This window comes from Pezoporus occidentalis, unplaced genomic scaffold, assembly GCF_034315485.1.
Source record: "Pezoporus occidentalis ecotype Australia unplaced genomic scaffold, CSIRO_AGI_Poc_V1 ctg118, whole genome shotgun sequence".
Classification (NCBI taxonomy): domain Eukaryota; kingdom Metazoa; phylum Chordata; class Aves; order Psittaciformes; family Psittacidae; genus Pezoporus; species Pezoporus occidentalis.
Window position 1 is genome coordinate 33,720 of NW_026912972.1, and position 135,949 is coordinate 169,668.

General features: G+C 46.7%; 1 protein-coding gene across 9 annotated transcripts; it reads right to left on the bottom strand.

Annotated features, from left to right (window-relative positions):
• Positions 1–62,108: 62,108 nt before the first annotated feature.
• Positions 62,109–120,330, bottom strand: COL6A3 (collagen type VI alpha 3 chain). Of its 9 annotated transcripts, none has more exons than XM_062642021.1 (45): positions 120,036–120,329; positions 112,924–113,072; positions 111,444–112,061; positions 107,081–107,683; positions 102,388–102,990; positions 99,613–100,212; positions 97,754–98,320; positions 94,526–95,143; positions 92,800–93,399; positions 91,597–92,199; positions 90,398–91,000; positions 88,987–89,333; positions 88,433–88,511; positions 87,946–88,091; positions 86,483–86,575; positions 86,029–86,082; positions 84,946–85,017; positions 83,981–84,007; positions 83,824–83,868; positions 83,664–83,717; positions 83,427–83,489; positions 82,966–83,031; positions 82,256–82,309; positions 81,714–81,749; positions 81,151–81,213; positions 80,787–80,849; positions 80,029–80,091; positions 79,310–79,372; positions 78,717–78,767; positions 78,118–78,153; positions 77,950–78,012; positions 77,777–77,839; positions 77,097–77,129; positions 76,937–76,985; positions 76,191–76,684; positions 75,249–75,348; positions 74,054–74,746; positions 72,821–72,929; positions 71,905–72,188; positions 70,672–70,932; positions 68,903–68,977; positions 66,626–66,805; positions 66,461–66,511; positions 62,936–63,106; positions 62,109–62,637 (listed from the first exon to the last, which is right to left on the bottom strand). In XM_062642021.1, the coding sequence occupies exons 2-45, from the start codon at positions 113,009–113,011 to the stop codon at positions 62,597–62,599; spliced, it is 9,645 nt and encodes a 3,214-aa protein (XP_062498005.1). In that variant the 5' UTR covers positions 113,012–113,072; positions 120,036–120,329; the 3' UTR covers positions 62,109–62,596. The 9 variants fall into 9 exon arrangements, with proteins under 9 accessions (XP_062498005.1, XP_062497998.1, XP_062498015.1 ...); XM_062642014.1 differs by having other exon boundaries at positions 94,526–95,146; positions 120,036–120,328; XM_062642031.1 differs by lacking the exon at positions 66,626–66,805 and having other exon boundaries at positions 94,526–95,146.
• Between the last annotated feature and the right edge of the window lie 15,619 nt (positions 120,331–135,949).

Consider the following 135,949-nt stretch of genomic DNA (forward strand, 5'->3'; position numbering starts at 1 on the left):
CCTGCTGCTGCTGCAGACCTCACTCATTTCATAGAGAGAGAATTTCACTCTCCAGATCTTTCAGCACCTCAAAGCTACAGTGAACAGTCTCATTTCCAAACCAACTGCAAGTTTAGAACAGAGGAAATAAACAGGGAATTCCTTGGCTACTTTCTAAACGGGTATTTCCATCTTCACCCCCTTCCCTACCAATGAAGGTACAGTGTGAATTAAGGACCTCCGGGTAACACACACACCCCCCACCCCCAGTTTCTTTACTCCCCTCAGTACCGAGCACGACGTGCTGTGGTATGTATGGAATACGCCTTTGGCTAGCTCAGGTCCGGTGTCCTGTCTCTGCTCCCTCCCTGCTTCTTGTGCCCTTCCTCACTGGCAGAGCACGACGGACCGAGCAACCACTGACACATCGGTGTGTTACCAGCGTTATTCTCAGAGGAAAGGCGAAACTCGGCGCTGCACCGGATCCTAGGAAGAGAATGAACTCTGCTGCAGCTGAAACCAGGGCAAAGGGGAAGAGACAAGCACAGTGGCAGGGCGCAGGATGCCGGGCCAGGAGCCTCCGAGGCGCTGAGATTCATCAAGGGAGATGAAGGCAGAATCAAGCGCACTGGGGGCTCCTGACCCGGCTCGTCCCCGGCAGACCGCAACCCTGCCGCACCGGGCGCTGTGAGGCTTCCCGCGCCGGGCGGCCAGCGGGCGGGAGACCCCGCTCTGCGGCAGCCCAAGGGACAGGCGGGCGGGCGGGCTCGCTCGCCTCTCCGACGACCCCGGACCGCCGGTGAGCTCGGATCTCACCTGCTGCCGCCGCTGCCGGGACCCGGACCCGGACCCTGCCCGCCGCCATGCTGCTCCCGGGCGCTGCGCATGCGACACCGACACAGCGCGCGGAGGGACCGGAGCCGGTGCGCGAACACCGGGCTGCGGCCACGAGCACCCCCCGCGCCCGCCCGCATACAAACGTGGAGCGGCGGCAGCGGCCACCATTGCTCACCGGGAGCCAGCAGCCGCAACGGGGCACCAGTCACTTCCGGGTCAGTAGCGGGGACAAAAGGAGCGCCGCGGCTCACGCTGCAGTACCGAACTCTGGCCACAGGATGGCAGCAGGCGCCGCACTCCGCCCGCCCCCCGCTGTACCAAGGTTTGCTGGGTAACCCTTCCCAGCATTCCCCTCCCGCCCAACCGTGCCCATCGGCGGGTTCCCGCCCGTGGGCTGGGTCTTGCCCCCCAGACGGGTGGGTACCCGCCCATCCACAGGTTCCCGCCCCTTCACGTGTTCTCGCTGTCCGATGCTTTTTTGCCTCTTAGCATTTCCTACAGGACTGACTTGTGGCATTTCTGATGCTGTGTGTTCGGCAGGAGGCAGTTTCCAACATGTAAAAGCAGACAAATTTACCCAGTTCCTGCTGATAAACTAGTAAATGCTGGGGAGAGCACAAGGGGACTGTTGTGTGCAATCAGGAGGTGAAGGGCAACGCATCGATTTCTGCCTGAGTCTAGAGATGTAGAAGTCCAGTAAAAGGCACAGAGCAGAAACAGTCACTACATACTATCAGTGTTCAGCAGCTCATGGGAGGCCTCTTGGTTACCACTGACACCAGGGAAGGAGTAACAACTGCTAACTGTTTGCACCTATGGATTTCAAGACAATTGTAATATGTTTGAAAGAGTAGTTAAAGGTATTGAAAAATGGAATTTGATTTCCAGTTGTTAGCAGCTTGTTTTGCATCTTCCCAAATACAGTGCATGGGCTGTTAGGTTTACAGTAACTGCACACAGTGATGCATTTCATGCCCTATGCATGAGAGTAAAACCATCACCCTCAAGTGATGTCGAGGGGCGGGCACCTGTTGGAGGGTGAGAACCCATCGGGGGGTGGGAACCCATCAAAGGTTGGGAACCCATGGGGGGGCTGGAACCCATCGATGGAGAGGAACCCGTAGCGGGGTGGTTACCCATTGATGAGTGGTAGCCATCGGGGAGCGGGTAGCCATCAATGGTCTAGAACGCATTGAGGTGGGATGGGTCTAGAACCCATGGGGCGGGGCGGGTAGTTGTCGAGGGTCTAAAAGCCATCGGGGGGCGGGTGTGTGGGGTGGGTGATCCTCGAGGGTCTAGAAGCCATAGTGGGGGGGGCGGTACCCATCAAGGGTCTAAAAGCCGTCAGGGATGTGCAGGTAGCCGTTGAAAGTCTAGAATGTGTTGGGGGGGTGGGTAGAAGTCTATGGTCTAGAAGCCAGGGGGGGTCGGGCAGTAGCCATTGAGGGTCTAGAACCCTCAGTTTGCAAGCAGACTGCTCCCAAGTTTTGCCCGATTTGGAGGTTACAATAATGCAAACCATTTAGCTTTTCCTGTCTTCGTGATTTGCCCATGTGCCAGAATTCAGCCAAGTCTTTCAAAACTCTGCAAACTTCAGGCTGAATTTTGAATCTGAAATGAATGATCTTCAGCATTTGATGGGGAAAGGCTGAAGAAGCTCACGTTCTTCTCATCTGACAAGTAAACCTAGTAGGGTTGCACTAAATGGTCCCCCTTCAGATTGCCCTATGTAGGGTCAGCACCTGTGACTGTAAAGCCTGCGGAAAGGAGCAATTCCAGTAGCTTGTGAGCCTGTTTGTTCTGCAAATAAATCCCCAGGCCCCAGAGGAGTTACAGGTGATGTTACCAACAGCTTCCTGAGCGTGCCCTCTTGAGGCTTTCACCCTTGCATGTTTTCTTAGATGAGAACGTGCCATTCCCTCCTCATGAAAGGGCTAGCTGTTGAGTGGTTAACCACATGCCATGATGGGTTACTCCCAGAAGGCCTTGGAGAATTTAGCTATGTGCATGGAGCAAACAGACATTGAGTTACATGCTTTAACTGCTCTCCCATGTCTTTCTGTGGTGTGCTACCCCTTGTACAGAGGATTTCCCCTTCCTTAATGTGTGGGTGGTTGCAGACATGTGCCAGCTAAGTGCTATAAATAATGTGAAGTACTCTGCTGCTCTTTCAAGGGAACTTCTGGCTTTCTCTTGGATGAACATCACCTTTAAGCAGCATTTCCCTGAATTTGCAGTGTATGTATGTAGACAGCTCAAGGTGGGAATGGGTTATTTTAAGGTGTCGTGAGGCAAGGTGCACACAGCTTGATGTGGCAGTGATGTGAGCCATGGCTTGCAAAGTTTATTACCACCTCCTTCCTTTTCACAGGAGTGAGAGCTGAAGGGTGCAGAAAGGAGGGATGGAAAAAGTTTAGGTTCTCTGCAGCTGATACTTACAATGGGACAGGGGTCCTGCCCCTGTGTGTTGCAAAGAAGCTGTTGTATGTTCTTCCTGTGAGGCAACAGAATAAAGGAAGAACAACTTGGGAAACAGCACTTTTTCTGTTGGAGAGCATCTGGTAAACTGAAGATGTGAGAGCTGCAGCCTTACTGAGTTTGGTGTGACTTACTAAGTTAATTGATTCATGAATAAGTGGCTTTTAAAACAAACCCAAAAACTCTGTTTTGAGTGCTTACCTGACGATGAGATCGGTGAATGCTTATTTGGCTTAGCCAAGGGAACAACCAGCTCTAATCACTAGGAGCAAGCTAGAAATCAAATGTGGTTTATGGGGCTTTTTCCCCTTAGGCAGTGGTCTATTGAGAACCTGTTTCAGTGGTGGAGAAGTAACTGTGTTTGGTCCTGTAGATGTGCTGTGACACAGCCAGCACTGCTAGACTTGCTGTGGAAAGTGGTGCACACCAGAAGGAGAGAGGCTCTTGGCTGTGTGACATCTCGAGCAGTTTGTACTTCCTCAGGGTACAATGCAGCTCTTTTCTTACCACTGGGAGCTGAGTGAGTATACGTGCTTGCATAAGCAAATAGCACAAATGACTGGCAAATGCCATGGTATCACCTCTGTAAATGAGTACTGCTCTAATAGTAAGAAAAGTACTAGGATGATAATGTGATCACACCACTGTACCACTAAAACTTGTTCAGAAGGTCATGCTGTGAATTTGGGTTCCTCAAGTACTGGCTTATATTGGATGTTTGAGTGTAGTCTTAGCAGATGTTTATTGGATGTTTGAGTGTAGTCTTAGCAGATGTTTATCAGATGTTTATGTGGAAGGGAGAGCATAAAACTCTTTTTCCCCTTCCTGGTAGCAATCAGAGTTGTTGTTTTGATTGTTTCAGTCAGTAGTTTAATAGTTAAGGCTCCATCTTTTCTACCATCAGGACTAGTGCTTATTCCTGCTTGATCTTAAGGTCCTTTCCAATTCAAACCATTCTACTATTCTATGTGCAAGCCGAACATAGGATGACTGTGATGGTCCTTTGTCACACAAGCAGTGATTTTTGTGTGGACTGGGAGGATTGCTGTCAGTAGCCAAAATATCTTTAGCTAGATACCCATGAAGACAAGCTTTCAAGGAGTATTGTTCTCCCTTCTTGAGCTCTTTTCTTTCCTGACAAAATGAGCTGGGTGATTGTAATGTGAGTATAAGCACCACAGCAGACCCTTTTCGAGCCTTGTTATTTCCTGGGTGTGGAGGGATGGATGGAAGGGATGTGCAGAAAAGACATGAGTGGGAGTTGCAAGCTGACAAGAGGTTTTCTGGAGCATCTCCGATGTGAAAGATCCAAGACAGCAACATTAGAATCAGAAGAAGAAATTTCATGGTGGTAGAGAGTTCATTGTTTCCATCTGGATGCTGCTAAAGGAGAAAAGTCACAGCACAGCTGGTGAACCCGAAAAGGAAGCCTCACAAGAGTCTGTGTATTCATGGACAGGGAAGCAGTGGTTTTAATCTGTTGTCTTGTTCAACATTTTGCCTGTTCCCTCCAAGAGACCCTTTCAGAGTGTTTCTGTTCAGCTTGGTGGACAACAGGTACCCAGATACTTATCCAGGCAAGAAGTCAGTTCTGAATCCTCAGTTGAATAGTGACAAGTTGATCACAAAGACCTGACTTGCTCTCCCTGTGAGGAAACTTAGGGTCTGCCAGGTCTTTGAGTCCTTCCCTATCCTGCAGCCTATGCATGCACCCTGCAAGAAGAGATGTTGGTGTGAAAGAATCGTGCCCAGCTTGAGGAAACAGAGGGAGATCCAGCTTGGAAGGAGAAGTGAAAACATGTTGTTGAATAGAAGGCAACTGAACAGCAAATCAGTGGATTCTAGCATGGTGCTGGGAATGCAGTTAACGTCTAGGAGCAAGACCTAGGTCGGCTACACTCAGAACAATGTAGTTCTCTGTGTAGATGTTATAGATGGCATAGCAAAATGCCATTTGCTTAGATTCTCCCTGTTCCTGTGGAGATAGGAAAGTAGGGTTCTGGGGGAGTTCGTTACATGCTTTGTGAGATTCACATCAGCAGAGTTAACACACAGTTTTTCTGGAGTTCTTTGGAGGGCAGCTTCACAAGCTTGCCTTGGTCAGTCAGGATGTCGAACAGTTGTTTTTATTGAGCAATGGGAGAGGCCTGTGTTCCCAGAGCTGCGTGTTCACATGGGTTTTACTTCCATGTTGAGAGATTCCTTAATATTTACTTGGAGATTTTGTTGTCACTGTGTTTGTGGAAACTCTTTGTTGTTGTTGCTTTGTTTTCATAAGCATTGAAGTATTTCAGTTGTCCTGAAGTGAATTCCCCACAATGTAACCCAAGTGCTGAGTGGATGTTTGAGGTATTTGAAACCTGTTCTGTGAATAAATGATTCACGTAGAACATGAGGGATTTCATTCCAAGATGTGCTGCAAAAACACAAGTCCTCATTTCTTCTATACTATTGGCTGAGGCTGGAAACACTCTGCAGTGATAGCAGAAAGTCAGGAGGATGTTTCAACTGAGCTAATGTCTGGGGAGGAATGGAAGACTTTTCCTTTGCTGTCTTAAATCCATGTTTGTTTTACATCTTTTGTCCCCTGCAGAAGGCTGAAGAAGAACAATGTGTTTCTGTAGTTTTCTGTGACTGTCTCGCCTTGGGGGCAAGAGGTCTCTCTTTAAAAGCCATTTCCTGTTCAGTTTATCTCTTTAAGGATTCCATGCAGTTCCCACTGCAGTCAGTTACAAGTCTTCTGACTTCAGTGCAAGTTGATTTGGATCAAGATATTCAGTTTTAACAGTGTGGAGAAGGTTAGAATTTCACACTTCAAAACAAGGGTTCCGTGGGCTCTGCTGAGGAAAGGAAAATGGAGTTTTTCTTTCAGCTGCTGCCAAGATGAGCTGTTTTTAAAGCAACTTCACTGTTTTGCTTGCATTAGGAGAAAACCATTTCACATTGAGTTGAAGATGCCCCAATGAGCTGACAAGCTGGGAAAGGTAGAATCATAGAATCATTTGCTTTGGGTGGGACCTTCTTCATTGCAGGACCTCATTCAGTCCAACCCTTGCAGTGAGCAGGAACATCTTCAACTAGATCAGGTGGTCCAGAGCCACATCCAGCTTGGCCCGGAATGTCTCCAGGATGGTGCATCCGCCACCTCTCTGGGCAGCCTGTGCCAGGGTTTAACCACCCTCATTGTAAAGAATTTCTTATTCGTGTCCAGTCTGAATCTCCCTCTTTTAGTTTAAACCCATCACCCCTCATCCTGTCACACAGGCCCTTCTCAAAAGTCTCTCCCTATCTTTCTTATAGGCTCCTTTTGAGTACTAAAAGGCTGCAACGATGTGTCCCTGGAATCTTCTCTTCCTCCAGGCTGAACACCCCCAACTCTCAGCCATGTCTTTTCTGTACTGAGGATTCCAGAGCTGGACACAGGACTGTCAGGGCGGGTCTCACCAGAGCAGAGCAGAGGGGCAAGATGTGGGGCTCTGGTCAAGGTGAGAGAAGCTTTTTCCCTTTTAGAAGATTCCTACTGCACACTGTACTTACCCAATGTTCAGGTCTTTGTTGGTATCTGAAGAGCTTCTGATGAAGCCGTATCCGATTCTTCACTAAAACGTGACCCTGCAGCATTTGCAGAAATACTCTCATAGTCTCAAGTAAAAGCCGTTTAGAGAGAAATTCCATTTTTTTTTTAAATTTCTGCACCTTCCAGACTGTTGGAAGGTTGCTGCTGGAGCTGATCTGCATGGAGAAGGTGGGAAAACCTCAAGAATTACTCTGTCTGGTGAGTTCCTTTGAGGTCAAGATGTTTCCCTGTTAGCAGTATCCCCAGAGAAGGTCTTGAAGACCAGCTAGTAACATATTTGAATCTGCATTTGTGCCCGCTGCTTTGTGTCCATCGGCATTGTAAAGTGTCCTTTCTCATTTCCAGCAGTCACCTATAAGCTTTAACTCCTATGCCCCTAAGTGGTAAAGAATGCAAAGCTACCAGACACTTGTATTGCAGGGTTGCTATGGATTCACTCTGGGGTAGCTGGAGTGTGCGTAGATCTCAAGCCAGTGTGCTCCGGGTAGATGGCTCCTGGCATCTGGCTCCTGTGTCCTGCTCCTCAGCTGTTCCACAGGTCCAGAAAGACACAGTTATAGTGGGGGTGCACTATGTGCTACATCAAGCAAGGTAATAGAGTTCAATAGAGTTCATGTGCTTGTAAGCCGTGACCCAATTGAGTCCTAGTGCCTTTCCTGGAAGGCACTGAGGTATCTTGGTTGCTACGTTTGTGTCAGATGGGTGGGCATTCCCCACTTGCCCAAGTGACCCGAGGCTGCTTTGGTTTCCTGGTAAAGCAAGGAATGCCAGTGGCACCATCCCAGCTGTGCAGCCTCCAACCGTAGCTATTCCTTGCCTGCAAGCAGAGAAGCTGAGGTCTTCAGAAAATGAGGCAGGGCAGATGTGGATCTGCAAAAGGGGGAAAGTACATTGAAGTGATTTGTTAGCCAGTTTCTTCCAGTATCTTCTCAAATCTCACCAATGAGTCATGCTGAAGCCTTGTCACTTTTCCTGTGTTTAAGAGTTCCCAGACTTTTGCAAGATATATCCCGTTAGAAGCATGGATCTGCTCCAGACTCTTACAGTGGTGTAGGCTATTCGAAACAAAGGTCAGGAAACCTTAGCTCAGAGCTTCTTGTTAAAGCCAAAATCAAACACATTAACCCAGTCAAGGTAAGTGTAAGGGCCTGTCCTGGTTTATGCATGGATATAAACCAAATCCTAGTTTTCCTTGTCAGGAGTTAAGGAATAATGTTTAGCTGTTTGGATACGCAGCATCAACACTTCAGGGAAATGATCCAATATTTACTTACGGTATGATGCTTGTAATAGGTGTGCTTTATTGTGCACCTCTTTGCAAAAAGAATAGGAATTGGGAATTGGCTTCACCATTTTATATTTTGAGATCCAACCAGATAGAAACAATCCATTTTTGAGAGCATGTAAGACAAAAGATGGAGTCCTGTTCCCACTGAAGCCCATAGGAAATCTCCCATTGACTTCAGAGAGAACAAGGCTCGCACCTCAAGTCTAGCACAACATCTAGAAAACACACCTGGACAGGTGGCAAGGGGAGAGCTGTGGTAAGGAACATTGCAGGCTTTGCTTGGGAGCCTCTGGGACTGGTAATGTATAGAAAAGAACAGAGAAGGGAAGGAAAAAAATGCAGATCTAAACATGTTTAACCTTTGATTCAAATGATTTCTGTAGTTTGCAGTGTCTTTCATAATAGGGAGAAAGTGGAGCTGCTTTCCCCTTTGCTCTAAATGTCTTGCTGTCTTTAGGCACCTAGTACAGAACTTGCATTCTACCAAATCAACCAATTTCCCAGATATAGGCATCAAAACTGTGAACTGGGGGAGGCTGAATTCCGGCAATTCCGGCACATCTAGAGTCTGATCAATTTAACAGCAACCATGGGACCACTTTCTTCCCTGTTGTATTCTATCCAACACAGTGGGAAATGATTTACCAATAATAGCATTCTTGGACAGCAGTCATGCAGGGGGAGGGCTGACTAAAAAAACACCCCAGCAAGCTTTGACTCCAAGAAAAGTCTTCTTAATCAGACTTATCGGAGGACTCTCCTTGTATATCAGATGCACTTGGCAAGGCCTGAACAGCTGTTTGCTTCTTGTTCCTGCAGCATTTGTAATAGACTTTGACATGCTGCTCTGACACCGTTCAACATGCGTGTTTGAAACCTAATGGGCTTTTAGCTGTTTGTATTCTATGTTTGGGTTTGGGGCCAGACATAGAATATCATAGGGTATCAGCCCTTGCTTCCCCTCCCCTCCTGCTATTTAATGTTCTTTGTCACATTTTCATGTGCCTAGTTGCTCTGGACCCTATTGAAGGCTCCATCTGAGGTGATAGGTGAGATGGATTCAGCCAAAAGATCCTGGGAAAGGATATTAGGAGTGAAAAGAAGGTAAGACAGTGCAGACCCAGGAATCTCTTGGCAAGTTTATAGTGCCAGCAAAGGCTTTCCTTGGGTTGAGATTAGGTTTACAGCTGGTTCTTTTCATTATTATTTAATTAGGTCATGAGCATCTCTGCAGTTTTATCACCCTTCCACATGCACATTATGGACAAACAGAAACCCTCCAGTTCAGCAGCTTGGGGAGACTTTGCCATGTTTGCAACATATGAAAGAAATATGAAAGGCAACCTTCTATTTAGAACTCTAGATCCTGCTTGTGCTCAGGTGGAAAGAGAAGGCTGGCTGTAACCTGCATGTTGGGTGAGTGATTACCTATGGCATCCTTGTGCCCATGCAGCCCAGCAGCATGCTGGGGAATGAATCAGTGGGGAGAAAAACTGTAATAGGTTATGGTAGACAATCTGTATCCAACACACAACAGAATAACTCTTTTGGCTGTTTTGGAGCTGTGCTGACTCAAGCCAGGAGGAGACCTTCTTCCCTGGTTTCCCCTGACTGCCTTGTGGGTTCATTTGTTTGTCTTACAGGGGTGGTTTATGTGCATGAACTGCAAGTACAGAGCAGTCCTCCCCTGACACATCTCTGCCTTGTTCCCCTCCTGCTCCTGCCACTAGCACAAATCCCTCCTTTGAAGAGGTTAATGAAATGGCTGTGTTGGATTCGTTGCAGGATGGGGCTGGTAGGAAATGGGGTGGTGTGCAGTGCCAAACCCATGATGTGTGTGCTCTTTCCATTGGGAACACTGAGTCATAAAGTGAAATAAAAAGCTGCTACATTTCTGCATGATGAAAAAAAGGGGCTCAGTCTGGCCTCATATGTACTCACAAAACCTCTGTCCAGTGAATGCTTCCCCTATTGTAGGTTATGAAACCTGGCTCCCCTTGCTAGAAATTCCGTCTATTTCAGCTGAAAAGAATTGGGTGTCACCTTGGACAGGCTTTCTCCTTCACCTCAAGTCAGGGCCAAGCACTAGTTTTGTGACTCTCTAAATACAGTCCATGTAACTGCTTTTGTTCTAAGTCACCTGAGGAGAACTTAGCAATGATTCCTTTTGGTTGTGCGGTCAGCTGGTTGCTGTTTGAAATGCAAAGTAAAACTGTAAGATATCAACAGGAGAAGTAGAGCAGATAACTGGGGGCAAGGAGGCTTAGGAGAGGATTTGGGTAAGAGGTTTTATTGCATGGTGAGTTACAAAGTGATTGCACTGTGGTGTTAGGTCTGTGCAGTCTTCTTGATAAGTAGATACAGAAAAAGACTTCTAGTTATTGCAGTTATGTGTGAGATACACAGGTATGTTATAGCTTATATTGCTGTGACCATTGATGAGTCATGATGTCAAGCTCTCAGATTTCTGCAAATGGCTCTTTATGTTGTTTGAAATATGAACAAATGCAGTGTAATTCAAACTGTGTGACAGAGCTCAAACTGCCTTTGGTAGAGGCAGCACAGTAAAAGTTAAACACAACTTGACAAGAACAAATCAAGAGCGTTTTGCTTTATGTTAGGGCCCAGCCACAGCTGAAGGAGTTGCTACTGCTCATGCTCTCTGTAACAGTTGATAACTGAGTTGTCCCATGCCATAGCTGAAACCCATTCCTTGTATTCTGTGCAGTCTAGGCACGGATGCTCAGCTACTGGGGTTTTGCTGGTGGGGAGCTAAGTTCTGCAGACAGTGTAACTTGATTATTTGGCCACTGCAGGAGGCCTGCCAAAGTCTTTCCTTGCCTGAATCCCAAGTACCAGTGGCAATTGCATGCATGCTTCATTTTGTGCTGTTGGTACTCCTCACCAGTGACAACTGTCTGTGAATTGTGAATAAATTATGAGCTAATGGGAATGAAGTCTAGGTGGTGTAACGATGGCATTGCTGATCCTTCCAAGCAATGTCCCCCATGATGTGTATGCTTAGGGGCAATTCTGCTATCCTGCCCTCCAGTGGCATGTTCAAGCAAGATTGCAGCTTCTTAGTGACTACTGATTTCTTTCCCACATCCTGCTTGGGCCACTAAGTTAACTTGTCGCTACCTTAAGTTGTGCTAGTGAAAAAGTGCTTGTTGCTTTGGTTGGCCTTGTCCCACTCTCAGCAGCTGGTTGTTTTCCTGTACTCTGGGAACATATCTTGCTTTTCAGTGCAGTGTTCTGGATTAAACACTGCAGTTACCAGTGCGTGTGAATTTCTGGAGGCAGGGTGGTTTCCAGCTTGCAATGGGAACAGAATTAAGAGCCAGGGACTCTGTTTAAATCCCTTTATTATTAGCAGAGTGTACTGTGGCATTTGACATTCCCGAATTCTGATTCTGTGTCTGCAAACTGAAGGTAATTACAGTACCTACAATTTGTGGGTATGTGGAGGATTGCTTGAGATGTGTACAGCCTCTTCAGAAACGCAGCAATACATCTGCTGAGTATTAATGGTTTGTTAAATTTATTGAGCGCTTTGGGACTGTTGAATGAAAGACCTTATACAAATGGCACTTAATTATTGTTATTACTAGAAAATGGCTAGCGCAAAAGCAGCAGCTATCTGGGAATCCATGCAACAAAGGTCTGGAGCATCCCGCCAACATCTGCTACCACTTAAAACTTCAGCCCACTTTCAACACAAGACACAAAGTTGGAGACACGCACAGAGGGGTAGTTTTGCAATCACTGAGTTGTGGCAACCCTTCAGTGAGGCTGCTCATATGCTGAATCTATTCTGTACACCTTACCCATGGGAAGTGCTGTATCCTGGGAGGATGGTCAGAGGGATCGTGTGACACTCCTCTCACAAGTCTGCTTTAAATATCTCTGTTCCCCTCCTCACTGAACTGAACAGGAATGTGCACTGATGTTTTTCATTCATGACCTCAAGTGTCCTCACAGACATGGGTGGGACTGTAATGTGGAGCACAGAGCCAAGTTTTCCAAGGCAGGTAATGAAGCTTTCTATTTCTAGGAGCCCTCACAGCTCCTTGAAACTCTTCACTGCTGCTGGAGCTGTGGGAAGCTCCTCCCTTCAGTTTGAATTGGAACTGATTATCTTGCAACACCAGCCTACTGTGAGGAATCTACCCAGTGGCTTCAGAGAGAGATGAAACCTTCTCTACCTATTGTTGATTGCCAGTGACTGTGGCAGTCTTATTAGGCCCATTTCCTATCAATTTCACTGATGCTATGATGAATTCGCTGACAAGCTTGTTCTAGCCTTTTCTATGTGATCAGAACAGCCGAGGAAACAGGGCAGGACAAAGGGATTTATTTGAATGGTCCTATTTATGCTCATTTTGGGGACCAATGAACTGTCAGCTGGCCTGTGACTGTAAGCAAAGCTGTGGTCACGAGGAGCAGATAGTGTAATTGGTGGTGAAGTGATGTATTGTGCCTGAGCTGAAATAAATTCCTCCCATCCCAGCTAAAACACTTCACCATTTTGAGAGTATATTCAGCTAAAAACAAAGCCTGTTTTTCATGAAAGATGGTGCCACTTTTTAACCTACTAGTAAATATAATCTGTGGGGTATGGGAGCTTCCCAATCCTGTTCTGATAGCTAGCTATGGGTTTTTAGATTGTATAGGACCAGAAGATGTAGAAAGAGGCCCAGTCCAGAATATTGGATCTGTGAGCAGCCATTCTAGGATGCAAGATCCAACTTGAAGGTTAGGTTTGTATCAGGTTGAGGAGGAGTTTGCATCTTGGAGGTCTCCCATGTCGCACATGCTTCCTCATCACAAGAGGAGGAGAAGGGTGGGCTTCACCTCCATCCCCTCTTTGGTGTCAGCCATCTTGGGACACTTTGTTCACATCAATCTGTGGTATTTTTTCCAGCAGTGGTCATAATGGCATTTTAGTTCTATTTTATGCATAAATACTTTAGTATCAGCAAAACCTGTTGTTAGTGATTGAGAGGAAAAGAAAGAGCAGATGTTACAATCTATGTGTTCATTTTCCATGAGATCTTTCTTCTGGCTTTAGCAGCTTAACTACAAATGGAGGCAAAAAAAAAAACCCAGAAGCAATGAGTAATCCAAGAGAATTTGTCTCCTGTTTGATCTTCCCTACTCCTAGGACATTTTTGTTGCTCTTTCCACCCTGCATTAGTGAAGACAAATGTTTCCTACAGTATCTACCCACCCGTGAATCAATACCAGCAAAGGCTCGTGGTTGCTCAGCACACTCATGTTAGTAATGCTGTGGCTAAAAGTAGTGCCAGTCACAGAAGTGCCCTGTGCTCAGGACACCTCTGTACTTGCTCTTGCACTTTGCTGGAATGCTGGGAAGAATATAGCCTCGATAGTTCATCACTTCCTGGCTCAGGAGGTACCATTTCCCTTTCATAGTCCTGCGCTGTGCAGCAGAAGCTGTGCTGACCCACTTCACTCTGTACAACAGAGCTCTTTGCAGGATTATGATGCCAAAGATTCTTTGGCTCCCAGATAGTTTTGTGGTGATGGGAGCTGTAATTCCTATGGGTTCTGGCATTGACTCAGTCCATAGTTTTCCTGATTGTATGCGGGACTGTAAAAGAACGCAGTATGGGAAATGTTCATGTGGGCATGGAAGGTGAGTCCTTTGCCAATGGCTCAGAAGAATGGAACTTGGTATTTGTGCATTTATGTGAACTTTCGTTTTGCAGAAATCTTGTTTCTTCATAGAGCAGTGGATACAGAATTCCAAAGACAAGCAAAAGGACATAGCACTTACCACTGTCTGTTTGGCCAGACTTTGAAAACTGACTACGTCACAAATTGTGTAAGCAGTGCATTTCATACGTGATTCCCAGTTCAAACTGCTTGGTTTCACTGCTTCATGTTCCACTCTACACAGTTGCTGATGATTGATGGGATAATTCCCTCAGTTAATAAAGAAGTAGGGATTTAATTCCTAGTCTTGAAGTTGCCTCTGAGGAACAATTAAAGCTGACTCCTGATACTTCCACTTTGACATTGCTTTAGATACCTTTCTAGTCAGTGTCTTCAGTATCATTACTCCCCAGTGGTTTAGAAACCGTAAGTCAGAACCTCAAAGGCTGAAAAATTACAACACAATTCCTTCTGTCATCAGTTTGTAAATCTTTTAGGGCTTGTCAGTTCCCATTCCCAACCTTCAGAAACTGTAGCTGCTAAACTGTGCTTTCTCACAAGATAAGACGACTGTCAGAGCAGCACCTTGAACTTGACAATAGTGATTGTGTAGGGGGGTGTTGTTTTTTTTTTTGTTCCCTGTGCCAATTCTAAACACTCAATGATGTCGAATATTTCTCAGAGTCTGATTGCAATATTGATGTGCTCATCATCAAGTTGTCCACACCAGAGGGAAGTCTCTGGGCTGCAGTTCAGGCACACAGGATGGCTCTGTGTTGAGTTTTCCAGTGTTTCAAATCTAGTCTCTACATGGAGCACATTGAGCATCTCACTTGCATATGCATTCCCTAGCAGGGTTGCTGAGGTTAGGACAAGCCCTAGTGCACTTAGGAAAGATAATTTCATCTTAGGCTGAGGGCGTGTATGGAATCATGAGATGGTTTGTGTTGAAGGGACCTTAAAGCTCATCCAGTTCCAACCCTCTGCCACAGGCAGGGACACCTTCCACTAGAGCATGTTGCCCTAAGCCCCATCCAACCTGGCTTGAACACAGGCTGTCTCCATAGCAGAGGTGCTCCAGCCCTTGTAACATCTGCATCTACAGTAGTCCATGATGTCAGGGAGAAATAAATCCTGTGCTGCTGTGGCGCATTTTGCACTTCTGTTTTTTAATGGTTGCAATCTCTTGGGCCCAGCTACTGCTCAATTTGTTCCTTGGGACCATTCAATGTATCTATATTGGGGATTTTACTTGGAACTGAAGACAAAGCATGATCCTTTTATGTTTTACGCCTTCTTGGATCAAGGGCTGGACGGATTTTCTATCTTCCTTTGCAGTGGTGTCAGGAAATGTTCTGATCCTGGTAATGCTCCATTAGAGCTGTGCTGGGATGCTCTGGCTGCCATGCAGCTCCAGCCTTAGCGCTTGCTCCAGAAGCACTTCTGCCAATGCCTCACCACTGCGTTACTGCTCCTGAATGCCAACTGTTTGCTCTTTGCAAGATGGGGAAGCATTTAATGAATCACAACTCCCACGCCTTTACATACCCACTAATTCCCAACCAATTACTCACACCAGATACCACTTATACTCCAGAATCTTTTCCATCCGTCCTGTAGGCTGTTGTGCATAAAGGAGATGAGAGACTCTGGGGCTTCTCTGGAAAGAGATGGCTGACCTGAAGCAGTAAATGTGTGCCTGCATCAGATACTAGAGTTACTTTAGTGACTTCTGTTCTCCCTTGTTCCTGCTGCTGTCAGCTGCCATCACTAACACTGGGGTGACAGCAGGAGGAGGACTGGGTTACCATGAATTTGGCTGTAGGAATATCTTGCATCTTGACAAGCAGCAGTATCACTTTTTGAAATGAGTGTTCTAAAAAGCTTTCTCAGCTCTGCTTTCAGTGGGGCTGTGCTAATCCTTCATTGGATGTATATTTGATTGTAATCCAGAAAGGATATTTCCTTTGGATGTTTAGCTAGTGGCCGGGATTTGTTGCAGTGTGGCCTATTTTAGGCACCTTAAAGCACGTGCTGACTAGTGGAAGACACTCTAAAATGACTTGATTTTAAGATTCATGTGTGTCGATGCCAGACAAGACCCATTCAATCATTTGGCTCCACTCTTTGGCACTAAAAAAGTTACACTCAGTGAAACAGATTGTATTGTGTTTGTACTGCTGTTGTGAGTGGTTAAAAATCTGGATTTCTTAAGGATAGGACATGTCTGAGAAGAAAGTGCTTCCTTGGTCTGCACAGAGCTGGCTGTCAGAAGTGAGACTTTGTAGCATGCATTAAGCAAGTCAGCTTCTTTTGTGGTCCCTGGGGAAGTGAAGGGGGTGAAGTGGATGCTCTTCATACCATTGAGATTTGAGGGATCACTACAAGATCCAGGGTGGAGCAATGTGTGGAGACCCAGTCTGGAAACAGCAAACCTGAAGCCACAAACATGGATCTGCTGGGCTGGAGATGAAGCATGGCGCAGGGTCTGTAAGAGAGCATGGCAGCAGTCTGAAGCATGGGCTGGAAGCTCAGCCTCAGAGAGCATCCTTCAAGTCAGATATTCTTTTCTCTCCAAAACTATCTGAGCTCACTGTGTAAAGTCAGACAATGGTGTAGTTATTGGCACTGAGCATCTGAAGCACCAGCGTGTGAGTGTCAGACAACACATGAAGCTCTTGTGATCTTATGACATTAGTAGGGCCTGGAAAGGAAAAGGTTGTGTTTTTCTTGCTGGTGTGAAGTGGTGGAAACAAACAACCCTGTTGTTGCAACGTTAACTGTGAACATCTAGGTATTGATAGCTCTTTCTACCATATGGTGGAGTGGTAACAAGTAGTCTTGCCACAGTCCTTTTCTTTCTTTTCCCATACCTATGAAATAAGGATGGGCTGCTTTCGTGCCAGTCTTCCTAGATGTCATGGAAGGACATTTGTCCTGTACTTTGAGTTGGTATTTGGATACCCAGTGAAATAGGTGGGCATCAACTGATCAAATCCCACTAGGTGTATCTTATCTCCAAAATGATTCCCAGTACTGCTAAAATAAGTATTGCTCTGATATGAATAGGGCCACTTCAGTTGATGGCTGATGTTGAAGGGTGGTAAGAGTGACCACAGTTGGCTCATGCTTTGGGGAGGCAATTCCAGGCAGGGGTTTGTCACTAAATAAGTGACTGATACTGATACCTCCACCCTGCTCCCCTCCCTCAGCTAAAGCTTTCCATGGAAACTTCAGCTGTGTTGGCTCTGGCATTTCTGCTTGGGTGCAGGTCTAACAAAACCTAGCAGTGAGCTAACACCCCTGTGAGCTCGAGTCTGACTACTGTGGCCTTCCAGTGAATGATGGATAAAAAGCTGGCGTTGGCCCTCCAGATGGTGGTTATTATTTCCTTTATGGTCATGCCTGTTGTCTTCAGACTGTTCAGGTTACAGAAAGGGAGTGACTCAGCTCTATCAACATCAACATATGAACTGCCTTACAAAGTTGTTTGTCTCTTCATTAACCATGTAAAGAACTTGAGCAAGCTGGGAGGGGAGCTCAATGCTGGGTTGAATTTCAGCCATCGTGAGAGGCAGTTTCTTCTCCCAAACTCTGTGATAAACTGCTCACAAGTTTGGCTGGCTCTAAGGATTAGGAACCTTTGCTTTGGAAAGAAATTTGACATTAGAAAACCAAGAGTCAAGATGCTTATTTCTTTCAGGACTGAGATACAGAGAATTTCAAGATGTGCTTCTGACTTTCTCAACCACAGGGCAGCATTTTATTTTACTTGCAGTTTTAGTTCATGTGGTGGAATACTCGTTCTTTAAAGAGTGGGTTCAGCTAGATGCAGGTCTTCAAGAATCTGCAGAAGTTCACAATGGGTATCTGTGTCAGAGCTAGAAATAAATCCCATGTCTCCAGAGGCTTGGTCATCGTCACTGAAAGGCAGCTCTAGAGGTGCTTTGTTTTCCTTGTGTTCTATGAAAAGAAGGCTATGCCAGAGTGCCTGCCTTGACAGAGATTTTCCTTGTCCAGGGAATGAGGGAGATTCACTCCTTCCAGTAGCAATGCAAATTGCCTCAGTATTCAAGTCCATAAACTGTGAGAGATGAAGCTGAACATTATGTACAGATTAGAAGTGTAACATTGATCAAGAACTAAAAATGCAGGAAAAAAACAGCGTCGTGGCCTTGGCAGCAGCCAGGAGCATAGAACCAGTACTTATGTTGGGTGTGGGATGTAATGCCATTACTTACTGCCATTGCAGGACAAGCTTTGAGCTTGTCTTGTAATGATTACTGGAGGCTTCCTGGGAGCAGAGACCCAAACAGGGACCTGGAGGAATGCTGTGGCATTTCCCCAAAGTAAATCAGCCACTTATTAGCCATTTTCTTGAATCTCTGAACCCACTTTGCTCCCCAGACTGAACATGTTCCACTGCTCCAGGAGATGCCATGAAGCTCGGGCACTTAAATTAGAAAGCAGAGACACTGTTGTTGGGTGACAGAGGTACAAACACACCGAAGACAAACTGGGTTTATTCTCTTTGCTGTGTTTGGGCAGGGAAGGGTATTTTTAATGAGGATGAAAAAAGGATGAGCAGAAATTCTTTTTCCATTTGAAATCCGAGGGGGTAGAAATCACACCTCTAATAAAACAGGAGCAAATTATGTTGAGGACATGAAAAATCTCTTAAATTTCAGTTCAGCTTCAGCAGCTGAGGTTGGAAAAAAGATGTGTAGAAGAAAGAAACATTGTTCTAAATGGAGCCATTTCAGGCTCTAAACTTGGAACATTTCCCTTTTAAAACACTGCAGTGAAACCTCTTGAGAAATGTGAAACTCCAGCCTGCTCTGGAATAGCTCCATCCTATGAATATTTTCAGGTTTTTAATGAGGTCTCTATTAACTGGTACGAACCTTAGAAAACAATAAGTCTTTTCTGTGCATTCAAACCAACTGCTACTGAAGGAAGGTTTTTGATGAAGGGAAAAGATAGGTCAAGGTGTATTTGCATTATGGAGCACTTGGAGTTCATATGGAGAACATATGGAGTTCAAAGTCCCATTCAGTCATTTTGAACAGCTGAGTGATACTCTATACTTGAGAATGAAGAGCCCAGCATGCTGGAGGCTCAGTGCTTTTCCTTCTGGTTTTGAAATGTCTGGCTATAAACACTCCAGAAGTTGCTGCCATGTTTTGAACACTCTTGGGTGTCGGAACTTGATCAACCTTCTCCAGCACTTATCCTCAGGTAGATAGTGTAGGGAAAGGTTCCTGTCTGGGGCTGTTTGGAGCTTCCAGAGTAGGTTCCTGCTGTGCCTTACCCTCTGCAGCAGTTTCTTTCTCTGTTCAGTGATTGGAGAGAGATCCTGGCTGGCTGCATTGGGTTCCTAGATGGATGTGATGTGACCATCTCCCTGCAAGATCCTGGCTTGCAGAAGTGAAGTTGACATCTGTGCACCCAGGGTTTCACCTACAGTGACGTAACATGACATCTTTATCCCATCCAATTGTCTGGGGAGGCTCTGTTCAAAACACAGCCAAAGGAAGTCATCTGGCACTGTGCCTCCTGGGTGACATCTTGGGCTGTGATTCTGAAAAGGCTGCTACGTGCACAGGAAAGAATTGGATCTTGTACAAAAAAGACAGTCAGGCACAGTTACGGTCAATGTACGTGTTCTGCTTCTCAGTGAGTATATGCTGTTCAGCTAAGATGCATCCCTCTTGGTTTCTCTTGCCAGCAATTGTCAGCTGACAACATGGTCACACAAAAGCATCACCAAGTAGGAAGTGTATTAACCAGTTCATTCTATTTCTCTGATTGTCCTATTTTATCCTCTTCTATTCCTCTCTGTCTAATGTTCTATATAAAACAATTTGAGTAGAAGCATACTCGGGGTTTGGTTTTACTTGCCATTAGTTGAAGTCAGTGTAGGACTGTAAACATGCAGGCAGAGAGAATGGAAATCTGAAAAGTGGTGCTGGGGGTGATGGGACTATGGTTCTTAAAAGCTTTTAGACCAGCCAGGCTGTCTAACTCAGCCTCTCTCCATCGGAGAGGTGCTCCAGACCTCTGAACATCTTAATTGTATTAATTCTCATCTTGATTTCAGAAAATATTGATGTTCTCTGTCAGCACAGGGAATTGCAGTGGTGTCAGCAGCCTCACCTGGATGTAGAATGACCCTGTGGGCAGGAGTGGTGAGCACCTCTTCTCCATGCAGGTTGGCTTGGTTGTGCTCCCTGTGAGGTACAGGAGGTTGCCTTCAGTTCCTACCCATGGTGCCAGTGCAGGTCTGGAGGGTCAGTGGAGGGAGTGCAGAGGAGATGCTTCAGCCTTATTCAGGAACATCAGGAAGAGAGAGGGCAGCACTCTCAGCTCTTAAAGCGGGAAGGAAACCCAGACTGTAGTGTATTTATCACTGTAGTTGAAAGACACTGCTCTCTGGAGAGGTGAAATGAACTCCTGACTTAGGAAATCTAGTTTACTGCTTCCACAAGCAGCCATGTGTGTGCTGTCCCTTCATGAAATTACCTTGGATGCCCTGGCTCTCCATGTCCGCAAGATGGAACATGGCAGGGCTTTGGCTTTCACTAGGGGAGCAACATCCGCAGCACTTTTACAGGCACTTTGCAGTTACAACCAAGTCCAATTTGCATTAGGCATCACAGGCTGACAAAGTTAAGCACATGGAGGGATAATGCCAAGCCATAAATCTGGCCATATTCCTGGACTGCACTAGAAGTCACTCTTGTTCTGCACCAAAGCTGTTCCAGTAACAAACTGGCAGTTAGTAAAGAAATATGTCACCACTGAAGATGACATTAAGCCTGTCCCATTTGTCTGCTGATGGAGACATTCCTTGTCTGGCTCCCTTGTGACTCACAGGGAAAGTGAGAACTTGCCAGCCTCCTACTCACATATTTTCCTGAGAATACTGTAGGATCCTGATGTTGTTCTCCAGAAGCCTCCTAGGGACCCAAGCCAAGAGAACAGGAGTAGTTCAGGAGTTGGCCCAAACTCCTACAGCTTCCAATCTCCTTTGCACCATGAGGTTTCCACAGTGGCTGTGGAAGACCAGAGAGAGCCTAAACACTAAACTACACTCACTAGTGTAGGAGATGCAGTTCATTAGTTTCAGTGCATCACACTGAGGTCAGTGGAATCCAGGTAAAGAAGGTGCAGTTTTTATCTCTGTCCAAACTGTGATACACTGCAAAGAGCTTCAGGTATGATTCCCAGAAGCACCGCATGCTGCTCTTTTCCAGTGTAATCACTTGAAATCACCTCTTTTACCATAAAGGAGGTACTGTGATATTTACTTCCCAGCATGAATTTACAGTTGTTTCAGTGCTTAGAATTCCTCAGTGGAATAGTGGATGAAGATGCAAATCTGACTGGATAGAAAGCTCTTAGGGTCAGAGTTTGAACACAGAACTCCAGAGGATAACATACATTTTCCAGGGTGGTTCCAGGAAGATTAGAGTTAGACCTTTGCAAAATGGCTGACTTAATCCTTTGGGATTTTTCTGTGTCATGATGAGCTACCATGCCAATAGGAATGCTGTTGCTTTAAAGATTGGTGCCTTCCTTTCCTTTTTGTGCACTGAACTAAATGCTAGAGCTGCAACCACAAGCCTTTCTTTTATTAAGTCTGCCTCAAACAGCAGACATGCACAAATGCTATAAAGAATCATGGGCTGTCACTGCCAAGGGTGCCATCAAATGGGTAGTGAAAGGGACATTTATAAATAAATACAAGCTGTTATTAAGGGGATAATTAATGAAAGACCTTAACCCAAAATAACCCACTCTTTTTTGGTAAGCTTTGTGGGGAGGTAAATCCAGTGCAGTTCCTCCCAGAGAGGTGACTGAGGAAACAGTGGGTATCAGTTCTTTGGGAATGGGAGGTTTTGCAACGTCTCGCGTCACATCTGTCCACCGCTGCCATTCCCATTCTCACAGATGTAGTGAACTTCACAGTCAGCTCTAATTAGCACCAGGCCTGGTGAGGAGCTGTGGAGTGGGAATTCAGGAGTTGGGGTGGTGGAGCAAAGCAGTTCATCCTGTTGTGATTTGGGTTTGGCTGGCTAGGGAGAGTATTTGCAGGGCTGGAAAACACAACTTGGCACTTAGGGTTTCATTTAGCAAATGGGGGTGAGTAGCGGGAAGATGAGTGGGCTGCTCTGTTTTCCTGGTTTTCAGATCATGTAGTCAAATGTTTGCCTGTTATGTCATCTTTGCTTGCCTTTAGAGATATTAAGGCCTTGCTGTACTGAGCACAAGGTGGGAACAGTGGTTGCTTGCTTTGCTTTGCTGCTTTTGGTCACTGCTTCTTGGAAGAGCAGCAGCATGTGTCCTTCCCTCAACAGCTCCAGTTCCTTATCCAAAGTAATGGTGCTATTTCCTAGTGAATGTAACATCATCGGGTTGGGAGCAGCTGGTCTGTGTGCCGGAGAGCTCCTCATAAGCTGTGATGAATGTATCAGTGTCTGAGGAGCAATTGTTCTCTCTTTGTGCCATCTTTGCTATGGAAAGAGCTGGGAGGACAGCTGTCTTAAACCACTGAAGATCTTGATTCCTGTAGGAACCAGGTCCTGGCTTGAAGATGGCTAAATAGATGAGAAATGTCAACAAAAGAAAAAGAACTCCTGAGAAAGGAGCTGATGTCTTTGTAAGCCTTTTCATCGACTAAGTGGCAATGTGGAGAAGAGAGTCCACATGTCCTGATGGTCTGCCTACCTTTACATTTGCTGAGCCAGTAGCTCTTTGCCTGAGCTATGAGGTGGCTCTGTGTCCCTTGTCCCTCTTACGGCACCCCTTTCCAGGTATGTATAATCTATTCTGAAACCAAGCAGGGCTGATCGACCAAGCTCAAAGAGGCCACTTTTGCCTGCGGTAGGACCCAGTTTATCTACAATAGCGTGTGCTGCTGCTGAGGCAAAGGGCAAGTCTTGCTGCACAGTTCTGTCTGGCCATGGGTGAAGTGATCCTCCTTCATGCTGCTGTGCTAGGGGCAGGGTGAGGGAAGCATGTTTCTGAGCTGGAGACTGACTGGGGCTTCTCAGCAAAGCCAGGCCTTTGCTGGGAATCTCAGAGCAATTTAGCAGATGCCTGAGGGCTGGAAGATGTACCCGAAAGAGAGAGGACATGGTCAGCGCGAAGAAGAGGGAGGGCTGCAGAGACCAGCAGCTCTGAGGTATTGCTTCTGATCTGAGCCTGGTCACAAGCTCAAACAGCTGGTGGAAGATGGATGGTGCAGAAGAAGCATCTTTGGAGTTGGAAGCAGTGAAGGGTTTGCTGCTTCCACAGTAAATGTCTGTGGGAATCTGGATGGAAAATACCTCAGCTGGATTAGGTGTGTGCAGCTGCCAGTTCCTCCTTCCTTGCTATCGCTGCTAAAGAAAGCAAGGGAATGCGTTTAAAGGGATTTCACATGATGCAATTGCATCTTTCTTGAGCTTTGGAAGGCAGGGGCTTTGCTGATGTCTATCCTGCTTGCATCCAATGCAGATTGCCCCATAGGACTACATGCTGTTTGCTCTCTCCCTATGCAATCCAGCTGCAGTTTGCTTCAGATAAAAACCTCAGGTCTAAGGAAACCAGGGAGCTGAGCTGCTGCTCTGATGAATAAACACTTGTGTGTGAGATTAGTGGGAACCTATGGAAGGGAATATATGGAATTTGCCCTCTGTTAGTGCTTACCGTTCTCTTCCTGCCATCTCTGTGACCTCGTAGTACCCCCATGAAGGGGCATCATCCTCTCAGCATGTCCTGTGTTGTTACCTTAAGCTTCCTCCTATTCACTTATTAAACGATGGAGACTGGCCTTTGCCTTTGTTGCTCAAACACTTCACTTTCTGGGAATGTGCCCAGAGCAGAGCACCTCTTGGTCTTCAGCCCAACATTTGCTGTGTCCAAGAGGTAGGAAGAGGTGCTCAGCCCCACACCTTAAAAACCTGCCTGGTGTGAAGGGAAGCCAGTCCCAGCTCCTGCTCTGGCAAAGGGACTTTATACAAAGCCCGTACATTTGAATGAGAAGCACTGAAAGGAGCCTTCATGTCCCCTTCGTAGCATGTTGCCTTATGCTTACTTGTGTGCTCCTACCAGGTGTATTTAAACCTCTCCAATGAGCAAGAGGATCTCGAGGAAAATATCAGAGCAAGCGGTATGCAAGCATCTTCACCTAGAAGGGCTTGTGACAGGTATGGGGAGCCCAGAGTAGATGTCTCTGGAGTGTGACACAGTGGAAGATGTGGAGAGAGATCTGTGAGTAGCTGACTTGTTTGGAAATGGTTTCCTGGTTGCTTGCTCTTGAAATGACTGTTGGCTTAACTAGAGGGGTTGCTGCCTCCTGTGCTGATGAGTAGGAGGAGAGGCTCATCAGCCTAGCCTGCATCCTCTGAGTGATGAGAAGGAGAAGTACTTCAACACACATCTTTCTCTCCTCTCTATTAAGATGTGCAAGATGATCAGGGCAGCTGTGCTTTATAGTTTCTGGTCTAAACCCATGCCGTATCTATTCTGAAAGCCTTCCTGTTTCAGATGTTTGTGGTCCTGCCTGTAAATTGTGCTTCCTGAGGTCCTTCCTTGCCATAGTCCTCTGCGCTTTCCTTTGTGGTTGATACTCTGCACTTTTGCTTCTAGGTTTGCTTTTCCTCTCTGCGCCCTGATTTCTGCATCCCCTCTTTGACAGCTTTCATTTACTTAAGCTTCTCCCAGCTGTTGGTATGACTGGTGTCTGAGCAGCATGCAGCTTCATGTGTGACTGTAACACACAGTCCACTGAGGGTCATATGCCTGCAGCACTGTGTGACTGAGGCTCCTTGTATTCTACTATTCAGTACTGCTTGTCAGGCTGGAAGAGAAAGCAAGCCTTAATGTAAGGCTATGGAGAAAACACTGCACTCAAACAGGTTTGAGTTAGTACACAGGAGATCTACGGATTCCTCTTATGTTTGGGCCTGGTTCTGCCACCTCAGAAGACACCATGGTGGGTGCAGAGCTAAGCACTATCCATGGAATTAGTCTGTGTAGGGAAGGATGGAGGCAGTACCTGTGCCATTAAAGCTTGAGTGATAAACATACACATAGGGATACACAGCTTTATACTGTAGTCAGATGTGTGAAGCAGGAAAAGTACTGGTGGAGAATATAGGTTTTTAACAAATCAAAACAAACAAACAAAGAAATAGACTATTTCAATTGCATCTCATCATGTGGCTGCTTTGAGAAAAATGAGTCTTAATGGGAAAATACCTATTTTGGTCAGAATGAGTTTTCCACTGGAGTAAAGACAGATGGAATGATTTGACCCATTTGTGCAGCGATGTCTTACTCCTGACTGCATGCAGTTAGTTGGGAAGAATAAGCTTATTTAAGGGTTCAGACTATTGAAAACATCTGCTTTCCCATGCATCCTTAGTAACATTGCACTATTTGAAAACTGAGAACATGTATCATGCTTCTTGTAGCCACCATAAAACATCAGCTCCACAGTTTAAACTGTGGGATTTTAATTATGGTGTGTATATATTATTCAGTCCTATGTAATGCACTTCTGGTTATGGTGCTGTGATCTCTTTTCCGTGGTTGGAGGAGGGCCAGTTGACCACATCTGCAGTGTGTGGCCAAACATCAAATGCATCTGAATAAGCAAAGTAATCATTTCCAGACTAAATACGTTTCAAATTTGTTTAAAATCTTGAACAAGGTCCATCAGTGGGAGATGTCTCTGCTGTGACATGAAGCTGTGTTGTTGGTGTGTCACTACTGATGCCAGTCTCTTTCTCTTGTGTTTAGGTCCAAAAGCACTGGGTGCCCTGAACTCACTGAAATCGTCCTTTGCCTGCAGTAACTCTTGGCTGAGGCCCAAGCTCTATTTTATATCTGAGCATTTCTAAGTATTAATAGCTACATCTTCAGTGGTCCCTGTGGAGCATAAAGTTTAACGGTTATCCTCCTCTTTCAGATGGGAAGGCTGGATTGTGAACAGACGATAATCCTCATCTGTTTAGCTTGGAATGACTTGAGGGAAGCTGGTGAACAATGCTAGAGGAAAGCAGAGGTTTGGCATTGGCTGAGTTCACTACAAGGCCCTGTTTTAGGAAAGCTGCCTGGTGGTCAGGAAGAAAGGGAAGCTTCAGATCTTAGCTGTGCTGAAAAAGGATGTAAAGGTGTATGTGTGTGACTTCTGTCCCTTCCTACCAATATAGTTTCATGGTTATGATTGTTTTAGGTTTTTTTCTGGTTTGACTTTGAGTCCTGATGTTATCCTGACAGCATCCTCTTCCCTTCTTGCTTTCTTTGACTTTTTATGTAACTCTCTAAAGCACTGAGGTAGGAGTCTCTACATTTATATTGTGGTTTGGAGACAGAGCAGTGAGCAGCAAGAACTTCAGCTGAACAGTAGGTGTTCTACATGCATTCAGGTCCTAATCCAATCATGTCTCATACTGGTATGTCTGGCGTCAAAGGCAGTGAGGATGTCCAGTGCTTGCAGGGTCTCTTGTAAGTGGTCCCACAGCAAGAGGGCAGCAGTGCCGCTATAGATGATGGCTGGGAGATGGGATACGCTCTGTTCACATTACAGAGCAGGGGTACACCAGTACAGCCCTCCCGCCTACACGTATGCTTTTGTGCTCATTTGGCTGTCTTCTTGCTGGCCACATTTCTGTGGTTGTGGAAAGAGTTTATAATGCATCTGTGGTCCTTAAAGATTCTCTGGCTCCCTGTTCCCCTGGAGTGAAGGGGGCTATTAAATATAGCCTCCCACCAAATTCCAGTGACTAATCACACACAGATCATAGTCCCACACTAGCCATGACTCAGACACTAACAGCTTTCTGAGTAACACTACAGAGAAAGAGCTAACACGCTTCTTCCTGGCCTTGCAGAGGCAATGGGAATCATAGAATGATAGAATCATAGAACGGTTTGGGTTGGAAAGGACCTTAAGATCATCCAGCTCCAACCCCTGTGTCATGGGCAGGGATGCCTCACCTAATGCTGAATAAGAGCAGACCAAATAACAGTTCCTGAGCCAAAATAAACGGTACCTGCTGTCACTAGGTATTGTGCAATGCTAGTGCTGAGCTTTCACATGGCCACAGCTAAAGCACAATGAAAAGGGTGAACATGGATGCTGTAAAGGTCTGGGGCAGAGTCAGCTGGCTGGCAGGGTGATGGGAGAAGTTCCCATCATGAAGCTTTCCTTTGAGTTTAACAAGACATTTAAGCACATACCTCAGGGCAGAGAGGAGGTCGTGAGCCCAGGACACTGTGTTTAAGGCTAACCTTAGCCTTAAGTTTAAGCATCCTACTGGAGCAATGCTTTGGATGAGAGCCAAAGGATGAGCTCCTGATTGAGCTCTTTCCCATCCAGAGATACTGTTTTCATCTTAAGACTTCTTCTTTACAACTGGACCCTTCCTTCCCCTTTTAAAATACTTTATCTTTAATAGCAGTGTAGTCTGGAATTTCAACCTGCTCCTGTACGGTCTGTGCTTGCTGTAGGTAGTTTTGTTTACTCAAAGGTGTAATTTTTTCTCTGATTGTATTTAACTAGTAAAGGACACAATGAAATGTATAGCATAAAGGTTCTTTCAAAATCAAGGGAATGCAAGAATGAGGATGGAGAGTTTGTGGCAAGTTGCTGTGTTTATGAACAAATGGGCTCAAAGGAATTAACAGCAGATGCAGCCATTAAAAAGTCCTTCTAAATGTTTCTGACTTTTCTGAACCAATTGTTACAAGTCTGGTTAGCTAGTAACATACTTGTTTTATCTACTGAGAACTGTCTCTTTCTTGAGAACCTAAAGTTTTGAAACTTAAAGCAAAAAACCACCTCTGTTTGTATTCCAGAAACAGTCAAGGTTTTCCTCGAGGTTTTTATTTGTTAATAACAGGGCATTCAGATGAGCTGGGTGCATGGTTTTGTTGTGTTCATGAAGTCATGAGAGCATCTGGATACAAGATGGGAGCCATCAACCAAAAACTATTTGAAGACTTTTTAGTATAATCCTCCAGGCTCACTTCACCAAACTGGGCATTTATGGGATTTGAATTGAAGGTAAGGTTAAGAATCACATTGATATTGTTGCATTTAAGCATATTGTTAAGATGGCATCACTTCAGTCATGTTAAATTTTGGATGTTGTATGCACTTGTCAGTACCTAACTGCTGCTTCTGCAATTGATTCATACCCGTCATGCTTACCAGACAAATCAGCTGAGAGCAATGTCTGTTCAATGTGCACTTCCTACAACACTGGAGCATGCCTTTTTGCTTTCTTAAGTATCTGGGAGCAAAGAAAACAGTAAACTGTGCTCATGGCCCCTCATGCATCACTCTTGCTTGACTTCAGTTCCTTCATTACGAATGGGCATCCCCATAGGAGTATGTTTGGAAAATGAAACATAAAGTGTTTATGTCTGTTGATTTTATTTTATTTTTTAATTTTATTCTGCATTTTCATCTTTGTAACTCCCTCCTTTATTTCATCTTAATCCTCAATTTAGAAAAAATGATAGCCCTGGGGAAGTTAATTTAAAGCAAAACTTCCCCTCTGCTCTCACAGACACCAGACTCTTTGGAAAGACGCTGGGCAGCACGTGTCCAGGCCTCACTGGCTGTCATTAACTTTTCAGTGGCTTAAATCACTACTTACCAGCAAAAGGAAAAGGCAAATAACAGTAACAAAATCTGAAGCACCACTTAGTATGAATTGGCCCATGATGAAGAGCTTCCCTCTGGTGCTATTGCTGTGTATCTCTATGGCTGCTAAACATCTGCGAGTGGAATAATTCAACATGTGGTGTATCAGTGACCTGTCCTTATTATCATTTACCAGTCTTTGTCTCCTATAAAATTTATTGATAATGTTTTTAACTGTTCTTCTTAAAGCCTGATGTATTACAATACTGTTACTTGCAGATGTGATGTTACTCACTCTGATAATAATACCTGTATTAGACAGGTCCAAGGGTCTGTCTTGTGCAGCATCATGTCTGCATCTGTGGCCATGAGTGGTGACTGGGAAAGATGAACTTCAAAGTCAATACATGTGGTGTTTCTGCCTTAGGGTCTCCGGCCCTTCAGTAATTTTCAACCCAGGAGTAAATGGAGTCTATTTACCTCCAGTTTCTTACATGTTTTTTACTGCTATGTCTCTGCCTTTTCACATCACATTGAGGAGAACGTATATGTCCAGGCTGAACAGAAGAGTTCAATTAAACTTCTGATAAATGTGACTTTTATTAGGTTTTCCCACATAGCAGCCTACTCTGTAACAGGAATCCACTTCTTTAAGTATCTCCAAAGAAGCTCTTGAAGTGATTCAAGAAGTCACTTGAAATAATACAATGAAAAAAGAATGTGGTAATTGTAATGGTTACATCTTCCTGTTTATAAGGCCAAAAGAAGCTGGAAAAGAAAGGAGGAATGCAAACAGAAATAGACAGGAGCATGACCATTGGTGATAGTGACTTTGTTCTTCATGCTGGGAAAGTTTCCAGCAGCACACTTCAGGATAGGTGGTGATATCTTGTGTTCCCTGAATACATCAGCTGCTCACTGCATTCGGTGCAATGAGTGAGACCCTCAGTAATCTGTAAAGAAGGACTGATAATGGTGAGATGCTGATAGAGTTGAAGAAGGCCGTGTTTTCTGTGTGTTATATAAGCAGCACACAGGTTTGAAGGGCCTGGGGTGTTTCGGTTTCTTTCAATCCAGATATATAACGGTGTAACTATCTTTAGTTGTGCTGTGCAGGGAAAAGAGGTGGTCAAAGAGTAGAAATGTATGCCTTACTCCAGGATGGGAAGTAACCTGGCATGCTTTCCAATAAGCTGTCCCTGAAATTGAAGCCAGAGAGCAACTGGAGGAGATTTCCCAGGGGATTGATGGTCTGTATGAGGTAAGGGAGACCAGAGCTAAGGTAACTGCTACCTGCAGTGTGGGAGCTGCCGTATGCTTGTATCCAAGCTAAAAACAGGTCAGGAACTGGCAGCTCAGCGCCCAGCGGCAGCTGAGTGGATGGCTTGGAGGCAGCAGCTGAAAGCAAGCACTGGGTTTGTATTGGTTCCAAGAACTGACCAGGTCACCTCCTTATCTGTGATTTATGCATCTCACAAATAGGCTGCTCAAGTGGATGAGAGGACTCACTGCCTTGGAATTAAAACTGGAAAGTGCTTGTGGAAAAACAAAGATGTGCTGGATGAGGATAATGCTGTCCCTCTGGCCTGGCAGGTTCGTATAGGTTTTTTTTTCCCATTAAGAGGAGAAATTGATTATATTATTTGGAGAACTATTCCTTAGAAAAATAATGACTTACTTACAGACCGTGTTTGTGATGTCTTGTTGCTATGATCTCAAAAGAAACAGTTTCCTTGTCAGAAATCTCCAACTCCCTTCAGCAGGTGCTGTGGCCCAAAAGCTCTGTCTTCCTCTTTATACAGGCATGTCTCCTGCCTCTTCCTCAAGGCTTTCTTCTTTGCTTAGGTAAAGACATGTTGCCTTGCCTTTATTTAGGTCTGTGGTTGACTGTGGATCTCAGAATCAGTAGTTACCAGCTTCCAAAGTAATATTCTGGATGGACAGGGATTTAGCTCTGGAGTGAAACAAAGGACACTTCTACTGACTTTGCTTTTGCCTTTGACTCTCTGCACTGTGTGTAGCTTTTTGACCTTTCACCAAATGGTAGATTCTTCACCCCTTATGGACTTCAGAATAAAATCAAAGGATAGGCATGATGAAGGATAATTGGACTAAAAACAGTGTCCAGTTGATGTAATGCGATGCTTCTTTCTGGCCTTAGTCTCTCAATGTATAACTGAAGGACGTGCAGTGCTTATTGTTAAGGCTGTAGTGGATAGTAACCAAGTGTGGAGGACATCAAGAATGTGGCACTGAATTGCAGGAGAGAGGCTGTCCTGTAGCAGGGTGGGACAATCTGGTCCACGTGGGAGCACATGTGCTACCTGCAGAGTCTCAGAGTGTCATTACTGCATGAACCATGTTACATCACATCATTGTATCACAGGACTGTACTCATTCATTTCACCTCTGTTCTCAGGGCTGACAGTGGTGTAATCCCTGTGTGCTGGACCTGCTGATCTCCAGCAATGTGGGGTTTCCGCTGCCCAGGGTGGCTGCTATTTGCTTTGAGATTTCCTAGCATATTCAGGCAGCAATGAGTCTGCTTCCTGTATAGAAGATCTACTCTGGATGCACAAACTGATTGTGTAGCACGTGCTAAACCCTGCAAGAGCTGGGTTTCACTGACCTGCCATTCACCACTCTCAACTTGTGATGCGGATTGGGAAGTTTCTAACCTAATTGCATGGTCTCGGTCTGTTCCTTATCATCATTCCCGGGTTCTGTGGGACATTTTTCCAAACACCTCACCTCTTACGTACGGCCTATAGTGTGGGTACAAGATTTCCATAAGCCCTAGCAGCTGTGAGACGTAACATGGTTTTTTTCAAAGCACTTCCCCTGTGAACTCCACTTCTGGAGTAAATGGTGAACAATCTCCATTTCCGTGGGTTGGGGTTAGAGCAGCAATGAAAGTTCTGTAAAATCCCACAGACAAAGCCAAGATTTCAGCAGTCACTACCCTGAATTCTCTTTAAAGACGGGAAGGAAAATCCCAACAAGAAGCCCTAAATGAACATACATTCATTTCAGCACACAGCGTGGGAGTAGAGTCCTCTTGTGAACTCGCCTGCATGTTCCTGCCTCTGTTTATGCTGTAAAACCCATGAAGGGAATAATCTGAACAAAAGCTGATGAACTTTTCAGATCTGTGACTGTGTGATCTGGAGTTAAATGAAACCTGGAATTGAAGTATCAGGATTTTGTGTGAATGGCCTGTCCTCTAAAGTAGAGATAGTGAGATTATTCTTTAGCTCTGCTAAAATTATCCCTGGTAACAATCCTGGCTCTGAACTCTCTGTCATTAGGTTCTAGAGCTAACACCTGACCAAAATGCACTAGGTAGGTTGTATTTCTCTCATTTCTTTGAGTGAACAGGTTGAGATTTTCAAGTTATGGTCTACATATAATGGCAGTATGTGAGGCTGAGACTTGCTGTAATAAGCCCTGAAGAGGCAGATAAACTCAGAGAGCATGTAGTGTAAATAGATTAGCAGAGAGTGGTGAGAGAGAGGGGCGTAAAATGACATGGATTGATTGAAAGAGGAGACTGCAAATTACTGCGTTAGAATTCCCACCAAAATTCACCACAGGCTCACTCACCATCCTGTGCTTGACTTCTCCATTGGCTTGAGGAATGGCAGCCAGCTGGGGACGGTGTTGCATTGTTTCCTTGCTGCTATGTAGCCCAGAGGGCCATTAGGCACGTTTGACTGGGTCTAGGTCTTGAGAAAGACTGAACTCTTGTTTCATTGCTCCCAGGATATATTCTTTTGAGTCCCAACAAGAAAGTTCTGTGTGCCCTCAAAAAGAGGTAGCACAGCTTCTTCCTGTAACTCATTAAGGTAATGCAGTATTCTCAGTACCACCTGGTTTGGCAAAACACTGAAGTCTGAGTGAAAACACCTCTAAAGCCAACTCTTTAAGTTCTCTATTTCCCAGGAGTGCCACTGTAAAGACTCCAGCTGTCCAAGCAGGCAGAACAGAGCTGCCGCTCCCTCTGTGTGCAGTGTGTTCCTGGCTCTGCATGTCACTGGTAAAAATACCCATGGTTAAAGGCTATTGGAAATAATAACGGCTTAATTATCACCTACTTTGGAGCCTTTTTTCATCTGAGACTAAGGAGATAGGAAGAACTTGGCTGCTGCTCTCTGCTCCTGCACCACCCAGCCATAATGAGAGCTAAAGCAAGCCGGTGGCTACTGTATTTTTAATGGTCCCTCTGGCAGGAAAAGATTAGGGAGAATGCAGCTACTCCAATACCCTCTTTTCCAGGCGTGTGTCTGTCCCCAGCAGACCCCTTGGCTCTGTGTATGAAAGAGGGAAAGTAAAATCTATTTATAGGCAGTCTGGGCAGCACATTATTCAAGGCTAGGCTATTGACTCATGCCCATCTGAAATCATTTAGAGAGCTAGATACTGCCAGCGAACAAAATAAGTGCTGTTACTCCTGTCTAGTCGATAGAACTAACTGTTCCTAAGCTGACGTTTGCTTTTATGGAAGCAGCAATGTGTCTCAAGGGTCCTGTTATAAGTGTATACATTGCTGAAAAAATGCTAATTTTGATTTTTGGGGGGGATTATGGTGATGGAAACAGACATAGGAGGGCAGCAAAATCAGCAGAGAGCCTTCAACCCTGTTGTCTGTTGCTTATGTTCATCTCTGTTAAAAGGACCTGCAGAAATCAAAGAGGAAGGAGACAAAAGGCAGCCCTGTTAACACTAAGGGTTCTTCCTTTTCCACAGTAAAGTCTTGGAAAGGCCCTTCCCTCCTCCTCCTCACCCCAGCCTGTCTCAGGAGTATTCTCTTTGTTAAATAGAAACTGTTCTCTTTCCTGTCGTCTTGAGCCATTGGCTTTTGGCACCAGTTTTCAAGCCCTGAATCACTCTCTGGGGATGTGTGCTGGAAAGCTGATGGGAACTTATTGTCTATCAGCTGCTGAGATGCAGTTCTTGGCTTCACTCTTCTTGGGAGTCAGTCACAGTGTGCAAACCTGGAGAGAATCATGTGCACAGAGTAAGAGACTGAGCACCTCTTGTGGGCTGAGTGCATGGAATCCTGTAGCAAACACTTTTTGCAATCTTCAGGACACGAGGGATGTGGGAGGGTGAAATATCAGCTCCTAAAGCTCTGCCTGCTGGCTCAGAGCAGGGAAAGAAATACAGAAAGAATGAATGTAATTCCTTGTCTTTTAGGTCACAGCTGAGATTAACCATGAGAGATTTAATGTTAAAGTGGAGGAGAAAGCTGAAAAACTTAAAAAGCTTGAAAAAGGTGAGCCAAATATGTCTCTTTGCAAAGAGAAAGATGCAGGATTTTCTTAGTCACAGTTATCAATAAGATTGTTGTCTCTCTTCCCTGCAACTTGGGTAAAGAAACTGCAGGAAGACTCCAGGCATCCTGCTTGAATAGTAACATGAAGGGGAGATGCATCAGGCAGGCAAGGAACACTGGCTATGAAACAGGCCTCCCAAATACACCTTACACTGTTTTCACTGTGGCTGCTCTGGACCAGGTTGGCTCTTTGAAATCAGAGCAGAGAAAATGAAGAGATGGAGCTGAACTCCTCATAGCTGCTTTAATTCCTTTGGCTGCTCCCGTTCAATCATGATGGCTGTCTTCTCTTATTGAAGGGATGCTAATAGCTGCTCTGCAGAGTGGGTGTGCCCTTTGGCTCAGAGCAGTGGCAACAGTACCTTGACTGCATTGTTATAATCAAGACTAATCAACACCAAATGGTGTTTTCCCTGCAGAAGGGTTCTTCTGTATCGTGATAATAATAGCCATCTTAGAAATATTCCTGGAAAGAGCTTGTTTTTCTCCCAAATGAGAATGGGAGCAGAGAATGAAACTCCTAAGACCCAACACCCTAGTCAATGCAACACTTTGTGGGGTCTGGAAGGCTTCTTTAAAGTGCTGCTTTGTCTAATTAAATACATAAAGCAAAATACAGTCTGCTGCTCCCAGGCCTGCACTGCATTTTCTTGGCTGTGTTCCTTCTGTCTAACTAGGAAACCTATTTTAGACCTGAAAAAAACCCCACCAAACTTCTCTCATAAATTTCTTTCTAATAAATAAAAATATATTTTCTGACAAAGAGCTTTTGTGTGAGGTGGGTGGGAGAAAACCGCATCAAAAAGCAGCAAGAAAGCACATCACAAGGATATAGGCAAAGTAGTAGTCATCTACAATTAGAAGAGTCTTTTTGGAGTGGGGCTTGAAATGGCAAAACCCTGCTGCTTTTGTGATCTGTTGATTAATGATGTGCTAATAGCTGAGACATGTCTGTAGTAACTAATTGACTTAAAAAAAAAAAACAGCTAAGCAAAGCCAGAATCAGCTTTGGGCTGAAGGGGCATTTACACTTTGCCAGCAGGGCAGACATCAAGATCATACCCAGGAGATCTGGGCAATCACAGCCATAGCTCAGCAAAGCCCTGGAAGGACATGCCTGACCCTACCCTTCCTCCAAAAACCTTGTGAAACGTATGGATGAGACAGAGCAAAAAAGTAGTGCTGACATTGGAGAAGGCGAAGTTGGCCAAGTCAGGCAGGAGGCACATGTCAGAGTTAGGAGCTGCAATCGCCTCTCCTGAGGATGGTCTTTAATGTCATTTCCAAAGGCAGGCTCCCCTCTAACCAAGAACTGACCTCCCCACGGCTCCTCACGCAGGATCCTGGCACTCCACAGGACCTGCCACTTGGATGCAGCTCCTCACTTTTATCTTATTTGCTCATCAGCCCTAGGTCAGCTTTCCAAGTGGCCCATGCTGGAATAAGCATCACCAGGGAAAGGCTGTGAGACAGCTATTGCTGTTGGAAACAAAGAACCAACAAACAAAAACCCACCAAAAAATACCAACACAAAACACCAGTCAAAAAAAAACCCAAACTACCACCAAAAAAACTGTTCCAAGGTTCTTTTGAACTCAGGGGAGTTTAATCCCATGGTGGAGGGCTAGCTTGTACAGTGTGATCCGAGAGCTGGGGAAGAGAGGTAGAGCAGGAATTATCCCTATAGCATGTGGTGAGCAAAGACCCCACTGCAGGGCAGCTTGGCCCTGGCTGCAGGCAGGAGTGATGGAGGCAACCAGAGCCAGAATTTCACCTCTTTGCTCATCTCCTCCCTGTCAGGAAATCCTTGTCGTGAAGAAAGGAGCTGGTTTTACAGGAACAGAGGTGGCCCTAGGAGGGGCTGCTGCGACACACCTCATGCTGCTCCAGAGACAGAGGCTGCTCCCTGGAGTAACAGAGGTGAGTGAGCAGATTGAGTCAATGGTGCTGTATTTAATGGTGGTATTTGATGAGTTCAGCAGCAGATGGTGTGGCCATGCCTGAGCAAGCTTCTTTCCCAACAGCTCAGCTGTGTTCAGGAGAGATGGGCTCAGGCCCCTAGCAATGAAACAGATGCAGGTCTACATCCTGAACAAGCAAGCAGGTTTTGGGATGTTGGTAACAGACTCCATGCACAGATCATTGGAAAGAGCAGAGGCAGAAAGGGTGGTGTGAGAGGAACTGATTTAAAAGGGCACATCTTCAGGGAGCTAGTCTAGGCCACCCTGCCCCAAGATGTTCGCTTCTCAGCAGTTAGTGGGGATGCAGTCCCTGCGTGGTTGCATTGGCTGAATCCCTGACCTTGTAGGTCAGTGGGAAGAGTCAGAGGCAATCAGCAGGCTTGGGAAAAAGCCCCTAATGACAGAGGAAAATAGCCTTTGGGATCGTTTAACTGTTATTGGTGTTTGACTCACGGCTGTGGGTATTTTCCTCTCTGTGCAGCTGTTGGGAGAACTGGGGGTGGCTACTGGGAGATGATTGAATACATGTGACATCCCTGAGGTAAGAGCTCTGTGGTGAGGCCTTAAAATATTAATAGTCAATCCTTACAAGCAGCATTGCTGTATTGCAGGGCTGTGTCTGGGGGAATAGGCACTGGCTTTGTTGTGAAATTCCTGGAGTTATTTGCTCAGTGATAGCACTCATCACCCCTGTTTTTACGTGAGCAAGGTCAAAGGGGTGGCCTGGTGCCCCCAGGAAACTTACTGCTTACAAAAGAAATGAGGAATAGAAATAAAGGCACTGTTGCAAATTTGAAATCCTGGTCAGATGTGGGTGCTGAAGGCTCTCCTAGCTGCTTTTACGTGCCTTCTCAAATGAGCTGGCTCTCTAAGAAGTTCTAATGAGGTGAAAAGTTGCATATCTGCTCTAGAAATTAGGACTGAGGATGCTGCATCCTCGTCATCCATGTCCTCTATCAGCTGTACAAAGAGAGGTTCTCAGCCCCTGCCTGCTGTCAGGCTGCAGCTAAGGAAGCTGTTTGGCCCTGCTGCTCCTCTTTCTCCCCATCTCTGCTTCTAAGAGGGGTCAGAGTCAGGACATCAGCCAAAGAGCCAGGGAAAGCTTTTGGTGGCAATTGCTGGAGTTTCTCCTCCATCTGCAAAGCTGAGAAGGGAGAAAGCCCAAACAAAAGTGCAGCACCACAATAGCGATGATAATCCCCAGTCCCCTCGGAGTCAGTCTAATCCCACCCCACCCTCTGTTTTCTTCTCCAGCAAGAAGATGTTTCCCCCGTGTTGCTGGCACCCTCAGCAGGACAGATCCAACGCGGAGTTTGCAGGCAGAGGCAGTGAGAAGGGCTGGGCTGGGATGCTGGGATTCTTTCAGGACAGTGGGTTCAGGTCATGGCTCTACCAGAGGATTTTTCACGTGACCTTAAGCCTGCCTTTTAAACCCCTATCTGCCTCAGTTCTCCAGCAGTTAAATGGGATAGGACTTTCTTCTTTAGCTGTTTGCATTTTAAGCTCTCCTAAGCAGAGGCTTTTCCTTCTTTTGTTTGTGTATCTCCCCTAGCATGTCTAGTCCTGGTTGTAGCTGCTTCTGTGATATTCCTTTTAATGAGACACTGAGCTCACTGTCTGTGCACAGGATCAGCCAGTTCTTCTCTTTTAGATTTCCTGTCGCAGCAAGGGTCAAGAAAAGAGGATTTGCCTCTGAATTGTTCAAGTGTGAAAGCACAGCACATTTGTGTACCAATCAAATTGCAAAGTAACCCTGAACTTCATGTAATTGCATTGTCTGTGATGCGCAGATAGACTCCACAACTCATAACAGTTGTAAAAGTAGGTATGCTTTTTATTCAGCACTGAGGCGCATGGGGGATAACTCCTCCAAAAGCATGCACACCTCAGCATCGTTTTCCCTTTATATTTATCCTCTAAAGTTATACATATGCATGAGGTCATACAACATGCTTATACATAGTCATGTCCTATCCCAGCTTCATATTATAATAAGCTAAGAAGTCCTTTGTGCCTGCACAGTGCCTCCTGGTGGTTGTGGGCGAGGGTCTCGAGATGAAGTAAACAAGTCTTCCTCGAGCCTGAACTTTTCAGCTCTAGTCATTACGCATGCTCCTTGGAGGCTTGGTCATTGTCCAAAGCGCAGAGCCAATTTCAGCCAGCCTAGGTATCCAAAGAACTGGAATCAAGTCACAGTCCCTACTTCTTAACAATAGCCATGTCTTTATATCTAGTTCTAGCATACACGGAGGCATCCAAAGGACGGGAATCAAGGCATGGTCCCTACTTCTTGACAATAGCTATGTCCTTATATCTTGTCCTAGCATAATCATGAATAAGCAATGATATTGTTAAGCAAGCGGCCTGATCTATCCCCTTGTACATTGCAAGTACCATGTACCATAAGCATGAGCAAGCAGTAATGTTGTTAAGCAAGTGGCTCAACCCCCTGTACGTTTATTAACCCTCTGCATCAGTCTGAGCTGGAGAGGAAGCCAGCAGCTTCTCCAGCATATGTCTGAGTATACTGATGTGCATAAACCATGAGGCCATTTCTATTCAGAGAGAGAGGACCCTGAAGGCTGTGTTCAGCACGCAGCTTGAGCTTTGGGTCCCTCTGGACTGCTGGGCTCTCGCTAGCATGAGAGCTGGCCATGGGACTCCAAACACATGTTGCAAACTCTGCTTGTTTTTAAATCTCTGCTTTTTCAGAAGCAGGGCAAGAGCATCTGTTGTGCTCTGAGGTCATTCATGGCTTCAGGGTTGCCAGGAAATGAACATACTTCTGCAGCATACAATGTGTAGGGCCAACAAACAATATACACACACATGCAGGAGAACAGAGCAGGGTGTAGTATTTTATGGAATCCCACAGTGGAGTGGCTTCCAGCGGTTCTGCCTTAGGAAGCTGCACAGCTGTTTCAAGCTGGTGAGCACTTGGGGAGATGATCTGTATTTGCATGACAAAGGATAAGACAACATAGTTGTCTCCAGTACCTCTTTCTTGGTGTGCCATGCAGGGTGTCTTCCAGCTCCTTGTTCAGATAGGAGATAGGACTGCCTCCATGGACAGCCAAGGATCTCTGAGGCCTTTTCGTGTCACTTGAACTCACCTCTTACCTGGAGAAGTTGGTGTTTTGGGCTGCAGCCACAAATGTAACTGAAAGCATGCTGAAGCCAGTGGGAACCTTTCCATCAAATGCTCAAGGGTTTGCCTTGGATTTCATCTGCTTTCTGCAGATCTGACCCAAAGCCAGTGGAATGACTCTGTTTTGGAATACTCACACTGTCCCTTTGAGGAGTGTTTCAGCGGTTAGGAAGAGCTTACCCCCAGACGGAAAGCAGGGCCCTACCTATGGACCTAATCACATCTGAAGCCTTAATGAAGTGCTTGCATGGGGCAAGGCCACTTAGCGTTGCTGTCTGGTGCTTGTGCACAAATCACCCACTGCTGGCCAGGCAGCTGTGTGTGCTCAGAGGTGGCCTGTGATGTGCTCTGCAACTGGCCATCAACATCTGTCTCAAAGAAGCCATTGACTTCTCTGGGACAGGCAGGACCAGGGTGTGCTCCTGAATCAGTTCTCGTGCATCTGACTCAAGTGGGAGGCTTGTGATAAAAATGCTTGAATGGTTCATTTGCAGCCAAGAAAGGGAGCTTCGTTTTCCTAGGCTGGCCTAGGTTTCCCCAGCTTTGACAGTGCAGGTTTTGTTGTGACACTGTCAAAACATTTAATTTTCATGAGCTACTTTGGCTTTTGATGGAGATCTTATTAGAATATGACTCCAGCATGCTATATACTATGTTCTTTTTATAGTGTGCTAATAGTCTGTTCTTTACTGTTACTGCAACAAAATATTGCTGCATCATGAAAAGGAGAGGTTTTATGTTATCAGAAAAAAAGAATCAGCATTACTAAAGCAAACTGCACTGATATTTCTGGTGTTTCTTTAAGCAATTCACTGATAAATTTCCATAATGTGATTTTTATTTCAATTGCTGTATTCTATCAAGGAGCTTTTAAAAATATTGGGGTTTTTCAAAGACACAAAATAACACCTGCCAGCCCCCCTGCGTGTGAGTCTGTTTTCAGAGATGAGGATGGGTTCATGTCAGTATTGCTAGAGCTCCTTTGTAAACTTGTTTCATGATCCATGTGGTCTGGTGATAATAAAAACCTGCCCTAATTTAACAGCACTTTTGTATCAGTTACTGAACATACCTGAATTACAATAGCACCCAGGGGCTTTAACTGACAGTGAGGCTGGATATCATACAGACAGATTCAGAGAGTCCCTTTCCCATTGCATGAAATAGCTAAGAGAGATGTTGTGAATCCTCTCATTTTACATCTCGGGAATTTGGGAATGGAAGAGGAATTGTTTTCCAAAGGTTGTGCGGGGAATCAGGGACAGATGGAACTGTGAACACTGGTCCAGGACTCCCACACAGCAGCAGGACCCCCAGCAGGTCTGAAACCTCTGTTTCCCTGTTCTGTCTTGCTGATGGTTTCTCCAGATCCCAACCTTCTTTAGTGAAAGACCTTGTAAAGCTACTTGTAAAGCAGTCTGCTCTGTCCTGCTGTTTAAAACTTTGCTGTGTCCTTGAGGAAACGGAAGTTTTCCCCCCTCTCTTGAAATCTGTGGTATCTTCAGCTGTAGCATCAAAGGAAATCCATCAGTGTGATACTTTATGGAACTGTTGTCTCAACAGCTTCATCCCAACCAAAACTCTTATTTTCTGAAGGTTATCCCAAGAGTGATAGTTACTACGTTCATCTTCTTGATTTGCTCAGTTAGTGGCTTACCAGGATTGTTCCAAACTTAGAAGCCAAACTTGGGAGCAATAAAGTGCTTCAACAGACTGTTATGGTCCTATTCAGGTAGATAAGTGCATCTTTGCACCATATGTATGGCCTCTGCTTCAGTTCATCCAAGGGACAGCCTGATCTCACTGCCAGCAAACAGTTTTGCTCCATCAGGGTGAAACTGGATAAAATGGTGAGGAGTGGCTGGTCAGACTGCAGCACAAGGGTATAGGGGTTGCAGTGGCTGTGGTATGCCGAAGAAGAAGCTTGAAGCAGAGACTGCGACTCCTTCCTGTCCTGCAGATGTGCCTACAGTCCCATGTAAGTACTTAGAGGGAGCGTTACTCAGTAGATGCACTGCTGGTACTTTAGGACAGATTTAGATACCAGAGGGTGACTGGAGACAGATTGCCCTGCAGCATGGTTTGTTTGGGTTTGCAGACTTCAAAGTGTTCCAGTTGCCTTTTGAACAGGTAAGCCTTTATTCAAGGAAACCTGCCTCAGGCTTCCCCAGTTTAAATTCCAGATTCCCATGGAAACGCAGGAGTCTTGGGACATTGCAGGCTGACATTTGCGCTTTGTGATGTCTTTGTTCAGAAGTGTTACAGCAAATGCTACCTAGGAAAGGCTTTGCCTTTCATTTTGTTTACAAGATGAGGAATACAGACCAGACTGCAGCCTTTCATCATGCTGCAGTTAGCTAGGCTTAGCATAAACAGCCTGCTATGATAGCATGATAGAGTGCAGCTTGCCAGGGGTCTGCTTTGTTCAAGTCTCACCTATCAAATGTTTGGGCCAGGCTAGCTCCATTCTTTATATTTTTTTTTGTTTTGGGTATTTTTTTGCATTGTGTGAGCTTTCTAGGAAACAAGAAAGGGTTCCAATTACAACCAAATACAGTTGTAACTGCTCCACTAACAACACTTTTGATGTACTGTTCAAAGCAAATCCATCGAAGCAGGATACTGTTAATAAAACTCGGGAGAAAGAGGAGGTCAAGTGACATGAGTAAAGAGCTCTTTTGGTCTCTTTGGAGCTCCTGTCCAAAGCCAAGAAGAATTCATCCTGACAAAAACACTAGTTTTACTTTGGAGATTGCTCTTTGAACTGGAAAGAACTACTTCATGCTCCTGGATTGTACAAAGACACTTACCTACATCTTTCCAGAGCTCACAAATGTATCCAAGGAAAACTCCTGGGGTTTTTATATGCTTTTCCATCAAAAGAAATAACCCCCAAACCAGTATGTTTGAACTTCTGGTGTCCTGTTGACTTGTGACAGCATTTTAGCATGTCAGCAGCAGAATCATTTGTAACATGAGATGAAGTGTCATTGTTCATATTCATCACGTAAGGAAAACTGACACTGGGCAGCTCTTGTGGTAACACAAGCTTTTTCATTTGGACAGGAAGAAAATACAGTGAACTGAAAAGAGCTTCAGCTGGCAACCTTTTGGAAGAGCCTACAGATATCTTACATGGCCCCAGAGATGGGTGTCTGTCAGTCAGCGAGTCCTAGACCTTTTCTGTTGTTTCTTAGGTTCCTACATCACTTCTGAATGGAGTCTAGGGAATTCAACCTGAGGAAGAGGCACTGGTGGTATGCAAGGTTTTACAGCATGGCACATGGCCAGAGCTGTCCTTACCTAAAGAACCTCTAGTTCTAAACTCCAGGTTTTGTTGTCAGTTTTGTTGTTGTGTTTGGCTTGTTTTTTTTTCCCAGGGAGAACCCCATGATACCACTTCCTTTTGTGTGTGGCCCAGTGCTTTTTGCTGACTTTTCACCCTGCCCTTCACAGAACTGAGATAATGCCAGCATGCAAAATACCACGTCCTGCAGGAAACTTATGCCCCAGACATTTTATATGTGAGTCATGCACATGGGGCTCTTCTCTGGAGGAGCTGCTGCCTGCCTGCATGATGTCTGCCCTGTATACTTGGTAGCCGGCAGTACTTGACCCACTGGGCTGGCTTCCCCTCTTGTGCAAATGTTTCACCAGCTGCATCTCTGTCCCAATTTCATATCAGTGCCACCAAGATGCACATCTGCCTTAGGTGACGACGAGAGCTGCACACAAGGAAACGTGTACCCAGCAATGACCTGTCCTGCTCCCTCTTAATGCAGCCCTTTGTGGGAAGCTGCTTACTGATGCTGTTACTGTTTTCTTCAGAATAGGAAAAAACAGAGGTAATGAAGATGTCTCTGGCTGAAAATTTCATTTCAGTGCCACCCCCTCCCCAGCCCTGTGGTTTGTCTCTCCACCTCTTGTCATTAAATACCCTTGGGTTTCTTGTCAGTGTGGGGACCACCAGTAGCGATGGAGAGATGTGATCACCTCCTGGCAAAGATGTTTATGTAGCCACAAACCCAGAGCACTCCTGTAATGCTCACTGCTCCCTGCTACTTCCTGCCTACTCCCAGTGTCCACAAGTGAGTGACCTTGCTGAGGCCACATGCAGGTTTTTCAGGCCCCCAGCAAGGCTATCCAGAGATGGGAGAATTTCAGCAGAATAAAGCAGGCCTGGCAAAGCTGGCTTTCTCCCAAGGTCTTGTATCTAATTGAAATACCCTGGCACGGGCGCTGTGTCAACGGCAAGGGCTGTCAGCCTGGCACAACACACATTGCGCGTAAGCTTCTGTGCACCCTGAAACCTCAGCTCACTATTTCCATGTAACCTGAACTTCTAATTTCTTCCAAGGAAGACTAAGTTGAGAGAACCCTGTGGTATTCTTCAGGGATAAAAAGGAGCACATTGGAAAACCTGAGCTGGCCCCAGCCTATTGAATGCCCAGTGAATACTTGCTGATGGGAAGTTAGTATGTGGAATATATTCTGTGGGGACTCCTTCATTTCTTTGGCTCTGTGCCTTTTGCTAGCAACTTCCACAGCTGCCATCCTGGTGATGTTCCTGTAGAATTCCCCCCTCCGCTGACGGGACATGGTCATCAGACTCACTGAGCAAGAATCTTGCCCTAGTTTGGCTGGGGACCTGACTGGTTACCATTCCCAGCCCTTCCCCAGTCACCTTATGGATTTCTGTGTCCACAAGTGCCTATGGCTTCCTTTTCCCCCAGATGACTCATGGCCTGTGTATATAGAGGCCTTTTCTTCCAGAAGGCTCCAAAAGACATTGTACATGTTGCACAAAAGGGCAAATGTCATTTGGAAATAACCATTTTGTTGGGATAAAATGTAAAAATTGCAAAGTGAGGTTTGCCTTCCCAAGGGAACTCGTTCAATGTACGTCCTTCCCACCTACCTTTGGATAGACTGACTCACCCTGAGTGGCTGCTGCTTTCTTTTCCCATTAGCTACAGAGTCCCGCATGCCTAGCTTAGATGGACATTTAACTTCTAGGACCTTTGCAGGATACTGTATGATCTTAATCTCTCTTTTCAAAGGAGTTTGGTGCACTTGGTAAGTCACTAGGTAGTGTGTTAAATGAGTGTTCAACAATACTGACCCATAGCCTCAGGTCAGACCAGTACAATGCACAGGGAAGTAAAGAGCATTAGGAGCTTGCCCAGGCTCTTTTTAGGCTTCTCATCTTAGTGGGTGAGGATGGAAAGAAAACAGTCATTACTGCTGTGTATCCATGGGAAATGAGCATCCAGGGACACTGGCCATCCCTAATTCCACACTGGGGGAGGCTCCCATGGTTTGTGAAACTCCAGACTTAAAAGTCTTCAGTTACACTGCAGAAACATTATTATATCTGTGAGAAGCCCCAGAAGTGCAAATATATTCACTTCTTATGGGTCTCTTCATGCCAAGGCAGGATAAAGTGACCCTCCTTCCCTGGTCGGTAGGAGCCAGCCCAGGAGCTGAGCTCATGCTTTAGTGCTTTATAAACATAGAATAAAACCTGTAAAATGGAGTGTTTTAAGCCAGGCACAACTGTCTGGGCACATAAGAATGCTGCTTGCAAATGTTATCTAATGTGGGTATCTGAAAGCAGAGTTTGGGTTTGAAGATGAATTCTCCACAATGCTGAGTGAGAGGAGGCGAATTTTAACAGATACTTTTCCCATAGTTTTTCATACTTCTGTAACTGCACATCCACATGCTATTTACTTGCAGCACAGCCCCCACCACAGCAATTCAATCACAAACTTGATACCTCTCCCTGGGAAAAGGAACACTTTTTAGGAAAAAAAAAGACAAGGGAGGAGAGCAAAAAGCAGGAAGTGTTGGGAGAAGTTCAGAATGCCTCAGATTCCTCTGGGGTCCCAGCTGTGCTCTGTGTTGTCCCAGCTGAACACCAGATATTTCTGCTCTGCACATTTATGTGTTCAAGGAGAGATCAAAGTGGCTGCCTCCAGTGTGCTTGGGGCAAAGTGTGTATGTCCTGCCCCAAAGCAGCCCTGATCCTTAGGGTTGCAGCCTTTTATTCTTCCCTCCTTATAGGCCTGATGCTGAACAGGAGCTCTTTGGAGCTCATTGTGGAGCGTCAGTGCATAAAGTGATAGACAAGTCTTCAGATGCTTCATAGTCCCAGTGACTTGGACACCACATCCTCTGCTGGAGCATTTCTGGTGATGCAACGCTTCTGAGAGGAAGAAGATGGTCTTCTCAGATGGTCTCATAGTGTCCTGTCACTACCATACTTAACAGAGGTACGTCCTTTGGAGGCCCATGCTGGTGGATGTCCAAGTACCAATAGTGTTGGTGCATCCACGGTTGGCAATTCACTCACTGTGGTAGGAAGGCTCTGTCAGACATGTAGCCCCATGGGCTAGGTTTATTCATCTAATGTTAGCTGGACCCAGCTGTTAGCATGAGTCATTTCTGCTAGCAGAAACCCTTGTCACAGTCCCCCTTTCCTTAAGCCCCTGATGAAACTGTGTGGGATGGTCACCATGCAGCAAAAGAGGGCTGTGTGCTGCAGCACCCTTGATCAGGGAAGCTGGATGGGGGCAATGCAAGGTGGCACCACTGCAAAACAAAGCAGAAGTGCAATGAACTGAGTATCTGGCAACAGTTGTCTGATTGTCTCCCTGATGAAGCAAAGATGCAGGGGGTGAGTACTGGTTCATACATATGACCTGTACTGGTTCATATATATGGTTTACCTAGGTCATATATCTTTGAGTGAGGAGCTGCAGTGGCTGTCATTCAAACATACCCCTACTGTTGTGTTATTTACTGTACCACAGCCTTCAGTGGGATGGGTGGGGATTTTGTGTCCTTTTTGAGGGGCCATTCTTCTGTGTCTTCTGATTGCTTGCTTAGATGACAAGTTGGCAGCTCAGATCAAAGCCATATCACTTAGCAGCTAGTGAATTATTCAAAGCAGTATTTCGCACCTTCACAATAACTGTTCATTCTAACTATGAAGAAGATTGCTCTGAAATCAATCCTTGCATCTGCCTTTCTAAGAGCTCTAAGCAACCATCACTGGGCGCAAAGGAGATGGGGAGTTCTGCTAAGAATTGAACATATTGTGGAGAGCGTTGTGTAAGGGCTCTGTCCCTCATCAGTATCAAATTGCATAAATCAATGTTGGCCAGAAGCAGTGCAATAACATCTCACTTCCTAAAATGGGAATATCCCCATATGTTGTTCCTGGCTGAGGACTGCTCTCAGGGGCAGGATCAAGCAAGCAGATGGCAGTGACTGCAGCATGCCCCTTGCCACTGCTGGCCCTCATGGTGCTCAAGGGAAACACATCACCACTATCTGCCACAGATCTGACAAGGAGGGGGAGACTTTGCACCCTATAAAGTTCCCTTAGCTTAACTGTAATTTCCAATAGATCAACTACAACCTAAATAGGGTCTCTTTCTTGAAAAGAACTGCTGTTTCCTCAGATCCAACCTCCAAGATTACTCCATTACTGCTCATGTGGCTCTGCTATTCCCTAGGGCTTAAGTGTTTCGGGTGTGTTGTTAGCACAACAAATTAAAATGGAAGCTTGTAAAATCCTATACTTGAAGTTTGTTTGCACAGTTTAACTGCACAAGGCTGTTCTTACAGTGGTGGAAAAGCGGTCACACACACATTGCACACTCTGTGCAATGTAGTGAAAATAAATGATAGGCGACAGTGGAGGAAACCCAAATATGATTTTGGACTCCTTACCCTGGGAAAGATGCAGTGGCCAGAGAAACTTTTCCCTTTCCACTGGGGATCCCAAGATTTCAGGTCTTCTTTGTAGTTTTAACTACTCTCATTATTTTTAGCTCTGCTTTGGGCAACGCAACCCACCCAAAGCCTGAGGTGCTGGTCATGTTCTGCTATCGCTATTTTAATCTCTTGTTTTTTTCCTCTGATAGCTGTAGCAGAATCGTATCATGGATGTATTTACAGGTTAGGTATTTAGCCACATAGCAACTTGCTTAGCAGTAGCTCTGGGCACTATTTCTTTCCAGATGTCCTTGAAGCTGGCAGAGTGTCTTGCCCACAGTTATCTGTCAATCATGCAGTGCCTGCATTGCCAGAGCTTGTGGATGGCATTGGCCCTATGTTGCTTCCAATGTATCTGAGCATTCTTATCCATTTAAGGACTTCAGATTCAACAAGGCTGGAATTGCTTGTCCTGCCGTATAAAGTTCCCCATAATTTAGCCATATGACCAATGCAAGCTCTTATTTTATAGAGAACTTCCCTCCACATTAATTTCCCCATTATGATTTTGCCCAGCCCCTCATCTCTCCAGAATTTTCTCTCTCCCACACATTTTCTTTCCCAAAGCTCCTTGACGGTGTCAGGGACCTCTTGTCTCGGCTTTCTGCATCCCTTCAGCAAAACTCATCTCTTCTTTGTGCATCGTGTGGACTTTGGCTGGTTTCCCCTGCAATCTAGCTCAATTTGGGATTTGGTATGTGTGTGTCACTGCAGCTCTCAGCCCTGCTGCAGCCACCTTTTTATCACCCCCTGCTTTCCTCTCATAGGACCTAATACTCCACGTGGGTCAGTGGAGAGCTTCAAGACCTTCTAAGAAGTTATTGCTCACTTACTTTAAGATCAGGGACAGGGATATTTGTTCCAGAAAACACTATCAGTGAAGTCATCCATGCAACATCTGAGCCTGACTACTGAAGTTAGTCTTTGGATGAACACTTTCTGTGTCTCTAGGGGTAGATACATACACACACATTATATAAAACTCAGTGTTCTTCAGTAGAAAAAAGGGGCAAAGTCTTGCCCTGGTTCATGCAATTGACATTTGCAGCTCTGTTTTCCAGTCAATGACCTGGCTAGGCTGGGCATGCAACCTGACAGTGGAGGAGTGAGAGTTAGTGTTGGGAGGCCTGAATTTCGGCTTCCCTTACTCCGTGGCAGACCACTTCAGCACACTCTGAGCACTCAAGGCAGCAGAGAGTGGTTCAGATGGTGTCAGAGTCACACTAGGAATTTTTGCTTCAAAACCAAGGGAAACATAGAATGTTTTTTTTCTTTTGCTTTGTTTTCTTCTTAAAGAAATAGGGAAACTGAAGTGAGAGCTGTAGCAGTCACTAGGATTGAGCGTTGCCCACTTTTAGCACACAGCTCCCAGGTCTGAGGTCTAGCCTGAAGTACCAGCTTGGGGGAATCTCCAGTCCTCCTGGGGAAGGATTCACAAGTCAGTTTCAGTATGAAACCCTTAAAACCATGGGAATAACTGAAACTAAGATGACACCAGTTTTTTCTTTAAAAACCACAACTTTTAAGGTACCATCAGGATTTCCCTGAGGTTTGACTGAGGTTTTTGGAAGGGCTCAGCCGCAGATGGAAGCACAGCTCTTGTGTGCTTGGAAAATACTCGATAACACAAACTTCTTTTCAAAGTCCTCACCTTGTGGATATTCCCTATTTCCTCATTGGCTTGAGAGCTTAAGGCTTTTGGAATCAGAGGTTCCTTTCACTTAACTGAAAGGTGGCCTTGTGGCTCACGCTCTCTTGCCTGGGCTGAACACCTCTCTAGCTCATTAGCTCCGGTCTGGGGTCCAGTCCATCGACGGGTTGTTTTCGTTTCTGCCCTCCTTGGCACAGGAAGGAATTAGGCCATGACTAAACTTTCCTGGCTTCAGTGCCAGTACAATTGTGTGAGAGGGTCAGGGGCTGGAGAAAATGCTGAGAAATCACATCTGAAATAGGGGAGGGTTTTGCACATGAGAATGAGCAACCCTGGGCAACTTTCTGGCAAAAGCTGTTTCTCTTCAGTAGCCAAAACCCATCCAGGTCTTTCCAGCGCTGACCAGAAGCAGCAGCAAGAGCAAAGGGCAGATGCAAAGGGTGTTTGTAGCCTTTCTCCTATCCCAGAGATGTCTGCCCTGATCCAGCAGCCCTGGCCAGAGCGTGGAAGCCCCAGGAGGTGCAGATGGGTGGTGGTTTAAGGACTGGTGTAGCAAGGCCACAAGGGTTTGGGGAGATGTCTGTTACTCCTGAGCTCCCCAGGTCAGCTGGGTGTCATCTCAGAGACTCTTGGGCAGCAAATTGTGAGCTGGGTCTAACAGGAACTGCTGGTCCAGGAGCTCCCAGCTGGTGTCCTGCACAGTGCAGGCTTGAGAGGCTTCAGCAGCAGCCTGACATTAAGAAAAGTCTGATATTGACAGTGAAATCCTGGAGATTACAAGCAGGTTCCTCACTTCTGCATTACACAGTGACTCCAGAGGTAGCTGACCAGGACACAATAAAAACACAGCACTTAAACCCACTCTCTTCAGGAGCTGTGGTGCCTGCTTGGAGGCACTGGCAGTAGTCACTCTCCTTACAGTAATCAGCAAAGGCATTTCTCAAAGCTGTCACTGAAGCTGGTTTCTTCTTTGTGCTTCTGTTAATGAAGCTGGTTTTGGCCCTGGTATAATTTCACTCACTGTATGTAGTTTCCTTTTCTGTCGTGGGAGGGAAATGGGGAATTGCAGTACTGAAACACCCTAAAACCAGTGCACAAACCCACCTGTGAAAATAACACGAGGCTGTTGGTTTTGTCGCCGCTGCTGTTTGTGTAAGTGAAGATGAAGGGGCAGCTGCTGGACATATAGGAAAGTGGGATGATAAAAGAGGAGTCAGGAGAGAGACTTCAGCTCTCTCACAGGATTTTGGGTCAAAACCTGACATCTCTATGTCAGTGAAACTGGTCAGCCCTGGCTTAGTAGGTGCCCAGTGAATGTGGAACTGAGCAGCACCCACATGGCTCTTAGGAGGAGGAGGATACTAATCAGTTTTAAAGAACTTTGCAGCAACGTTGTGCTGCTCTGTAACACACCTGATAACATGAGCGCTGGGCTTAGCAAGCTTAAGTCTATCCTAGAAAGCAGAGAATGCCAACCCAGTTTTGCAGCGGTATGAAAACGGGATGTTTTGTATTGGTGGGGAGTTCTGTCTGTGAGGTGGGATTTGGCCCCATGGTGACAGTTCACAAGCCATGCCTCAGAAGTACCCCCAGCATTCCGCAGCTCTCTGTCCCAGAGCAGCCATGTCTCCCTGCCTCCAGTGTGAGCTGTAGGAACCTGGCTGCTCCAAGCAGTATGGATTGCTCTGCTCTGGTCATTTTATTACTGTTTGCCCACATGTGAGCTCCCTGCTTTCTTCTCCTTGTGAGATACTGGAGTCAGCTGCAGTCAAGTTCTCACACTGCAGCGATGAAGAGGCTGATCTCTCTGTGTGTGCACTTGCGAAAAGGCTCTTGGTAGTGGCCTGGGATGTGCATTTACTGACCCCAGCAGAGGGATGGATCCTCCAGAAAAGGTGTTTCTGTGCAAGTCTAAACTGTTTTAAAAATGCAGAAAGTGAGTGTAACTATCCTAACTCAGTCAACTTTCAGCCTTGCCTGGGTGATACACCCCATATACAACCTTAGAGCAGCTTCCAGTGCCTTTTAGGGCCCACAAGGATGCTGGAGAGGGGTTTTGGCCAAGGGCCTGTAGGGACAGGACAAAGGGAATGGCTTTAACCTGCCAGAACAGGGGAGACTGAGATGAGCTCTTAGGCAGAAGCTCTTCCCTGCGAGGGTGCTGAGGTGCTGGCACAGGCTGCCCAGAGAAGCTGTGGCTGCCCCATCCCTGGCAGTGTTCAAGGCCAGGTTGGACACAGGGGCTTGGAGCAACCTGCTCTAGTGGAAGGTGTCCCTGCCCATGGCAGGAGTTGGAACTGGAAGAGCTTTACCAACACAAGCTGTTCTTTGATCCCTGTGCAGTGGGTGCTGGGATTTACCCACTCCTTACATGCAGCCATGGTGGGGAAGGAACTCATACACCTTGCTGTGAGCCATCTGGGCACTGCTGCCTTCACCTCAGGGTTTGGGTTTTCCTGCCCCTGTGAGCAGCATTGAGGCTTTCACTCATTCTTTTTCTTCTAAGCCATTTCATAGAAAAGAAATGTTTTCTTCTCTATGGAATGAGGGGGAAAAGGGTGGGATTTAAGGTTTTCCAGCCTTGAATCAGTTCATAACTGGGACAGGGCTGTTTCATTCCATCTCAGCCCAGCAGCACATGGGTACCTGCCAGCTTCCCACCCTGAGCTCCTGCCAGGAACTTCGGGCACTCACGCCTGGCTTTTATTTGCTGCACAGTGTCACCTAGATGGATCTTCTGTGAAACAGCAGCCAAGAACCAGAGCTTGTGAGGGCACCAGTCAGCCCGTGCTGCTGGGAGGTGCAGGAGGGGTTTGGACCAGCACATGCTCTGCCTTTTCATATGGCAAAGGGCCAGGAAATCAAAAGGGGCAATGTTAAGGTGAAGTTTCAAGTGTTCACCATAGGAAGGTATTGCTGATTCAAGTATTACTAGAAAGCAGTGAGTCTCTTGAAGTCCAGCTTCAGCAGTCAGTCACTGTTTCAAGAAGGTGTTTGGCCATCCCTGTAAAATATGAGAAGCTGCACGCTGCAGTAAAGCTTTCTGCAGAAAGCTCTGTCAATGAAGTAAAGGAAAAAGACACTAATTGGAGGGAAAGACTGTAAATTCTGCCTTGGATCAGCTGGGAGAAACCCCTGAGTTTCTGGAAAATGGCAAAGCCAAGGGCTCAGATGCTGGATGGGTTCTTAGCTTATTTATACCATTTCCTGAGGATTAGCCACGTCGGTAGGGCTGCAGTGGACTTCCAGTGTGAGACTGTATCAGAGATCATTTAGAGCTCAGTTAACGGTGGGGATGGGATGAGCAAACTGGGAGTTAAAAACGAAGACAAAAAACAACCATATGTAATTTTTGCAAATAGCTTCCTGAATGCAGCCTGTAGCCAGGGAATCATCTTCCTGGATAGAATAAGTGCCAGCCATCCAAGTTGCTCAAAGTGCAACCGAGGATGCTTTTTTTCTTTTCAAAGAATAAAACCTTGGGCCTGCCCTGGAAAAGGCACATCTCTTGTGTGTTCTTGGGGTGCTGGACAGGGGGAGGCTCTTGCTGCTCATGATTTATGGTGGTCCAAATCCCCCTGGTGCTGCACTGGCCATACCTGAGTTGCAGGGAGGTTTCCTCCTTCCTGAGCCATAATCCCTTTCCCAGCATTTGGGCAGTCAAAAGCTTCCTCAGATGCCAAGAGCCCTGCAAGGACCAGATCATTATTGGGGTCAAAACAGGCTGTGGCCTTACTGCTGCCCTTTCCCTCCACAAAGTCAGGCTGTAAAAGCTGTAAGGACACAGTCAGCATCTGCATCATGAGCCTCCAGCAGGACCTGGCCTTACAGGAGGGAGCCATACAATGCTTTCCATTTTAAACGGAGTTCCTCCTCTTGCTCCCACCCCACCAAGGGTTTGCTCTCCCTGCTCTATAGGAAGATGTTAGTGGGGTTTCAACTCTGCCTTGTGAGCCCTTGAGCCTCTCCAGAGAGTCACTCAATGTCTCAACATACATATATATTATATATAAAAAATAATCAACAGCCACAAACTACAAATAAAAGGCCCTGAAAATTCTTTACCACCACCCGAGTGTATTGCCAAGAGCTGCTTGCAGCATGGTGGTTCCCCTCCAACCTCAGCCAGTGTTGTCCTTTCCTGCAAGGAGAATGAGGACCAGCATCACCAGGCAGTGTGTCCTTGAAGGCAGGTGCTGGCTCTGCCTTGGAGACCGGTGACAGATTAATGCATAGGTGATGCTGTACATTCTCCAGTGTCAGCAGGTGGCACTCCTATGTCTGCATGGGACCTGAATCCTGCAGGGTTTCTGACTCCAGGGCAGGGCATGTGCCTGGGGATGGGCAGATCTCAGTCCCCAGAGGTGCTGCACTCACTGGGACTTGAACCATTAAACTGTTTCTGCCTTCTGATTCTGAGCAAGGCTGTTAAAATTAGGCAAGAAATAAAGAGCTGTGATCTACACTGGGTGTAGGACAGTGTCAGTAAGTGTTGGGTGAGTCTTGCTCTCTGGCTTTTCAACATCAATTTATATCCCATCCATATCTGATGTAGCCCCATGATCTATACATGAGGTGCTTTCCTCCCACTTGTTGGATAAAGAAACAAATTGGTTTAAGCTCACAGGCTGGTTTCATTCTGATGGACCTTGATGCTTGATGTGTAAAACCATGGCTGGCTCACATGCCCTTCAACTGCAGCCAGAGCCTGAGGGATGTACCTTCCCTTGCACTTCATCCTGCTCCAGGCTGCAAGAGGTTTAGGAGATGTTAATGCAGCCCTTGGCATCTCCCTTGCTGCTTATTCCCAGTGAGCTGGTAAAAGGTCTGGCTCTGGTCTATGAATGCAGCTCAGGCTGCAGACAAGTCCTGGGTTTCTCTTATATACATATATATATATATATGTATATATATATTCATGTCATGTATGGTTCCAAGGAAGGAAGCACTGCATCCATGGAGCCCGATGTGGGTCCGTGTGCACACCATCAGAGCTGCTCTTTCTGGTTGTTATGTCAATTTAGTTGTAGTCTAATTAATCTCCATTCCTGTGCTAATTTACTGGTTTTACATGCACTGGAGCTGCTCTGAGGTCCACCGTTAAGGAGCCTTCTCTTTGCCAGGCTGAACAAGCTCAGCTCTCTCAGCCTGGCTTCATAGGAGAGGTGCTGAAGCTCTCTGATTCCTGGCCTCCTCTGGACTTGCTGCAGCAGCTCCACATGCCTCATGTTGATCATCTGCAGCTGAGGCCCATTTCTGCAGAATCTGTGCAGTTCTTCTGGAAAAAGGTAATAGTATTTTTCACTGAATGGACTGGGATAAGGGCAGGGGACCAGGTGCCTGCAGGCTGTCCTGGGGGACCCTGTCTTTCTGACACAGTTGTGCGGGAACCCTCACAGATAAATGATGGTAATTTCACCAGTATTAAAGTTGTTGGGGATGTTGACCAAAATCTCCTTTTTTCCCACCAACCTGGCTCTTAGATCAAGAGGCAGCAACAATAACATCAGCAAGGGACCTCCTCCAAATCTCACATGGGGATTTATGGCTGCAAATAATCCTTGTGTCTTAACCAGCTCAGAGAGGAGACTGGCCAAGCAGGGTCTTTAAAAACACTTGCTTCTCCAGGCAGTGAGGTGTTTACTTGCATCCCTCCTGGTTTGAGCGTGTACTTCTCCGTTTCTTTTTTCCCTTTTTCCTTTTTTCTTTTATTATTTTTTCTTTCTTTTTTTTTCCCATTTTTCTTTATTCTTTTTTCTTTTTATTTTTTTCCTTTTTCTTCTTTCTTCTCTATTTCTTTTTCCTAATTCTGATTTCTTTTTTCCTTATTTTATTTCTTTTTTATATAAATATATTTTTTCCTTTCATTCTTTTTCCTGTTTTCCTTTTCTCCTTTTTCCTTCCTTTCTGTATGTCTCTACTCCTCCTTTTTCTTTCTCTCCCTTTCCTTTCCATTCCCTCTGTGGTCAGGTTGGCGGCTCCCCAACAATGAGCTAATTGCAGCTCTCCGCTGGGTCCCGGATCTGTGTGGGAGGCAGTGAGACGATGCTCAGCCCGGTGCCGGCCGCAGTTGGGGTCCAGCCTCAGCCCAGCGGGTGCGGGGCTGCCTTGTGAGTCAGAGCCGGGGCAGGCAGGGAGAAGATCCAGACTGATGGAGCTTGGAAGGGACTGCAAAGTCAGAGGGGTCTGAGCCTGGGGTCAGTCCTGGCTGTTGGATGGCGGAGAGCAAGGGAAAAATCCAGCAGAGGGGTGCAAGACTGGCTACCCCAAGGCCAGGGTGATTGATAGGCCCTGGGGTCTGGCTCAAGCCCATCACACAGAGGGAAGGTAAAGCCTGCGGGAGGATGTTGAGCTGATCGTTTGTTTCATCTCATCTCTATCCTCTTGCTCGTGTCCGTAACATATCCATCATCCTCCAGCTGCTCAACATCTCTAAGGTCTCCCCAGAGCCTTCTCCTCCAGGCTGCACAAGCCCAGCTCTCTCAGCCTGTCTCCCGAGCAGAGGTGCTCCTATGTATGTAAAATATAAGAGTTTGTAAAATGTACGTTGTACGTTATATCGTTAGATTTCTTTATCCTGTTTCCAACCTCCAAAATAGGGTGGTTGGGTTTTATTTGCAGGGGATGCAATCAGTGACAAATTTGGGATTGCACTATCTCCTTTGGGATAACCATTTCCATTCACTTGCAAGTGGCTTTCCAACATACCCATAAAACTTTCAGCAACACTTCTTGTAATGTGCTCATTTTACAAAATGCAAATATATATCTCCTTAAACAACCTCATGCCTCGCCTGAAATCAGATCAAAAAGGCAAAGAAAACACCTCCTCAGCCCCTCTTCCACAAGACCATCTCTCTCCTGCATCTCTTGCTCTGCATCTGTGTGATCTGCTCACTACCCTCACCTGTGTGCAATACAAACCTGCTCTGTTTTTTTTTGCAGAACACCTGAGAAATTTATTCCCTGTAGTCCCCCAGTGTTGGGAGTTCTTTGAAGCAAAGAAATGACCAGAAGGAGGCCTGGAAGATGCTCTCTCCTTCTGCGTCCTGCTTTGCTCATGTTCTGCTTCCAGGTGTTGGATCCTCAGAGCAAATGAAGACTGATGTGCTTTTGTGCTCTCCAATACTGAGCTGCCAGAGGCTTGCCATGGTGTTCAATGGGAAGCTTGCTGCAGGATGCCGCTTGGGCACCACAGAGTTGTCTTTTCAGCTGTTCCAAAGTCCACCATGGACCGCTAGTGACGTTCCTAGGGCTTTACAGCTGGGAAATAGCAGCGACCTCTGGAGAGCACCTGATGTCACAAGGTTTTCAGCTTGGTTTCCAGAGCAGTGGTCTGGAGGAGCTTCAAGCTCCTGACTGTTTTTTCCGATGGAGCTGTTGCTCGGTATTCCTGTCATTCTCTGTTTCTGGACTATCCCTTCCCCACACTCAGCCTGTCTTGTGCAATCAGTGTCCCTCTGGAGACACGTCTGTGAGAATGCAGAGATTTCCTGAGAGCGGTGCACTGGAAATTCCTGGGATTTCTGGTGCAGACAAGCGCGTACGGGACCGGGGCTGGACAAGGGGAGGCAGCGGTTCAGGAGATGCCTTTCTGCAGAAACAAATCCTTTCTGCTCTTCCTCTCCTTTTGCACCTGCAAAAGGATTATTCAACCCATGGTATAGCAGAATTATGAGCAGACACAAGCATTTGCTTCCTTTGGGGGAGAGCTTACCACTCACAAGTACAGGCTGTCAAAGAAAATGTGCAATGGGGGTGTTCTCCTCCACATCTTTACGTGACCACCAGCATTAAATGGCCTCGCAATGGAACACAGCTGTAGGGACAATGCAGGGACTGCCAGAGTACAGCCTGCTCTTTTGCAATGAGTTCTGCTCTGGACTCAAACAGAAATGTTTTTTTTTATTCCCAAAAAGTAAATTAAAATAAAATATCAAATAAATAAATGGGAGGCAGCATTCAGCAGCTGCCTGTCATAGAGGCAGAAGGAGAGGGGTGGAAAAGAGGTGGTGTTTTCAGTGCACCGCTTCCGAACTGAGCTCAAATGCCTGTGACCAAAACTGAGATCTCAAACTGGGGGCTTTGAATGGAGGGAAGGGTGAGATGGATAAGGGACACTTTAGGGGACTGAAAAAGCTACTGAATGGCATCTAAATGGGGGAGGGAACAGCTCCTGGGGTGTGAAATGCAGATGTGCAGGTGATAGCAGCTGATTCCTGAAGCCATGGAGCTGCTGCAAGCCCAGTGTGGGAAGGGTCACCATCTGTTTCCCAATGCTCACACTCCTTCCTAATGCAGCTGGGGCTGGTCTGTGCTGGAGGCATTAAAATGGGATGGATAGATACAGCTTTGATCAGAATGGGAAATATACTAAAAATGGGAGGTAACCCTGGGGTCAGGCTCTTTAATATGGGGTTAACCCCATCCCTAAGTCCACACAGGCACAAGGCCTGACTTCCTCGCTCGCCTCCTGCTTTCAGCATTAAGATGGCTTTAATGCCAAGCACTTCAGAGCTCATTCAGCTCTTCCAAATGGCAGATACTTTTCTAATACTAACAAGGCTTTTGCACTTGGCTGCTAAACCTGGCTAATGCACCCTGTCCTGCTGGGAAGTGGGTGAAAAGGGGGGTCTATTTTGAGAAATAGCCTCCCTAGGGAGGAGAATTAGCACACATTTCCTAAGATTATGGGCAATATGCAGGTGTCACCTAATGGAGCTCTGAAAGCTCCGAGGTTCCCAAGCTGAGCTTGGTTTGTGTCACACCAGTGTGTAATGAGTTGCTGCTGTTCTCAGAGACCTTGTGGGCTCATCCACTGAGGTTTTTCAGGGTACCATCTGAATCGTTAGGTTCCCTGTTGGATAGCTTGCTGCTTTTATTCCCAGATTGAAACCTACAACCTGCTCTGCATATGCAGGCTTTTAGGGATGAAGACAAAGGTGCTGCTCTGGAGGTACCCCTCTGCCTTCTCCCATTGCTGCTTCCATCCTGGGGGAGAAATAGCATGAAATAAACAATCTAAGCTCACTAAGGAGCCAGTCTGGGATGATTTGCAAGCATTGCTGTGGTGGCACAAAAGACGAGGCACAGCTGTGGTGCTTTTGCCCCTGATCTGTATCCCAGCTGGGGGATGGAGAAGGAATGGAGAAAGAGAAGGAATCTGAGGATGCAGCCGGGGTTGGTGGGGATTTTGAGTCATTCTGTTGGAAATGGCTCCAGGATCTGGCAGCTTTGTGCTATGTGTCAAACTGTCCCATCCAACATCCACCCCTGCAGAACTCCAATTGCTGCAAGCCCCAGAGTCCAGGCAGCTGGATGCTTCCCCTGGAGAGCTATGCAGGGACCCAGCACCCAGGGCAGGAGCAGGCTCTCAAGCTCGCAGCCTTTCCCAAGGTCGTCACTCATTTCTAGCAGTATAACAAAAATGAACAGGGACAAAATGCAGTGCCATGAGGGCAGCAGAGCTGTGGGTTAATGAGAAATGTCAGGCTCGCTGTGTTTAATCCTCCTGCTGCGAAACTCTTTTGAGCCATTGATCACCTTTTACTCAGAAAACAGTTCTTGCCACAGAAATTGCCAGATTTCTGGGGAAAAATGTGTGAGCAGTGAGTGAGCATGCGTAACTTTCCTGTCCAAATGGCACTTGGTTAAGCTTTTCATTGCTAGACACTAAGTGGTAATGCTGTTGCCCAAGATTGACATGCACTGCAGTTAAACCTTCAGTAAATACAAGGATGCTCTAAGGGCTGGAGTAGAGAAGCAGCAGCTAACAAGGGAGCCTCAACACGGTCTCCACACAGCTTCTCTTCTCCAGGCGGAACAGGCCCAATGTTCTCAGCCTGTCTCCATACAGGAGGTGCTCCAGCCCCTGATCATCCTCATGGCCTCCTCTGGACTTGCTCCAACAGCTCCATGTGCTTCTCATGCTGAGAACACCAGAACTGCACACAGTGCTGCAAGTGGAGTCTCACCAGAGCACAGCCTATGTGCAAATCTTCAACCATCTGCACTGGTTCTACCTTTGTAATATCAGATTTTACTAGAGGCATACAGTGAGGTCATCACAGCCGGCTGCACTTCTATTTCAGCCCAGTCGCTATAGCAGCAAAGGTCAAAACAAAACATATAGTTCACCAAAGCAAGGTTTCCTGGCTGATAGGGCTCATTTTTCTTTATGAGCTGACTTTGGAAGGCAGTGGAGCTGCAGCTCATGGAAACTTGACCGTTCCTCTCTCCCCTGCCTGCTCCTCCATCCCCGCAATGGAGATAAAGGTTAAACATCTGGTTTGGATCTGCTCTGGTTGACTGAAATACAGACCCGCTGCTGCTGTCTCATAAATCACTGTGCAGCTGGAGCCCAGGCCCGGCTCTTTGCAGGCTCTGCACCCTGCCACGTCCAACTCAGCCATGGATTTGCTGTTGCAAAAGGCTGCACTTCGGCAAGCTGCCTGCTGCCATTTTGTGAGCAGTCCCCATTGCTTGGAAAGGGCAAGGGCTGGAGAGTTACCATGGGGTTAAAATGATGGCAGGATTTAAAGCCATGGGGGATGCTGGTGTTGGTGGGAAGCATGTCTGCAGTGGAGCACTCATATCAGCTCGTGCAATGGTGCTTGCTGGTGGTAAGCTCCCTGTGAGATGCTGCTCCCTGGGAGTGACCACCTATGGGAGCACAGGGGCTGTAACACATCATAGGCAGAAAGCAAATGAGCACCTACGAAATGTAACATCTTCCAAACGCCCTCATCTCAGCTTATCAGCTCCTTGTTACTCAGAGGTTTAATGACTTTAGGGTTGGGAGATGTATTATTTCCACCTCAAAAGCAAGAGGCTAAAGCAAGGAGAGTAATGAAGGGCAGGGTAATGGCCACATAGATGACCTGTGGCTAAGGTATGTCTCAGTTATCTGAGGATCCTTTCTTCCAGAGTTAGCTGCTTCAAGTTTATCTGCATCTTTGCTGAAGCACTCCACACAACCCTGATTTCCAGGAACACCTGGCATGGACAACATCCTTTTCCTTAAACTCTCGACCTTGCAGTGTCAGCAGTTGTGGTGTAGGGCATTGCTTTGGTGTGGCACCTCTGGAAACCCCACTTTAACTGAGAACAGCTCAGCAGGTACATGTGTACATCCATACGCTTTCAGACTGGCTTCTTTTACTGATGTAATAAATTAAACACTGGCTAATAAAATGTGTCAGAGCCATTTTGCCTCTTCTTGTAAAGGTTGCCCAAGAAGGTTATATTTCAGTGCAAACCTACAGCATGAAGAGAAGCTAATCAAGCATTAAATGCTGGCATTATCCTAAATGTAAGGGTCTGTCTGCAATGCCTAATTCTGCTACATGTCCCACTCTTAATTTTTATGATACCGTCAGTATCATAAAAGGTTATTTATGTCTCTGCTCTGGTACTGAAGCTTGTAGTTTTCACCAGCGGCCTCATACCTCATTGGCATCCAAGGGCAGCATGTTCCTCCAAAGCACTCTGAGTTTCTGTTAAAGGAAATGAGATTTGAGACTGGCTATTGAAAAACCATGTAATAGTTTGTCCCAGAGAGTGCCCACTGTGACCCTTGAGGGCAATTACAGAATTGGCCTAAATCACTGGAATTTCCTGGGAACAGGGTAGACAGACTTTTGCAGGGCTGATGTAGGTTGGGTTGATCCTGCCTTGGAGACCTGCATAAAGTCTTGGACTTAATGCTTTGTCCTCAAGGCCTAATGCTAATTCTGTCCCATCAGAAGAGCCACCAGGCCTTATTTTACCAATGACCCTTCTCATGGACTATTTCACAGTAAGGTTCCCCAGAAGAAACTACAAAGCCTCCATCCACACCTGCCTTTAGGTGTGGTCGTTAACCTAAATGGGAGCTCTTGTTGCAAGTCAAAGCACTTAACAGCACCTGTGTGGGGTTGGAAGACATGTTAAACGTTAAGGAGACCCCACATGCACTGTGTAACTGGTGCCCAAGGGTTTCTGAAATGACACATCACCTAGATGTAGGCAACCATAACCCACCCATAATGTCTATATAGATGGTCAGACCTTCCTGGCCTCGTTGCTTTTGCATCTTTGCTATCTCCCTCTCAGGTGAGGGGGGGGGAAGAACTGGTGGGGAGACTGATGCTGTACCTCTGAAAGCAAAGTCAAGTGTATTTTTGCTGCAGAAGTTTTAGATAGGGTGTCTGCATAAGAAGGCCTGCTTAAAAGACATACCAACATCCACCACATCTATCTCAAGTTCATCAACAGTGTCTGCATTTCATAGAATCACAGAATCCCAGCCTGGTTTGTGTTGGAAAGGACCTTAAAGTTCATCCAGTTCCAACCCCTGCCACAGGCAGGGACACCTTCCACTAGGGCAGGTTGCTCCAAGCCCCTGGCAGTTCTTTTAGGATGCTGCAAATAAACAGTGTTGAGAGGGGATGGGAACTGTTTGTCCAGAGCAAACTCATCTCCAGGAAAAAAAAACACGCTAAGGATGCAACCTCCTTCCCTAGGATGGGGGGTTGGTGGCGCGGGGGACGGGATCGGATCCTGGTGCTCTGCGGAGCCGGTCGGAGCTATTGCGCCGGCGGTGCGGTCCCGCAGCCACGCTGGCAGATGCGCTCCAGCCGCAGATCACTCCCATGTGCGCCCCGCGGCCGCTGGCCCCGGGCCCGGAGTGCAAGGCGCTACCTTAAAAGGCGCTGGAGAGACGCCTGCAGCTTCCCGCAGCCCCGCGATGCTGGGGGAGGGTGAGGCCGCCCGCTCCCTGCGCACGCTGCGAGAGCCGGGCTGTGCTTTTGCGTCCCGGAGGGAGCGTGGTCCGTTGAGAGCATCTCTCCCGGCAAACAGGCCCTGGGGACACCGCTCCTGTGCTGCAGAGTGGGGGGTCTGGAGGAGAGGATGCCTTCATGCAGCTTTTATACCGCGTGAAAGCAATGAAAGGGGGACTTGGCCATGCCCTGTGCACAGCGAAGTGCAGGGCAGGCTCTGCCTGCCGGAGCAGCGGTAGCTGGGTGCTGCTATTGCAAGAGCCAATTATAGTAATATATAAATAAAAGTTACCTATTCCCCTCTTTTTTAATGAAGCCTTTTTGATGTGCTCAGAGGTGGTACCAAATAAACAGGACAGCTTCCCAAGTGGATCTGAGGCACCCAGACAGCTTTATCTATCTTGTAAATGGTGTTATTAATGGTTTTAAACTGGTAGAGATTTCACAACCAAGACAGATCTCAGTTTCCACCTCTTTCTAAACTGGAAAATCCTTGATTACTAGCAGTACCTCACTGATGTCCCCCTGAGTATCCATCCATACTACATCTATCCTTCCTTTAAGGGCCAGGGGGATTTCCGTCTATAAAATGCTTCCCAGGCCTTGGAAAATGCCTCCACTGATGCCCACAAAGACAAACCCACGAGTTTCTCAAAACCTCCATTAGACTTTATTCAAAAGTTCTTGTGTAGATTCCTGACACAGATTCCACAATAAAAATAACTCCCCCCCCTCCCAAGCCTCTGCCCCCCCTCCCCAATTGCTTTGCTTTGTGTTTTATAAAACATAAGACATCAGAAGGGTGCCAGAGGCATCCTACACCACAATTCAAAAGTTGCGGCCTTGGTCCCAGCAGTACATTTGCATTTGGAAACCTTGCTGCCTTTTCCTGACTGGTTTGGTTGGCCACAGCTGTTACAGGAGATCCAGCCTGGAACAAAATCCAGCAAAAGGAGAAAAAAACAAACCAGAACCCAAGGAAGAATTGAAAATGGAACTGTTTGTTTATCAGAATCAGCTTCTCTCTTACATGAGGGCTTCCCTGTAACATTACACTCCATTATGAGAACAGTAAAAGCAAGCAGGTAACAGTGGCAGTGAAATTGTTATAATGGTCTTTTTCTTTTTGTCTCATTTTTATGGTGCCTGAGAAAGGCCAATGGCTGGAATCAAGGAGAAAGGGGAATTTAGAGGCACACTGAGAGATAAGAACCATCTGCAATTAGGTAAATATTTGGTAATGTTGAAGCTATACAATATAACCTGGACACATGTAGCACTCAGTCCGCAAACAGTTTAGCACCATATTGATAGGTCATGAAGCAAAACGCTTTCTTCAAGGTTTGCTTGGAAGTAAAAGCATGAAATAGCACAGTGCAAGGTAGTCTATACCCTTAGCTTCTAGAGGGGTAGGGTGGGAATGGCCAATGCTTCTGGCTGTCTCAGAGGTAATGTGTTGACAGGTCTCTGGCTCTATGTTCCTATCGTCGTCACCACACCAGGGTTGATGTTACCTGAAAAGGTTTGATGGAGAAAGAGAAAATAAATGCAGTTACTCCATGCATGAGGGGACGCCGGATACTAAGGGAAGGGAAAGGAGTTCATTGCCAGGACTTGCTATGGAACCCAGAGCACCACAAGTAAGCTCACTATAGTCATGCACTGGGCTGGAAATCACAGCATCACAGACTGATTTGGGCTGGGAGGGACCTTAAAGCTCACCCAGATCCAGCCCGCTGCCACAGGCAGGATCACCTTCCACTAGCCCAGGGACATGGCCAAACCCTCCCCAGCTGCAGGTTTTCTGCTTACCAGGGACACAGAACTTTTCACATTCTTTCTGTGTGTTGAATCTGTTGTCGTTGCCTCCACAGCCGCCGTACCAGAACCGGGCGCAGCTCTTGGTTGCGGGGTCGTAGTACCACTTGAGCACAAAGTTCCTGCAGGTCCCCTCGTCCTTTTGCAGCCGGCAGATGTCCATGACTGTGGGTAAAAGCAGGAGCAGAAGTCAGCAATAACACTCCTGGTGAGCCACAGTCTTTCTGAAAGTATCCGCATGGCAGAGCAATGCCTGCAAGCAGAGCTGACATGCAAGCTCAGAAAGGGCAACCACAGCACAGACTCTGCACATCTCCTGTGACTAAATCCCATCTCTTTGTCTGCAGAAAGTCTTTCTTTTGAGGTCACCAGCCCTGAACCACCAGACCTGGGCATGAGTGAATATCTAAGTCATGAGTCAAACCAGTAATTCAGTAAAGCAGACCAGCAGCTGAAGGCAAAGCACGGAGTTGCTCTCATTGGAGGGTATTTGCAGCTTGAGCCCCTTTTTTAATGCATTAAAATAAAATAAATTCCTTTACTACTTTCTTTGCAAGATCACTGCATACAGAGCACACCAGCAGTGACTGCAGGGGGAATCAGGTCTTAAAGTTACCTTCTGATCATCTTGTCTTAGGGTCATGCCTTTTGTAAAACCAGGTGCCAGAAATCAAGGTAATGAAAGGACTTGTCTGAAATGGTGAAAAGCCCCCTTGTAATCACACAGGGCACCCAGAAATAGCTCTTTGGTGACAGCAAAGGTGCCTGAACCAGCTGTGACCCTTGGACTCCCCATGTGAAGGCAGGATTTTGTGAGATAACAACTTTATATTCACCTTTCTGTGATTCTGCCCATCCCAAGCAACAGTCAAAAGCAATCAGGCAGTAATTGCAGGGGGCTGAAAGATCTCACCAGGTCTCTGTACTACCAGAAAGAGAGCGCCAAGATACCCACAAGTGAATGTAGGGAAGAATATGTTGATACAGGGTGAATATATGGAAGGGTTTGTTTGCCAGCAAGTTTCTCTGGGGCCTGATGAAAGCCAAGGCAGGCTAAACCCTTCTAAAGTTTCTACAGGAAACAGGCACAGAAGATTATCCCTGCAATCCCAGCTAGAAAACAGGTCTGGCAGTGGGCCCTGGGCAATACCAAAGCGTTGGTGGCAGGCTTGCTTTAAAGGAAATTGTGGTTGGTTGTGGAAGCTGCCCGGAGCCCAGGATCACTGTAGCAGGAGTGCTCCCAGGACAGACATGGAGATGCCCGGACGGTGTCAGAGACCTCACAGCCCAGTCACATGTACACTTCTGGGTAGATACTGCCAAACATCCAAACCCTTTCTGACCACTCATTTTAACTGTATTTTTCCCTATTCTCCTGCATGCGGGAATGCCTCCATGCTGTGACTGAAGAGATGCTGCTAGAACAATGCTGTGATCCTTTGACTCTTTAGAGAGGAGGAACGGAATACATCCTTTCTGAGGAAGGACACCTGTCCAAAGGGGTTCTCCTGCCCATTGTCCTGTTCTAAATGCAGCTTTTTGAAGCAGGATTTCTTTTTTGTATTTCTGTTTTCAAATCCGGAATTTGAAATCACAGAATCTGACAATTGACTTGAATTGCAACTTTCAGTTTGCCTGCTCAAGTGCCTGGTGCCACCCTTCATTTTCACAGCACCATCCAGTAACTCCTCTGGCTGAACCCCTGGATGGCATTTGAACTAAAACCTCCCCCCCAAAAAACAAATAACCAAGCCCAAAACACAATAAATGAAATAAAAGCTTATCCAAAAAATGTCAAAGAATTGATGGAAAGAATGAACTTGGCAGCTCAAATGTTTTTTACATTGTGACTGTCTCCATCAGGTTCAAAAGATGGGGACAGCCACTATAAACCAGGGTTTTAATTCATCCCATGGAGAAAAAGTGCCTGGATTTTTAATCTGTCCTGAGGATTTTTAATCTGTCCTGAGGCTAGTGCCTCAGTTGCACTAACAGTTAATTTTGTCATGGGAAAGAAAATATATATAGATATATATATATGTTATTTTTGTGTAAAAATTCAATAGTGAAAGGTTTTCACAGCATTTAAAAGGCTTCAAATGGGAGGTGGGTCTGGTGGCTTTTGCAGAAGACAAAAAGAGAAAGAAGCAGTAAATAGAGCAGGGCAGGCAGTGACACAAGCATCCCTCTAGGGCCCCTCATTTGCTTTTCTTGACTATCTGCCCAGGGCAGAATGGTGCCAAGTTCATGAAATTTCACTTAAGTCTGAACAGCAGTTGCTGGAAACAGCATTGAGGCATGTGACGATGATCAGGAAGGGCTGGTCTATGGGATGGGGCTGACAGAAACACGTGCCCCCTGGAGGAAATCACATCGGGGAGGTTTCCCTGCTCCATGAGGATAAAACCCAGCTCTAGACGAGTTTCTGCACAAGCCATACACTACTTCCTCTGGCTGCAACCAACGGATCTTTGTCCACAGTGTCTGTCTTCATCCCGGAGGCACCTTGCAATCTCCTTTTGCAGGCAGCTGCCACCCCAGGCATCTCCCAATGGCTGGTGGTGGCCTTCTCCTCCTTTGTTCCCTGCATGTTTCTGCAGGGGCACCCACAGCTGGACTCAGGGTGCACTGCTGCCAATAGCAGAATCTCCTGAGTCTAATCTAAGGAGCCTAAAATACACCTGAGAAAATCAAATGTATGGGAGGGGTCCTTCATTTGCCCCCTTTTCAAGTCCTGTCATATCTCTGCAAGGATTAAAGTTTTGCCATTAGGTACCAGCGCTTGCTTCACTCCTGGATTTCCCTCCCATCTCTGCAAAGGACCCTGAAAAACCCTGAAAAGGAGGAGAGGCTGCTCTGGTAGCAAGGCTTTGCTAGGGTTAAGTTCCCATCCCAACCTTTCCTGAACCAACACAGGTGAATTCAAGCCTCTAATTCCATACCAGTTCTCCCAGAGGTTTGCAAACACAAGCCCTTGTTCTCAGAACCTCCCTGAGGAGATCATTGCCAGTTCCCTGTGGGTTCCTCCCTCCACTTGGATTTTCATCTTTTGGTGCAAAAAAGGACTTCTGCATATGAGACCCAAGAACCAGGGAGTGATTTTACATCAAGTGTTTGGTTACATGCAGTGAAACGTGTGCAAGTCTGACACCTCAACAAAGACACGCTGCAGAGTGGTGGCATTGAGTGGTCACGCAACAATAATAGGAACTGCTCTGGGACCAGTTCAGCCACCTCACCCTTCTCATAAAATCTGAACCTTTCACAAAGCACCCATTTTGCTGCAGTTTGCACTCTGGTTGTGCAAACACAGCGTGTCCTGGTGGGACAACATGCATGCAATGGGACTTCATCATGCAAAGCAGATGGTAGGGCATGGTCATGTCAAGGAGCAAATGCAAACCAAGTCTATGCTACTGGTGATCTTGTACTGGACACAAGTGGATGCATGCTATGAAATGGTCTAGGTGAAATAATGGATTTGCTTTGGTTTGTGATAAGTGAGGGGTTTGGGTTTACCTGACGATAATCTTTTCTCAAGGGGTGGCTGCTGCATAGTTTTCTCTGCTGCTGTTGGAGGAAAAAGTGCACGGGTTTGGATGTTAAAGATATTTTTTCTCTGATCTGAACATCATTTGACAACATGATCAAATACAAAAGGATTCATCCCCATGTGGTACTTACATGGTTTTAAGCATTTGCTAATGCACTCAGCTTCGGCCTCAAATCTATTTGCATTACCACCGCAGCCACCATACCAACCCTGGCTGCAGATCTTGTTTTTGTAGTCAAAGAACCACACAATCTGATAGTCCTTGCACTGCATGCCCATGTCAAAGTCCAGCAAGCAAGGGTCTGGCCAATCTGCATGTCAAAAGGTGCAAAGGGTGAGTGACTCTCAGAGGGTTAAAAGCTGAAAAAGCAAAGAGATTGAAAAGAACAAAAGCCTGGTACAGGACTGGTGGCATTTCCTTCCTGTGATTCCTCTTGCTGAGGGCAAACCTTCCCTAGCCTCTAAGCTTTCGTCTCCCCACTCCTGACTTCCTCTCACATCCAAGTCCCATGGACCAAGGTGCTGGGAGCCCCTTACTCCCTGCTGGTGCACATGGGATCAGACCCTCACACAACTCCCACATCTTTTCAAAGCCATTTGTCTTGGCAGTAACTCTGAATCCATAAGTATGTTTAGTTTATCTCTCAAAGCAAAGCTGCACCTAGAACACTTTAAGGCTTGATGAGGATTTACATAAATTCCTTTCCTGTCCAGAAATTATGATTTAGGCCCAAATTCCAGAGTTTTTATTAGCAGAGATAGGCCACCCATATGAGCAGCTGCTTTGCCTATATAAGGAGTGTGGATTTTGGGACCTCCTCCAAGGTCCACCAGAAGATTTGCACACGAGTCTCTCCTTAAGCACCACCTCTCTCCTTACGCACGAGGAATAGAGAAGACTCAGCTGAACAACCCATCCCAATCCCCTGCCCTGTTCAATGTCTTTAGCCTGTTGAAAAGCTTCAGATTAGCATTCCCTGGGAATGCATCCTCCAGACTGACGTGTGCCAGAAATCCTCAGGCAGAGACTTTTGCTGCAGGGAGAAGCTGAGATTGAGAGGTCTGCATCAAAGCACAGATTGAGCACAGAGCACATCCATTTTCCTGCAGGCAGACCTAAACACACCTTGTTTGCAAAGGACTGGCACACAAGGGGTTAAAGCCATGGAAATGCATGTCACCTCGTGGGGACAAGCCAGGTGAAGGCTTCCCAGGGGATACCAATGTCAGGGAGAGGGACCAATCAATGGGAACACATGGGAAGGGTGGGATGATGGGACATGCAGCAAGGCAGAAATGAGATGGTCCCTGCTGAGCACAAGCCCTCAAACCCTCTGCTGTAGCAAGCTCCAGGGGTAGCACCGGTCAGACATGAGGTCCATGCTCATCCTTTTCATCATGAGCAGCCATACCCCAAACAGCAGCCTTGCAGCTCTTGCTGGGTGAATGCATTAAGCAGCAGCATCTCCCTGAGTTCTCATATCACCTCAGGGAAAAAATGAGCTACAGTGCAAGTGCAATGCTTAAGGAAAAACTTAAGAATGATGATTCAGGGATGAGTTTTGGATGCCAGATTTGTAGCTGGTGCCTGCAACAGGGCTGTGATGCTTCATGAAGGCTGAGAGCCCTTCCAGAGCCTTGGAAGAAGGGTTGCAGTCTGGCACTTACAGTACAATGAGTGTGATGCTAATGTAAGATGTCAATAAAAGCAGTGAGATGACATATTAACATGTACAGTGATTATGGGTTGTTAACATAGGTTGACAGGATTAACAACATAGTGGGAACTGACATCTTGCTCATTTGGCAGTTTACTGGATAGTGGCACTCTCTTACCACTTAGTAAGGTGGTGTTTTCTCTTACCACTAGTGGCAGAGAAAGAGGAGATGGGCAGAGGGGTGAAACTGGAGGTTTACCTCTGGTTAGCCACATTTATGCAGATGTTTGACACTAGCTCTCCTGTGATCCATGCCTCTGGTCAAACCCTTGTTGGGAGCTGTGTGTTACACCAAGGAGCCAAGACCTATTCTTCACCTCAAGTGGGGAGCAAGTATCAGGGGATATTCTGCATCCACACATGCTGGGGAGGCCATGGAGCACAGCTTGGCCCTGTGGAGTAGCCAGCAGTTGGGCCATGGCTCATCTCCCATTACTGTGATGGAAACAGGATGCAGTTTGCATCCCTCATGAAGCTCACAGCAACTTCAAGGGGCTCTGGATCCAGCATGGGCCAGAGACCCGAATACAGGGCTCAGACCTGCATGGCCAGGAATGTCATCTCTGTTATGATCTGTTGGCTCTAGGTTTAGAAGCAGGCAAGGGAAAGATGAGTGCAAGTGTCCAGGTTCTCAGTGGAGTCCTGGCAGAGCCCCCCCAGCCCAGTGCTCCCACTATTGCCCATACTCACAACTCCCAGGACCTTCCAGTGGCTCTGTGTTGAGCATCATGTTGGCCACGGACACCTTTGGCTGTGCTGGGGTCTCTGTGGGGCAGAAGCAGATGGGTCAGCCAAGGAGAAGGGGATCTGTGGCAGTGCCCTCGGCATAGCCATAACCAAACCCACTGTCCCCAGCTCCAGCACAGGGCACACACAGGCTGCACGAGTCAGGTCTGGAGCTGTTCACCTCAGCACATACAGTTCAGAGATGTTTTTTAGAGGCAATTGGCTTGATGACCCCAGCCAGCAGCTCTGCTGTGCAGTTGGGCTCATCCTCAGGGCTCCCACTCACACCCCAGCATGTGGCTGCAGAGGGACTTTGAAAGAGCTGAAGAGCTGGACACGGCCTCTCTGTAGCTAGTTTAGCTTTGCTCCTCTGGCCTTAGAGATGGCAGAAAATGGTGGCATTCTCTAAGGGAGCAAATAGTCCGTGATGGACCTTTTCTTGTTCCCCTGCAGTCCTCAAGGACTGTCCATTCATTGCATGCCTCTCAGACTCCTCCCATCATGGCCTCACATCTCTCTAGGAACTATGGTGTTGAGGATTGTCACTTGTGATGGAAAGGAGAACATGGTTCATACTGCACCATGTTCTGCACAGCTGCAGCCTATTATATCCTCAGCAAAACCTGTGGCTTATTTTCCATGGGGGTGGGAGGAGGCTGCAGCCACAGGAGGGGGTGGATTTGCTTTTTTCTGGTGAGAGTATGGGGGGGGGAGCGGCAGTCCTACCCAGCATTTAGGTAACAGCTGATAAGACAAATAGAATGTCACCACTGCCTACCCCATTTGTTCTTGTTCTAGATTTACTCTGTGGGAATGCAGCTTCCCTGCACATTGGGAGCTCCAGCTCAGCACATGAAAAGGTTACTTCCACACACACTGATGTCTTTTCTCAACATTTTTGTGGGCATGTTTATTGCTCTTGAAGGTAAGAGACTTCAGACCTGATCCAAACCCACTGAAGCTAACGGAAAGGCTCTTCACGGGCGCTGAAACTGGCTCTGAGATGCCAGCACTGGCAGGACCAATGCAAACTTCTCCACAGCACCAAGCCAAGCCACGTTTGTGCCAAACCAGAGTAAAAAAAAAACCCAACCAAACAACTTGGCTGTGTCTTAGACAGCAGCTTTTGGCCATGCCAAAGTGTTTGGTGAGGTTTACATGTGATCTGGACACATAGAGCTTGAGTACCCAAAAGACTAAACTCTCTATTTAATCTCTTATTTGTCTTTTGAGGTTGATTTTTTTTTTTATAATATCATATGTAAAGTAGATGGGTGTCTACAGAAATGGTGATTGGAAAGGAAGCTTTGCTTGCTTATTGTGCAGTCAGGCTGGACTGGATTTGGTTTGTGTTAACCCACTTTGACTCTTACTATTACTTACAGCAGTGCCATCTGGACCCCACCAAGACCCAATCTGCAAAGCCTCCTGCACACATAATAAGACAAACCCTGCTCTTGGACCAGCTTTACTTCTCCCACAACCTGTGTTGGTTTAACACCACTGAAGTGTCAACTCGCATGTTGTAAAGCAGCACATTCGCTGCATTTCATAACCAGCTCCGGCTGCTGGTCTGGGGGATGCAGGACCTGCAGTGACACAGCTGAGCATTGCCAGGGCTCTGATTGTTGGTCCCAACCAATTGCCCATCACTTACGTGGGACTTTCCCCATATTTTTGTGCCCATTTAATGAAAACGCAGATGTTGTGTGTTTTCCTCAGGACATACTCACTTGTGCTGAAAGTCCCTGTGTACGTCACTTTGGGTTGGGTTTTCTGGTAGCCAGTAACAACGACAAGGTATTTCTGTCCACTCTTGAGGCCGTGGATGATATGCTCAGTGCCCGTCAGGTTTTGGTTCTGCACCAGCGAGTGGTCATGCGCAGCGGTGACGGAGATCTCAAATGTGTAGGCACTGTGTGGCTCGGGGCTGGCCCAGCGCAGCCTGGCACTGGTCTCAGTGACATCGGTGATCTGGATGTCATGGCTCTTTGCTGCAAAGCAAGATCAGGAGAAACATTAAGCAAGGACTTGAAGAAGAAAGACCTCAGGGGAGAGGTGCCTCAGTGCTGCGAGATCTCCTTCCCAGTCCACAGCAAATTTTCCTGTCTACAGGCAGTTGTGGTGTATGCAAACCAGATTCTGACTTCTCTGTCTCAGATGTCCAACCCAACGAAGTTGACTGCTTTTATTTATTGCTTTCCATTTATTATTTACATGGGGACATGCATTCACTGGCTGGTTAAGTGTCCCTGTGCTATGGCACACATTCTTTGTTTCTTGTCCAGCCAGTGCAGATCTGCCTGCACCCCCTTGCAAAAACACATGGGAAAACCACTTTACAGGAGCTATGCTCACATGAAAGATTTTTAGCATTCCCAAATAGGTCTCCACACTGTTTCAGTGATGAACTAACTGAACTATTTATATTAGCTGTCAGAGAATTCAAAAAATACCATGGTATGAACCACCATAAACAGCAAAATTTAGCCAAGGAGGTAATGGTACAAGGAAAGTATAGAAAGCAATAGGATGTACTAGACGGAGAAGTGGTCTGTCACTGTACTACTGAGCTGAGCAACAGATGATGGATTGTCCCATAACTCACAGAATGGTTTGGGTTGGAAAGGCTCCTACCCCCCTGCCACAGGCAGGGACACCTTCCCATAGACCAGGTTGCTCAGGTTCTGTCCATCCTGGCCTTGAACACTGTCAGATTTAGATGTCCTGCTTGTGTTTTGCTACGAGGCAGAATGTCTCCCACCTGGTTTTGTACACCGCAAGTTGACAAAGCCTTAAACCCCCCCAAAGAGCAGATTTCCAGGTTTGCACCTAAAGCAGGAAATCTAGCCTCTCAGTGACATATCCCATAGGAATAATCCCCTCAGAGAGGAAGAGAAGCCACAACCCACCATGGTACAGACCAGTCAGAGGCACAGCTCTTGTGGGGAGAGCCTTCCACGTACCTTGTCTTCTCCTGCCTCCTGACACAGCCACTGTGGAGTTGGCAGTGGCACGGCCAGCAACTTTGGCATGGGCAGTGGTGCTTGCCGGGACCACAGTGGTGGTTGTGTTCACCTGGACCATGGTGCTGGCCGGGGTCATGTCAGTGGCTCTGCTCTGGGCTGTGGTGCTGGCAGTGGTGGTTCTGGTGCGGGTACTGGTGCCTGCAGCAGGCTTGATGGTCACACCTACCGTGGTGCTGCTGGCACTGGGGGTCCAGCTCATGGTCACATTGGGTGCCACGTACCTGTGAAAGCACAAGCAGCTGCTATGGCTTTTGTACCCTCCCTGTTTAAGCAGAATTTTGGAACTGGAGAGGATTTGACATAGAAATCATTAGCAAGAACAGACCCACCATCCCCTTATCCCTGAGGTCAATAGTCTATGTCACCTTTAGATGTGCCCACAGCCAAGCAATGAAAAGTGCTTATCACTTGGGGCACAAGTTGTCTATACATCAACTGGACACACATAAGAGTGAATTTAGTAGATCTGTAGCATGTCTGATTTCCAGGGGCTTGACCTCCTAAAGCCAGGAGAGCTCTGTGCCAGCAATGAATGAATCTCGGTGACATGAGCTTCGTCTTCTGTTTAGAAACTATTCCATGATGGATCCTGTATATCAGGTAGTCCAGGGCAGCCCAGCCTCTGAAAATAGCTCACTGAGTGGAAAATCCCCAAATAATAGTAATTTCTGGAATTCCTGACCTACCTGATGACAGTAGCATATACCTCCTTCATATCCTCTGTACTACATATCTAAATATAGAATTTAGCCCAAACTTAAAATGATATGTGTACTTGTCTACATTTCTCTACCTTACTCCCCCAGACAGGAGTTAGGAAAGCTCATTCTCTAGCAGACAAACCACTGCTTACACTGCTCTCTGCCCAGTGCGCCCAGGGCTCTGACTCTTGGCTTGCTGGTCATTCTGGAGCCACTCACACTGTTTCCTCAGCTCTGGAGACAGGTAGAAAGCAAAGTCGCCTAGAGACAGAGAAAGGATGTCATTAAACATTGATGTTGAGCACGGTGGTTACCTACCAAACCACATTACATCTATTTCTCCATTTATTTATTTCTAAAGGAAACAATTCTGCTCTTCCTGCTTGCTCTGATAACAGCTATGGAATGTTTGGTGTAGCTACTGAAGCATCCTGGCCTGGGAGGCCAATTATTATAATAACAATAAGAATTCTTATTCCAATTTACAAACATGAGAGCAGTAACTATAAGATACCAGAGGGTGTATGCATGTCACATGTGAACAGCTTGGTTACAACCAGGCACTTCCAACCACACACTTAACATCAGAATTTTCCAGGACCCCTGTAAGCAGTAAATGGAAAAAGCAAACTGAGAAAACATAAACATTTATTCCAGAGAAAGATGCGTTCAGGCTTCCTTCTTATTTAGTGCAAGACATTCCTGAATCAGTGGGTTATTACTCCAGTAGACTGGTTTTCAGGGCTTTTTTGATAAGACTAGCTTTCTTAATAAAGGCCCAAGTCTTGTCATTGCTGGCCAGGTCTATGTAAGATCTCTAGCAGTTGGCTGTAGCTGGAGATCCAGCCAGGGCTTTCTAGCTAAGCCAAGATGCAAGTTTTCTAGGCACAATCCCAAACACAGAAGCATTGTTTGTCCCTGAGCAAAGAATCCTGTTCATCTGGTCCTTAAATCTGCATAGAGCAACTCCAGATCTCAACCTGTGCCATTCAGATATCTGCTAGACATGACACTTATGCTGAAGTTGGGAAGAAAGATTTGCTGGGTGTTCAGGGAGTGCTGGCAGGCTGCAGAGGACCAAGAGCCCAGCAGGACAAGACCTATAGGACATGTTGCAGATGTGACTAGCAAGCCAGGCAGGATTAAGTCAAACAAGACAGAACTGCACATGCTACTTGGCAGGCCAGCAGAATGCATAGGATGGGCTAGGAAGTCAACAGTGAACATATAAAAAGAGACTTAACTTCATGGGACCCACTGCCCAAAGAGGTGGTCAGGCCAGAGCCCACCCAACCAGGCAGGTAGACCAAACCTGGCAGATTAACCCCTCTGAAGTCACATGTTGACCCTTCCATAACACTTTGGCTGCAGGATGTGATACTTACTTCTAATGAAAGAAGGCAGCAGTCTCCCAAAGCGCAGTAAGGGCTCCTCATGAAGCTCTCCTGGTTTATCGACCAATTTGAAGAACACATCATTTGGCTCACTAGCTAGGCTATAGATATTCTTAACATCCACCTTCCTACCAATGCCCAAGACAACAAAGAAGTACCCTTTGCATTTTGCACTGGTAACAACCTTCTGCAGGTACTCAAGCTCTTGTTTATTCACTTTTCCAGTCATCATCAGAACTATGACTTTTATATCCCGAGGGTTTGGTGCACTTTCAAAAACATGAGCCATTGTGTGTTCAATTGCACTTCCTATAGCCTTTGTGCCATGGAGCTGGGTCATTTGGTTGTGCAGGTAATTGATGATCTTCTCTTTGGACCCATAATCAGTCAGTGAAAACTCAGTTTTTACTGGTGGGAAGCTTGAGTTGGTTTCATATTCATAAGGAGCTTGCTGGAGAACTGCCACTCTTGCATGGTGCTGAGATACTTTTGGCTCAGAGCTGATTTCCAGGTTACTTACAAGGTGGGAAATGTACTTCTTCATCTCATTGAACTGCAGAGGGGTGGTGGACTCTGAGCTATCCATGATGAAGGCTATGTCAGTGTCTATATCTGTTGGAGCTGCCCTTCTGTCTCTGAATACAGGTCTTTGATTACCACAGATGGGATCAGGGTCACACACATCTAGGGAAGAAAAATAATAGGTTTAACCTGAAGGAGCTGAAGATAACCCTCTCTTGTCATTGTAAAAATGTTGTATCATATGAAATGCTATCAAGCCTTGACCATTCACTGGTCCATTACTTGACACCAAAGTCATTTCATCCCAAAACACACTTAAGTATGCATTTACTATTTTTACATGCTCCTTTGTCCAAAGGGATCCCTGCAGTACACTGTCATAAATGGCAGAAGGCCATATTTTATAGCGTTTAGCTATTGCTATTTGGGCTGTAAAACTAGGAATCATCAAAAAAAAGGAGCTTCTCTTTACAAAGAGGAGAACGCGCAGCAAGCCTCATTCACAATGCCAGTGATTCCTGCTCAGCCTAAGAATATGAATCCCTTGTCTTCAGCAGCAAAAGATCTGACTCCCAACTGGGCTTCCCTTCTGCACCACTGACAACCGACTGCTGCGTGACCAGAAGGATTTGGCACTGTCTAAAGGAGAAATTGGATGCTTTACCCAGACAAATGTGACAAGTCAAGAGCCTCTGGATAGTTTCATTCAGCTGACTGCTGCTGGTAGGCAGAACAATCGCATGTCCAACTGCTGTGTTGTTGATCTGGTTAGATGCAAACAGAAAAACATGGTGTCAGTAATAATGCCTTCTGTTGTTTTCAGCTCAGAGCAGGGGAGGGCAATCCAAAACTCTAAGAGATTCTCTACTCAGCATGCTTCTTTTGGTGGATCCCATTTGGAGGACTGTAATGCCTCCAACACCAGTTAGTGAGAAGTTTGGAAACACAAAACTCCAAGGAAAGGGTCAAGCAGTTGAACCAGAGCTCAGCATGCTCATCTGGGTTTTCTTTGTTGTTTTAAAACTCAGTGCATCCACTCTCCCTCTGCCAGCAAAGCTAATGTACTTCCCACCCTCTGCCTTTCTGTCAGACCTTTATCGCTACGGGGACTGCCTTTACTTCTGTTTCACACCACACCTGGCTTGCTGGACTCATGATCTGGGAAACAAAGGATCATCACAGCCTCAGTAGCCTTTCACAGCATGTGCTGTGGTTTGAATTTCTCTCCTAATAGACTTAAAACCATGGAATGGTTTGTGTTGGAAGGGACCTTAAAGCTCATCCAGTTCCAAACCCCTCCCACAGGCAGGGACACCTTCCACTAGAGCAGGTTGCTCCAAGCCCCTGTGTCCAACCTGGCCTTGAACACTGCCAGGGATGGGGCAGCCACAGCTTCTCTGGGCACCCTGTGGTAGGTCCTCAGCACCCTCCCAGGAAAGAACTTCTTGCTGGGTGAGTTTGCTCAGCAACACGTTCTCAGCACAAAGCACCTGAAAAGACTGCAGAAGCCACCCGCTGCCTGTAGGAGCAAACACTGTCAAGGTCCCCAGCAAACCAGACTGAGCTCATAAGCCAGAAATGAAAGAAAGGGTGCATGACCCCCAACCTCCAGAGCTCTGGTGAGAACCGGGTCCTGTCTGCTGGTTAGGAACACTGGCATGACCCCGGCATCGTAGAGCTTGAGCACAGCATCGTTGAGCTGCGAGGAGGCTCTTGTGTCCCCGTTGCTGAAGAAGACAGCCACCTTCCTCATGAGGAAGCCACTTCGGGCACGCTTGAATGTATTCCTGGCCACAAAGGACATGGCGGTCTCCAGGCTGCGTGGCTTCGTGGTGAGGGTTGCCTGGAAGTTTTGGATCTGCTGGAGGAGGCTTGATTTCTTCCTGGCATCAGCAAAGCGGATCTCAGTGGTGACCTCATTGTTGTAGGTGACCAGAGCCACCCGGGCACCCCGAGGACAGTTGCTTTCAGCGATGGTTAAGTTGTTGACCACTCTGAGCACAGTTTGCTTCATTCTGTTGAAAACCTCCCTCACGACACCCGAGGAGGTGTCAATAGCAAAGGCCAGCTCGGTTGGGAAGACAGGGCACTCCTTGGGACCTGCCAGAAACTTGTGTTGGGAACAAACAGTGCCCCAGATAGCTGGCAGGGTGCAAGGACCAAGTCCTCAGCAGGGGTAAATCATTCATACCACATACGTGGAGAGAGCAATTGTGGCACACAGTCACACTGGGATTGAAGATGACTTACCATAGCAGCAAGCTGTGGGAAAGATAAGGAAAGAAAAGAGTTTGGTCAGTGCCATTTGTGTAACAGGCACACAAGGGTAGAGACGGGGATTTAGCAAAGCACTGATGTACTCACGGCATTTGTCTTTGATGTTCCGCACAAGTGCACATTGCTTTAGAAAATAAAATGAAAGACAGAGAGAAAAGGGAAAAAAAAAAAGAGACCTGTGACACAGCCAACAAAAGAGTATTTCAGTACAATAAGGAACTTATGCCACACTTACATCTCTGGATTCTCCTTTATCACCCTTAAGTCCCTGTTTAAATGAAATAAAGAGAAATTGAGTGCAATGTGTATTTTCAGAGTTCCCCCTGTACCCAGCTGGTATAATTAACCATGGCTCATGGAGAAGCTAAGGGAAAACCTGCTTGTTTTCAGGTGTTTCCTCACATGTTTCCCCATGTGAGGAGTAAACCTAATTGAGGTCAAACCCAAATGGGACATTTGCAATGTTCCAGGTTCATGTGCAAAGCAAGCCAAGTCACCTTGTCCTTTCTAGGGTGCTCTGTGCCAGTCACATTTGGTCATAGACCATGTCCTGTGTGGGGTGATAAATGACAAAGAGCTGAGAACTTCCTAGAAGGAGTATGAAGTGGCATATTTGCCATGGGGAAACCCCAGTTCCTAATAAGAGCCTGTCTATTGGGTTTTGCTTTCTGCTGTGCACTGCAGTTTGAGGATGGGTGAATATTTATCAGTTATAAACAGCTAGCTAGGAATTTATACAGACATATCCATAACAAATAAAAGAGGAATTTGCCCAACTTGAAATCAGGAGATGGCAATGGGCATGTTTTTCAACCCCTGACACCAACAGGGCCTACCACATTACTCAGGGAAGCAACCAAGAACCTCTCAAAGTGGGAAGCAAGAGGCTCCTTCAGCAATGCAATGAACACTTACAGATGGTCCAGGGTATCCAACCTCTCCTTTCTGACCAGGTGTCCCAGGTTCTCCTGAATTTCCCTAGAGAGAAAGAGCAAAGAAGTCCCAGGAACATGTGTCAATGCTTAGAAAAGATGTATACACCTTCCAGGCTGTTCATGCACAAGGGAAGGTGCCATGGTCCCACTTACTCTGCGGCCTCTGTTTCCTTTAGGACCGGGGCCTCCAGCAACACCGCGGTCACCAGGTCCACCCTGGTCAGGGAGAAACACAAATGGTAGCTCTAAACCTGCACAGGACCACAGGTAACTGCTATATCACTTGGAGAATGAATGCACAGCTCATGGGCTGCACCATACCTTGGGCCCTGGGTAGCCGATGAAACCACGTTCTCCCTGAAACAACAGGAAGGTTTATTTGAATATGGTTTAGCAAATTAAGAGGGTTCTGCAGGGAGATGTGTACCAACTGCAGGCAGATCTGTACCAACTGCAGGGATTAAGTGATGAAGGAAAAAGGGAGCGAGATTGCAAATTCAGTGTGCAACTTTGTTCCACATATGACTAATACAAAGAAAGCAGCCACTCTTTTCAAGGTCTGGCTGCTCCTCCTGGGCTAATTTCAACTGTAGGGGAGCTGTCAGAGATGCTGGAGCATTGTTTTCCAAGTCCCACAGACATTCATGGGGGTATCTGGCCAAAAGGTTCAAAAACATTGTGCTTCCTCCTTGGCAAATCTGATCTATGTAGGCAAAACTAAGACAAAGGCAGAGGGGAAAGGTTTTAAGTATCTTGCCTAACTTTTTAGCAGGGTACACACAGGGCTGATTTTTGTCCCTGTATTTGACTTCACTTCTTGTCCCTGTACATATTTGACTGTCCTTGCCCATCTGCACTGCAGACATGGGCTACCTCCTTGTCCGTGATAACTCATGTTGGGCATATGTGCATATACCTACCTTTCTGCCTTTAGGACCTGGGCCACCGATTCCATCTCGTCCATCATCACCCTAAAATTGGAAAACCAAAGCCATTAATATGCATTGAATGAGAATCAAACCTCACAGCTCCAGCACCATCAACACCCAATCAGAACCCACTTATGCCACAGACTTTGAGAAGTGCTTCCATAGATGAAATTATTGCAAGAAAAATAGCACAAAAAGGTGACGCCAAAACTACAAATCTGATTTAAAACTGCTTAGTATATACATGTAGAAGTCAGCTTAGTATATACAGGTAGAAGTATATACAGGTAGAAGTCAGCAATGAGGAGCAGGTTAGGAGGTCAGTCAAAACTAGGGGTGATCTCCGAGATGTGAAAAGTCACTTTTCAAATGAATACAATTTACCTCCTTGAAGATATTACTGTTATAAACTCTGCTCACACCAGCTTAAGACATAAAGCTGGTTTCTCTTTCTCAATTGAACTATGTAGGATGCAAAGTCCATAGGGAGCTAAAATCTCTGCTGGAAAGGGCTGTGCCCCATTTACCACAGGAGAAGGTTCAGCCCAACATCCTTAAAGACGTGAGTGCATGGCCACACTTACCATCTCTCCTCGTGGGCCCTGCTGTCCATTTGCCCCTTTGGGTCCAGGGTTTCCAGGCTCACCCTGAAAACAGGAGCATCTGTTAGAGCATGTGCTGAAACTCCAGGCAACTCCAAGATTTTCCCACCCCGTCAGCACTGGTTTCCTTATACAGACCAGTCTGCAGTTGTCCTTGCAGAAGAAAGTCATGACTGCACCTACACAGGCAGCAATTCTACAGAACTTGCTCTTTAGTGGGACACAAGAGACCAGCCAGCTCCCACCACAGGATGGGGTTTGCTTTTCATCAACACTGCAAAAGGGAAGCTCCCAAGCTCTGGACATCTTGCCAGTGCAAAAGAACAATGGAGCTGCCATGGAAATGAACCAGTGTGTGTGAGTGTGGAGAGGTAAAACATAAACCACATGGTTTCACCTGTAGAGAGTCTGGAGAGATCCAGCACCCACCTTCCTATGTGGGCATCAGCTGAGAATTTGCCCTGGAAAATTACTTGGAAAGTTCAGTTACTCAATTACTTTTCCCACTCTGTTCAATGAAAGAGAAGCCTAATGAAACAACCAGAGCATAGACCCTGCTCTACTCTGCACTGTGCAAGCCAGTGAAAATGAGCTAATTTTGCTCCAAGAGGTTCATCTGAAGTATAGTTTTTTAAGGTCACTATCCAGAAGCTTTTCATCATTGTTTTAGTTGCTGATACCCAATGCTCGTGAAGACAAACCTTTAATCCCAGGGGACCAATCCTGCCCCGCTCTCCTGCGGCTCCTGGAGGTCCACCACCAGCCTGGAATGGAGACAGGGAGAGGCATGTTGGCAAAATGTCAATAAAACTGGGTGCCAGAAACTAGGGTATTGGGTGACCATAGAAGTCGTGTATTAACTACCAGGGCTGGTGCCTCTCAAAGCACCTTAGGAAGTTCAGAAGTCTAATTCACAGTTGGGAAGAGCTGAACAACCAGGTCAGTTCAGTGCAAGAGTCAACAGTGACTTACATTGTCCCTAGAGAACCCCCCTGGGAAAGGTGCAAACAGGAGGGTCAAAGTCCTGCTCAGGATGGGGAAATGCAGGATGTGCCTGGCTTTATGGCCTCAAGTCTTGCTGGAGTATGCAGCAGGAGGGAGAAATGAATGCATGGGGGGCCCCAGCAAGGACTCAAGATGGTTGTGCTCTGGCATCAGAGATGTCTGCAGGCCTTAGTTAAGATCACAAACCATCATGGGCCAAACAATGAAGTCCTGACTCCTTTGTGTTTGCTTTGAACACTTTCTCTTCTGTAACTCTTGCTCAAGAGCTCTTCAGCATAAGCTGAGAGGAGAATCATACTGGAAGAGTGTGTTGTAAGAGAATTAAACAGAGTTGGAACCCTAGAGGGTTCCTAAAGAGAATGGGAAGACACATTGGTGGCATCTTATTAGCTCAGTGAGATGTTCTTGCTGAGTATGGCTGGGTCAATGGCTGAGAAGCAGCAAAAGGGTTTACCCTGGGTCCAGGAACTCCCTGTTCTCCTCTGATGCCTGGCGTGCCAAGCTGGCCAGGAGGACCCTGTGTGGGGAGAAAAAAGAGGTGTCACACACATGGGCGGAAACACACCAGTGCTATCCCAGGTTGCAAGGGAAAGCAAATGCTACAGCACCCGAGAGATGGTTGTCAAACATGTCACAGCTTGGGTGGTATGAACGGGATGGCTCGATGTCGCTGGGCAGGACAGCCAGGCCACAGTACACCCAAAAATACCCAAATCCCAACAGTCCTCACTACTGAGACTCTTTGAGGAAGAGGCTGTGATGAAATAATGCAACAGCATCACAAGGTAAAACATATCCTTTGCTATAAGCTCACTGACCTGTGGCCCTCTCATGCCTTGTTCTCCAGCTGGCCCTGCTTGACCGGGCGAGCCCTTGGTACCCTTGAAGTGCAAAACAGGACAATGCAGGTTAGCATGGGGGAAATGGGGTCGACACCAAGGAGAAGCTCAGGAGATCTCAAGGCATTTATAGCTGCATAAACAGCAGGGAAGGACAGCTGTCTGGGATGTTTATTCAGGATATGGTTATAGCAGAGAATAAGCACAGAACTGGTGGGTTAATTCACCTCCTGCAATCAGCGGGCATCAATCTCCTTTATGCTTTGGCCCCATTACACTACTCCAGCAGCAAGCTGAGACAAAGCATCTGGCCAGGGAACACTGCAGAGGACGGGCAGTCCCAGGCACATGGATGGCTGGGTTTGCACTGAATCCAGCAAGGAGCATACAGGGAGATGAGCCTGAGGAAGAGGGGAAAAACTGGGAGAAGAGAGGAGACAGAAGGAAGCAAAGCCTGTATCTCTTAGCATGTCTCTGGGTGCTGTGGCTGCCTGGCCAGTGGCATGGCAGTAGCCCCATGTGTTGCTCCCATCACCACTTACCTTAACTCCTATTGGTCCCCTTCGTCCTGCCATACCCTGCAGATGAAGAAACAATGAGACTTGTTACTCAAGTACATAAGCACACATTTCTCTGTTGCTTTTAGATCCATGTATTGCTACTTCTCTTAGTCCAAAATTACATTTGAATAGCTTAAACTACCGGGGAGAGAGGGAGAGAACTGTCTTGCATCAAAGCATGTTCTCTCCTTCCTTGCATCCCCCAACTCTTCACCACATAGGCGAGTTGCTCCCTCACACTTGCATGCCAGATGCCCATGCCAGAGTCAGTCAGATGTAGCTTCACTGGTCTGAGCACTGAGTTACTTGAATGGGAATAACCCAGATTAGACCTTTAAAGTCTATAGGCTGGGGAAAAAACAGGCATTTTCCTTTTGAGTTTTCTTGGTTTTTTTTATTTGTACAGGGTTTTATTTAGGTTAAAATCCTGATAGTTGTGAAACAAAACACATGGGAAAGCAGGAGGGAAAAATGTCATTGGTGGGTTAAGCTAGGCCCCTTCTAAGTGTGGGTCTGGAGCTCACCTGCCTTCCAACTTCACCATCCTGGCCATCCAGCCCCACTGGTCCTGGCTCTCCCTAAGGGGGAAGCAAAATTTAAGTGAGAGCCCTGAGATGAACAGCACTGGGGAAATAGGTTCGAGTCTCACACAACTGATCTTCCATGCTCTCACACAAGTTACTCAATATTCCCACATCAGTGGAAATCCTTCTAACAGCTCACAGAGACTTTACATCCAGTTTCTGAGCTAGCACAAGCCAACATTCCAGTTTTTTGGTAAATGCCTCCTGTCATTTAGGATAAATTTTTATTATGAGCTGGTAAAGAAAACAATGGGGTTTGAACGTTTTCCAAGTGTGTGAAGCTTTTTCCCAAAGGTTCCAGGTGAATCAGGACTTGTATCAGGTCTGTTATCACCTGAACACTTCTGTGTTCAGACCCACGGGAACATATGAAGTCAATTTCCAAGTACAAACTTGTTTCCAGTGACAACATCCCCAAAGGCTTTGTATAAAAATAATAATGATAGCTTTTCACACAAAAAATATTCTAAGCTACATCTTCCCAAAGAAAGGTTGCAAAACAACTCTTTCTCATGGAAAAGTATTCCTCCTGGCAAGGCCCGACGGGTTGAGGAACCCTGCACCTTTTTGGTAACACCCTTTCTTCTTACTTTCTCTGTCCTATCCTATTGTAAAAACCAAAACAACAAAAGACAACAAAGACACTTTACCATTTGCCCAATTTCACCCTTTTGGCCTCTGGATCCTCGTTGAGTATTATCAGCTCCCGAATCCCCCTGAAAGCAATACAGCAATGAGAAACATCTGTTTAAGTGGGACATGGAAATCAGGCATCAAACTGCTCTGCCACGGTTCAGAACCAACTTTTCTTTTCCTTTTTTGACCGAATTAGATAAAATACTATTGTTTTCAGACAGACACAACTTTTCAGCTGAGAAATAATCACACTGAAGGAGAGGATGAAGGAGGATTTCAATAGAATGAAACTGTGACTGACAGGTTGGTGCCAAGAGGCCTGTGTTACCCACACCACCTCTGAGTCCGTGCTCTGTCACTGGGCCTGTCACTGTCCGGTGGCATTTCTAAGCCTGAGTGCATGCCTGCTGACGAGCCCAGGACTGGTGGAAAGCGCATGGGGAACCAAGCAGATACCTCAGCAGTATTTATTTACCGGGTCTCCACGGAGCCCGCGGTCACCGCGCTCCCCTCGCTCGCCTTTAACTCCCTTGTCACCCTGCGGGAGGAGACAGAGAGTCAGCAAAAAGCAGGCCTTGCCTGCCTTCAGTATCTCTGCTGCCGCGCACCTCTGCCCTGAGGACAGCACGGGGGCTTTCCATCCCCCCTCCCCCGGCCCAAATCCTCTTTTTCACCACCATTTAGCCCCGTTGTAACCGTGGTAAGAGCCTACCCTCCTTCCGGAGTATCCCTTCTCTCCAGAGGAGCCAGGCAGACCCTTGTCTCCCTAGGGAAAAAAAAACACCTCAGGATATTTGCTGCTTTCAAGGCATCCCTCAGATGCTTCACCAGAATATCTCATTATAAATAAAAAAACAGCTAAAAGCACTAACCTCTTCTCCATCAATGCCATCCAGACCCATTTCTCCCAGTTCACCCTGTGGAAGAGAGGCAAGGCGCAAATGCTCACTATGGGAAAGGGGCACAGGGAGGAGGGCACTGTCCATATGCTCACACTCACTGCTGTGACGTGAGGAGATAGCTCCATACCTTCTCTCCTGGGAATCCCCGAGAACCCTGAAGAGACCAGAAAAGGGAGTTACTCCACTTTTGCCCAGTTCACTGCTGTGGGAAGCAGTGGGGCAGGGGGACTAGGCCTGCAGTCAGACCCAGAGCCAGGACCAGGCCACGAGAGCAGGGCTTGCAGCACCAGGGTTCGCCTGTCCCTTATTTCTCTGTCTTCCTCAGCTGCCCCCTCAACACTTGTGCCAAGATAAAATGCATGCATCATGGGGTTTAGCCAGCTGACCCAATAAACCAGCTTACTCCTTGGCCACAATTCTTGCTCCACTGACTTCCTTTTCTCCCTGCCCCTATTTTTATAAGAATCCAGATCCAGTCCTGGTGCCTTTATTCAAAGCTGAGCCTTTTTGAAGAAATTCAGTATCTCAGGTGCAATGGGCTTGGTTCATGCACTCCTCTGCGGTCTGCCAGAGGATCCTGTGGTCAGGGAAAACGGTAGGAAACATCCCCTTAACACTGATGAATATTTCCCATAAATATTACAGATTTCACTACCTCTTCTGGCTTTTGGCTGCTGTCCTGAACCATTTGCTCAAGGTTCCTCTTTAAAGCAGCAGCCATGGCTCACTTTTCTCCCTCCTCCTCAACAGATTTCCATCCATACACCATCCCACCCCTGGGTCAAGACACACATTTCTTGGTGCTCAGAACAAACCTATCTCTTATCACATCTTCCCTGTAGAGCCTGCACAGAATAAATCAGCCTTGTTTGCAGATTGAGCCTTGGTCACGAGGCTGCCCTTCTGTTCTACAGTAGCAATGCTAAAGCCATGACACCAGCTGGAAGCCTTGGTGATTGGCCAGGAGGACAACACCACTCAGGTGGATGCAGCAGCTCTTGTGTGACATCCTAAAGCAGCAAGAGTTGCCCTTGGTGGACTCTCACCAGCTGGACCCTGGGTCTGCTCCAGGAAGGCTGTTTCTGCACATACCTTGGTTCCTCTGTGCCCAGGGCATCCCTGGAAACCCTGTGTCCCATTCACACCAGGAGGTCCACGCTCACCCTGTTGCATGGAAGGGAAAACACAATGGTCAGGGTTTGCCTGCTAAGCGTGTTTCTTCAGCTGACTGTACCCATCAGCAACCACAGGAGGTGGCTTGGAAGCGCAGGACTAAACTTAGGATCAGGTTTTGAAAGGCCAATGCCCAGCGACCCCACCATCTCCTGCCCACAACCTTCCTCATGCACCGACCAACTCCAGGCCTTCACCCATGAGAAATGTTCCTCCAAAGCTCTCAGCTATGAAAGAGCTTTACAAAACTACAAAACTTCTCCTTCAAAATAAAACAAGATAAACCCCTCAGAGTTCTGCAAAGATGTCTAACCCCATCCTGACCTTAGAGCCCCATGAAAACATTGCCTTGCACATGATATCTGACAGCAGCATTTGGCCCTGCCTGTGTTATTGGCAAAGCAATAAGCACTGCCAGCCCTGCGGCCTCAGCTTCACCTCCTGGGCGTAATGCGTGGGGAGTTGTTTATTCCAGGGGTGACGTGGGATTCATCAAGAGCTTGGACAAAGCAGTGCTAGTAAGAAGTCATGGGATTCACGCTGTCTGCCACTGTGATGGATTGAAACACGCCTTCCTGATCCCATTCTTGGGCTAGCTGAAAACTCTCAGCTTCACTAGGTACAGATAACTTTAGCAGAGGCTGCAGCTTTACTGAAGTTGGGGTTTTTATGGTGTTCGTAATCACTGTGCCCTGCTCAGAGGTGATTGGGACCAGCTGCAAACAATCCTACCTGCCTTGGAGGAACAGCACACAGCTGCATCACATCAAATAATAGGAGCTGTTGCCCCTATTGTGCCTTCTTCCCAAGTTGCTCCTTACTGACCCAGGAGGAACTGCGACCAACCTCCCAGGCCATCAGGTAGGAAAACACAAAGTTCTGCTTGCTTTCTCATCTAATCCAAACCCACATCCAGAGTATAAAATATTTAGTGAAAAAGCCTGCACTATGGTGAGGTCCTTTCTTTGAGCAGTACTGTACAGAGCAGGTGCAATCACTCACCGGTCCTCCTTCATCACCAGGATAGCCTCCGTAGCCAAGATCACCTGTGGCACCCTAGAAGACAACCAAGAGGATTCTGTATTTCTTATATATGATCTCCCTCTAAACTGATACTCAAGATTTCCCCAGATTTGCACAAAGTGGCTGCTTGGTCACTTGTGTAAACAAGCTGATGAGAGAAACCATCTCCTTTTGACATCCCTAAACACTTTCACAAGACACTTCACCCCCTCCTTCTTTTACAACACAGAGACTGTTAGTGACAGAGGAGAGCAGCTCTCAACCACTACGCATGGGCCAGGGCCAGCTTTAAAATGGGGCACAAATGGAGATGAGCTTCCTGTTAGCATCACCCATTACAATGTAGGCAGCTTGCACAACACCTACCCATCACCACCGTAGTGGACACTGACCTTGCATGAAAACACCCTTCATCCCCAGGTAAGTGACTTACCTTTGGTCCTATGGGGCCTGGCACACCTCTGTCCCCTCTCTGCCCTGAGCACTTGCACGGGACCTTGCAGCAAGTCCTCTCTGCGATGTTGTCCTGCAGCAAAATGCATGAGAGAAAACAACAAGGTGTTAAAACCTGGCAGAGCACCAGCACTGTAACTCCTACAAGCCCCGAGTCTGTGCAATTGCCCCTGTGCCAAACTTAACATCAGTCTGGTAGCATTCTGGGATCTGTCTACCCCGAAACACCTAAAGCATACCAGGAAAAGGAGGCGTGTGTTGGCAGACTGGATAGGTTGCATGGTTAGGAAGCAACAGTCAATTTTCTTTTGGACATCAGAGGCAAGGGTTTAAATAGGAACAGTGTGGGGCAGAATTTGTAGAGAGCATGTAGCTCAGTCCCCAGAGCAGTGCTGGTGCTGAAGAGAGCAATTTCATCTCCTAAGAAACATATGTGGAATAGCCCATAAGAAGGTCACTGCAGAGAACACTTGGCCAGCAACCTGCAGGCTGAGGGCAGTTTGTGAGCACGCAACAAATGAGGAGAAAAGAAGACAGAAAGACAGAAAGGGATTCAGAGAAATCACAGCTTGATTTTGCATCATCCTATAGGAAGGAAAAAAATCACTTTCTTTGCCAAGCACGTTGCTGGCTGCAAATGCTTCCTGCCAGCTTTGTACATTTACATCTTGAAATGATTTCCTAGGCAACTGAATTATTTGGGGATGGGCGGAGGAGACTAGCTGTGACCCCCAAACCCAAGGTTTACTCCCAGGTGGCTGCATGCTGATTTGTGGAGAAGGGCCCAGCAGGGATAGCACAGGGATCAGCAGTTAAGCCCAATCTTATTAAGTCTACTGGAAAAGAAGCTTAATGATGCTGGTAACAGATGTGAAGTTGGCAGGAACTGGACATACCAAGCTTGATAGCAAATATACCCAACAAACTTCAGAGGGACTTCATGCATGGCAGGGAAGCAGAAGAAGAAAGGGTAACTCCTTCACCTGTTAAAAGTGTGTCTGAAATACAGGCAGTTTATCACCTTGGAGAAAGAAACCTAGAAAGCAGGGCTTCTGTAAGAAGTTTAGCACTGACAAGGCATGACAGTGCATTACCCGCAAGGTTAAAAACCCAACAATATATATATATATATATAGGTGGAGGGCAGGCTTTTTGGCACACCAGCTTTTGATGGCATCTTATCCTGTCCCACTCGACCTAATCCCACGTGCTGTAGCCTTGGCTGGAGTAGTGATTCAGGCATGGTACAAGACCAAGCAGCACCATGGTCTGCTCTTAGTTTTCCTTGCTGTGGCATCTGTAAGAAACACTGATGTGAGGCAGGGAGGGGAGAGGACCAGAGCCAGCAGGGTGTCATTCAGCCTTGGTTCAGCCCCACAGGAGATCCAGGGTCAGCTTTCCTCCAGCATTACAAGGCAGGCCTGCCTGTGCCAAGTCACTTACGAGCTGTTCCGCCAGCTCAAAATCCAGGTCCAGCAGATTGACTCGGAGGGGTCTGTTGTAGGTGAACCCGCGACCGAACTCCAGCTGCATCACTCTGTCAAAATCACTCACTCGGTCCAGCCCGACGAAGATGAGAGCGTTGACACCTGAGAGGGGAGAATCAGAAGGGGCTGTGTGATGGGGTGAGTGCTCTGCAGAGCCTGCACACCCTCCCCTGTGAGGATGGGTTGTTATCCACTCCTTTGATTGCAAATAGAGCTTATCAGTTGAGGACAAGCATCTTCAAGCACATTCAGTGCAAGTTACCCAGGTGCCAGCTGGCAGCTAAATATCACAGGAAGGCAATAAAGATCAGCAAGCACATATAGAAATCATGAAATCCTTATTTATTATTATCTAAAGCTGGAGGATTCATTAGAAAAGGTGGTAAAATGGACCAAATATTAACATAGATTATAATCACTGCCCTGAAGAGTAAAAAAATTACCTTCTGCATGCAAAGTAGATGAAGTGGCCTCCAGCTCTTCTATCGAGTCATCTACACCATCAGTAAAATGGATTATAACCTGGGAGAGAAACAAATTTGTATCAGGACCCAGAACTTTTTGAGTACAAAACACAATCAACGTGCAACCTGAAGGGCCTTCTTCCAAGGCATGCTTCATCTGAGAGGATATGGGGGAATTGCTACACCCTTTCCAGGCTATGAAGCTTTGCATTTCTGCGCCAGGTTTCTGTACATCATAACACACAGGTGTATGTTGCTAAAGCACAAGCAGGGAAATACCTGGAAAGCAATAGTTTGCAGCCAGGCAGTGGTCATGGGTACTGGCTGCAGCAATGCTCGGCAATTGTCAGGAAAGGACCTTGACAATGCATCGGAAACTAGTGGCGCTTATGTTGCCAACTTTATCATGAATACATCTATTTAATGAATGTTTTTTTATTTACTGTGATTTCACTGTTGCTTTACCAATTACAATACATCAGAGGTCAGTTTTCCTGGCCAACACCATCCCAGTGTCCTTCATTTTGTCTTACCTTGGTGCTGCCAGCGGGTGAGGATCTGAACTTGCTCAGGTAGGACCTCAGTGTATCAGCTGTGAGGAAATAGGGCCCCTGAGTTCGCATGCCCTGAAACCTCTCAAAGAGTTCAGGCTGGTATTCAGAGAAGTCCAGACCCTCCACAGGTCCCCCCCGAGCCTGGGCCATGATGGCTACCCTGACATTGGGCTCCTGGTTGCCAGTGCAGCTGATCCTCTGCATCTGCGTTATTCTCTTCAGCACAGACTCAACTCTGGACTCCAAACCTCTCTGGGAATTGAATATATTCTGGCCAGGCCCAACATCTGAGACATCGAAGCCAAGTATCACATCTAAGTCGCAATCTGAAAGGGAAATGCAAAACCAGAAGAGAACGTCGCCATTGAGCAATGTAATTGTTTTACAAGTAATGACTTTCCCAATTGATTGTTCTGTTAGTCTTAGAATCAAGTGGTTTGGGTTGGAAGAGACCTTAAGGGTCATCTAGTTCCACCCCCCTGCTGTTGGCATAGTCCTTAGAGAAGACTCTCTCTGCATCAGGCACTGACAACATTTGATCCACAAGTGCCTTCTACTTCCTTTCATCTCAGTAATTATAACCTGGGAAAATCTGCATTTCATTGATTTTATTTGATGTTTTCCTGTGCACTTGCTGCTTAGCACTGGGAGGAGCTGACCAAGACAAGCCCAACAGGAGTTTGCACTGTCTGCTTTTCTGCAGGAATATTTAGCATGGGCTTGGAGCCACCCTGCAGCCATTGAGCTGCCCACTGGTCTGCATCACTGAGAGATCAGGCTGCTGGATGCCTTTCACTCAGCTCAGGGCTGCTGTGGCTCTCCTTCAGCTTCTCCAGAGGCTCAGGAGACACCTCTGCTCAAAAGTCAGAGGGCTGAACTGTGGCCAGTTATCCTAGGAGGAGGACTTGCCATACTGTAGTAAGTTAAGCCAGCTGCTGGGATTCTGTCCAAAAGCAATACCAGCTCACTTACTCACCCCAATTCCCCTCGCTTCACTTTTGAAATAGCTAAATCATGGGATTCCTTCTTAGGGTAATTTTAGCTTAAACTACAACTGCATATGCCCTAGCTTTTTCTCATATACCTGTCATGAGATCAAGTGGGCAAGAGAAATTCTGATTTCCAGCACACCATGCATGCCAGGGACTGAATGGCCAAGAAGCCCAACTGTCTTATTATACATATAGTAGGCTGAAGCACAAGAACAGGCAGCTCTCATACCTAAGGTTTGAAACCTACCACCATGCTCATGGAGGGGATCTGAGCCCATGCCACAACTCAGGCTATAGGCAAAGCAAAAGAGAAGTCTGGACAAGTCCGTCAACATCACTGGATATTAAAAGCCATCCTCAAGAATGGCCTGAGCACATTATGAGAGGATGGCGCTTACCTCTTGTAACATCTGTTGTTATTGGGCACAGTTTCTCCTGCATAGCAGCTTCCAACGTAACTAGAACCTGCTCGTTGAGCTCAGACAGCTCCTGGGCTGTGGATGCTCGGAAGCTCGTGGCACTCTCACTGGCCAACCTACTGACTTCCTTCAGGTCGATGTTTCTGACGCCTACTGCAAACACCTTGACGCCTTTCTGTGTGATTTCCAAGGAGGCACTTGGCCCATCATCTGAGGACTTCCCGCCCGTGACAAGGAAGGCAATCTGGGGCACTCTCTGGTCGATTCTGCTCCCGGCCTCCTTCACAAAGTGCTTTGCCTGGATATGCCTGATGGCTGCACCGGTGTTTGCCACTCGCCCACCTTTGTAGATGACTTTGTTGATGGCATCTAAAATCTGAGGTTTGGTGGAGTAGTCCTTGAGGAAAAACTCATCAGTGACATCTGAGTTGTACTGGGCCAGTCCTACCTGGATAGAGTCACCATCCCTATAAATGGCATCCACCACAGAGTAGACAAACTGGAGAACTTCTTGGAAGTTATCTCTCCCCAGATTGATGGAGCCATCCAGCAAAAACACGATGTCAGCCTGCTTTTTTCCTTCTGGAAAGATTACAGAGAAAACACATCTGTTAATAATTGTTGGCAGCATTCATAATACTTATGATGCTTAGTGCTTTGTGAAGTGGCATCGTGTTTCTCTCTTATTTAGACTAGATGTTAGGCAGAAGTTCTTCCCTGTGAGGGTGCTGAGGCACTAACACAGGGTGCCCAGGGAAGCTGTGGCTGCATCATCCCTGGAAGTGTTCAAAGCCAGGTTGGACGGGGCTTGGAGCAAGCTGCTCTAGTGGAAGGTGTCCCTGCCTGTGGCAGGGAGTTGGAACTATATTATCATTTGGGTTCCTTCCAGCCCAAAACATTCTATAATTACATATACATACAAGAAGAAAGGTCTTCTACAACAATTACTACACTTCATGCAACATTTTTTGCTTTTTGTGATAGACACCCTCATATTATTTCAAATTTAATTCTATTCTTTCATACACTCAATAAAGTCATCTTCTGGGTGTTCTTTAAGTGAATGCAGCTAAAGGGTTGGGATTCAAAAGCTGTTAGTATGGAAACATTTCATATGGAAACATAAATTTTATCTGTGCTCTGTCCAGAGAAGTCTACAGGATGAACAGAAGTCTTACCAGGTCCTAGAAACCCAGGGGTTTCTGTTGTAGGTATTGGAAGCTCTTCAAGAATACTCTGCACCTTCTTTTCCAAAGTTGGGAGTCCTGTAAAGTCCTGCACCACAAGCACGCGCTCAGGATCATTGGTAATGACCTGCAGCTGGTTCCTGTCCACATTCCTGGCTCCAACACCCAGTGGTTTGATGCTCGTCGATGTGATCACGTTAGCAGGCCTGTTCACATCGTCCTGGGACCGGTCTCCAAGGATGAGAACGAGGTGCTGGGGCACTCCATCTTCTATCCTGCTCCCTGCAGACTTGATGAAGTAGTTCTTCACCACATAGTCTAGGGCTTTTCCAGCATTCAGAGGGGACCCCCCTCTAAGCCTCAAGCGGCGGATGGCTTGCAGGACAGCATTTTTGGACTTGTGGGTCTTCAGGTAGAACTCAGGGAAGACGTTATTGCTGAACTGCACCACACCAATCCGCACCTTGTTTGGCCCAACGTCCAGCTGCTGAACAATTCTGCTGATGAAATCCCGAATGTGAGCCAGCCCATCGGGCCTGACACTGTCAGAGGTGTCAATGAGGAAGACTATGTCCTTTTCATCACCAGAAATATCTGCAGAAATAAAGCAAGAAGAGAGGAAATTATGTGCAAAGTCCTTGCTTAAGCTGTGCTGAAGGATTTTTGTGCTATATCTGTTGTGTGATGTAAAACTGCAAAGCATATTTTAGCCAACTTTAGGCATGGTGCTTTGAGAAGCCTCTCCAAAAGAGCTTGTGTGCAAGTGTGTATTAACAATCTGACTCATACTCAAATCATGCATTTCTCAGAGCCTTATCTGGTTTGTTCATTAACACTCTTCTCTGGATTTGTCAGTGTTTCCACCTTCATTTTGCCCCAGATTTATTTCTCTTTCCTAGATAGCTGCTAAATGGGAAGAAACAGTTGTACATATTGTGATATTTGACTTGAATCAAAATAAGTAACATACTTAGGTACCTGACTTGAAAATCACAAGTTATAATGTATTTAAGTACTTGGGTCAAATTTCTACGTATCTGACAGTTTCCCTCTAAAACTGTACCTGTGCTGCACTTCTGCTTTTAACTGAGGAAGACCTTGGTTTATAGAGAAGGCATGAAAAGTTATTTACACATTTGGGCAACATTTATTTGAACAGCAACACAGAAGCAGCTGGTGTTGACAGAGCCTTACCTACAGAAGGTGGCACATCTCCCAGCAGCCTTCTGATTTGGTCCCCTGTCAGGGTTTCAATAGGAGTCAGCAGCTTCTGCTCAAGGCTGGGCAGTTCCTGGAAGCTGGAAACTTGGAATACATAATCAGGACTAAGGGAAATCTGTACCATCTCCTCAGGATCCACATTCTTGGCTACCACCATAGGTGCCACCCCCACTTGCTTCACTTGGAGTGATGGGTACTCCAAGTCATCATCTGACTTGCGGGAGGAGAGGATGACCAAAAACTGAGGGACGCCTTCCTCTATGCGGCTCCCGGAGGGCCGGGTGAAGATGGTCTTTGCCACAAACTCAAGGGCCTCCCCCACGTTCACCTGCTGGCCACCCTGAGGCCGCAGCCGCCGCACAGCACTCTGCACCTCATCCTTGGTGGAGTGCGCGTTGAGCAGGAACTCCACATGCGGATGCTCGCTGAACTGGACCACGGAAATCCTGGTGGTGTCAAAGCCCACATCCAGGTTGTTCACTATCCGTTCAATGAGGTCACGGATGAGGTAGAACTCCTGGGCAGCATAGCGGGAACCATCAACCATGAACACGACGTCCCTCTTCACACCCGCTGCAGGAAGGAAGGCAGTGGTCAGAAGATGCATCACACATTGCTTATGGAGAACAGCTAAGCTCATTATCTACATCACTGGCCCATGTCTTTGGCCATGGGGGTGATGCTCATTGTTTCACTGCTTGTGATAGCTCCTGTGTCTCTCAGCAGGCGGGTGATATCAGAGAGACAGGACCAGTCTGCTAGGCACATACACAGGGAGTGCAAGAACAGCAACTTCCAGAGCAAAAGAAGCAAGAGGGAGCAGAGGAAGCCTGCAACAATTCCTTCTGGGATCTCCACACAAGGAAATGTAGCCTGGTGACATTCCTTACTCAGAGCAAGTTTCCAGGCAGCCCGGGGCTGTTTTACACTCAGTACCACCCCTTTAACTTTGGCTTTCTCCTCTAAGAAAGCGTCTATTCTATTATTCTCTCAGCTTCTGCCTTTCCAGGATAAGGTTTTGCTTCCTAATACAATGTTTTCTGCAGTGATAATGCAGGACAGAGCCTCAATTATTGCTGAATACCACACTGATAAATGGGGATGGAGGGAAGCAGTCTGGTTCTGAAGGGAAGGTACTGATAGAAGGGCTTCAAATGGACTGATCTGGGATGTGTACCATTCACCCCAGGCATAAGCTGGCTGGATTTCATTCTGAGCGAGACCAGAAATGGAAGATCTGATCCTTTTCTTGATGCTTCCAGCTTCCCTTCCCCCAGTAAATGCGTGTGGCAAATGTAACACATGTCAGCAGGTCTTCCATTTAGCAGGAAGCTGACCTTGATTTATAGTGGTGTGAAGACGTCCCTATAGCATCTAAATGATGCATTTTCCATTCCACAAGGAATAGCATGGACTTAAAATCCATCACAACTTAAAATAAGATCAAGGTATTAGCATTTATTTTGTGGGTCTTCCATGAGGATACAACAAGGATGACCTTGAGGAACTGGGCTTAAAGGTGGCTCAGCTTAAGTTACACAGCTCCTACCAATCCTAAAGTGCATCAAAAGTGAGACCAGGATGGACTTGGGATCTTAGCTGGGACCACTTGCTTTTCTCAGTTTGTGTTGCAACCATGATGTTATTAAACATCATATTCTGCCGCTGGCTCTCGGTGCAGACACAAACATCTTCTCACCTGGGCTGGGTGATGTAAAAACCAGATCAGGGGCAAGTGACTCTATTTCTTTCTTGGTCAGGCGGATGACTCTGTTGGAGACGACCTGCTGCACCGTATCCAGCTGGCTGAAGTCAGGCACAGAAATGGCAAAATCTGGGAGGAAGGAAATGGTCTGCAGCTCTGTGATATCAGCATTTCCAATCCCAATGCCAAAGGGCACAGTGCCACTTGTCTTCAGGACCACCGAGGGCCTCCTTACATCATCCTGGGACCGGTCAGCAGTCAGCAGAATCAGGAACTGTGGGACGCCTTCTGCTATCCTGCTGCCGCTCGACACAGTGAACACATTCCTGATGAGATAGTCGAGGGCTGCTCCAGTGTTCAGAGGAGATCCTCCCATAATCTTCAGCTCCTGGATGGCACTGATGAGATCTGCTTTGTCTTCATGGGTGTCAAGTAAGAACTCGGGTTGCACGGCATTGCTGTACTGTGCAACGGCGACACGGACTTTGTCACGACCGATATCCAGGCTTTCAACAACTCTTTGGACAAAGGTCTTCAGTAGAGGGAAACCTCTTCTGACACCATCTGAGCCATCGATTAGAAACACCACATCCTTCTTCTCACCTCTCTCAACTACTGTTTGAGACAAGGGAAGGGGGGAATAAGTAAGATTCTCTTTTGCAGTGGTTATTAGTCTCCACATACATTGAACTGAAGGAGTACAAAAGCTCAGGGAGGGGGAACTGAGGAGTCAGGATGTATGGTTCAGTTCCTTTGCCATCAGATGCAATCACTGGTGAAGAGGCAGATGGGTGGAAGTCAGTGGAAAATGCTGCGCAACACGTGCCATGCCTTATCCACTGAGTCATAGAATCATAGAGCCATATGAAATAGGGTGCCAAGGGACTCTGGGTGCCATCTCCTACTTGAGGCTGGGAGAAGCTGGCTGCTCCCAAGGGGCCTGTGAAGCTGGTACATATGGCTTTGCAATATACAACAGGAATCTGGGGCATTGCATACTGCAGAGAGAGTGCTTGCAGGGAGGCAGTGAGAGATGGAGAGCTTTCCCAAGGCATCACTGAATTTAGAAATAAATAATCCTGCTCATGCTCACGCAAAATAAAAATTGCTGGAAAAGACACCCAAGTGAAAACCATGAAAACTTTTCTAAAATGCCAGACACTGGAGATTTTTTTTTAAACTGTTTTTTTATATCTTTACTAACTTCAAGCACAAAAACAGAGATGAATTCTGACCAAACATTCTTTTTTAAAAACAACACAAACGAGACTGAAACACCAAAGATTAGAGAACTGTTGAGACATTCTGCTATTAACAGAATTGGAAAACTTTGGCTCAGTAAAGCAGAAAACATCACTGCCTCTCAAACAGCAACTGATGGATGGTATCTCCAAAAGCGACGCTGTCTTGCTTATAGCAGAGTCAAGTGGGACAAACAGGAGCGCAATCTTTCCCTCTGAAGAAAATCTTATGAATAATGGAGTTAACAAAGGCAGTTGAAGACTTTATGCAAACTTCAGATCAAGTTTATTATTTAAGAGGAATGTTGGAAACTTGGTGGGCTAATGCATAGGACTGGAATGATAATATAGCTTGCACTGAGCCATAGAGATAGGAAGAGGGATCAGACATTGCCTGGTGCATAGCAGTTTCAGACGCTTTTTCTAAGGTTCAGGAACAGCGGAAGAGACTCCTATCAAAAGTGTCTGATAGCAGATGATGAAGAAAAAATATGGGTACTCTTACAAGGTGTCTGTCATTTAGCCAGGAATATTAGAAGTAGGTGGATGCAGCTATCTGTGAGCGAATGGCACAGTTATTCACAGTACTTGATGGTCAGAGGGATTCAAAATGATCTTGACAAGACAGAAGTGGTTTGAAAAGGAGGGAGCAGCTCAAGAGCACTAGTCTATACTATAAACACTAGTTTATGTTGAGACAGAAGCTGCACAAATATGGGAAGGGCAATGACTCCACAAGCAAAGGATAGGGTAAGAGATGACCAGTGGATAACATTATTACACTCCGGTCATTTGGAGCAGGCTGATGTTGGAAAGACAAGGGTGAAAAGGTAGAAAAGACCTACAAGACCTACAAGGAAAGATTGAATGAGTTGGGTATACAGCTGGTGACAGGAGGACCAAAAAGAGATGTACATGGCAAGCTTAAAGTAAATGAAAGGCTGTCACACAGAACATGGAAACAAGCTGTATTCTATATCCTTCTTTAGCTGAAAGAGATGTAAAAGGTTTAAACTATGACTAGGAAGGCAGAGGTCTGACATTAAGAAAAAGTATCTACTGATACAGATAAAAGCAATCAAACAGATTGATTATAGAGGCTGGGAAATCTACTGGAGGGTTTTAAGGACAGATTAAACCAATGTCAACTGGTTCTGGACAGGAAGATCCTGTTGGGGACAAGAGTATGTAGCAGATGGCACCCTGAAATCCCTTCCAGCCCTATATCTTGTTTATGTTTCTATGATTCTAAGTCCATCTGCCTAGGACTTGTATACAGAGATGACATGGATGCTATTACACACTTCATTCTCCCCACCTGCTGTTGGGAGATAGGTTAATACCCAAGGAAGGGCTGCCTTAGGAAATCACACAGCTGGACCTGCATCATTTCCAGTGCCACAATGTGAATTTATAATTGTGGCTGTGTGATTTGTTTTATGATTTTTTTTTCTTCAGTTAATCCACACTCATCTATGGAAGCTGATGGTAACTGAGCCAAGAGCACCTGATTTACTGGTGCATAGGTACAAAATGTAGAAATTGCTGTCATATCCTATAAGAAATAATGGAGCAGAAGCAAATCCAGTGTGTGCAGTGCTCCTTGCTCCTTACCACTCCTCCAGAAAAGGGAGGGTGGAAAGAGAAACTGAGACAAGCCTTTATTTGCTTCTCCTAGCCCTTGGCCAGCACTGCACCTGAACTTATGTGAGATCTCTGGGGCAACGACTCTGCAGTATTTCAGGTTTCTACCATGTTTTATACACCAGTAACAGCACCAACTGCAGCTCTTGCAGCTGAACACAAGGTTTTTTTCCTTGCTCATCTTTAAAATTCTTTTCTGGATCAGGGTCTGACCAGAGGAGCAGTTTCTATGCAATGGTTTTAAACTTCACCAGACCCAATTGTCCCAGTTACCAAGTTGAGGGGGTCATATAAGTGGTGTCTTTCAGCCTTTTGGAAACCCTGGGAGTCCCTGTACCTGTCGGCTGAAGCTGGATAGTTTTCAAGAGGTTGACTATGTCTGGCTGAAGCTCTGAAATCCGAGGGAGGGAGTCGACATTCAGGATGAACTGTGGGGCATACACGATCCTTTCCAGCTCTACGGGGTCAGCACTTTTGGCTTTAATAACAAAGGTCACAACTCCTGCTTGCTTCAGAGCATCTGATGGTTGCTCCACATCATCGGTTGATCTCCCAGCAGCAAGGAGGACCAAAAACTGAGGAACTCCTTCTTCAATCCTGCTTCCAGCTTCCTTCACAAACAGCCTTCTTATAGCCTCATCCAGTGCAGCTCCAATGTTCAATTGCTTCCCAGTTTTTATCCTCATTCTTTTCACTTTGAGAAGCATGTCTTGCTTAGATGGGAGTTCATCAAAGTCAAATTCAACTTGGATGGTGTCACTGAACTGAGCTACAGCTACTCGTGTGGCATCTGGACCCACGTTCAGGTCAGAAATGACTTTGTGTACAAAGTCCCGGACAGCAGGAAAGCTACCCAAGAGGTTGGCTGAGCCATCAATCAGGAATAAAATATCTTTCTTGCTTTCTAGAATAAATTCACAAATGAAAAGAGGGGAAAAACAGAGATGAGGGCATTTTTCTTCTCAAACATCATCCTAGAAAATTCTCTGAAAATAAGCTGGGTTTCAATATGCAAAGTCAGTGATTTTTATATACCAAATTATTCAAAGGCTACAAGACTAAACAACACCTTTGACTTATTTATCTGAGGAAGAAGGGGAAACAAGAACACCTCTACCCTAGGACTCAATAAACTCAGGCACCAGATAGTCGTATCATACACTGTGTTGCATCATATCATTCACGTCATAAATTGGCTGTTTCAGATTAGGCCAGTGATGTTGATATAGTCTAGCAATATGCTGCTAATAGAGGCATTAAGTACAACAGCAGTGGAGGGTTGTGGGGTTTCTGTCTATTTAAAGGCTTAGTAGATAACAGGTATTAGTTCATACATACATACACACACAAAGCATATTCTGTATTCTCTAAAAATACCTCTAGTTGCATCACAAGGAGCATCCAAATCCATAGGCTAGTTATGACTCTGGGAGGAGAAAAAGGCTTTTATCTGTTTCCATTTGGTGGCCTTTTAATCTCATTGAATATCCAAGGGAAAACCAAGCATCTCATATCTGTGTGCTTAACATCTTCATATTAATCTTAATGGTGTCCTTTCCATACTAAACAATCCTGGTTGTTCTTAAGTCTTGATATGCAAATAGCCAAAATAAGGGAAATAGTGAGCAAATACCTGTTTAAAAATGGTTATATTTTCTGACAGCTTTGGGGTTTAATGTTGGAGGATAACTTGGAATATCTGGAGTCAAATTTGGCCTCTGTAACAGCCTGATAACAGCACTTTGACAAAGTGGCTCTGAGGAAGGATTTAGTCACCTGTACCTGGCTAGAACTCTGCTCCTCTGTGCTCTTTGGCACAACTTTAACCTTTCCACACCACTCTTGGTGGCCAAAAGTGTATGTTCCCATTGCCTGAGTTAGTGCCAAAGATGCATTTAGCGGTTGTGACATGATTAGGGCAACAGAAAGGGACCACCCGAGTGACTGGTGGTTGTAGACTCACTTTGATCCTGACCTGCCAAAAGGCTTAAAATTGTGCTGACTTTGATGTGTGTTACAAATTAAGAGCAGCTAGTTTAACCATCAATACATAGCCCAGCTATGTATTGATACACAGCCTTAACTGCTTTGATGACTCAGGGCCTTGTACAGATGTGAAGGTGTACGTTGGGAACAAGCTGTCAAGACAAACAAGATTAACTTAATGCAGTCAGCATGCAGGAAGGTAGGTATTACCTGTCGGGGCGAGTGGAACCTCTTCCACACCTCCACTAACATATGTTGTTATAGGCTTATTTAACTCCTGGGGTAAAGCCGCCAGAGCACTGAAATCATCCATAAAATATACCATTCTTGGATTAAATGCAATCTGTTCAAGCTCTGCCTTATCCGCACTCCTAACTCCAACAGCAAAAGTCATCACTCCGGCCCGAGCTAATGCATTGGAAACTTGCAGGAAGGGATCGGCAGACCTCCCTGCCGTCACCAGGACTAGGACCTGTGGCACTTGTTCATTTATTCTGCTCCCACCAGCTTCCGTGAAGTGATTCAAAAGCACAAAGTTCAGTGCAGAGCCAGTGTTCAGCACTGACCCCCCCTTGGGCCTCAGCTGCCCCATACGTTGAATTATGTCTGATTTGGTTTGGTACGAATATAGAAAGAACTCTGTTTTAGGAGTGTCACTAAATTGCACTAAGCCAACTCGGATTTTGTCACTGCCGACATCAAGGTAGTTAACTAGGGTGGCAACAAAGTCACGCACAAAGGGGAAGTTGGCATTTCCGACGTTGAGTGATCCATCCAAAAGAAAGATGATATCCCTTTTGGTTACTTGAACTGCAGTAGAGCACAGAAAATAACATGAGACATCACAGAAAACAAACATGGATTATTTTTTGTCATGTGTGCATACAGCATACGCTGTACACGCATGTAAACATGGTTAGGTGGAAGGATGAGAAAAAGAGATGGGAAAGAGTGTGATCAGCACAGAAGTAACAAGGACCTTGCTGGAAACGACAAAATTGGGCAGGGGAAGTTCCTGATGTGTATTGAAAAGTCTTTTAAATGTCAGGTTTATCAGTGGGGCTTAGCCTCTGCCATGGCAGATCTTTTCAATGGCTGCCAGTACCAGAGCTGCATGCTCTGCCCCAGACCCTTAGCCATCAAAAAGCAGCTTCTTTGATTTTGGTGGAGCAATACTGAATTATAGCTATAGACATCTTGCTTATCTGCAAGTCAACACACAATTACTTGGGCCTTTCTAATGAAGCTTTAGGGAATGCTTCTGCTTTTGGCATTTTAAGTGGGCTTCGACACCCCCTTAGTGGCAGCAATCCCCCATTCCATGGAGATGCTCCCATGCATCCCCATGTAGAGAACCATGTACTGCCCTGCAGTGACTTCCATGGTCATGCTGTGCAGTCAGCAGCGGCTGGTCTGTGGTGCAGGGTTAAGCTCCACTTATATGGGGAAACACTTTTGCCAAGTAACCATTTTGGTTGTTATTTTGAGTGGGTATTAAAAATACCTTTTACTGATAGGCTTAGGAAAGTTGGTCGAAACCAGACTACAACAGCTGCTTGAGCCACCTGCTCGTTTGATGGCTACATATAGTGCAGAAAACTGCAAGTTGATGTCTGCAGTTATGGGCATACATTTTGTGGGCTGTTGAAGGGGGAGAAATTTCCCACTTCTGGCCATAACCAGCCAGTTATTAGCTCCTTTTTTAAACTTAAGTCCTTCCTGGGCTGTCTCCCAGAAAAGTGTGATTCAAGGCCCAGGGTGAGACAATATCTAGTTGAAACAAAGCAGATTGCCCAGTGTCAAAACCAATATGTTACTAATAATAGTCATTCTATGGAGTAGGATATGATTACTTGCTTATGGTGTATGTGAATAGCTGTAAGTACAATAGAGCAAAAGGACTGGAAAAAGAGAGAAGCTGCATGAATGAGCTTTACAGAACAAGGAAGTCTGGGAACACTTTAAATTTCCATTGAAGATTAGAATGCCAGGTTTGTGTATAGCCATGCAAAACTGCATTAGCAAGAAACACATTCTGAACAGAAAAAGCTTATTAAATGATAAGTACACACACATTTAAACCAATGGGAACCTCACTCCTGACCTCACCAGGAGCTGGAGAAAGTCCTGGTTTTCAATGTTCATACGCCATAAGACAGAAATGCAAGGTTCAAATACGATCTAGCATTAGTTCAACCTCAAGCAACCCTATTAGGAAGAAATCCCGAGAAATCTGGTATATCTCTACTCAGCTACACCACCTCTGGAGATGCAGTGGAAACTGCCTGAAAAGACGTGACTAGCAACTGGATTGCTTCCACATGACTGATGTTAATGGCAACACCAAGTAAAAAGAATCCACTGGCTTCACAGGGCTTTGAATCACCTTCTAAACAGATTAAATGAAAACCAACATTGCTATAGTCTCATGCATCTCTTAGGGCTTGAGCTGAGTAAATGACACGAGAACTGTAAATATGTTCTGAAAGGGTGAGTTCAGTCGGTGTTAGGCCACATTTCTGTGAACATCTCCAGGAACAAACTTGCTTATTTTCTTGGCACTCAGAAGAAACTTTCTTGAGCAAATCTCCCCCAGAAATGTTTCTCAAACAGGGAGAGCTATTTTAACATTCACAGTGTGTCCTGCTCATAGATCACACAAACCCTCAGTGAGAGAAAAAGCCTCCACTCTATGATTTCAGTACCTGACTAGTAAAGCACACCTTTCATGTCAAGGCGTTTAAATGTTGGTGACAAATATGGGATGGGACAAAAATCTCCAAGAAGGAATGACAAAGCTGCAATAACAACCACGCTACCAAATCCACCACTCTATTCCTGCTCATTTTGCAAATCAAAGAGACAACATTTAGTTATGCTGAAACACGTGCTTGATGCTTTTTCCCCCTTATCTCCATATGTCCTAGAATAAGGGTTGACAAACATAAACTGTATGTCTTCAATTAGAAACAGGTCATTAATTACCTGATGGCGGTTCTTGGATAATCAGTCCTCCAGAGAGTGTCCTGATAGGCGACAGTACTTCAGGAAGAATGGCTTGCATGAACTGGACACGGAAGTCATTTGGATTGAACACAAAATCGCTCTCATAGGCAATCTCTTGAAGTTCTGCCAGGTCGGCATTTCTTGACCCAATGGCAAGGATCACTATACGGTTCCTTTTCATCTCTGCTGCAGCTTGGTCAACAGCATCCATGGACTTACCACCAGTGATGAGCACCAGCATGGGGAGCACCCCTTCCTCCATCCTGCACCCAGCAGCACTGGTGAAGAAGTTGTTCCTCACAAAGTCCAGTGCTGAGCCAGTGTTCAGTGCCGTACCACCCATGAGCTTCATTCTCTTGACATTAGCCATCACATCCTTTCTGCTCTGGTGGGTGTTAAAATAGAACTCTGGCTTCACAGTGTCTGCGTACTGTGCCACCGCAACTTGGATCAGGTCAGGTCCAACCTCCAGCCTTTGGACAATTTTGGCAACGAAATCACGAATTGCATTAAAGGGGGCAGTCCCCAAAGCAGTTGAGCCATCTATCAGGAAGACTATATCCTTCTTGTTCACTTCAATAACTGCAAGTAATGCATGAACATATAGTTAGCAGAAGCCTTCACCACACAGCAGATCAGTTCTAAGTCAAAAATTCAGCAACACTTAGGACTTCTTGTCTGTCTGAAGTACTGTTACTCTCAACAACTTTTAAAGTCTCTTGTTTTCAAAACAGAATTATTGTCTGAGTTCTAGCAGAGAGTTAACAAGAAATATGCATGTTTTCCCTATCTAAAACACAAAAGAGTTTAAGAGTTGCAAGAATTGCATTGTTTATAAACAATATTAAGATGCACATACATGTCGAAACAAGAAAGGCAAACAGGAAAAATCTTGGTACTCAGCTGGCACGTGAGTTAAAATAAGCAGGTGATGCTTCCTCTATCTGCAGTGGAGCCATCAGAATTATGCCAGAGCATGGTTTGGTTTCAGAAGGATTAGGTTTCCAAAAGCAATGACAATAGAACAGTCTCCACTCATTCAACGTACCTGGACTTTGAGTCTTCATATCCTACATCTTATCCCTTATCTAACAAAACCAAGTTATGATTTTTCTTGGCACAGCTAGCCCAGCCATGGAAGAGCTGAATCATATTCTTGTTGCCATGTCTTTAACAAAACAGGTCCCCTACGTTGTAATCTCTGAAACTTTATTACTGACTACGTCAAAGGAAACAGAACAAGCACAGTTAGCTTTCCAGTTCCTGGGCTAAGTTTGAAGGAAGATAGTTAGCAAAGAAAAAAACCCTGTTGTGCAGCATTGGAACCAAAGCACTGTCATATTTAATACAGCAAATGTACACACAAAAAAAAACCCAGTAAATATTAACAAGACCAACACCACTGTGATAAAAGCATTATACGTCATTGTCATAGGAGATAATCTGGATACCATCTTTTATACAACCCCACTCACATCATCACCTTCCCGATTTCATACCATTTAAGTGAAAAAGAAAACCTTGTGTTGCTACCAAGTTATGCTGGAACATTATGGATCATTGCATTATGTTGGACTTGGGGTTTCCTTAAATTGCCAAACCACCTAAGAGCTCCTGAGATGGGGTCAGTATTCAAGGCAGCAGGTCCATCGCCTCCCAGGCTTATCACTATGATCAATGCACAGCCCGAGGGAAGAGGAGACCCAGAATCGGTGGGATCTCAAAACCCTCAGGTCAAGTGGAAGCAAACACTCATGTATGGCCTGGATGGCAAAGGGCAGCCCCTCAGCCCATCAGTGCTCCTCTGAATGGAGGCTATTTACTTTGGAGTTGAACAAAACCCAAAGCTTTGGCTGCAGTCCTTCTTGGCTGGACACCAGCTGGCTATGGAAAGCAGCTGGAGGAGCAGGAGCCTTCCCAAAGGCTCATCTCCATCAGGTTTCTCATTAGGAGTAAGTGCCACGAGAGTGGGCTACCCCAAGGAGTGATTTAGAGCTGAAGATAACATCCGTGACTCCGCTGCCTCTCTGTCCTCAGTCCCCAAGAGACCTGCCTCCAACACCAATGCAGTCTTTTGCACAAGCCTTTCGCAGTCTCGCTAGAAGTTGTTTGATTAAGGACCGACTGTCAAAATGTGAAGATTAGAATAGCCCACCTTGGTGCCATCAGAGACACAAAGTAATGAGAACCTGCACAAAGCTAATCTGGTGGTACTCTCCACAAAATACAGCCTCACGTGAGCTGCCAGTGACTTGCAGTTGGCTGCCCAGGTTGTCAAAACAGAGCTACTCACAAAGCCACAAGCATTCGTTTAAACAGTTCTTTTCCCAGAACCATTATATCCACCCCTCATTCTCTCAGCTAAGTTTTTTTCATCAGTTGCTCCGAGGGCTGAAAACAGGAAACTTGCCAAATGGATAACGAAGGCTGAAATCTCTGCTTTTTGTCACCCAGGAGAGACGTCCAAAGTACTTCCTTAGCTTCTCAGCAGCTAGATACCCAAAAATGGAGACCCTGAAAGCTTTTGACTTTTTATAGAAGTTTGTGGGAAATATGAAAGGGGCTTTGCAAAGATGAGGGAGCAGGGGAGGAATAGCTCCCTCCAGTCCTCATTTCTCTTGCAGCTCTCAAGCCTGCACTATGTTTTATTAGAGGAGAGGAATTCGGGAACCGAAACCAAAACCCACAGGAGGAAACAAACCATGGTGTTAATTTCAATGGATGCAATTAAAGCAAAAGCATTTAAGCAATCCTATACACGTCTCATAGGATTGAGCCCAGTAAAGCTGATGGCAAGTCTCCCAGGACTTTCAAAGGATTTCAGATCAAAGCATTATGTCTTTGACTCTAAAGGCTGGGAATGCTGGAGGGTGTCAGCACTGAACCCAGCCCTGCATAGCTCCCTCCTCATTGCAATCTCAGCTATCTTTGGTGAAGCATCTCTCATAATTTAGTCATCCAGGATCCCCAGCAGTTAAAGGAGAGGGGAGAAGAAAGTCAGAAAGGCACTTTGAGGTGTCTGTTCACCTCAGAAGAACTAATGTTCAGCTAACATGAGGGCTAATGTAAGGTGGGGTGACTTCAGTATTTCACATGGAATGTTTGGCACCTCAGTGGGTTTGGCATCCATTTTGGGCTGCGGTGTGTCCCACACCAGTGCTTTATACTGCAGATTTCCAAGGCACTGACATGAATCAAGCAGAACAGTCAAAATTAGTTTCCATGGGTGCTAGGGAAAGGAAATTCCCTAAAGCTCCTTTGAAAATACCCACTTCTCCATTTAGCATATTCATCTGTATGTAATTTCACAGACTGATGCTATAGTTGTACCTGCTACAAATGAGCTGGCATTTTAAGAGACAAATATAGAAGTGCAGATAAAACCAAATACAGCAACGTTTTTAATCTCACCATTCAAACTGTTAGAAATCAGAGGGGCAGAAAGAGAGGTTTTCTATTGAGCTACATGGGTCATGGCATGCACATTCTAGCTAGACAGGCAGACTTCAGCTTATTTAGCAAAATATGGTTCTTGTGACATGCTACCAGCAAAAGTTCTTTATGTTCTTTCCTGGAATAATCAAGGCAAGGTCATAAAATGATCTTTCAGGCAAATTCCTCCCTTTGATTTGAGCCACAGGACAGCAATCATGTTTAGGCATAGATCAGCAAAGACATCTGGAACACAGTTTTATGTGTCAACATACATCATGAAGTGAACAGTATGTACAGAACTCCAGACTGGCACTTGGATCCCAAAAGTATTGTTCCCATGGAGCATCCTGGTAATTAAGTGCAGCAACTCCAGCCTGGCCCTTTCCAGGAGCCTCTGAAGTACAATGTGCTGTGTCTTCCATAAAGCCTCTCTATCAGTAAATTTAACTTAGTCATAAAAACATAGGGTGAGAAACTCCTAATCACCTAGCTGTGAATTCAGATATTCATTATTCCACTGTACCTGAGCTAATGCTAGTCCAGAAACAATATCAATAAGGACTTAAGAGTGACAAAGTGACTTAAGTGGAATATTGACACCTACATTTTCTTTTTCCATGGCCTCACAGTAAATTTTCTCAGCTGATACATTGAAGGGAAATAGATGTTAGCAAGGTAGGGATTTCACTTCAGAAGAGCTAAAGGTTGTTTTGCTTTTTAAGTTCAGCAACACAGGAGTTTCACCATTTTCCCAAGGACAGTTCACAGTTTCAATGAGGTATGGAATTCTACTGTTTTAGCAAGCTGTGAAATAAGGATCCATTTAACATCTCTGATAGCTTCCTCAGTCAAATTTCATTCTTATGACATTCAGCTGGCATATAATGTAAGCTAATGTGATATGGATGTTTTCAGAACTGACAGTGGTGCAGGATTTAATCCTAAAGTCCTTACATACCCCAAAAAGGATTATATGAGATTTTTTTATACCCTGCTTGTGTCCTTTAAAGCCCCATGCCATGCCAGTGACTGACACACAACCTCAGAGCTTTCAAAAGATAACTCACGGGGCAAAAGCGTTTCTGCCCATCAGCAGCAGTGTCCTTCCCACAACCAAGAGCACAGAGATTCATTGCAAAAGGAAAAAAAAAAGCAATTAGAAAAATAAGTGTTTTTTTCAAGTGTGCAAAAGCTCATTCATTCATCACAATGCAACAGTCTAGAAAGGCATACATACCTTCAGTCACAATGGTTGGGGCCTCTAACAAAATGAGTCTTTGGGCCACTCCAACAATGTTGGGCAGTAATAATTCTCGAAGAGCATCAAGGTTACGGATATCCAGGGCAGTAAATGCGAAGCTTCCATCAGTAGCAATCTGCTGCAGCTCTGCACTGTCAGCATTCAGGACACCAATGCTAAATGAAAATATACTAGCTTGCTTCACCGCTAACAAGCCCTCTCGGATATCATCACTAGACTCTCCACCACTTATCAGTACTAAAATCTGCGGCACCGCTTCCTCTATCCTGCTGCCTCCTGCCTGGGTGAAGAGGTTCTCCACCACAAACTCCAGTGCCGCACCAGTGTTCGCTTCCTCGCCACCGCGGAAACTAAGTGCCTTCACGGCATCCAGAACTTCCGCTTTTGTGGAGTAGCTGTTCAAAGCGAACTCGGTTCTGGGTTGATCACTATACTGCACCACCCCAATGTGTATTTGCTGAGCTCCAACTCTGAGGCTTTCAATCAAATTTACAAGGAAATCACGTATGGCTTGGAAATTGACACTTCCGATGTTGTCTGATCCGTCAATAAGGAAAATAAGGTCAGCAGACTCTTGAGCTTTAAAAAAAGAAATGCAAAGGTGAAGGCATTAAAATGGGTGATTACATGCAGTTGTACAGTGTTCTGACATGTTTCTTGAAAAACAGTAAGAAACACGAAAATGAGCAAACAAAACACATGTTCACTGAGGAGGTTTGCCTCTTAGTTCTGCATTCTGATTGAATAAGAGTCCCCAGCCCCAGCCCAGTAGCATCTACTGCTGATAAAGAGACATAACCTGAGCCAGTGGCTGCAATTACACAGGGGTCAGAATAACTGGCACATGAGGAGAAAACTTGGAAAAAATACATTCTTTTTTCCTAATCTAAATCCATTCCATCTGTGGCCAGTACCGTCTCAATACTTAGAGCCAAAAGGAAAAGGTGAATTTTGGTGATAATTCACCCTGAAGACAGTGGGTGAGGACAGGGAGATTTCAAGGAGGTTTTCCTCATTACACTGATTTTCATTTTTTAAATGAAAACCCACTGTTATGCTGGAATCATGTTATTGGAACCATGGAAAGTTTCAGCCTCTCTGCTGCAATTCTTCTCTTTTGCTGGTTAAAAGCAGTGGCTGAATTTATTGGCTTCTCCCACCATGAAGGATTATTATTCCAAATGCATTTGTTGGAAACAAGTGAAAAGGTCTCAGTTATTATTCTTGCACTGTAACTCTTTTACCAGCAGCCAGCACAGACACAATGGTATTGCAGACCTGCACAGCTGCCAACTACACCAAACAATTGTCTTGCTTTAGTTACTTTGCACAAAGCTGCATTGATTATCGATGGAGGGGTTGGGTTGGTATTTTTCATACGGACTCTGGATATTCAATCAGGGAATGCAGAATCAGGTTAAAACAGGGTGATGAAATCAGTCATGACACAATTATCCAACTCTATTTGTTGTGACCATACCCAGATGATTGCAAGCATCTGCTGAGAATATACACACTCCTAAAAACCCCCAACCTTTTATATGGCATGAACATGATTGTGAAGGGGAAAACTTTTTTTGCTGTGAGACTTACCGAAGCAGACCAAACATGCCCTGGTGTTTGCTCTTACTCCTTTTGTTCAACTAATTTATACCCATCAATGTCACCAAGAGCTGTGTGCATGCAAACAGGGGTAAATACCACCCAAAAACATGCTCAGACGTTTCCATGCTATTACTCTCCAACCTTGTGAAGAAACCAAATTTCAGACTATTTGCAAATGCATTGTTTGTAAATCCCACTCAGCTCTCAACTTTTAAAAGTCAAAGGTGAAACCAATAGCAAAACTGGCATGGAGTTTAGCAAGGCCAGAGATAAACCTGTGGTCTTTGCTATTAACCAGCAGTGGTAAAACCATTGGTTTTGGTTGTTTTTTTTCCCCTGTTTAATTGTTTTTCTAGTAAATGTTTTCATAAATCATGATGCCACCAAGAGATTCAAATACTATCACAATTCCAGTGACTAAAGAGAAGGTCTTCAGGGCATCACCACTTCCCTGGGCCAACTCCATAGCCAATGTTGGCTTTAGCATGGTTCAGAATTGTAAAGGACTGCAGGATTTGTTTTTCCATTGAGTCAAAATTTAGGGGTGCTTTGTGCTGGTTTTACTGTGCCATTTTCAGGTGGGATGTACATGTTCTATTTCATCACATAAATGAAGGGAAAATCTCAATGTGGTTGTACCCAGCGCTGCTTTAGATACCCTGAACATCTTTTTGAGGAACAAGGTTTCAGACACCAATGGGTGTCATCACAGCAGCACAGGTCACTCCCGCAGGAGAGAAAATAGATAGGAAACAGATATATTGGATAATGTGTCATCACTGTAAAAAAAACTTGTACTTCAGTGCACGTTTATGGAACAAGCTGGTGCTGGAGAACAAATAAAAGCATGCTTGTTACACAACTAAGCAAGGAGGGTCAGATGAGACAGACAGCTCAGGTTTAACAAATACATCAGGGCAAACTTGGGGCTGACTTTCACATTTATCCTAGTCAGCTCTGGGGACCACCAAAGAACAACAGCTTTGGTACTCTATACTGGAAGCGCTATGGGACTGGGGGGGGGGGTGGTGGTTAATATTTCTGTTTCATATCAGGGCTCATTTTTAGCATAACTTCCATGGCATTTTTACACATTTCAGGCAAACGTTATTTGTACCATGCTTTGCACATTCTTGTGATCCAATGTTTAGGACCTGTAACATCTTTTCCTATGTTTCCTGATATTCCATAGATCACCCATGCAAGTCACACAGGGACAAAATGACTGTAGTAGGATTAACTTAAATTTGGGTTATGGGGGAGAGAGAAATGCTTGCAAAAAAACTCTCACAGTAGAAGTGAACTTAGAAATGCATGATAAACACAAAGGAGGCAATCGCCTTTAAAGCTTTTAAAGAAATGTCTGCGATTCCAGATATTCATGTACTATTGGGTTACATGCTGGTGTGCCCGAGGAGGACAGCCAGCTGCCAAAGAGCAATTCCCCTGTGATTTCAACAGGGAAGCACTGTGGTCTTCAATGGAGAAGCTGCAAAACAGCCACTGCAGTGCTTGTTGATTGGAATAACACTCATTTTCACATATAGTGACATGAATGTCTTAGAACTAGTGAACCTTACACCACCTTTCTGGGGCAGCTGCTTTTCTTCCCTGTGGCTTTCACGTGATCTGGATATTTGCCCTGTCAAGCACTTTGCACAATAAAAACACACATGAGCACAGCCTTTTGGTGTTGCTCAGTGTCATGCAGTGATGGAGAGCACTCAGTGGGGCTGGCGTGAGGGTTAATCAGGCAAGACAACACAGGCGGATTAATGTTATACTGCCTCATTACACTGCCGTTGCCTTACATCACCCCGCAAGCTATTGACCTTCAGATGGAGTCTCAGGAATAAAAAGAAAGGTTTGATCTCTGGGGCTTCTGCTGTGAAACACAACAAAGCTGCCCAAAGGGCCCTTTCCATGAACAGTGAAAGGCTGTAGGAAGTGTCTTGTTTTTTTTCCAGGCAAATTGGGTTCCCAGCTTGCAGTCAGCACAGATCTGTTGAAGCCCAGGTGGTTTGAAGAGAGGTTTCAGTCACAGGAAGGGTCCAGCACTCCAGAAGGTGGAAGCCATCAGCTTGTACAGAAGATATTTGAGTGGTGTTGCAAAAGGGGCTCTCCAACCACACACCTTTCTCCAAGCACATGAGAAGAGAGGCTAAGGGCCAGCTCAGGGATGAGGTTTCAGTGGAGAAGGTGTCCACCAAACTGCTTTTCGTGTCTTCCGTCAAGAATGACTTTCTGGAGTAGCACGTTGCCTGTCTCCCCCCCTGCTAGCTGCAAGGGGACATGCTGCGTGGTGTCCCTGCAGCCAACAGTGACCTTCTCAGTCTTGAGGGGTTTTAGTCAGGGACTCAAAGAATCATTGCCACAGCCTGTGTGCTCATCCCCTGTTTCTCTGCCTTGGGAGTGGATAGGATGAGGCAATTTAATAACTCTGCAGAGCTCCCTGCAGAGTTATTAACTTGAGCTCCTTTCCATGCCATGGGTGCAAAAGGATGGTCACAATAGGTCACTGCCCATCCAAGGGCTCCTGTGCTACCTCCTGGGATGCCAGCTCAATCTGCAGGTGACAGCACACTCAATAGCTACAAACATGAGGCCACATGCTTCAAACCTTTGTTTTTAAACCTCTTGAACGTCCATCTCAGTCTTGCCCCTACAAAGGCTTTAAACAGCGCAACGCCAGCAGATCCCATGCTGATGGAAGCCATCAGCAGTCAGCCATTACCTGTGATGTCTTTAAACAGTCCTTTGGCCCCAGCCTTTTCTGGAGTCATGGATGAACGGACACTCGCCACTAAATCTCCAACTATGCCGTGGAGAGCGGTAAAATTCTCTAGGTTGAAAAGGTGCGTATCGAAGGGTTCGCTTGCTATTTCCTGTAACTCCCCTTCCACTGCATCCTGCACGCCGATCGCAAACAGGTTTACATGGGCTGATTTAAGGACAGATGATGGCAGAGCCACATCATCCTGGGATCGTCCGTCCGTTAACACTATAATAACCTGGGGGACACCTTCACTGGCTCTGCTTCCAGCAGCTTTAGTGAGATGGTTCTCGATTAGGTACTCTAATCCTTTTCCAGTCTTGGTGCCTCCACCCACGTAAGGCATGTTGGCAATATGGGACAGGATGTCCTGGGTAGAGGGGTAGGTATTTAACTGGAACTCTGTGTGGGGGTTTCCGCTGAACTGGACCAGGGCAAAGCGAAAATCATTTCCTCCCACATCTAAAGCTTTTACAACATCATACAGAAACTCTCGAACCAGTTGGAAATGTTCCTTCCCAATGCTCCAAGAGGAATCCACTAGAAATATTATATCAGCCACAGCAACAGGTTTGACAGCTTTAAAAAAACAGATGGGGATTTAGGATTTTCTATCAGTCAGCACAAGCAGCATCCTCCTCCTCGCCCAAACAACCGACAGCCTCTTGTGCATGGTGAAAGTGAAGCTCAGCTTCCCCTTATCGCCTGCAGCACAGCGGGAGGTGCTGGAGAAAAGCCAGACAGCCATCAGCACCCTGACACCACAGGCACTGAGGGACAGGAGAGGACAGCATGCGACCTACCCTTCCCACGGAGGGGGAGGCAAGATGCTTCTCCCTTCCTGGACCTCACTGCACAGATCTGAGCCATATCCCTGCAGCTTCACGACTGAATTCAGGCTTGCTCAGCCCCTAGCTGCCCGTGGTCACATGCAGATTTTTTGCTGACTCAGGGCTTTACTGCCTCTGTGGCAGTGCTCAAGCAGGAAGGGCTGCTCAGTTTAAGCAGCCTGGGTGCTGGCATGAGTTTTCCACACTTTTCCTGCTGCTAACACCCACCTCATGACATCAGCTCTGGTCCCAGAGGCACCAGTGCCTTTCTAGAGGTCGGTGGCAGTGTTCTTTTCACTGCTAAAGCTCTCCAACGCATGCAAGCAGGGCAACACGGCTCTGCCCAGGAGAAAACCTGCTTGGGGCCAGCTGGGGCGCACGTCCTGCACCTCTGTCCCCTGCAGAGCATCCTCAAAGGCACGCCATTGGCCAGAGACATGCTTGGGAAGGCACCACACACATTGGCCAGGGTCTGAAAGGACCCTCAGTTGGGTGGGAGCTGAGGAGAAGGTGAACCACAACGGACCATCGACATGCATGTTAAAAACCAAAAGGTGTGAACTACTGGCACGTTTGTACAGGTGAAGTCATGAAATGCAGCACAGTCTTACCTGCTTGCTGCTGGGCATGAAGCAAGCAACAGCCTGAGAGTAGGACATAAAACACTGCCTCAAAGGGCAAATGTCGGTGTTTCCGCATTTTGGTCTTTTATCTGAGTTTTCCTTTTATTATCCTTATTTTGAAGCACCCAACGTGAGACCTAAGGGAGGAAAACAGGGAGAGTGAGGAGCAATGGCAGTGCTGGTCAGGCATGGGTGAGGCACAAGACAAAAAAGCCAAACCATGGGGTTTTGCAATGCTTTTGTGCAGGGTAAAAAAACCCCAAACCTCTAATGCTGTACAGAATCTGTTCCTAGCAAGCATTTCTTTGGAAGAGGAATCATTGCTCACATAATTGACATTTAATCACCCCCGTGGACTTGGATAGCTTTCTTCTTGCCTGTGCTGCCCCAGGTAATACCTAATACATAGGAAAACGGTCAGCTCAGGTTTCTACCACCAACCCTCAGATCTGTGGTGGCCTCTCACCTGCATTACCTTCCCATGGGTGACCAGCTCCAACAGCTTGGTGAGTGCGTTCCCTCTTCCTGCTGCCCTTTCTTATTTCGTTTTTCACGAGCACCATGACAGTAACTTCCCTGAGCACCCCTTTTGCCTCAGCTCACCTCTTCAGCTGCCCCAAACATACAAATGGACGTTTCATTACTCCAGATCCAAGTGAGCCACATGATCAGGAAGAAGCCCTTGGCCTCCTGCAGGCTCACAGCCTGATCATATTCTGGAAAGGCACCAAGAATACTATTTCATATGTTGGAACCAGAAATAAAACTTAGGCAAGTTTCTTATCTGTGCTCCCCCTGGTGAGCCTCCTGAACCAATGCCTTCTGCAGGAGAGCTGTGGTTCTGTTGTCATAAAGACAACAAATTTATTATTTCATGTTCATTTCCAAGCCTACAGAGCAGAAAGGAGCAAGGTTTGCTTAACTGAAAAAACATCCTCCCAGAAGAGAATCCAGGGATTTAATACTTTTCATTCCCCCAAAAGAGCTCAATTACTCAAATGAGCCAAAAATGATTCACATGCATCGAGCTATCAACCAGATCATCGTTTGAAAACGATAGAAATCTAAAAAAAACCAATTTTCTTATTACCATCCTTGCCAACTCCACCAATCCAGAGAGTACGACCAATACATGAGCCTTCAAGAGTTAGGGGGAACACTAAGCCTCTGTTTAAGAAAAGCCACATTATTTACAGATACGGTCATCACTGGCAAAGCCAGAAACAGAACTAGGTACTAGGATTTGGAGTGTGACCAACAGGTCGAAGGAGGTGATCCTGCCCCTTTACTCTGCTCCCGTGAGACCTCACCTGGAGTATTGTGTGCAGTTCTGGTGTCCTCAACATAAAAAGGACATGGAATTGTTGGAACAAGTCCAGAGGAGGCCACAAGGATGATCAGGGGACTGGAGCACCTCCCATAGGAAGACAGGCTGAGGAAGTTGGGGCTGTTCAGCCGGGAGAAGAGAAGGCTGCATGGAGACCTCAGAGCAGCTTCCAGTGTCTGAAGGGTGGCCTATAAGGATGCTGGAGATGGACTCTTCATTTTAGGGACTGTAGTGATAGGACAAGGGGTAACGGGTTGAAACTTACACAAGGGAAAGTTCAGACTGGATATAAGGAAGAAGTTCTTTATTGTAAGAGTGGTGAGGCACTGGAATGGGTTGCCCAGGGAAGTGGTGAATGCTTCATCCCTGGCAATGTTCAAGGCCCAGCTGGACAGAGCCTTGGGTGACATGGTTTAGTGTGAGGTGTCCCTGCCCATGGCAGAGGGTTTGGAACTACATGATCTTAAGGTCCTTTCCAACCCCAAATAGTCTATGATTCTATGAATTAGGGAAAACTTGGTAATAAACATATGACCAGCTGATCCATCTTCCCCTGAAGAGGCACTCCTCAGGGCTATCAGAGGGAGCCAGCAGAAAGGAGAATTCCCCCAGTTTCCCTGATGGTATTTATCAATGATAATGATGCATTATCAGTTATCAATGATAATAGCATGAGTCAGGCAAAAGTCAGTCTCTACCTTTCCCCACACACTTGTTAATAACAACAGTAACAACCCCACCAGGCGGAGACACATTCAATAGGCACCCAGAGCCAGCAGAAGCACGCAGTACTCCTTTAGATGTGTCAAGTTTTCAATAATGAGTAACAAGGTAATTTAATTCTGTATTTATATATTTTTATTGTAAGTCCCTGGTATTCCTAGGAGGTGGAGGCTCTGGTTGAGCTTTTCATATGACCACTGCAAGCTGAGAAAAATGCTAAGAAAATGAACTACTGAATGTCTTTAGGAAAGGAAAGCATTGTCATGAGCTATTAAGAAGTAACCCTCAAAGCTAAGGAGCCAGCCTCTGTGTGCTAAAAGATTTAACTTGTGATAGTCTTCAGTAATCTGAAGGGTTTATGTCCCTAGAATTTATATAGTGTGTGGTAACCTTTTAATATCGCAGTATGTCCTCCATTTCATCAGGAGATATGCATCTGTTACTAATAATGCTCTCAGAAGGCAATCATTCCTACCACTAACATAATGAAGTGATTTCCTCAAGTATTTTCCCCAGCAGCTATTTTTTTCCTTATCGCATACTTCTCTGCATATAAAGTTTGACTTTTTGCATATTGTTTTTATTTGACTGGATGTTTCAAATCTGCTTTCTGAGCCATCACTTGCCTGTGTGTGCTTTTTCCACTAAAGTGTAGTTAAGGTGTAAAAGTGCAAAGAAGATTGACAGACTTGGAAGATAAAACATAAAAGGCAGGAAAAATATACTACAACTGTTACATATCGCTTGGCTTTGTTCTGTGTGCCTCTCAGCTGGACTGGCTGGCTTTGAGAAGAAGGGAAAATGTGACTGGAAATGCAATGTGTGCTATGTGTATGTACAGATGGGTGCAATGGCAGGTAGGGAGGAGAGCTAACGTTGCAAAATACCTCTTGCATCTGAACTCCTGGCTGTGTTGTGCGCCAGGCACTGATGCTATCCATGGTCTAGTGGAAGATGTCCCTGCCTGGAAGGACACACCTTCAAACCAGGGGGCTGGAACTGGAGGAGCTTTAAGGTCCTTTCCAACCCAAACCATTCTATGATTCTGCCCTGCACTGTAATGGAAGCCAATAGCAAAGCTTGAGCTGTCAGAGGGTGTTTTTGTCCCAGTGTTTTGTAGTTGCTGGATGATTTTCTTCAAGGCTAAAGGACTGAGCTGGGCAGAAATGACTCCTTAGGTGTGATTTGGTTGTGCAAACAGTTTCCATCAGCTCTCCCTCCCATGACACGTTGTTGTTTCAGGGAGGTGAGCAGCTGCTGGCAAAGGACAGAAGACCCAAAGCAAGCATGGTAGGCAGAGCCATGACTTGTGTGCTCTTCTGGGGACAAATGGTCTGGGTCTGGTCTTGGCCTGGGGCAATCTATGCAGCTTTGCTAGCTGGCACAGCCAGGGATCTTTGGGCTGCCTCGCTGCTCCAGACCACAGTACATGTGGTCCAGCTTTCCTGCCCAGCCCTGGGGCATCCTCAAAAAATTGCTTGAGTAAAAACCTGAAAAGCATTTGCAGCCCTTCAATTCCTCTGTGAGTGTGGGGTGTGTCAGCTTGCGCTGTGAGAGAAAGAGGTAGGTTTGTGCCTGGGTCCCAGCAAGTTTTCTGAAAGGGGATCAGCCAGGACATGAGGGAGGGCAAAGCATCATCCCACAGACAGTGCAGGAGATGCTGTGAGTGTCCTCCAGACCTCTCAAGGTCTACCCCATGGGGATGCCAGGGTCAAAACCAAGGGGCCTCTGCCTACCCCTGTATTTGCTTTGTGGGGATCTCCCCTTGCCTCATCACTCAAGTGTCCCAACCAAACTGCTCAGCCTCACACCCCCTTGAAGTGGCTGTTCTCTGCTACCTACATGCCTTTGGGAGGCAGCAGTGAAGCCATGAGGCTGCTGTAATTTTTGCCAGCAGCTTAGAAGAAGTGGACACAGGCCTCACAGTACAGCTCTTTGCAGCCCAAACAGTGGGATATACAGCCAGTTCTGGCTGTGAAAGGAAAAGGGTGAGAAACAGCTCCTCAAACCCTGATGCAGAGCCGGAGCAGCACAGATTGCACTCTGGAGGTGATGCCCTCTCCTCTCAGCTGGATGAATCCCCTCTTTAAGTTTCTCTGCACTCTGAGCTGGGTAAAATGGTAGTCAAAAGCCACTCCTGGCAGTGATTTGGGCAGCTACGGGGCTCACTGCTGTGCTAATGCTTCTTTCTATATGAAATAGCTCAGTCACTCAGTAAAGGGACATAAGTGTCCCAAGCCCCTAACTGGGCCATGCCTTCATCAGAAAGCTCTAATCCTACCTAGCCCCACAGCCTCCTGCAGGAGCAAGGCTATTTCTGAAGACTCAGGATGAGCTGTGTGGGACAGATCCTGGATTTATTCATGGCTCCTCATGGACCCATTTCAGTTTGCAGCAGCTATTTGAAGGGTTTCCATTGATGTTGCTGCCATCTGGCACTGATGGCATGGGGAAGGTGAGGCCTGTTGGGCTCCTGAAAGCATTTCTTCCAGCAAAGGCAGACCTGAGTGTTGAAAGTAAACCAGCCTAAAAGGGTGGAGAATCTTCCTGCTTCAGCAAACCACTTGAGCTCTGATTTTTGAAACCCAGCATTCGGCAAAGCCATGAGTTATTTTGCATTTATATCCTATGCAGGCAAGTTCCCTGGGTGCTAGCATTTAATATGAATCACATATTCTGCTCTTATAAGCATGCTGTTGTCTTAAATCTGGTTGTTTTCTTAATCTCGAGACTAAAATAGAGTCATTAATAGAGGACAGGGAGTATTTGCTAAAAAAAAAAAAAAAAGAGTTAAGAGGTAACTCCCTCACAGATCAATGACTCTTTATGAACAGTAACCGAAGCCTCCCACAGCTTCTCCACCCAAACAAATCGGCTGCTTAATGTGGAACACAGATCACTTAAAAAGGTGGAAAAAGTGATGGGGATGCAGAGCGGTGGGGCCGCTGTGATTCACAGCGGGGAGCAGGCAGGCAGTGCCACCCGCAGCCAGCCCCGTTGCTGTGCACGCCCAGCACGGAGGCAGGTTCATCCTCTTGCTGCAAATGTAATGCATCCAGGCTAGGAGGACACAGTCCAAGGCTGGCAAGGCTGTGCAGTTACCCAAGTCTGCACGGATGGAAGGAATAAGATGTTCCCTTCCCTCTTGTTCCCAGACAAGCACGTAGCAAAAGCTGGGAGAACAACTTCCCACACACACACTTGTAGCAATAGAGCAGGGGCTGGTTTCACCCTGAAATTAAGGACAGTCCATGCATTTGAATGGAAAATTGTAAAGACATTTGGGAAAAAACAAACCATAAAGAGGGGAGACTGCTGAACAAATTGAAAGGGATTGAATGATGGTGCAGCAGCAGAAAGCATGCAGCCCTGCACCCCTGCACCCCTGTCTTAGCAATACCACTACAACCCTTGTCATGGTAAACACCTCTGCAAAGCTGAGGGTAGAATGAGGATATAAGATTGGATATGGAAGGCCTGTTCCTATGACCTCTGGGAGCTCCGTAACTGGTGAGTTAAGGGATGGCACTGGGGAGGTGCAGAGCTGGGTCTCTTCTCTCCTACTGCATTCCTATGTGACCTTGGAGAAGCCCCCCAGATTCCTGCAACAGCCTCCGGCTAGAGATGTGTCTCTGGCCTCCACAAAGCTCTTAAATGGGCCACTGTGCCCCAGAAACAATGCTACATGAGCACAGCCATTATCCAGCATAAATACTGATTTATTTTATTTTTTAACTAGTAATAATGGGGTAAAGGCAGAAGTTTGAGAAATGCAGAATTCCTCCCCTGGGAGCACACATGAATCATCCCAGCAACCGAAAATGAGAGGAGAGTTTCCCATTGCACCCACTGGAACCAGAGTGGCTTTGGCCACCTCTGCTCCAGCCAGATTTGTCCTCTGTGCCTGGTCAGGAAACCAATTTGGCAGCAGCTGTTTCTCCCCCCAGGCTCTGTTGGGAAGGGAGGCTGAGCTGAGAGGGGTGGTGGTGGGGTGTCTCCAGGTTTAATTGTAGCCATCCCTTTGGCAAGAGCATCGCTGTGTGCAAATCCCTGCAGGCAACTGGGGATATGGGGAGAAAGGGCTGGGGAAGGCAGGAGGGAGTGAGGATGGGAGGGGAGGTGGCTCCATGCAATACTGGAGAGCCCTTGGGAGGGAAATAAAAACCTGATGTTTGGTTAGTATTCCTCTCCATGGATGTCCACGAGAGCGTGAGGATCATCCCTGAAGCCACAACAGGGGTGGCCCACGCTGGAGTACTGGGGACATGCCCAGCAGAAGGGCCTGTGTGGGGCAGATGGGCTGACAAGCATCTCTGGCTGGTTCATTCTACCCCACCTTGGGACAGGAGGGTTGAGGGCTGCTATCAAACAACCCCCAGCCCTAGGGGTTTTTTTCCTGCCTCAGGAGCAGGAAAGGGGTAGTGAGATACCCCCTTAGCTGGATTTCTTGCAAGGTCCTATTCATGCACCCACCTCCTTGTGCCCAAGCAGCTCCCCAAACCGCTACATGCCCTCCTCATGGCACCCACCCCACTGCTTCCTGGGGCATCCTGTTCCTATCCCACCAAGCTGCTGCTGCAGTGATTTCAAGGCATCAAAGGCAAACACAGTACTGCATCTGCATGGGAAATACTCTGTGCTTAATCCCCTAACTTAATTCCCCTGCACTGGTGGGACCAGGAGTGACATAGAATCCCAGAATAGTTTGGGTTGGAAGGGACCTTAAAGCCCATCTAGTTCTAACCCCCTTTCCACAGGGACACCCTCCGCTAGGAGCAGATTGCTCCAAGCCCCATCCAACCTGGCCTTGAACACTGCCAGGGATCCGGCATGTACCCTGTCCAGGCATCCAGGTGTCCCCTGCACCTGCGGTTCATTGTCTGCGGGACAATGCTCCTGGTCTGAGCTTTATTCAAGAGCGATGCAAGCCTGGGGGCAGCTTTCACCCGAGGGCACCGCTCTGTGCACGGGATGGGTTTTCCTCAAAACGCCTTGCAAAAGCAGCCGCTGAGCCTGGCCGCAGGTCTCGCGCGCGGCAAACAGCACTTACCCAAAGGAAAGTTGCTTGCTCCAGGATATTCCACCCCAAGGCGCCTCTCACCGCTGCCTCATGGCGCGGCTCAGCCGGCCCCTGCTCGCCTCGCTCGGTGGGGTTAGAGCAGTAACGGCGCGAGGGAAGTGGGGCGCGCTGGTCCCTGAGCGCTGCTGCCGCGGGTCTGAGCGCGGTGGAGGAGGCGACCGGCGTAGAGGCGCTGGGGGCCGGGCCATGCGGTGTCTGAAATGGGATCCAGATGGTTGGTGCTGGCGTTCCCGGGGCTGAGGTCAGAGCTGCTCATCACACGCAGTCAGTCCCCATCCTCCCCACTCCTTCCGAGCCTTGCGGGATGCTTCTGTGCCATGTGGCTTCCCCTGGCCCTCTGCCTCCAAAATGCTGCTCCCTGCTATCAGTGGGAAGAGATACGTAAAAAGAAAGGGGGATAGAAAAGTCCTGCAGGATGCAGAAGCTGCCTTTGTTCAGGAAGGGATGGGTTTGGATGTGTGCAGGAGCCAGAACATGCTAAGGACCATACCAAGTTACACAGAGCTCTGGTGAAGCCCCGTTTGGAGGTGCTCGAGGCTGCAGAAAGCTCGGCCTCTCCCCTGAACTGTTACAGGCACCAGCACGGTGGGGGGAGAGTCTCTTCTGGATGAAGTTTCCCAGTTACATATAAGTGTGTTTTCGGGGTGTGTGTATGTTCTAACTCTCAAATAAATGACCCTTAGCAGAAGGATGTGTTTTAAAGTGCATGTAGCCTGCTGAGAGCTTTATGGTAAAAGTTTGAAAGGCAAAAACTCAAGTTCCTGAGTTTTTTATTTATTTATATATATATATAAATATTTATTTATTTATTTATTTTCTAAACCTGTGTGCTGTGGGAAAACCAAAAACCCAAACTTTTAAACTCACATTGGGCAGAGCCTCTCAGGCAGGTCTTGTGGCTGCCTTTATTCCTCTGCCTCAAGCGACAGTGTGTTCCTAGTTGGAGCTAAACTTTTCAGTCTGGACTGGGTTGTGTGCTGCAAGAAATAGTGGCATGGAAACGTTAATTCTTATCTCTTCCTTTGTTTGGTTCCATAGAAGGCTGAAGCTGAGATGGCATTCTCTGGAATCAAACAGTCAAATTCTCTTCATTTCAAATGGGGATTTATTATGTTTGCTCTGGGGTTTGTGCTATTTGAAAGCCTAGCCACATAAAGAAATAGCTGGAATGCTTCAGGAAAGTGCTGAGCCCTTGAACTGATGCAATAGCTCATTTTAGCAATGGTGCTTGGCTTAGCGCTTGTGGAGACTGAATGTCGACCTTGCAGATGGATCCAGCACAAACATGCTGAGTAGTGTGCTTGAAAGCAAACAGGGTGTCATTTCCCCCCAAATCTGGCAAGCTGGAAGGCAGGGTGTTCCCAAATAATAAATATGCCTGGCAAAAGGCAGCTGCAGCTCCTTGCTGGGTGTCAGCTGAACAGGGAGTAGAGAAAGCGGGTCTGCTGGAGAGCAATGACACACATGGAACAGCAGCCAAGGCAGATGAGGGATAGCTGCTAAAAGATAAAATACACCTGATGGAGGCGCACTAGGTTGGCAGGAGCATCCAAACCAAAGGCTTTTCCTTCTGAATCCAGTTGTCAGGGGTGAGCCCAACCAGGATGCTGCGATGGCACCAGCACCCCACTAAAGCAGCAGCTCATGGTTGTGGGTGCTCTCACCCCATTGCTAGCCTCATACTAGAACAGGCAGGGCCAGGTGATGTGCTGCCCTGCATCTTCCCCTGCCCTTGGGATTTCAGGCTGTTGCCTCCTTTGCACTTCCCAGGCCTGCTGTTACCTGTACAATGCATCCAGCAAGAATTACATCCGCCGTGTGGGGTCCAGTATTTCCGGTTTGCTGCCACCAGTGGAAACCAGTATGGTCTGGTTATAGTAGATCAATAGCAGCCAGGGTCTGTATTGCCTTTACTTCAGATACACCTTTGAAAACCGGAGTTTTCTCCACAGCAGTGAAGGAACACATGAAAACGTTTTTAATTGACTGGCAAAACCAGAAGAACAAAAGACAGGCACCCCTCGAACAGTAACGAGAATAGCCAGGAAACAATATCATAGATAAATAAGGTAACAGTACTAGCAAAGCATGTATAACCTGCATTGTGTGCCTATCACAGCTCAAATGAGAACATGTTTAACTTGAAAGCTAGAATTTATCCTTTTAGCAGTGTCAGAATTTATTCTTTCTTAATATGGTTTTAATGATGAAGTGACTTTTACTGAGTGCTCCAGTAATTACATGAGACTACATTTCCCATCTGAATGCCTTTATTATGACTGCAATAACCAAGCTGAAAGGTTTTCCTTTCTAAAACTGAGCTCTGTAGCTGGTGTGCAGGGGGGAGCAGCCAGCCAGGGTGTCCCAGAGTGCGGTTTAGTTTCTTCCCCTTCCACTCATGATGCTTTCCAATCCTTCCTTTAGCCGTTCCCTCGGGGGGGGGGTGTGACCCCCTGCAGTGGGTTCCCATTCACTGCAGCAGCAGCAGGGAATCCAGAGGGGATCCAGGCAGGTCCCCACTGTGGCTGCTGTGATATTCTGAGGGTGAGCGGAACCCCTGGGGAAGGGGTGACATCCGCAGGGACAGACTTTCCATCCCCGGACTCCAGACAAACCCTCTCTGATGATCAGTAAAAGGGTGAATCACATCACATTGGTAGTTTCTAGAGACAGCCGGCACTAAGTTTAGCAAGATTTCCTCCCTGGTGTATTAATAACTAGATGTGATTAATGTGATGAGTCAGGAAGAGGGTTTTGAGGAATCTTCTTTCCACCCACTACCAAAAAACCTTTGCCTGAATGCAAAATGGACCTTGACATCCTCCCATCCATAGAATAAGGCTCTCATCTTGGGACCCTCACAAAAACTATCCAGTGAAACAGAGTGGTGAAATCCTGCAGTTCTTTTCTGTGTGCTTCAGCTGGGCCATTCCCACTCCCAGTTTAAGAAATACCCAGCAGTTTCACCCCATGTGACTCACACTAGCACAGGGTGGCTGGCCCTGGAGCATCCTGCCTTGTCCCCGTCCTGGAGCACCATCTGCTGGCTTTTCCTCCAGGGACTCCTTGGGCATCCACCAAGCCCAAGGTCACCTTCTTCCCATCACATAAAACCTGTTCCCAAAACAGAGCCACTGCTTAACTCTGCAATCAGTGAGTACCACCAAACCCAGGTATTGCTTTGTTATCTTTCCATCACTGATCCCAGCACAGTGGACTGGAGGTGTGTGGTCTGGCTGTGGCCCTCACACCCCTGTTTCAAAGCACAGGTTCTCTCTCTGGCTTGCAAAGCAGCGCAGAGACCTTTCCTGCTACAACAAGGGCAGGGTTGCAGATTGCATTTTCATTTTGCTCTCAATAGATGGTTTTCATTAGTTCCAAAGGATTTGCCATTGCTTTTGTCCAAATACTTCCCTCGCCACCAGAGCCCTGGTGAGGAAGTGGTGCAGGGAAATATGTTCTGATTTTCTGGATTCTGCTGTCCTCCTACGCTTTGTTTGTCTCCTGCCTCTGTGCAAATCTCTCTTGATGCATTTGTATATTGGTATCACCCTTGAGTTTGAACCAGGCAGGGGGAAAATGCAGGAGTATGTCTAGAGCATGTGGAGATGGTTGGAAGAAAGTGAGCTGGGCAGGTCAGGATGGGAAGTAAGGCCAGAGAAGTGACACAGCTCTGCCCTTCCCAGCTCACAGCCCTGGCAAAGACATTAAAACACTGCTGCAAAATCTTCCTCCTATCCTAAAGGATGAAGCTGTGGTAGCAGGTTCAAGGCACTAGGATGGGCTTGTGAAAGCCTTGAGGATGCCATCCAACAACCTGGGTGCAAGCCAGGCTTAATTTCAATCAAGGGCATATCCCTTACTTGGCATCAGGGAAGGGAGGTTTGTGCCCCAGCACAGCTCAGTGGGGTGGGTTCCCAGGGCTTCCTGGACTAGTGCCGAGGAAAATGTAGTCTTGGGACCTCTTTGATCCCAAGCTGATCCTCAGCTGAATGATCACAGCTAATTTGCTCTGTCTCCCCTCCTTATCTGTAAGATGAAGTCTTGCTCCCCTAGCTTATGTGAAGGGCAAAAAAATGGAGATCAGTGTGACTGCTGCAGGTGGAAGGGCTCTCACAAAGCCGAGCACAGGCTGGAGCCTTTTGATGTTGGCTTCTACTTATTTTTATTTCCCCAAAATCAAAGCTCTTAAAAATACCTGCTTCTGCTAGAAGACATTTTCCCTTTGATAAATCATAGAATTGTAGAGTGGTTTGGGTTGGAAGGGCCTTAAAGCTCATCCAGTTCCAGCCCCAATCCATGATTTCTCAAAAGGGGGCCTGTTTTCTTGGAACATTTCTGAGGCTGATACAGCCAATAGATGATAGCAACAGGTTAACCCCAGAAGCAGCAATAAAAGCAAGCGTACAGCAGTTCTGTGTGTATTGTCTGAGCCTATATATGCTGTTAGTCCATGGCTTATAGAAAAGATCGTGATTCCAAAGAAGAAATTTGGGGCCCTGACCAAAAGCCCTTCTGCTGGAACTGCTTCTGCAATGACAAGGAAGAAACTACTCTCAAATATGTAAATAATGTGAATGCTTTTCCCCTCTAGCACAATGCACAGCTTGTGGGTCAGTGAACTGTGATGTGAGCTGTGAGGCCTGGCTTTTAGGAAAAATTCTTGCTGAGCTGTTTCAGAGTGGAAGATAGCTTGGGGAGCATATGTGGGAGATGGTTTGGCCAACACAGACCTTGCCAGCTGTTGCTTTGGGTTGCTTCTGGTCTCTTGTGTTAGATCCTTCCATGTGGTACCTTGCACAAGGGGATCAAAAACATATCTCAGTCATGGCTTCCCTGTCCTGTGGCAACTTCAGGGTCTCGTGCTGCACCCAAAGCCATCTGAAATGGACTGAACTTCACTGGTTCAATGACACTTCCCATTCTGCGATGGAAAGGACTGTTACTAATTACTGGAGAGAGGTGAGATGCCTTGGAAACAGCTGCAGTCAGGGAGAAGCCAGAAATACACTGCCCACACGGATGGAATGATGTAACGGCAGACGAGTCAAAGAGGGATTAGAAGGAATTATTCATACCCATGAATGAGTGTTATGTTAGTTGGGAAAATACAGGGGAGAAAAGACCTGAGGGTTTGCTCTAGCTAGGTCATTGGAAACCTGTGGTCGTTGTGCACCAGTGGTAAAGAGAAAAACTCATGTGCTACGGTAAGAGGGAGAGGACAGCACTGGAAATACAAAAGCTCTGTATTGATGCACTATACATCCCCGGGCCCAGGGGATATTTCTTGTTAGGGTTCCCTATTAAGAATATATGCTTTTATCTTGCCCAAGTGGGTTTTTCAATGATAAATGGAGTTTTCCACTATCAGTTCTTGCTTGCAGGTAGAGCGAGACAGAGCCAGGAGAGCAGCAATGCTGGAGTCCAAAACACCCCATGGGGATTGTGACCCACACCCAAACCTCACCAGGGCTGCTACTTCTCCACTGGGACACCAGGTCCTCAATCAGCCCTTGCCATGCTTTCCTGCCAGGTGATGTGCCTGAAATACTGCTTTTCACTCTTTTGACCCAATGCTAAGTTGAACAGGCTTAATTCAGGTGTGAAAATTGGGCTCCTCCCCAGAAATGAAAAAAGCTGTGAATTAAGGGGAGAAAAAAAAACCAAACAACAATTTTGCACAAAGTGATCACCTGTATTTGAGCAGAGTTGAATCCCTGCTCACCTCTCCATCTCTCACCTCATGCAACTTCTTGGTTTCCTCTCTGGGCTTAATTCCTTTGGCTTCATTGCACACATGATAGTCCCTCTCTGATCTCTTGGGCCTGTATTAAATACAGGACACGTCTTTTCTGTCTTGAGGAAAGGCTGCAGGAGATGGCAGGACGCTGGCAGCAAAGCCTAGGGAGGGTGGTGGTGGGCAGAGGTGGCTGCTGCTCCCTAAGGCTTCATGGATCTGCTGCAGCACAGAAGGTGACACCCTGTTTCCCAGGGACAACAGAAAGTAGCGTTACTGAGCATCCTTGTGTTGCATTGTATCCCGGCATCGCTGGTGCTAAAGGTAGCCCAGGGTAGGATGCACTTGGTTCTCCTCCATGGGAGGGTCCCTGATGTCCCCAGGTGGGTGGCACAAGAGTCCAGGCTGTGTAATCTTCCTCTCTCTTATAAGTATCCCATCACTTTATGGGGAGTTGACACAAGCAGTACCTCCCCATCACAGCTGGTCTGTTTGGAGTTAGCATTAAAAAAAAAAACAGGAAATAGCATCTATGGGGATGGTCTTCCAGGGGTTTGCCTGTGGCTTGCACCGAGCATCTGGAACAACTTGTACTTGAGCTGAGGCATCTGGAGATGCTGAGTTTCTAATGACGAGTTAAAACTGTGTCATTCACTGCTTTGAATAGAACTGATAAGGTATCATTTGGGAGACTTTCCCTGAATTTTCCCCTGTAACTGGTTGGAGCTCCTTCGGAAGCTAAAAAGCCAAGTTTTTTTGCCCAAACCGACCTCGACACTCAAGTACGGGTGTATTTCTGGCTGGTCTAGGCAATTTTCAGAACAATGTATTTCTCTGTGTGGGAGCTCCATCACAGATGCAGATGCAACCTCACTTTAATTGGAAAGCTTTTCTTTAATTAGTACCTGTTCTTCAGCACTGCCAGGTTATTCACACACAGCAATATGCAAACTGGGAAGAAAGGGAAATTAACTTCAGTATCAAATTAAGGTCTCACAGGTATGGAAAAACCAATCTGATAAAGCTGCAAAATGACCAGATTTAAGCTTCTACTGAAAATGTGGGCACAAGGGGTAAATCAAAGCCATTATCCAATTATTTGCCTGAGGAAGAGAATGCTGAGGTTTGTATATAAAGGGATTTAGGCATCCCTTTGGGCAACTGCCTCCTCCTGCCAGCACCCGCAGTTCCTGCTGCAGCCCTGGGATTTGGGATGTCCCTGGATGTGAAAGATGAACCTATGCTGGGGCAGGAAGAGGTGGGGACAGCTTTGCATGGTTACTGTTGCTATTTATCACCCTTTCCAATGGCTAGTGGCAGGAACTACTGGAAAAAAGCCTTCAGAGCTCCTATAAACCAAGGAGCCAGCAAGCTTGCCAGCCTCACAAACTGTCCTCTGTCAAATGCCTCATTCATTCATTCTGCTGTGTGGACATGTGAAAATCACATCATTTCCCCAAGGCAGAACAACACCACACTTGTCCCTAAAAAATCCCCACACCACCCAGCAACCAGTCACCTGTTGGCTACAGGCAAGCTGGACAGGACTGACCTTTATAGGACCAAGTTATCTATGCAAGTAAAGCTCAGGGGGAGCAAGCCTGAGTGCCAGCAAAGTGTGATGGAGAATCAGCCAGGCTGGCAAAGAGCTTTAAGCTCATCCAGTCCAGCCACTCCCCAGCACTTCCAAGGCCACCGCTAACCCATGACACTGAGGCCTCATCTCCACGGTGTGTGAGCACTTGCAGGGACGGTGACTCCAGCCCTGCCCTGGGCAGCCTGTTCCAATGCCTGAGCACCCTGTGGGGAAGGAATTGTTCCTCAGCTCCATCTAAACCTGCCCTGGTGCAGCTTGAGGCCGTTTCCTCTTGTCCTATCCCTTTGTTCCTCGGGAGCAGAGACCCAGTCCCTCTTGGCTCCATCCTCCTGTCAGGCAGTTGTAGGGAGTGATAAGGTCAGTCTCGTCACCGGAGTTCTTCTGGCTCCCCAAGAGCCATCAATAATAGGGCCAGGAACACTGTCCCCTTCACTGCTGGATGGCTGTTACTCTCTGCAAAGTGATGCCAAAGGCTAGATCTTCTTGGTTTACACTGTGTGTGGTTTTCCCTGCTTTATCTAGGGTTCAGGAGGACTGGGTTACATGTGCTTATGAGTAGGATGTGAATGTCCCACTAGAAAATATGTCTCTCACAAATCAGTTTATGGATGGCATCCTTATGTAAGGTTAGTAAACCAGCCTAATTAGAATGAGGTTTGTCATGTATTTGATGTAGTTCTGAACGGAATTGTTCAAGGTGGGGGTAGAAATGTTTAAGTTTAGATCTGAAATATTCAAGGCCAGGTTGGACACAGGGGCTTGGAGCAACCTGCTCTAGTGGAAGGTGTCCCTGCCCATGGCAGGGAGTTGAAACTGGATGAGCTTTAAGGTCTCTTACACACTGAGTGATTCTATATATTGAGTGATTGTGGCCCTTTTTCATAATGGAAAATTATGCACTCTGAGCAAAATGCTGCTGTCAGGCTGGGGCTTAAAGCCCTTCCTAACCCACATCACATTGAGCACATGCATGGGGAACATGAAGCAACTTTCTGCTATCTCTGGGAGGAGGTGAGGCAGACACCCTGCTGACAGGCTACCAAAGCAGGGGCTTACATACCCCTGTGCACCCCAACTGTTCCAGCTCCTCATGCTGGTCTCAGCATGAACCTTACAGGTTGTTCTTAAACCTCTGCCTCAGTGAGGCCACCTGCTCTGGTGCCCGGCTATTTCGGGTACTAACAGTGTGACCCAGTGATGCCAGCACCCTGCTGGGGCTAGTATATCAGATGGAACCCCATCTCCTGCTAGAGAACTGGTGGCTGAAGTGTGATGGAAAAGGCTGTGTCCTGCAGAGGCACAGCCCAAGCTGCAGTGCTGGGGTCTGAGGCCACCCATCAGCTTTTCCAAGTTGCCATTTCGTCCCCATTGACACCAGTTGGGTGCGCACACCAGAAGGCAAGCTCTTGCCAGGGTACTTACATGATGCCCACACCAAGGAGGGGACCCTGTTTTGTGGCAGCTCATGGTCCCATCTTTGGGCCACGGTGAACCAGGGTGCTACAGCAGTCTTGCAGGGCATCCCACTCACTCTTTACCTACTAAACCTGGCACCTAATGGGCATAAAGATAGCAGCTGGTACCCCTGGTTTAGGGGAGGGTGCTGGGGCAGAGCAATCTGCTTTGGAGGCAACACTGACGGATTTCTGTGGATCTGAAGCATGGATTCAGTAACTTGACCTCCTCCTCTGCTCTGCAGCAGGGAGGCTTTGGTGGAGCAGGAACGTGCAGTGATGTATAGAGTACAGCATGTACATGGCTTGTGCTGACAGCAGCATGTTCTCACTGATTCCTCTGTTGATCTACATCCTTGAGCAGGGCTGCCACTGACATCCTCCTCGCTGTGCCACAGAGGAGCACAGGCCTCCTCAACAAAACATCTGGTCAGCTAGTTTCCCAGCTCTCTGCTCTGCAAGGCCCTGGATCAAATTAGATGCTTGTGGGCTGAATGAAAAGCTGTTGTATGTGAACTAATCCCCCACTGAGTCTTGGAGCAGGCAGCTGGGATGTCTGCAGGGAGCTGATGCTTCCTCTCCCTGGAAGCATTGATCTGCCCGAAGCTTTAACAGTGGAAGGACCATTTTAGGTGAGATGATGCAGTAACTGGATATGTGGCAGGGGTGTGCTCTCCCCATGTCATCATTCTGGCACCGGGATAAATCCCCAGTGCAAGGGAACAAGCTCAGCAGGTGTTCAGGGACCATCTCTGTGCCAAATAGCTCCCAAGTGTTCCTGGCTTTTGCAATAAAAATAGCGCAAGGGGGCTTGGGTTTCATTATGTGGCTTTAAGCTGACCTCTATGGCTATAAAGCTATGACGTCCTGTATCAACAAGTAACTTAGAGGCAGTGGTTTCCTCTGGCTGTGCTTTGATGGACCCCAGGAGCATTGCTCTGGGTCAAGGCTGTGCAAGGTGCTGTACACACAGGGTGGGAAATGACCTTGGTTCCCAGGGACTCCTTGTTCAAGTGAGAAGAACAAAGAGGACAATGGCACAGAGAAGACGAAAACACCCTCACTCTCACCCCTTACCCCCTCACTCCTCAAACTGGGTACTTCCATATCACAAACTGGTGGCCCACAGGCATCACAATGTATTTGGCCGTAAGATTTTAACTCGGGTGAGCCATGGGGTGTTTAAAGGAGGAGGACTGGGGCCGGGGGGGGGGGGGGGAAAGGGCAGGAATCTCAATGTACAGCAAACAAGGCTCAAATCTTTATTTAACAGCATGTGATCTTTTTTCTTATTATTATTTTTTTACACAAATGGCCTCAAACTCCTGCCTGCAATGCCCATTTGGCCTCTGCTCAACCAGGAGGAGGAGGAACACCAGAGAGAGGGGAGGAGGCTGGGGTATTTTTTCTCCTGTAAGAGGCCAGCCCTGGCCAGACTTCACTGGTCATGGGATAGCAACTGGGATTTTCCCTCTCCACCAAGAGAAAGAACAGGGAGGACAAAAAGCCAGTTGTGAGCCCTCCTCAGAGCTTGGGAGAGCTGAGGAGATGGTGTTTGTTTCTTTTCCATGGTTGAAGCTTTTGGGAGGGTGGGAAGACACCTGCCCAGAGAGCTGTGAGAAACTTGTTTATGAAAGAGCCATGTGTGGTGTCTTCAGTTCCAGACAAAAAGCCAGTGTTTTGTCTGCATGCCTGACCCCAAGCCAGGGCATTGGACCCTGCAGAGTATGCCTGGGCTCAGGAGGCTGGATAAGCTGCTCCCAGGCATTATGTCAGTAGGCATCATGTCAATGGACATCGCAGGTGCCTGAGGTTGCTAGGTAGGTTTTCCAGAGGGGTCCTCTAGAGAGAAGGTCCTGGGTCTGGCTGGTAGGAATAAGGTGGGCACAGCTGCTTGGTGTCCCATTTGGGGCACGAACGCTGTGCTCCTGCCCCACAGGTCGAGTGATGCTTTGAATGCTTCCACGTTCAGGTAATGGCCCAGATTTTCTTTCTTTGAACAGAGTAAGGAGGGTGGCTTCAGCATCCAAGCACTTCCAGCCTTGTGTTGTTTGAGGGGGGCGATAATATACTTGGCAGACGGCTATTGCCGCTGCTGGGCTGACAGCCCGGACGAGTGAATGGGAAGGCATCACGATGCGTGTTAGGAATGGAGATTTTTCTTGGGCTTAATAAAGAGATCAGGAATATAAACGGGACCTTTCCACGCGCTGGCTTCCCATGTGCTGTGCGTTGCTGCCTGTGTGTTTTACTGGCTCCACAAGGTGGCACAAGGAAACTGCTCTCTTCAAAGAGCATCCTTGGGCTGCTCACGCTCCCCAAAGTGCGCCTCTCAGTACCGGCTCTGCAGCAGCAACCGGCCGGGGCTTCAGCTGCGCTGGAGAACTCCTCCATGGGGATTGTTCCTTCTTAGCTCAAGCGGTGTTTTGCCGAGTGCCCAGAAAGGACGTGCTGAGCGTGCAGCACAATGCTCTTGTTAGGAGCTCGCTTAACAGGCAAGGATAGGGAGGTGGTTGTACCTTAACTGATGTGGGGATACCTCCCCTTCCCCCTTAGATGGTCAGAAAGGCCTTTCTTCCATGGGGTACCTGCGATGCCCCTGCTCCTGGGTGCACCCCAGGGTGAAATATGAACTACACCAGCAAAAGCTGCAAGGAAGTGGCTCTGGCTGGGGCTTTGTCAGCAATCCAGCAAAGGAGGGAATGACAGACACAGACACATGGGAGGTTGGTTTTCTGTTACGAACTGGAACATGCTTTCTGGCTGGGATGGGCTAAAAAGTTACCCTTTTCCTACCAATTCAAAGACCTCGGCAAACCCTGCCTCTCCCACTGCTTCCTCTCAAGTCTGGAGTTCTTCATGTTGTGGCCTGCCATGTCCATCGTGCCTCACAGATAACCATTATTCCCTCCAGCCTGAGTACTTATGAGTGGCATCTCCCCTGTCCTGACCAAGCGAGACATGCCAGCTTCAAGCCACCAGACGTCAGATATGTCAGTTCTGCACCTCCCTTTGAATGAAAACCCCCAGGCTGCCATTTCAATCCATGCTGCAAATGCCTTTCTTGTGCCAGCCCTCTCTTACCATCACTGTTATTCCAGGGTGAAGTGGGCTTGGATGGTGGGGGACAGGACTCTTGTGACGCAGCTAAAATCACACAAACACAGCCAGGATTCTGGTTTCCCCACAGCCTGCTCGCTCAGCCTCCCCCAATAGCTGGAGGAAAGGCAGAGCAGCTTATGTTCATTTATTACTGGGTGTAAAAAGAGGATGTTGATAAGCAGATGGCTTATCTGAGCATCTCCAGCAGCAGAGAGATGAGCTGTGTCCCGCAGAGCCTGCATGTCACGGGTAGTGTGTGTAGTTTAGAGAGCTTTGATGGGGAGGGGGTTCATGCCAGCTCAGCTCCATCACTGCTTGGTGCTGTGCAAGTCACCAGGTCCATGCTCAACTCTGCAGAGCCAAGGATGGCTGAAATGAAGCACCTCAGACCTCAACATTCCCGCTGCCAGCAGCCTGGTGATTACAAGTGTGAGCTTGCAGAAACCAGAGGTGCCCCCTGGCACCTCCTGCAGCTCCACTGTGCCCCAGCCAGGTCTGCTTTGGCACAGCCATTCCTGACCCAACCTTAAAGTCCTGCTCCATAGCACAGAATTTGAGGACCAAGTAAGTCTCTGAGGATGCTAGGTTGCACTAGGACTGCATCATATATATAATATACATGCAATATGATATAACATGTGAAAGGCACATGGCAAGTGGCTCTGGCTCCACCTGGGCAAGCAGCACCCCAGCACGGTTGCCTCCAGGCATAGGCTGTGAGCAATGGAAAAAGGCTGAGGGCTTCAGTCAGCTCTGCTGCCTGGAGCAGCAGACAAGCAGGAGAGGGGATGAGAATCATGGGAGCCAGATTGAGCTTGAACCTGCTCATCAGACACTTCTTAGATCAGTAGTGAAGCCCCCCAGGCTCTCACATCCCCAGGGATGGCGGGTGCTGGGCTCTGGGGTGCACCCTGCCTTCCCCTCATTGCACCAAGGAGTGATGCCGAGCCAAGTTAATGCAAGGAGCTTTCTGGATTCAGGGAGCAGATAATTGCAAGAAAGATCCTTTCCTCAAAGTTCCCCCTCTGCAGCCTATGGGTGTTTGGAAGAGCAATTCTGCCTTCCCTCCTTCTGCCTTCTCTGAGCCCTGGAGAGTGGCCACCTCATCCCAGTGAGGCAATGGGAGCCATCAGCATGTTCAAAAGAGGGCAGGAATAATGGTGCTCACTGGCAGCACAGGGCAGAGATGGGCACGTGGAAACTCATTAGAGAGCGGATCGACTGGCGAGGCTCTCCTTAGGTGACCTTGCTGGGAGCACTTGCACAGCACTACTGCTGCTGGCTGCATCAAACCAGTCCTTCCCACCCCTACAGGGCTGCATCTGATGGGGAGAAAACCAATATGCTCTGACTTTTCTATCTGCAAGGCATCTCATCTTGAGCAGGGAGGGCAATAAAGCACTGAGGAAGCTTCAGGAGGAACCAGGGAACCTCCTGGAAGATGGAGCTTCAAAACAGAGCCTAGGGCAGGTTGCCAGGCTGGAAAGAAGCTACAAAACACATCCCATGGCTGATGCCCTGGCCACCCAGCTTGAGAGCAAAGAAGGTGCTGGTGCAGAAGAGTGGTGGGGGGATGGCTGCCAGAAGCTGTGGTTTAGGCCATGGGGTCTGCACTGGGGTCCTCTGCCTTTCTGGGGCCTCAGGGCTTTCATTGCAGAAGATGTTGAGCCCCTTCCTGGTCCTTTGTCCGGATTGCCCTCTTGGGTGACTTGAAAAAGCCAGCTGCCAGTTGCTTGCATGGGCAGTCAGCAAGACCTCCAGGAGGGTTTCTGATTTGGGGTTTCCTTCTGGTGGGAATAGGCTGCTTTTCCTGTTCTAGTCTATGTAGCCTTTTCCAAGCTGCTTTTAGGCTTGGTTTTCCTCTTTTTGACATCTGTGGATTGCTGCTGATATCCAGGAACTTTTCTCTGGTGTCTTTTAGGCAAGTTGAGTCCTTCTTTACTATCAGTTCCATTACACTGGCTCCCCAGCAGAAAGCAGACAGGCAGTAGCAAAGGACAAACATTTGGAGTCTGTTTCTCCTGTGCAGTGTATCAGCTTCTTACCATGGCAGAGACCTCTCTGGGCTTTGGCAAAGTATGAATGAGTTCAGCGATGACAGCCTGTGCCTTCAGACAGCCTGAAGCAAGCACCCTAAACATGCACAAGCTGCTCAGTTCCTCAGGCAGTTAGCTCTCAGTCCTTGTCTCAGCTTTGACCCTGCTATTTGGCTGAACAGGAACATCCAGTTAGTGCCACTACCTGATAACTCTGATCTCCTTCATGGCTTCAGAGATGCTCAGGCTGTTTCCAGAGTAACTGGTGAAGCCTCCAGCCCCTTTCAGAGCATTGCTTTCCATATGGATGATGTGAATCCAGGTTCTTGCTGCAGGCTGAAATCCCAGTCATAGCATAATTACATTCAAGATTTAAAGTTAGGGAGGCAAAAATTTTTTTCAGGATGACCCTCTTGGGCATTTGCTGGGATCTCCTGGGTTTGATGTCTGCAGCAAAACTCCCACTTCATCATTGTCAAAATGGTGTGAAAAAGTCCAGGTTTTACTGCAAACTACATGGGACTTTCCTAGAACAGCGTAGCTGGTCCCTCCTCTGACCCAAGACAAGATTACTTTGGCCTGTGTTGTGTCTAAGCTCTTTGCAAACATCTCCACCTCTGACAGTGATGCCTGAGACGTCAGGCTACTCTAGGCTATTGCAATGGAGGATATTTGAACACATGTTAAAGCCTAGCCTCTGGGACAGGATAGGACATAGTCCCCAGGGGGAAGGGATAGAAACCTGACCATTGTGATCTGCTCTGCTCTGCTCTCATAGTGGAGCATGGGGAAGGGGAGGGAATCAGTGCTCTTGTTACCATCTATAGAGGAGAGGGAATGGACTGGCCTGTCAAATGAGTAGTCTTCTCTGTCCTGGATCTCACGATCTCTGAAGTACTCAAGTGCTGTTTGCCCAATCAATCAGCGTTTTGCATTTAAGATGTATTGAACCATTTGTCTCTAGAGTAACTCCTACATCTGTGTTAAAGTTGCTGATGAACTTCAATGGGCCCCAGGTGCTGCTCCTGAAGGTATTTCTCAGAGCACATCTCCCAGGGTCTGGACAAGATTTGTGTGGTCTCCACAGAGCCCAAACCAGTCTTTGTTTCCATCTGCTGTTGCTGGGTTGCAGTAGGATACAATCCATTAAGGCACATGTCGGAAGTGACTTTGAACTCCTGTTGATTTTGTAGGGATTTACTTGTGTTTGCTCAGTGACTGTTTACCTTGGTAATTCCTACAGGCTGTAGAGGGCAATGCCCTTTGCCAAGTGTTTTACTGCCCAAAGCAGATGCTTGAATTGTACTTTTTATCACTGCAAATGATGCATTCCCACAGGATCCAGCTCACCTCAGATGCTAGGGAAAGCATGTTCCTGTGAAAAACCTGCATTTCTGGTGGGAACTCTCCCAGCAACTGTCTGGATTTCTCTTCATATTGGTTAACAGAAAAACATTTGCTGTTTTCCAAAGGCAAGCTGGAAATAGAATAGAGATGATGCAGGCTTACATTGGTAAAACAGGTAAGGAAAGTGGAAATAGTTCCTGATCCACAGGAATCCAGAGCTTTGAGTGATATGAGAGCAGGATGGTGAGCTTGGATCAGGGTTTGGTGTGTAGTCCTCAAGACGCAGTGCTTCTCACATCAGGTTGACAGTAGCCTTGTGGCATAATCCATCAAAAATATTATTAGATCCATATTAGAAAAATTGGGGTAGATAAGAGAAGGCAGAGATAAGGTATCAACCAGCCAACGCTCCATAGCATTCACATGGTTAGGAAAAATGCCCTTACTGCTCCTGCCCTAGGAATGAGAGTCCACAAGCTTTGTTTTCAAGTCCTCTGCGATGGCAGTTCTCTAATTGCCTCAGATGTCAGAGCATCCATGTTGAGTGGCCATTTTCTTTAACTCAGGCTGTTGGGGTCATTCCAGTTGAGATACGGTCATGCCATAACATA

Bases quoted from the DNA above. Each gene is read 5' to 3' on its own strand.
- COL6A3 (XM_062642014.1), bottom strand. From the start codon at position 113,011: ATGCGGAAACACCGACATTTGCCCTTTGAGGCAGTGTTTTATGTCCTA. The intron at 95,147-97,753 runs GTACAGGGACTC...TGTCTCAAACAG, and splicing joins TATCCAGCTTCAGCCGACAG to TAGTTGAGAGAGGTGAGAAG. The intron at 63,107-66,460 runs GTAAACCCAAAC...TTTTACCCACAG, and splicing joins TGAGAAAAGATTATCGTCAG to TCATGGACATCTGCCGGCTG.